Source organism: Oryx dammah, unplaced genomic scaffold (assembly GCF_014754425.2).
Source record: "Oryx dammah isolate SB20612 unplaced genomic scaffold, SCBI_Odam_1.1 HiC_scaffold_2, whole genome shotgun sequence".
Classification (NCBI taxonomy): domain Eukaryota; kingdom Metazoa; phylum Chordata; class Mammalia; order Artiodactyla; family Bovidae; genus Oryx; species Oryx dammah.
Genome location: NW_024070186.1, coordinates 159,525,438 through 159,659,018, shown reverse-complemented (window position 1 = coordinate 159,659,018; position 133,581 = coordinate 159,525,438). Strand labels below are relative to the sequence as shown.

The following is a 133,581-nucleotide window of genomic DNA, read 5'->3' as shown; positions in this document are numbered from 1 at the left end:
CAGAAGTCATTCTTGCAGCCCCTGCCTCCTGCTGCAGCCTTCGCCCCCCTCCCAAGTGAGGGTTTAAAGGGCCGGACCCCCTTTTCACCGCCTTTTTTCAATTTTCCCCTTTCGGGAGTCAGACACTAAAGAAGAGAACATTAAAAAAGAAAAAAAAGAAACCCTACATCCGTGAGGAAAATTAGAAAGTAACTGCGTGTGCCCAAGGCTCAGACAAGACCTAAGAACATATAAAGTTCACACTTAGTCAGAAACAGCCTATAACATTAAAAAAATAAAAATAATAAAGCTCCCAAACAACAACAAAAACCAAGAAACCCTGGGGAAGGGAGAGAATCTGATTTTCAGAGTTACCACATTATTAGATTTAAATGTCCGGTGTTCAACAAAAATCACAGGGCAAACAAAGAGACAGGAAACATGGCCAGTTCAAAGGAAAACCACTGACAGAAAACTGTCCCTGGAAGACTTGTGTGCGTGCATGCTAAGTCGCATCTGACTCTTTGCAACCCCGTGGGCTGTAGCCCGTGGGGCTCCTCTGTCCATGGGATTCTCCAGGCAAGAACACTGGAGTGGGTTGCCATGCCCTCCTTCAGGGGATCTTCCAGACCCAGGGATCAAACCTGTGTTTCTTTATCTCTTGTGTTGGCAGGTGGGTTTTTTACCACTAGCGTCACCTGGGAAGCCCTGAGAAAGACTCAATGGCAGAAAAATTATATACAGTTCCACTAATATGTGGTACTTAGAGTTGTCAAATTCACAGAGACAGGAAGTACAGTGGTGACTGCCAGGGGCCAAGAGTGGGCAGAGTTTCAGTTTTATAAGCTGAATGGAGTTATGGGATTGAGGGTGCTCATTTCTGCAGAGCAATATGACTGTATTTAATACCACTGACCTCTACACTTAAAAATGGTCAAGATGATACATTTTATATACGTGTATTATACCACAATAAGAAAAAAAGGTTAATTTTGGGAAAACTATATGATTCCTTTTATGTTTAGCAAATGCAAACCAATCTACTGGGATAGAAAGCAGTTGGTTGGTTGCGGGGAGGCAGAAAGGAGGAATTGAAACTGAGCAGTACACTGTGGTATCCCGCCCCCCACCCCAGATACAAAGGTCCTTCCATGCCCCCTGCCTCTTGTTTATAGAAAAGCTGAAGTCACCCAAGTTTGATCCCTGGTCAGAGAACTAGATCCCATGTACTGCAACTAGAAGACCAGGCACAGCCAAAGGAGAAAAGGAAAGCTGAAGCCTCCCGAGCCTCCCTGAGTCACAAAAGGGTAGGCTCAGGCAGTTAATGGTCCAGACAATAGAATCACAGCACCTTTCAGTGTCGGATGTACACTCCAGAGTTGTTTTACGGATACTGTAACTGCTCCCCGGGGGAAAAGGCTAACTGAATGATGGCCAGACAGCAGCCATGATATAAGCTGTGCCATCTTGAGCAGAACTGAATTTATGGTGAGCAACATTCCAAGAACTGGCCCCAAGAGAATGGGATTAACGCTATTGCTCTTAATCGTCTGTATCTTTGTGGACATCAAAATAACTGTAGCTTGCTCTGCCCACATGTGTGAGCGGGCAACTGAAATTGTCAGCAGAGATGCTCCAGACCCATGTCGACGTATTCCACTCTAAGAATAGGCACCCTATGTCAGCAGGAGAAAGTTGTAGGAGACAGAACTTTGCCCATGATGCCCTGGAAATAGAGTAAGGATATGTAAACAGCTTTTTGCAGGAAAAGAGGGTTGGTGTTTTTTTTTTTTTTTTTTTTTTTCAGGAAAGAGCTCTCTGCAGGAGGTCCCTTTTGTCTTATCACTTTAGCAAAGCCTTATTGTAACTAACCTCCGGCCCAAGCCCACTTTTCAAATCTTTTGCTCACACAATACTTTGCCTAACCTGTTTTCTTTCCTTAGATCAAAGAAAGAGAGATGAAGAAAAAGGAATTAACAGATGGCTAGATTTCTTCCTTAGCTTCCCCTTCATTAATCTCCCAAAGAAATTGTGTGAACAAGATAACATCTAAAGAAAGGTTACAAGGCTGCCTGCAAAGGGAGATGGCGATCAATGATTAGCTGAGATTACTTTCTGTTTTTCTCTTTCGAAACGTTCATGGCCAAGCAGAGCTTCAGAGAGTTCTGGGACACAAGTCTGCCTTCTCCCCAGGTTGCTAGCTTCCCAATTTTTTTTTTTTTTTTCTGGCCACATGCAGGGTTCTCAACCAGGGATCAAACTTGTGCCTCCTGCACTGGAAGCCTGGATCTTAATTACTGGGTCACCAGGGAAGTCCCTCTCTCCGCTTGTTTTCCTGTTTCATTCTATCGATATTCGTTTTATTCACCTTGTTTTTAATAACCCTTTAAAAATTGTTCACCTGCTGAGATCTATCTCTTGATTCTCTACTCTGCCTTTCCCGATTTTCTTGTTAATTAGCCTGATGTTTTTTTAGTAAGACCCAGAAGGGGGAGCTGGGACCACAAATTCATAAGGCTTCCTGAACTGTCCTTTGGTTTTGGCAGCAGTCAGGTTATCTGAGGTACTCACGCAGAAGGGCCACCCAACCACAGCACGTACTGTGACCCTGGTGAGGGGCAGCCTCAGTGGGTGACGTCCAGGTCCACTGTGGACTGGCCGCACCAGGTCTTAGTGGCGGCACAGGGGATCTTTTAGTTGGAACGTGTGGGATCTAGCTCCCCGACCAGAGCTTGAACTGGGCCCCCTGCATTGGGAATGTGGAATCTCAGCCACTAGACCACCAGGGAAGTCCCTCCAGGTCATCACAAAGTCCCTCCGGGTCATCCCAGGTGACCGGCGTTATCAGCTGCTTCATCTGGAGCGTTCCTTTTGGTGTTTCTGGGGGGAGATGGAGAGTTCTCCTTCTCAGGGAAATTAGACCCTATGGGGGCTTTTATCTAGTTCACTAGGCTGGCTGTTCCCTCGGAAATAACCTCCTGAAGGGCTGGATCCTGTAAAACCATCTGTGATGGCTTCATGTTGAGCTGTGTGTCCCCACTCAGACATGCCCTCAACACTCTGCAGATTCAGAACCAGGGAACGGCCCCTAAGCTAGTGACTCTCACCATCCCTTTCAGTAAAGGGCCTTCAAGAAGGTGAGGATAAGGATACACAAAATGAGAAGTCCCCTCCAGGCTGTCCCCTGCTCTCAGTAGCTCCTCGGATTTGCCCTTCCCCGCACCGACTCCCTTCCTGGTGACTCGAGGTCTCAGAGGTACTTAAGAGTTGTCCCAGCGTGACTCTTCCCTCCGTGGCTGGCGCTAGACTAGTGGTCAAACCTCAGATTCACCGAAATCTGCCCAGTACCAAGGTTCCAGCCAGCACTCCCTTTTACTTTCCTTCTAGCTATTACAGATAACAATAATAACTGGCAGAATATTAATAGTTTGCCTTTTTCTTATTGGTTTTCATTTCTTTCTGCCTCCCTTAAACCAACTCCCAGGGAGTTGGATCCATTCCTAAATTCTGTTGCCAGCTGTTACTTTCAGTTCTTGAGTACAGGGGGCTTCCCTGGTAGCTCAGTGGTAGAGAACCCGCCTCCCACTGCAGGAGACACGGGTTCAATCCCTGTGTCAGGAAGATCTCCTGGAGGAGGGCATGGCAACCCAGTCCAGTATCCCTGCCTGGGAAATCCCATGGACAGAGGAGCCTGGCAGGCTTCAGTCCATGGGGTTGCAAAGAATCGGACACGACTGAGCAACTAAACAACAAAAACAACAATCTGAGTACAGCACAGCTGCTTCTCCAGACTGTGGGTGACCACATGGCCACCAGGAAGCAGAATCTCTGCAACCCCGCCCCTTCATCCTTCCTCTTCCCAACCCACCTGTTTCCATGAGTTCCAGCAAAACCCACTTCACTGACAGCAACTTAATGAAAGCCTCATCTCTCCTAGCCTCATTATTAACAAGGGCTTTAGGAGCTTTGCACCAGAAACTGAGAGCAGAGACTGATAAGTAAGTTTTCTATTATTTCATACCATGTCCATCATCAGATTGGCAAAAATTATAAAGACTTGTAGTCGCTAGGTTCGGACCAGATGAAACTCACACTCTGCTTATAGGGGTATGTTTCATGGTTGCTCTGTAATGGGATCAAACCTTCCACACAAAATTTGGTTCAGGGGACTTCTGCTGGGGGTTCAGTGGCTAAGACACCATGCTCCCAATGCAGGGGGCCAGGGAACTAGATCCTACATACTGCACCTAAGTGTTCACAAGCTGCAACTGAAGATCCTGCGTGCTGCAACTAAGACCCAAATAAATAACCAAAAATACATTTAAAAATAAATGTGGTTCAGATGTGAAGATTGATGAGGCCACAGGGAGCAAGAGAACAGGATGAGATTGGTGACTCACATAGTGAGGCTTCCTGGGGTGAGCCGAGCAGGTGCTCCAGCAGGTCTGAAATGGCTTGAGAGGTCGAGGAGGGGCCTTCGCTGTGGTCAAGGGGAGAGGCTGGGCTGAGGGGCCCTCCACTCTGGCCGGAGCAATCCTGGATTAAATTTCTCTCCTCTGTATGGGAACAGGCATCATGGCCTTCTTATTAGTTTGTCCAGATGTGGGACAAGAAGGAAGAGGAAGCCTGTTTTAGGCCATCAACAAACATCAGTAATGGTGTTAGACTTTTTATTACAGAGTGTAAATTAATACCTACCCCTTCGGCCATATTTACTAAAGACGAGGTGAAGTTGCTCAGTCGTGTCCGACTCTTTGCAACCCCGTGGACTATAGCCTACCAGGCTCCTCCGTCCATGGGATTCTACAGGTAAGAATACTAGAGTGGGTTGCCATTTCCTTCTCGAGGGGATCTTCCCGACCCAGGGATCGAACCCAGGTCTCCCGCATTGGGGGCAGATGCTTTAACCTCTGAGCCAACAGGGAAGCCCAAAGGCAAAGGAGTCTAAAAAATGACCACAAATTCTACTCCCGCGGAGAGGCAGAATCTCCTCCTTTCCCCCTTGAACCTGGGCTGACTCAGTGCATTGTCTGACCAGAAGCTTGCTGTAGAAGTGACGGTTCTGGGAACTTCAGAACTTCCCTGGTGGTCCCGTGGTTAAGAATCCACCTGCCAATGTAGGAGAGCCAGGTTAGCTCCCTGGTCCCAGCAAGACTCCACGTACCGCACAGCCGCTTAGTCTGCGCCGCAGCTGCTGAGCCCGCCCTCTAGAGCTGGAGAGCCGCAACTGCCGAAGCCTGTGTCCCGGGGCCGGTGCCCGCAGGAGAAGCCCGCACTCCGTAACGAAGAGCAGCCCAGTGCAAAGCAACAGAGACTCAGCGCAGCCAAAAATAAGTGAATGAATTTAAAAAAAAAAAAAAAAGAAGAAGGCTGGCAGCTTCTTCTCTGGTTTCTTGGAACCTCATTTTGGGGAAGTCAGCTGCCTCCAGTCAAGGATAGCCTCCCTGGGAGGAAATTGAGGCGGCCACGTGCAGAGGCTGCATCCAGAAAGAAACGCTGTCTGACCCCAGCTGACCCAGCCAGCCAGCCCAGGCGCCAGATGTGGAAGCTGAGACACCATCTGACTCCAGCCCCACCACCGTCTTACCTGCAACCACATGAGACTCCAGCAGAAGCCAGCTGACCCTCCGAGCTGTGAGAGAGAAAACCAAATTGTTGTTCCAAGCCTCTAAATGGTGGGATAGTTAATACCCAGCAAGAGGTCACTAGAACACCTCCCCGCACCGATTTCAGAAGTAGATGAATGACAGCATAAAATTTCCACCCAAAAGTCCACGGAAATCTGTGTGCAACGATGAGGATCTGCGTTAAAACACTGTTTATAACTTGGAAAAAGTGCCAGGAGACTAAGTGCTCAGTGACAGGCGAGTGGAGAAATAAACTGGGCCATAAACATTGGATGAAATACCTTACAGCTGTTAAGTACAAACTAAATCTAAATACATCTTCCTGGATAAGTCTGAGAACATTCTGGAAAGCAGCTGCTCGAATTCACCCCCACAAAGTCAATGTCCCAAAAGACACATAAAAAGGCCGGGGGAGTGTTGTTGATGAAAGGAGGCTAAACAGAAATGGTCAGCTGATCACATGTGATAAAGGTACATGGCTCCGTAGCGGGATATCTCCGTCCTCAGAGAGGCAAGCCAAAGTAGCTGATGCTTAGCAAAGTGTTTGCAAGTGTGTGTCATGTAACAGCGGAGAAGGCAATGGCACCCCACTCCAGTACTCTTGCCTGGAAGATCCCATGGACAGAGGAGCCTGGTAGGCTGAAGTCCATAGGGTCGCTAAGAGTCGGACACGGCTGAGCGAGTCATGTAAGAGAGAGAAAGCCAGTGGGGCAAAATGGCCACCACTGGGAGCCAAGTGGAGGGTATTATGTCATTCCTGTAACTTGCCTTTGTGTGTACGTGTGTTAGTTGCTCAATTGTGACCCCATAGACTGCAGCCTACCAGGCTCCTCTGTCTGTGGAATTCTCTAGGCAAGAACACTGGAGTGGGTTGCCATTCCCTTCTCCTGGGGATCTTCCTGACCCAGAGTTTGAACCCCAGGTCTCCTGCATTGCAGGCAGATTCTTTACCATCTGAGCCACCCGGGGCTTTGTTGCCATATGCAGGATCTATGATCTTCTTGCAGTGTGACAACTCTTCGTTGAGATATTCAAGATGTGAATGCTTAGTTTTATCATGCGGGATCTTTAGTTACAGCATGTGGGATTTAGATCCCTGTGCATTGGGAGCTCAGAGTCTTCGCCTCTGGACCACCAGGGAAGTCCTCAACTCTATTGATTCCACCGATATGCACAACATGGGTGAATCTCAGCAGCATTATGCTGAGTCAAAACAGCCAGGCACCAAAGACTACGCATGGGACATGATTCTGATGCAGGAGATTTACAGCTGGCCTCCTGCTGGGATCTCTTGGGGCACCAGGAAGTGGGCTTCAGGCTGGCTAATTACAACTGTTAGCATTTCTTGAGAAAAGAGATAGGTGGGCTCCAGTGAAGGCATTTACGTTTAGCCTCCTGTTTGCCCTCTAAAATGGAAGTAACAACAGAAACAGGGTAAATAACCAATGTTTGTCTCTTGTACATAATAGTATTTGTCTGTTGAGATAAAAGTCATGGCAGTAGTCAAGGTGAGGGCAAAGAGGGACAGAAGCCTGTTTGAGAAAAGGAATAAGGTATCTCCGCTTGCCCCTCTTTGGGGACAAGGGAGACTACACATGTGCAGAAAAACTCCTTGTGGGTCAAAAGTTGAGGGATAACGCCAGGCCATAATGAGTCTTGCTTCTCCCAGAAGCCTTCACTTTGAGATCCATCTTGGCTGAGGGGTGTATGCACACCCAGGGGAGTGTCCCAAGGTAGGTCAGGTGTGGATAAAGGAACCAGATAATTGTCCTGAAGGAAGACAAAGACCCGGAAGAACTGTCCTATATAAACAACTCAACCACCTCTCTTCTGCGCTCCTTCTCACTAGGGGGCACGCTCACACCCTTTCTCTCTGGGTGTCCATCCCTGCCTTGCCTCTGGCTTAACTAAACAAACCGTTCCTCTATGTGCTCTCCCACTTGGCGCGTTGTGTCTCTAACAATAAACTTTGTATCTGTATTTACAGTTTCTGCCTTTGTGATAAGTGCATTTTTCAATGGCGGCAAAGATCCAGGGCTAGGACTGATGGTTCTCTCTCATCCACGCTTCTCAGTTTCAACTCCTGGGCAGGGAATTAAGATCTCCTTTCACCCCACTGCTCACTGCTGCCTTGCTCTGATCAATTTCATTCAGAGAGCATTCTGGTGTGAAATGAAATATTTCCTTCAGTACCAGTGGGCAAGAGATGTCCCAGCTATCCATGATTCAGTTCAGTTCAGTTCAGTCGCTCAGTCATGTCCGACTCTCCGAGACCCCATGAATCGCAGCACGCCAGGCCCCCCTGTCCATCACCAACTCCCAGAGTTCACTCAGACTCATGTCCATCGAGTCAGTGATGCCATCTAGCCATCTCATCCTTTGTTGTCCCCTTCTCCTCCTGCCTCCAATCCCTCCCAGCATCAGAGTCTTTTCCAATGAGTCAACTCTTCGCATGAGGTGGCCAAACTACTGGAGTTTCAGCTTCAGCATCATTCCTTCCAAAGAACACCCAGGACTGATCTCCTTTAGAATGGACTGGTTGGATCTCCTTGCAGTCCAAGGGACTCTCAAGAGTCTTCTCCAACACCACAGTTCAAAAGCATCAATTCTTCGGCGCTCAGCTTTCTTCACAGTCCAACTCTCACATCCATACATGACCACTGGAAAAACCATAGCCTTGACTAGACAGACCTTTGTTGGCAAAGTCCTCTGCTTTTCAATATGCTATCTAGGTTGGTCACAACTTTGCTTCCAAGGAGTAAGCATCTTTTTATTTCATGGCTGCAGTCACCATCTGCAGTGATTTTGGAGCCCAAAAAAATAAAGTCTGACACCGTTTCCACTGTTTCCCCATCTATTTCCCATGAAGTGATGGAACCAGATGCCATGATCTTCGTTTTCTGAATGGTGAGCTTTCAGCCAACTTTTTGACTCTCCACTTTCACTTTCATCAAGAGGCTTTTTAGTTCCTCTTCACTTTCTGCTATAAGGGTGGTGTCATCTGCATATCTGAGGTTATTGATGTTTCTCCCAGCAATCTTGATTCCAGCTTGTGCTTCTTCCAGCCCAGCATTTCTCATGATGTACTCTGCATAGAAGTTAAATAAGCAGGGTGACAGTATACAGCCTTGACGTACTCCTTTTCCTATTTGGAACCAGTCTGTTGTTCCATGTCCAGTTCTAACTGTTGTTTCCTGACCTGCATATAGGTTTCTCAAGAGGCAGGTCAGGTGGTCTGGCATTCCCATCTCTTTCAGAATTTTCCACAGTTTATTGTGATCCACACAGTCAAAGGCTTTGGCATAGTCAATAAAGCAGAAATAGATGTTTTTCTGGAACTCTCTTGCTTTTTCCATGATCCAGTGGATGTTGGCAATTTGATCTCTGGTTCCTCTGCCTTTTCTAAAACCAGCTTGAACATCTGGAAGTTAACAGTTCATGTATTGCTGAAGCCTGGCTTGGAGAATTTTGAGCATTACTTTATTGGCGTGTGAGATGAGTGCAATTGTGTGGTAGTTTGAGCATTCTTTAGCATTGCCTTTCTTTGGGATTGGAATGAAAACTGACCTTTTCCAGTCCTGCGGCCACTGCTGAGTTTTCCAAATTTGCTGGCATATTGAGTGCAGCACTTTCACAGCATCATCTTTCAGGATTTGAAATAGCTCCACTGGAATTCCATCACCTCCACTAGCTTTGTTCGTAGTGATGCTTTCTAAGGCCCACTTGACTTCACATTCCAGGATGTCTGGTTCTAGGTGAGTGATCACACCATCGTGAAGAAATGGAGTAGCCATCATGGTCAACAAGAGTCCAAAATACAGTACTTGGATGCAATCTCAGAAACAACAGAATGATCTCTGTTCGTTTCCAAGGCAAACCATTCAATATCACAATTCAATCCAAGTCTATGCCCCAACCAGTAATGCTGAAGAAGCTGAAGTTGAACGGTTCTATGAAGACCTACAAGACCTTTTAGAACTAACACCCAAAAAAGATGTCCTTTTTTATTATAAGGGACTGGAATGCAAAAGTAGGAAGTCAAGAAACACCTGGAGTAACAGGCAAATTTGGCCTTGGAATGCAGAATGAAGCAGCGCAAAGACTAATAGAGTTTTGCCAAGAAATGCACTGGTCATAGCAAACACCCTCTTCCAACAACACAAGAGAAGACTCTACACGTGGACATCACCAGATGGTCAACACCAAAATCAGATTGATTATATTCTTTGCAGCCAAAGATGGAGAAGCTCTATACAGTCAACAAAAACAAGACCGGGAGCTGACTGTGGCTCAGATCACGAACTCTTTATTGCCAAATTCAGACTTAAATTGAAGAAAATAGGGAAAACCACTAGACCATTCAGGTATGACCTAAATCAAATCCCTTATGATTATACAGTGGAAGTGAGAAATAGATTTAAGGGACTAGATCTGATAGATAGAGTGCCTGATGAACTATGGACTGAGGTTCATGACATTGTACAGGAGACAGGCATCAAGACCATCCCCATGGAAAAGATATGCAAAAAAGCAAAATGGCTGTCTGGGAGGCCTTACAAATAGCTGTGAAAAGAAGAGAAGCGAAAAGCAAAGGAGAAAAGGAAAGATATAAGCATCTGAATGCAGAGTTCCAAACAATAGCAAGAAGAGATAAGAAAGCCTTCCTCAGTGATCAATGCAAAGAAATAGAGGAAAAGAACAGAATGGGAAAGACTAGAGATCTCTTCAAGAAAATTAGAGATACCAAGGGAATATTTCATGCAAAGATGGGCTCGATAAAGGACAGAAATGGTCTGGACCTAACAGAAGCAGAAGATATTAAGAAGAGGTGGCAAGAATACACAGAAGAACTGTACAAAAAAGATCTTCAAGACCAAGATAATCACGATGGTGTGATCACTCACCTAGAGCCAGACATCCTGGAATGTGAAGTCAAGTGGGCCTTAGTCATGGTGGATTCCCACCCTCCAAATTTGAACTTCCGAGCCATGCCAAAAGGTGGCGCCACTCCCTACATGCGGAACGTAAGGATGTCACAGTCAGGATTGATTACAGCCCTCCAGTGTGCCCTAAGGGAATTCAAGAAGAGATGGATACCTCTGTAAAAATGCAGGATGCTGGTCCCAGATAGCTGAGATGCATGTGAAAGGAATGCCTTCAATAATCCCAGACACTTGGGGCTCTCCCTGTGGCTCAGACAGTAAAGAATTTGCCTGCATTGCAGGAGACTCAGGTTCAGTCCCTGGGTCAGGAAGATCCCCTGGAGAAGGGAGTGGCAACCCACTCCAGTATTCTTGCCTGGAGAATCCCATGAACGGAGGAGCCTGGCAGGACTGAGCAACTGACACGTTCACTTGCTTTCACTTGCATCTTCCCATACATAGAAGAATGCTAAATTCCTTAACGTGATCTTTGGTTTTCTTTACTTAACAATAATATTTGATGTTCAGACCACCTGCGCCCTTTGTTGCAAGCTTGTTTATAGCCTGACTCCCTCTCCCACCTCCTCAGAGCAGTCTCTCAGGGCTGCCTGAAGTGCTGTCTCCCGGGCTCGGAGTCCCTAAGGTTCCCACCAAATAAAATAACTGCCTAAGGTTGTGACTAGTTTTTCAGTTGACTCTGGAAGAGGCAAAGTCAAGCTGATCAGTGGTTGCCAGGGGATAAGCCCTGCGGAAGGAGCCTGGGGAGCTCTGAGTACTGCACCATAGAGCTGGCAGAGGTGCCAGCGACAGAGGCTCCAGGAGGCGCCAGCCCTGCCCACAGCTGACCCCCAGAACTATGAAACAATTTGTTCCTGTTGTTTGAGCCATCCAGTTTGTGGTCATTTGTTAGAGAAGCCCTAGGAAATGAACGTGTATGCGTGCTCAGCTCAGTTCAGTCGCTCAGTCGTGTCCGGCTCTTTGCGACCCCATGAACCGCAGCACGCCAGGCCTCCCTGCCCATCACCAACTCCAGGTTGTGTCCGGTTCTTTGTGACCTTGCGGTCTATGGCCCACCAGGCTCCTCTGTCCATGGAATTTCCCAGGCAAGAATACTGGAGTGGGTTACCACGCCCTCCTCCAGAGGATCTTCCCAACCCAGGCATCGAACCCAAGTCTCTTGTGTATCCTGCACTGGCAGGCAGATTTTTTACCACGGCACCACCTGGGAAGCCCATAAGAAATAAATACCCACCAATCAAAGTCTTTTTTTTTTTTTAATTGAGGGGAAAAAAAAACCTTGGAAATAACAGGCTAAATGAAAAAAGCAAGTTTCAGAACAATGTATTCAGTGTAAAACATTTTATAGGAAGGTTTGCAAAGGCCCCAAACAATACTGCTTATTGTTCATAGGCTTTGCATATGTTGCAAGCACCAGGAGGCGCCCTGGTCTGGAAGTGCACCAACCCCCAGTTGTCTTGATGGAGAGGGTGGAGCATTCTGCCGGCTTCCCCCACCCAGCAGAGTCCTTGTGAGGCCTGCAGAGGCTTCCCCAAGGAGGAAATGCCAAGATTTGGAACACTAGGCGCCCACCAGGTGGCGGGGAGGGTCGGGGAGAGTATTCAGGGCTAAGCCCAGGCTTGGAGGCTGAAGGAGGCGGGCTTGCTTGAGGGCCACCTGGAGACCAGAGGACTGGATACCTTCCCTTCTTTTATCTGAACCTGTCCCAGTATCACTAGGGCTTCCCTGGGGCCACTCTGTCCCTCTTTTCCATCTTCACCTGGAATCAGCAAGGAGCCTGGAGGCCAGATTCAAATGCCCCAAGAATGACCTTGGCTGGGAGGCAGGCAAGCTGGGATGAAGCGCTGGTCATGCAGGCACAGACAAATCACTTTGCCTCCCTGAGCTGGTAAAACTGTGAATGGTCATGACCTCACAGGGCTGCTGTGCAGATGGAATACACTGTCATATTAACACATGTGGTGAGTCACTTCTTATGGCCCTGCTGAGCAGCAGCGCAGCCTGAATGCTTGCACCTTACCTTCACCCTCATTCAGAACTCCATTAGCTGGGGACTGTGATCACCTCCATTCTACATATGGGGGACTGAGGGCAGCTGAATGACTCAGACACACACAGCTGATATGTAGCCAGTCTGGGATCTAGACTGAAGCCATGCAATGAGAGCACCTGTGAGCTACACTCCGTAATGTGTTGTTTTATTGGTTCATTTCTGGTTTACATAGGTCTACACCTCCTCCGACCTCCTGGGGTGGACTGTGAACCTCCTAAGAGTAGGGCCTTCATGACTTGTCTCCAGGTGAGCCCAGCCCCTGCCCGGTAGGACTGGGGCTCAGGGAAGGCGTGCTGAGTGTGGGTGTGGTATAGGTGGAGCCCTGGGTGATCCTGGCGTTTGGAGGGAGTTGCACAGCAGCACAGAGGCAAGGCTGGGGTGTCTCCAGCCCCCTGAAGTCCACCAGGCTGTCGCCCAGGTGCTGTGGAAGACTGTGGTGGCCAGGCGAGGCAGCCCACAGACCACTTTGCTATGGAACTGGTGGCGCCCTTGCTCTACGCTGGCAGGAAACCCTGTCCCAGCCTAGGACGCAGGAGTCCCAGACTGGAACCGGCCCTCACATCCAATTCCCCACAAGTCAGGAGTCCCAGCTCCCATTTTCCTCCTGTCTTTCTAAGACTCAGCCAGACAGGACCCCAGTCCTCCAAGGCTCAGAAACCCTGACACACCCAAAGTCAGAGGGGCAGGGGACCCAGCCAGTACTGGCTGGCAAAAGCTGACATGGACGTCTCTGCCCATCTCCACATTCAAAGATGTCATGTCAATAGCTTGAAATCAGCCTTGGGGCTTTCCCTGGTGGTGCAATAGTTGAGAATCGCACTTCTAGGATTTCCCTGGTGGCACAGTGGATAAGAATCTGCATGCCAACACAGGGGACACGGGTTCTATCCCTGGTCTGGGAAGAGTCTAACTGCCTTGGAGTAACTAAGCCTGTATGTGACAACCTTTGAGCCTGTGCGCTGCAGCCACTGAAGGCCGTGTGCCTAGAGACCGTGCTCTGCAACAAGAGAAGCCCCCGCAATGAGACGCCTGTGCACCACAGTGAGGAGCAGCCCTGCTCTTCGCAACTAGGGAAAGTCTGTGCACAACAACAAAGACCCAGTGCATCCAAAATAAATACGTTTTTAAAAGGAATCGAAAAAAAAAATAAATAAATAAAAGGAATCGTGCTTCGACTGCAAGGGGCCTGGGTTCAATCCCTGGTTAGGGAAGTAAGATCCACATGCTGCCCAGTGCTGCCAAAAAAAAAAGAAAGAAAGAAAGAAAAAAAAAGTAATCAGCCTTGGAGGGAGTATTTATAGCACAGAAATGGGCAGAATTAACAAGTCAAGGCTTTTTCTTTCCCCTGAGAGCCTGTTATTAAAGAGTTACCAACACACCACTGCTCCCAGCCCTCCATCCGTCCCCACCCACTAGGCCAGGAGCCCCTTTCATAGGGACCCAGGGAGCCTTGAAGTCTGAGGAGACTCTTGAGAAGCCACCAGGCCACGGCTGGGGCATCGCCCACAAGCCCCAGGCTGCCCTGGGCTTGACCCCGGAATTCAGCCATGGGTCCTCCCAGTCTCCTCACCCCATCCTCTGCCCCTGACTCTGCAGCCTGGGAGCTGATAGCCTCAGGTTGGGAGGAGCACAGGCTAAGGTGTGGTTATGGGCAAGTCACTTCAGCCGTCCTCACCTGCCACACAGGAATCAGCCTAAGAAGTCACACCTGTGCTGCTCACGTTCAACTCCTGTCCATGTGACCCCAAGCAAGATAGATCCTTGCTAGGCCTCAGTTTCCTCATCTGTAAAACGGGGATAATGGTAGTTCCTGCTTCATGAGGATGTCATGAAAGTAAATAAGAGCTTTCTTAGCAAGAGTGCTTAATACCCGCTAGATTTGCTGCTGTCGTTAATAATATCCTATCTCAAAAGGCAGTTGTGAGGGGAAAGGGAGCCGACGTCTATGTTCAGCGTGGGGTGTGCACACAGCAGGTGCTCAATTAATGGGCCCTGTCGTTTTCGGTGGCAGCATGATGGGTCAGCGGCTCTGACCTGGGTGGAGTTGCCTTTCTTTAGGCCCCACCTGGCCATTCCAGCCACCAGGGGGCGCCCCGTGGCCCCGCCCCTCACCTGTGCGGGCGGAGCACCCGGCACCGCCCCCGGAAGAGGGGATCCGGGGCCGCGGGGACCTCGGAGGCAGCCCGGCGCCGTCGGGTGAGAGCCGAGGGGGCGCGAGGACAGGGGCCCTTTCGAACTTCGGGTGGACCGGGCCGGGCCAAACGGGCGCGGGCCGATGGGGAGGGCAGGGGTGGCCGGTCCGGACTCTGGGGGCCGGGAAACCCGGGAGCGGGCAGGAGGGAAGGCGGGAAGGCTGTGGCTGGGCTTCCGACGCCGAGGGTTGGGGGTCGAGAGGCTGGTGGCCCCGACGCCCGGGTGGAGGTGCTAAGAGCTAGTAGCTCAGTGCGGGGAGAGGCGAAGAGGCAGGATGCCCCCGAGTCCCAGAGCGGGCTGGACCCGCAGGGGCCACGTCGGGGAGACCCCCGGTCCTTCCGGGGGCAGTTGAGTTGGGAAGACCGCGGAAGCCTGGGTCCTGCGGAGAGGGCTGGAGTCTGACACCTGCCAAGAGGAGGAAGGGAAAAGTCCGGTGTTTGTGTGTGTGCGCGCGCGCGCGCTCACAGTGGGTGAGGAAGCCCCAGGCATGCTTGTGGGGGGTAACATGGGGAAAAGGCCAGGGAAGCCCGTGGGTCCCCTCCCTCCTGAACCCCAGAATTGCGGGCCCTGGCGGCCCTGGGGGAGCGCCGCCAGGCTCCCATCCCCAGGGCCGGGCGGGAAGTAAACAGAAACCTGGAGTGGCCAGGCGGCAGTGCCCGCGCGGGCATAACCTGTTACCTCGCCCAGGGTGGCTGAGAACTGCGGCGCCTGGGCCAGCAGTCCAGAAGCGGCGGGCTGAAGGCCTGGGGAAGAGGAAGCGAGGGGCCGGTGGCTGGGGTGGGCTGTGGTCCTGGAGCACTGGGACAAGTTCCCCGGGGGCAGAAACCATCCACCAGAGGCGGGAGCCCCGGCAGCTCTCTTCCTGCTTCCCCCTGCCTCAGTTTACCCTGGGGACACTAACGGAACTGGGCGGACAAGACACAAATCATTAACCCTTCTTGGCCCGGAAGACTCAGAGGGCCAGTGGCAGGTGAAGAATTTCAAGAGAGCCTTGTCTTGGCCAGCGTGGGGGCAAACCCCTTTGGGTTGCAGAGGAGTCCTGTTGCCACTTCTCCTCACAGCCCTACCTGCCCCATAGATGCTGACGGTGCCATGAACTCCCCAGAAGGGCCCAGCTTTCCGGCCGGGCTGCTCTCCGGGGGCGCCTCCCCCAGTGGTGACGAGGGCTTCTTCCCCTTCGTGCTGGAGCGGCGGGACTCATTCCTGGGAGGGGGCCCAGGGCCTGAGGAGCCGGAGGACCTGGCCTTGCAGCTGCAGCAGAAGGAGAAAGACCTGCTGTTGGCAGCGGAGCTCGGCAAGATGCTTCTGGAACGCAATGAGGAGCTGCAGCGGCAGCTGGACACGCTGAGTGCCCAGCATGCTGAGCGTGAAGAAGTGAGCTGGCGGCAGAGGGCAGGGCTGGGGGGTGGAGGACAGGGGGAAGGGACCAGGTCGGGGGCGGAGGGACAAAAGCGGGGCAGGGAGTTGCCTCTGGAACAGCAGTCCAGGGCTAGGACCAGTCTCCCTGGCAGTGTTGCCCAATAGTTAAGAACATGGGTTCCCTGGTGGTCCAGCGGTTGAGACTCTGTTTCCAATGCAGGGATGCAGGTTCGGTCCCTGATCGGGGAACTAAAGCTCTTACAGGCTGCCCACTGCAGAAAAAAGAACATGGGCTCCGAGGGCAAGGCAGGACCTGAATTCAGATCCCTGCCAGGCTGTGTGACCTTGAGCAAGCCGCTGGCCCTTTCTGAACCTTGGGTCTGGCTCCTCACCAGTATTACACAAACCCCAGTGAGCAGATCCTAGGCACTGTCTCCCTGTCTCGCTCTGGGCTAAGCACTTTCCTCTCATGATCTTGGTCAATTCTCACTCAGCTCTGGGAGATATGCATGGTTCCCTCTGCCCATGCTGTGGTCACCCTCACCCTGGGTGTCACATCCGGTCCCCTACACACACCAAGGACACCACTGACTCCTGCATCCATGTTGTCAGCCCCACACCCTCCCCACTTGGCCACCTAATGGGCATCTCAACATAAGTGGCACTGGATTCCGTGATCCCATCACCTGCTGCCCACCCCAGCTTCCCACCGCAGGGCCCCAGCCTGAGCATCTCCACGACCTCTTTCCTCCCACACTGGCAAGTCCTGTTGATTCTTTTTTGAGACTAGACACCAAGTCTGCTCACTTCTTATCATCTCTCCAAGCTGGCCGCAGTGCCATCATCTCTGCCCTAGACACAGCAGCTGCCTCCTCACTGGTCCCCAGCTTCCACCTTGCCCCTTGAGCTCCTTCTCCACGGGGTAGCCAAAGGGATCTTCAAAAATTGCAAATCAGATCATTTCAGTCTTTGCCCAGAATCTCCCAATGGCTCCCCCTCATTTAGAATGAAACCAAAAGTTCTCACCAGGGTCTAAACGTCCTAAGCGACCCTCCCTGATCTCATCTCAGCCACATGGCCTCTCCTCTGAGGGGGCCTTTTTTCAGTTCCCTGAGCAACCCACACTTACTGCCTCAGGGTCTTTGTACCTGCTGTTCCTTGGTGTAGCCCTCTTCCTTCTTACCCTGCAGGAGTCAACTTAGATACCACTTCCTCCTGAAGGAGCCCCCACCGCACCTCACTCCTCTTCATCACTTCCCAGGGTTTCTTTAGAGCCCTCAATGTGCCCCTCTCCGAAACCGCCCGGTTCAAATGTATTCATTTGCCTCTGGACTCTAAGCTGTTTCAGGTAGTGAATTTGGTGGTCTCACTTACTGCTGATAGCCAGACCCCAAAATGGGGCAAGCTCAGGAAATACTGGATAGATGAATAGATGGATGGACGGATGGCTAGATGGGACTTGGAGGTGTTAGGGAGCTGGGCACTGGCCAGAACAATAAGGCCCCAGACTGGTGGGCTTAATCCTAGAGCTGTGTTGTCCATACCCCACCCCCATGGTATTTGGTTAAGGATTTGGCTGTCTGGGTTAGAATCCCTGCTCTAATAACTCACTGTGTGTCCTTGGGCAAGGCATTTAACCTCTCTGAGGCCCAGTTTCCTCATCTGTAAAATGAAGATGTTAAAGATTTGAAAGGCTTCCCTGGTGGCTCAGCGGTAAAGAATCCACCTGCCAATGCAGGACGTGCGGGCTTGGTGCCTGGGTCAGGAAGATCGCCTGGGGAATGAAATGGCAACCTGCTCCAGTATTCTCATGTGGGAAATTCCATGGACAGAGGAGCCTGGCCGGCTACAGTCTATGGGGCTGCAAGAGTTGCACACGAGTTGGTGACTAAACAGCAACAATAGGATTCTAATTCCCATGGAGTAAAGACAATAATATGGGTGAAGCCCTAGCAGGAGGGCTTGCTAATCATCATAGCAGCTATGGTTAGTGTCACCGTCCTGCATGGAGTCTACAGAGGGGTGAGGGGGCCGACGCTGGCCTCTGACTTGCCCGCCTCCCCAAGCTGGTCCTCTGGGTGTGCCAGGAGCGTCCCCCTGCTGGTTAGACAGGTTCTGGGGGAGGGCGGGCAGAGGCGTGGGGCCGGGGTGCGGCTGCCCAGGGTTAATTAGAGGGAGCTGGCCAGGAGGAGCTGGGGGAGAGGGGTTGAGCAGAGGCGGAATCTCCAGAGCACGCAGCTGTGTGAGGCCATGGGCCGGGGCTTCAATTCTGCCAGACTCAGGCGCCAAAAACGGTGCCTGCAACCTCGGGCCCAGAAGCCCCGGCGGCAGGCAGAGGTGAGTGGGCAGCGGGGAGCCTCGCCAGCTCAGGCCCGGCGTCAGCCCCTCCAGAAACCGCTCTACGGCTCCTCTGCCTCCTCTACTGTCCGAGGCTGCGTCTTGCCCCCCTGCCCGCTCCCCTCCTGCTCTGTCCCGTTTCTGGCTCTCAGGCCTGCCTCAGACCCCCTCGGACCCCCCAGGTCTCTGCCTGTTGCTCCGTGTCCCCTCCAGTCTCACTGTCCCGTCTCTGTCTCCGCCCCTCTGTCCCGGCCCCACAGCAGCTGCAGCAGGAGAACCATGAACTGCGCCGGGGCCTGGCAGCCCGGGGAGCCGAGTGGGAGGCCAGGGCGGTGGAGCTGGAGAGGGACGTGGAGGCCCTTAGGGCTCAGCTCGGGGAGCAGCGTTCCGAGCATCAGGACAGCGGCCGGGAGCGGGCTCGGGCCCTCAGTGAACTCGGCGAACAGAACCTCCGGCTCAGCCAGCAGCTGGCCCAGGTGGGACGACCCGACCCTGGGTCCCTCGGCAAGGAGGGGGCGGACGCCCTGTCCTGGTGGGGGTGGTTGTGCTGGCCCAGGCTGGATGGCCCTGACCCTGGGTCTCCCAGCAAGGAGGGGTGGACATCTGGGGATGGGAGTGCTGGGCCTGTTGCAGCGTGGGCCAGCTGAGGACTCTGATCTCCAACCCCATTCCCAGGCCTCGCAGACTGAGCAGGAGCTTCAGCGGGAACTGGACAGCCTTCAAGGGCAGTGCCAGGCTCAGGCCCTGGCTGGGGCAGAGCTGAGGACGCGGCTGGAGAGTCTGCAGGGGGAGGTGAGTGCCAGCTGGGGCCGGGGGTCTGTTAAGTGGGGAAGGCTGGCATGGGGGCTGTGTGGGCCCAGCTTTGCCCTTCCACTCTTGGCTCTGATGGGCTTTTCCCCAGAATCTCATGCTCCAGAGTCGCCGGCAGGACCTGGAAGCCCAGGTTCGAGGTCTGCGTGAGGAGCTGGAGAAGGGACGGGGCAGGCTGCAGGCCACCCATGAGGAGCTGCTGCTGCTGCGGCGGGAGAGGCGGGAGCACGGTCTGGAGGTGACTGGCACGGCTGGGGTGGGTGGGCGCGTCAGGCTGGGGGCCTGGATCACTGCCTCGGGGCCTCCTGGGAGAAGACCCCAGAGTTGGGTCACTGGGAGCCCTAGCAGCCAGGCCAGAAGGGCAAAGGCATTAGTGCAAGGGCAAGTGGGAGCCACAGAGAGACTGAGTCGGGCTGGTGGTTCTAGGATGCATCAGAGACCAGCAACTGGAGGCCAGGGATGGGGCCGAGGCGAGAGCTCACCATCGGAGGTGATGGGGACCTGGACCAGGTCTGGGTGTGAAAACAGAGGAAAGAAAATGGAAGGAGGCGGTATGCCTTGATGTTTGAGATCTTAGGAGTTTGCGCTTGCTTTGAGGTCAGATTACTGCGGTTCTTATCCCAGGGTCCCTCCCTACTATTGTGGGACACCAGCCTCAGTTTCCCCATCTGTGAGATGGGTGGTAATGCTGCATGGCTGCGGGAAGGGTGTGAGACGTTCATCAGATCGCCTGGCTGAGAAGAGAGGCTCAGTCAGGGCCGGGTGACAGCTTTAGTAAGAAGGTGGGCCTGCCGGGTCAGGGACGGGGCGGGGCTTTTCCAGGTGACCAGATGGGGCGGGAGTGGAGAGTGACTGGAGACTTTGAAGTCTGGGTGCTCGTCGGGGCCCTGCTCTATAGGTGAGGCAAGTGGCATCTGCCGAGGGGGACTGCCGGTCCCACGGCCGCCCCGCGCTGTGGGAGCAGGAGCCAACTTCGGCGCTGGGCGGGGCGGTCGCGCGGGGATGCCTGACTCCCGCGGCGCGCTGGCGCCCCCTGTCGGCCGGCGGCGGGGGCATCTGGCTGACGCTCACGGTTTCGCTCGGCTGCCGCAGCTGGAACGCGCGCACTCCGAGACTGAGGAGGCGCTGAGCGCGCTGCGGAGGCTGCAGCGGCGTGTCTCGGAGCTGGAGGAGGAGTCGCGCCTCCAGGAGGACGCCGACCTCTCGGGAGCCTCGCTGCAGTTAGAGCTCGCCCACAGCCTAGACAGCGACCAGGACCAAAACCAGAACATGGACAGAAGCGGAGGTGCTCTGGTGAGCTCTCGGCCCAACAGGCTCCACACTCACCATCCCGGAGGGCTGCAGACTCCGCCCCTCCTTTTTTATCCCTAGAAGGTTTGACACTGCCCTGATCGATTTATTTGGTGGACAGACCACTCCATCCCCGGAGACCCAAGAAGCGTCCAGCCAGCAGCGTTCGCCCCAAGAGGAGAGGTTGGCGCCTCCCAGGAAGGGAGCATCCCTGAGCCCAGAGGAGATATTGGGAGAAGAGGAGGAGGAAGTGGTCCGGTTACAGGTTGAGGTGAGGGAAGCATAGTATTGGATGCAAAACTCCTCTCAATGTCAGTTTCTCTTTCCCATCTACACCGCCAAGCCTTTGCCCATGAATCCCTCTCTACTTGGATACCCCTTCATCCCAACAAACTTGCCATCAAGTTTCAACAGCCAGCCTGTATGTCACCTCCTCCAGGGAGACTTCCTGAACTACACTCCCCCTTAAGTCCCATCTCCTCCATGCATCCTTCCTGCAGGCTTAGGCCATCCATCTAACCCCGACCCACCCCACCCCACTAGACACTCAGAAGATTCATCTCCAGCACAGGACCATTAGCTGTCAGGGTTGTTTGTGGAGCAGGTGGAGATGGGAGGTGGGAGGTACGGGAGGGCAGCGAACGAGTCTAGACTGCCTGGAAGAGCAAGCGCTGGGACACCCAGGGGCCTAACTGCCTCTCTGGACTTTACCCTGCCCGCAGATGGCGCTGCAGCAGGCAGAGCTACAGTCCCTGCGGGAGGAACTGCAAAGGCAGAAGGAACTGCGGGTGCAGGACCCTGAGGAGGCCTTAAGCAGCGCCCTCTCAGACCGAGACGAGGCCATGAACAAGTAAGCATCTGCAACCATTCACCACCGCCCGGGGGCCCTCTGACTTCCCTGGTTTCGTATTAGTGGTCTGACTCCCTCCTGGGTCCAGGAGCCCCCCATCACCCCTGCACGCTGAAGCCCCAGCGTCCTCGGACCTGCTCTTTGCCCCTTGCCTGCAGGGTCCTGGAACTGTCCCTGGAGCTCAGCCGCGTTTCTCTGGAGCGGGACTCCCTCTCCCGGGAGCTGCTTCGCACCATCCGCCAGAAGGTGGCGCTGACGCAAGAGCTGGAGGCCTGGCAGGTGAGGGGCGGGGCGCACGGGGCCGACGGGGAGGAGCCGGTGGGGCGGGGCCGAACGCTGACCCGCCCCCGCCGGCCCGCCCACAGGACGACATGCAGGTGGTCATCGGCCAGCAGCTGCGCTCGCAACGCCAGCAAGAGCTGAGTGCTGCCGCCTCCGCCCCGCGCCCCGCCCCAACGCGCTTCTCCCTGCGCCTGAGCCCCGGGCCCGCCGCCGGCTTCTTCAGCACCCTCTTCCGAAGGACCTGAACGCTGGGAACAGGCAGGGCTGGCTTTGCCCTCTTGGCTCACTTTTTCTTTTCTGGTCAAAGGAGTGATGGGTCCCGATTGTCTGCCAAAGGCGGCTGGTGCCCTCCCCTCCCTTGGAGGCTGGGCAAGGGCTCACTGGGAGCAGGGGCCAGCTTTGGGGGCCAGAGACCCCAGACGGGTGGCAGGGGCACGTGTGGCAGAGCTGTTTATCAAATCTATATAAATCTATCTTTTCTAGGCATTAAGCCCCCTGGCCCTCAGCTGTGCGTTGAGGGTGGGGGTGGGTATTTATGTATCAAGATCAGACAGAGTAATATATAAATCATTACACTGACTTGGCCTCCATTCTTGGGAAGAAAGCACATTAAAAAAAAAAACAAAACACTAATTTTATTTGTATAAAAAAAGAAGAAAACACTGTGAACCCCTGAGATGGAGGTGGAGACGCTGTTGGAGGTCAGAAGGACAGAGAGAAAGCTCGGTAGCCCAGATTAGTGAAGACATCCACCCTGCAGCTGTTGCCCGCTGCTGTCAGGACCTAGAAACAAGAGGGGAGTGACTGACCTGCCTCAATGCCCTGGCCTCCCAGGGTCCCCACCACCCCTGGCCGGACCCACCTTGCACTCAGGGGCTGCTGGTTGCTGGTTGAGGCTGAGGCTTAGCAGTCCCGGGGAGGAGCCAGGCACTTGGGCCTTGAGCTCCCCACTCAGCTGCCACTGGTTGACACAGCGGCCCTGTCCAGCTGATAGAATCTGTGGAAGACAGGGAGGGAGCTCAGAGTTCAGGCCTGGAGGGGGAGCGGGGCAGGGACAGCAGAAACAAGACAGAGGGCCTCACCAGGTCCTGGTAGAAGGTGACGTGCTTCTGTGGCGCCCGCATGGGGAAGACGGTGGTGGGTGTGGAGGATCGGAGGTGCCAGAGGGTAAGTGCTGGGCCTCCTCCGCAGACCTGGGCAGGAAGGTGGGGGTCTCGAGTTACCGTGAGCCATGGGCCCTCAGCCAGACAGGGCCCAAGCTGCCACCCCAGCCTGCACACTGCCCGGCTCACCATCCAGTCCGAGTCAGTTGCCAAACATCCGATCCAGCGCCCATTGTGGGGCCTCGAGCACTCCTGGGAGGGAGGAGGAGAACAGAGCAGAAGATGAAGACACCAGAGATGCCCAGGAAGGAAGAAGGGAGGACAGAACGTGGGGTGTGCCCTCACCTCGTGCTTGTAGACCTCGATTGTCTGGACCTCCTTGGCTGTGCGCAGGTCTGCGGAGGAAGAACCGCGAGAGGTATCCTCCTCACCTCAGCCTCCCTCACCACCAGCCTTCCCTCCAATGCGACATTCCTTACCCCAAAGCCGCACGGCCCCATCCTCGCCGCCCGACAGCACCTCGGGGCTCCGCTCCCGCAGTGCCAAGCAGTGGATGTAGTCCGTGTGGCCCCGGAGGGCCCACTGCAGGGAGAGGTGCAGTGTCAGGACAAGACCCAGGAGGAATGCCGTTGCCCCTGCTCCCCCGGCCCTGCTCTCTCACCATGAAGGTCCCTGTCTCAAGGTCCATCGCATGCAGCTGACAGTCTCCCCCCGCCAGGATGAGCAAATTCTCCTGCAGAGGAAGGCGGGATGGAGTCAGAAGTCAGGGCCAAGTCAGGCCACGGAGAGGGAAAGGATCAAAACCTGGGCCAAAAACAGGACAAGGAAGAGCCCCGAATTTACGAAGGGCTCGAACCTTGGGCACGAGAAGCAGAGCATTGATCTCAGGTACTTCCAGGCTGGTCCTGGGGAAAGGAAAGCAGAGTCAACTCCAGTGAGGTGGCACCTTCACCCCCAGGTGCTCTCTGCTCACAGGGCCTGGCTCACCTGTATGGGGGCTGACGACGCCACAGCTCCTTACAGCCCTTCGTGGAGAGAAACGCTTGTTGTACAATCGCTGAATCGTGTCCGACTCTGTGACCCCATGCACTGGGTGGCCTCAAAGGCTCTCTCTGTGTCTGGGTACCTCACCCTTCCCCCAGCTCCACACTCACCTTCTTAAGGATCTCCACCCAAAGCCAGGCCTTCACCTCCCCATCACCAGCACTCAGCAGATGTCGATCAGTGGAGACCATGCTGTAGACGGGCCCATCATGGGCTAAATGGAAGCACAGAACCTGAGTGACCTCGTCCTGCTCCTGTCATCCACCCTGGGGTCCCCCAAGCCAGACTCAAAGCCTGCACCCACCATGGAAGGTCACCATGGGCTTCTTACTTTCCTCTTTGGCCTCGGAGCTCAAAGCAGCAGACAAGCTGAAGGGAAAGGGGAGAGGGGCCTGAGTGTCAGAAGGGGGCATTAGCCCCCCAGAAGGCCAAGTGCCAGAGCTCATGGACAGTGGGGAGCAGGGGCAAGGGTACCTAAAGATAGCTATCTGTCCATAATTGTTGCCAGCAGCCAGGAACTTCCCACAGGGTGAGACGCTCTGGGAGAATATGGTCATGTGCAGCCGCTGCAGGGCCTGAAACACTTCCATCTGTGGAGAGAGGCTGGATGAAGGCAGGCTCGGGCATCCGGGACCTCCAATCCACACACTTCTTCCTGCTTCCCCTGCAGCAGTCGGGCCTCCCATCACCCAGTTCTCCTTTGAGACAGCCCACCAAGTGGGCCTTGCCCATATAAGTCCCAGGGGCGGCTCCAGGGAGGTGAGGAAGAGGAGAGTTGAGGCATGATGCCCAGTGGAAATCTGAGCAAAGACTCAGCCTCTCCTCCTGGTTTCCTTAACTGTCTAATGGAGCTCATGGGAGATTTTGTCATGATTGGATGAGCTACTGTACATAGCGTCGCAGTTTCTGGCTTCGCTCAGAAACGGCTTAAAGAACTCTATTAATTCAATACAGAAAAACGTGCTGACCCCTGATCCGCATCCTATGACTTTCACGTTAGGCCCCTGAGGTATTTCTGGGTTACCCTCCCTCCCCTGGGTCAGAATCCGATCCCACCAACAGTCCACGCAAAACAGTGCTCAGGGCACGACTCCCTGCCGCGCCCCTTCGGAGCCAGACGTGGACTACAAATCCCAGAAGGCACTGCGCATCGCCCCACCCTCACCTGACCCAGAGGCACCGCTTGCTGCGCCGCTCGCTCCATCTCGAGAACTAAAAGTCCCAGAGTGCTCCGCGCGCAACGCAGCCTCACGAGTCCGGAAGTGCCAGTGTGCGCCTCCCTTTCGCGGTTCCTCACCTACCCTATACCGTTGGCCGGCCCAGGGTGAAGACGGCCACCGCGTAACCCGAGGCCCAGGAGCAGAGGTGACCACAGAGAAGACACCCCAACACCAAGTGGCGCCCACCGCTACCCCGCTACGCCGGGTCCCCTCCCCCACCCCGCTGAGCAGACCCGCCTTCTAGCCGTGTGAGGTTCTTCTTCCGCGCCTGCGCGGAACCTGGCAGCGCACGCACCTAAAGCCACGCCCCACGCACTGGGTCACGCCCTCAAAGGCTCCGCCCTTGCCGCCTGGATCCCACCCCTCTGCCCTCAGGACCCCGAACCCCAATGATCCTGCAGCAACCCCTGGAGCGAGGCCCCCAGGGTCGGGCCCAGCGCGACCCGCGGGCCGCCTCGGGGGCTTCTGGAGGCCTGGACGCGAGGTGTGTGTGTGGGGCCCTGGCTGGGCCCGGCCCAGGGTCCCAGGAGCTTTGGCTGGGGCCTCGAGGAGGTCTGCAGGATGACACGCGGTGGGGCTTATCGGCAGGGCTTGGGCATAAGCTGAGACAAGGTTGGAGACCTCGGAGGCAGGCTCGTGGATGGTCTGGGAGAGAGGGTGACTTAGACGTCAGCGACAGGCATGGGCCGGGGGGCTGCTGGCTGACGCTGCAGGCTCAGGCGGGCAGATCCTGGGGATGGCGCCAAGAGGGTGGGATGCTCCTAGCTTTCTTTTTTTCCCAGCTCCCCTCTCCGAGGAGCTGTGCCCATGAGCACCAAGCGGCGCCTGGAGGAGGAGCAGTGAGTTTGGGGGCAGGGAGGGACTCCCGCCAAGTCCTCCGTCACCTCAGGTCCCCAGCAGGCTACCTCTCTGAATCCCAGCCTGCCTGCGCCCCCGTCTCTCTCCAGGGAGCCCCTGCGCAAGCAGTTCCTGTCCGAGGAGAACATGGCCACCCACTTCTCTCGACTCAGCCTGCACAATGACCACCCTTACTGCAGCCCCCCCAGGGCATTCCCCCCAGCTCTGCCCCCACTCAGGTAGGCACCATCCACAGTCCTCCGGCTGGGCCTTCCAGGGGATCATACCCAGTCCTGGGAGCCCATTTCCAGACTCTGCCTCACTGCTATTTTTAGCTTCTCGCCAACCTCTGTTGTTTCCCTACTTGGCTCCTTGGAAGGTGCCAGCAGTCCAGGAGCCCCTGGGGGCCTGGACCAGGTGGGGCGTGGCTCTGCCAGGCCAGCCTCTGCCCCTGTGCCCTGTTATTTCCTCTTCCAGAAGCCCTTGCTCTGAGCTGCTTCTCTGGCGCTACCCTGGGAATCTGATCCCTGAGGCTCTCCGGCTGCTGAGGCTGGGGGACACTCCCACCCCCCACTACCCTGCATCCCCAGCTGGGGACATGATGGAGCTCTGAGATCTGGGGAGGAGTGCCCCTGGCGCCCCCCCACTTCCTTCTTCCCCTGAACAAGGGAGAGCAGCACTCACACGAAGGGACCAGCTGCCCTGCTTTTCCTCCAGACCAGGCCTCTGGGCACCAGGACCTCCCCTCAACAGAGGACACAGAGCCCTGAGGTGGAAGGGGCAGGAACATGGGAAAGGAGGCCATCCCCTCCCCGCTGAAAACTGAATAAAGATTGCTGAGTGAATGAAAGCTTCATCTGGAACCCAGGCTCTTTGGGGAAGGGAGGGCAGGGAAGGGTGCTGGATGCCGGATTTCTCCTCAAGCACTTCCCTGGAAAACGGTCGCGGCCGGCCAGGTCCTGGCAGGCTGGGCTCAGGCATTGAGAATGGGTGAGTCAGAGCCTCGCCCCCACCCCCGCGGTGACTCACTCCTCCCCTCCAGCTCTGGGAAGTCAGGCTGGGATCATGCCATTCTCCAAACCATTTAAAGTTAAAGATTCTTTTATTAATAAATTCTCTCCCCCTCCACATTTTCTCCCCAAATAAATATCTCCCCCTGTGTTAGGGGGCCCGAGGGGGCAGTGTCTTAGGGTCAGCCCCATTAGAGGGCCAGCCCTCTAGTGTTAGGAACAGGTCCCTAACCCCCCCAGGCTGAGATCCCAAGTAGTGGAATTTCAGTACATCTGAGTGGGTGGGGCCTGGTGTTGTTTCGGTCCCTCAGGTCAGCCTGGCCCCTAGGCCATGGTGGGGGTGGGGGTGGGGACCCTTGTGCAAATGCTGCGGTTCCTTAGCGTCAGCTGTCTGGCATGAGCCAGCCAGGGTCTCCTTTTCTATTCTGGAGCCAGAGACAGGGCGGTCAGACACCTTGGAAGGCCCTTCGGAAGCTTGGGCCCAGACCTTAGAGAGGTGATTCACTGTCCCCCATCCCTCCACACCCCTGTGGTTGGAGCAGCCTGGCTCTGGCTGTGTCTGGGAGGCTGGGGCTGGCTCCAGAATGAATGAATGAATGAATGATGAGCGGGCACAACCTCCTGCTGGCAGGGGGCGTGCCCTGTCACTGGATCAGGGCCACGCCAGGACAGCTCTCCCCACCGGTCTCCTCGATGGGGGCTGCAAGATAAGAAGAGGGGTGTCAGGAGTGGGGGAGATGTTGAGGAATGATGGGGGGCCATTGGGCGGGCGAGGACACACTTACTGGTAAACTTCTCTCTCCTGCGGCACCGTCTCCAGACCAGGAAGCCAGAAAGCAGCCCCAGCACGAGGGCCAGTCCCAGGGCGCCCCCCAGGATGGGCCACAGCAACCTGAAGGGAGCTGGAGGGGCCGCAGTGCCTGGGGGCGGGACTTCAAGTCAGACCTCGCCCCTCTCAGGCCAGCCCCACCCCCTAGATCGGAACCTCCAGGCTTCCCTCCCCCAGGTCCCTACCCAGGTGAGAGCCCCCTTCCTCACTCCAGCCCCCCCCCCCCCCAGTTAACTTTCCAGATCTCAAGTCCCCTGCTGCCCCTTCCAGCCCGCAAGCCTCTCCCCTAGCCTGGGGTCCGCTGGCCCCGGCCCCGCCCCACTCACAGCCCAGGCAGAAGTCGCTGTGCGGTCTCGCCCGGCACGAGGCGCAGTCCATGCACTTGTCTAGGTCCGCGCTCCAGGAGGCGCCGCGAGAGCAGGGGGCGGGGCCTGGGGAGGGGGCCGCGGGTCAGAGACTGGGGGCGGGGCGCGGCTATTTTGGGGGCTGAGGTCAGGGTCGGCCCGGCTCGAATAACGTGAGTCACCGGCGCCCTCCGCATTCCTCACAGGTGACCGCACGGCCCGACCAGGACACGGCAGCGCGGGGGAGCGGGGGGCAGAGTGCGGGACGCTTGGCCGGGGGGTAGTCAGGTCCCCATAACCGGCCCCCCCACCCCGCTGCAGGCGGGTGACTCATTCCCGGGCACCGGGCCCGACCCCGGTCCCTCCCCCCGCATAGCTGGGCACTGAAGTCACCGGATAGAAGGGGGCACCCCACATGGTATAGGGGGCACAGACCTCCGTGCCCCTCAACAGCCCCCCACTCTTTTGTTAAGGCGGGGTGGGCAGACCCGGTATTGATCAGGTTGGGGGCGTGCCGCCTTACCAGACGAGACATCCCTCCCTCAAACTTTCTCTCTCCACTTCCTAGTCTAGACTCTCAGGACAGAAACACCCCGCCCCCCACGTCGGACAGGCGGGAAACTGAGGCCCGGACTACGGAAGAAGCTGGGAGAGGAATGGGACCTCTCCGGATCAGGGGAGGCCGTGTCTGGGGACTGTCTGACCCCGGATCCCCGTGTCCGCCTGGTCCCCCGGTTCTGCCCCGCCTCTAGGCTCCTGGTGCCGGCCTCGCGATCCCAGCCCGGGGACTCCCCCGCTCCCACGCTCTCCCGCCCTGCCGGGGACCGGCATACCTGGCACTCGCTCCCCGGCCGCGGCGCGCAGCAGCGCCAGCCCGAGCGCCAGCGCGAGCAGCCGCAGCCGCGGGCGTAGCGGGCAGGGAGCCATGGAGCTCGTCCGGCAGCCGCTGCCGTCTGCCCGCGCCGCCGGCGGACCCGGGCACACAGCGGCGGCCCCGCCCCCGCCCCCGCCTTCCGGGGCGGGCCCCTCGTCTTGGCCCGGCCCCCACGATCCGCCCCTAGACGCCCCGTCCCGCCCAGACCCGCCCGCTAAGTTCAGGCATTCGCTCAACAAACGCCTCCTCTGCGCCGGAGCGACCAGAATGCCAAAGGGAGGCAGATGTGGCCTTGCCTTCTCGGTGGCTGAAGCCCGGGAGGTGTGTGTTGGGCGAGGGAGAGGGTCTGACACGAAACAACCCATCTCAGAGATAACTGCAGCTTTCTTAAGGGCCCCGAGGGTACAATAACATAAAAATAATACTACTGTGTCGTTTCATTTCTACCTTAGGACATTTGTTGTGATTGTTGTTCAGTTGCTCAGTGGTGTCCGACTGTTTGCGACCCCGTGGACTGCAGCACGCCAGACCTCCCTGTCCTTCACTATCTCCCTGAGTTTGCTCAAACTCATGTCCATCGAGTCGGTGATGCCATCCAACCATTTCGTCCTCTGTCGTCCCCTTCTCCTCCTGCCTTCAATCTTTCCCCACATCAGGGTCTTTTCCAGTGAGTCCGCTCTTCACATCAAGGCTTCCCTGATAGCTCAGTTGGTAAAGAATCCGCCTGCAATGGAGGAGACCCCGGTTCGATTCCCGGGTTGGGAAGGTCCCCTGGAGAAGTGAAGTGATAGCTACCCACTCCAGTATTCTTGGGCTTCCATTGTGGCTCAGCTGGTAAGGAATCCGGCCGCAACGCGGGTAGGCCATGGACTGTATATCCCGTGGACTCGCAAAGAGTCGGCCGCGACTTTCACTTCACTTCACTTTACATCAGGTGGTCAAATATCGGAGCTTTAGCATCAGTCCTTCCAATGAATATTCAGAACTGATTTCTTTTAGGATTGACTGGTAAAATGCTGTCTCCTGTTTTCGGAGTGAAATGAGGCTCAGGAAGGTTAGATGAGTTCCGGAGTCCAGACCCGAGCTCTGTTCGAGCTCTGTTCGGCCCCACACCGCGCGCCTTCCCAGCGGGCAGAACTGCAGCCGGCTGCTACCAGGCGCCCGGGCCAGAGGTGTGCGAGCAGAGCCTGCAGGCTCGAGCGCCCCTTACTGACCAGGTTGGGATTCGCCGCAAGTCGGACAAGGGTCTCTGCCCCTCCCCAGGGCGGTGGTCCGGTGACGTCACTGCCTCTTTAAAGACCCTCGCCTCCGCCCCCATCTCCACACTCTGCCGGCTACTCAGAATCTTTGTGGACTCCTTCTCAGGTGAGCTTGGGCAGGTGCGCCTGTCGTGGGGGAAGGGGTAGACACCTGGGATTGCGGGGCGCGTGGTCGTGGCAGAGTTGGGTTGCGGTGCGTGGAACGAACCTGAGCTGATTTGACCGCGAGCCCCTAGGGGCGGGGGGGACGCCTGCACCCGAACCGGGGCCCTGAAGGGGTCCTTCGGCGGAAGGGTTAAGCGCCCCTCCCCCTGCCCAGGACAAAGGCACCGAAACCCGGGAGCCCATCCCCCACCTGCGCTGCTCTCTAGGGCCAGGCCCTTCTCCCCCTCACCTGTACGAGCGGACCCCGCGGCGAGCGCCGCCCTTAGGCCACTCCAGGGTGCGCGGCTTCCACGGCGGGGGGCTGAGGACACCCTCCTTCGGGCCAGACTCAGGGGAAATAGGGATCGAGAGGGGGAGGGGACGCCCTCGGATGAGCCGACGCCGTAGCGCGTGGAAAGAGAGGGGGCCGAGGGCAGGGGCGCGCTTGTAAGGAGGAGGTGCCTGGTGCCTAGGCTAGCGTGGCCCCCACCCTAACCCTGCCGGAGAGGCCTGGAGGGCTTGGGATTGGCGCAATAGGGCCCGCCCCGTCCGATCTCCCCTGAGGTCATGAGTTCTCCTGGGTTTTGGGCGGGGTGCAAAGGAATGGAGAGTCTGCCCTCTAGCCAGCCCCTGGGGCTGGTGCTGAGTTTAGGTCCCAGCCATGCGCGGGAACTTTGCAATGGAGGGGGACCCTGAACGGAACTGATCGCCCCCTAAACGACGTCCGAGACAAATCAGGATGTGAGGGGGCCAGAGTTGCCCCAGAGGAGCTGGTTCACTGGACAGACTCCAAAGGTGGCAGCTTCTTTCAGGGGAAATTGGGCCCTGAGAGGATGGCATTTGGGGTAAGAATACACAAGAAAATGTCACCAACCTTGAGAATCTGTTGTGTGGGCCCCGGGCAGGGCAGAGGGCAGGACCCCAGGAGGCAGCTGGGGACCTTGGGAAAAGAAGTACTTTGGGTGGGAAGGGCTGGTGTTATTGTTTTGTTGCGTTTCTTCCCCACCTCTCCTGCTCCATCCAGGTTTTGAATAGGTGGAGCTGGTTTGAACCAGGCAGTGGTGAGCAAGGCCAGGACTGTCTGGCCACAGTTCATCCACACTATATCTTAGATCAAACTAGCAACCACCTGTGTGGGGGCATGGATCCAAGTTGGGGTGAATTTGGACACTTACGTTGGATGCTAAGAGGAAACTTGGGTCTGTTCTTGGTGTTAAAACTAAGTTTTAAGCCTGGAACTCATGGCTAGAGCCAACCCACCACCCATTTGCCCTGTGGAAACTATCGAAAAATTGCATTCTGTTGTTTCATCCCTTTTATCCCTTTGTACCCAAAGGGCCATGGGCTAACCTTTGCATGTGTGTGTTAGTAGTTCAGTCATGTCTTTGCGACCCTGCTGACTAGCTCACCAGACTCCTCTGTCCATGGAATTCTCCAGGCAAGAATCCTGGAACGGGTTGCCCTTTCCTTCTCCAGGGGATCTTCCCAACCTAGGGATCAAACCCAGATCTCTCCTGCATTGCAGGTGGATTCTTTACTGTTTGAGCCACCGTGGAACCCCAGCATAGGTGCTTTATTTCATTTACACTCAAAACAACCAGGACTGGGTTGCTTACTTTTTCACTCTTATACGCCAGTGTCTGTCACATAACTGGTGGTTTAGTCACTAAGTTGTGTCCGACTCTTGCGACCCCATGGACTATAGCCTGCCAGGCTCCTCTGTCCATGGGATTCTCCAGGCAAGAATACTGGAGTGGGCTGCCATTTCCTAGGGAGAAAAGTTAATGCTGAAGCATTAAATGTTCATTTGCCCTTGAGAAAGTAAGGCTCGGAGCGTGCCTTGCCCATGTACAGAGTTCATACTGACTTCCAGGGTTCATACTCTTGGTGTCCTATGTGGTGGCTATGGCATGTGGCAAGGGACCTAGCGTTCTTTGGGAACGAGGGGCTGAGCCAGCTGGTCTTAACCTTACTCCACTTTTTCCCCCACTGCAGCCTCTTAGCCCCAGCCTCACCATGGCTTCCGCTGGTCTGCAAATCCTGGGGATCGTCCTGACCCTGTTTGGCTGGGTGAATGCCCTGGTGTCCTGCACCCTGCCCCTGTGGAAGGTGACCGCCTTCATCGGCAACAGCATCGTGGTGGCCCAGGTGGTGTGGGAGGGGCTGTGGATGTCCTGCGTGGTGCAGAGCACGGGCCAGATGCAGTGCAAGGTGTACGACTCGCTGCTGGCGCTGCCACAGGACCTGCAGGCCGCCCGGGCCCTCTGCGTCATCACTCTCCTCGTGGCCCTGCTTGGCCTGCTGGTCTACCTTGCCGGAGCCAAGTGTACCACCTGCGTGGAGGACAAGGACTCCAAGGCCCGCCTGGTGCTCACCTCCGGGATCATCTTTGTCATCTCGGGGGTCCTGACCCTGATCCCTGTGTGCTGGACCGCCCACACCATCATCCAGGACTTCTACAACCCTCTGGTGGTCGAGGCCCAAAAGCGGGAGCTGGGAGCGTCCCTCTACCTGGGTTGGGCAGCTTCCGGCCTTTTGTTGCTGGGTGGGGGGCTACTGTGCTGCACCTGCCCCTCTGGGGGCTCCCGGAGCTCCAGCCATTATATGGCCCGATACTCAGTCTCAGCCCCACATACCGCCTCTCGGGGTCCCTCCGAATACCCCACTAAGAATTACGTCTAATTTGGGTAGAGGAGTGGGGGCTCCTTTGACAGTGGGGTCTAACCCACTGCACTGGAGTCATGGAGATGGTGATCCATGACAGCTTTGGGGTTGTTTTGGCTTCTTATTGGGGGAGGGGGGCAGTGGTTAATCCAATTTATAACCTACCTGGGGTCTGCTACTAGTGTTCCTCACTTTGGAAGATGGAGCCAAAAAGGTGATGCTTCAGTTTCTGGATTGTTCTCCACCCTGGACAACCCTCTCTTAGAGACCAACCTGGAACTGAGGTCCCATGTGAAGGGTACCATGCTGTCCCCTGCTGGTGTGGGGGCAGGGCCTCCCTAAGACAAGACTTTCCTTGCTGGTCAAGCCTCTGGAACCCCCAGGGGCTCTCGAGCCTCATGTAGCCTCCAGAAGAGCAGGTGCTAAGTTACCAAAGACCCTCCAGTCTCCAAGTCTTCTGACCTCTGGCTCCTGCATCCTGAGTCATGTCCCCCTTGTGCTGACCCCTGACCTTCCTATTCCAGCCCTTGTGCACTTGCCATATCCTGCCCGCACTCACCAGTTTTTACTAAATAAAGCATGTTTTGTTTGATTACTTACCTTTGGTGTTGCTGGGGGAGGTTGCTGAATGCCAGACTGGCAGGAGGAGGTGGGCACGAGTGGCACACCTCCCCGTGTTGTCATTCCATTCCCTGCCCCGTGACTTGCATGGCCTGAGTGAGGTCACCGCCTGGGCATGACCTGGAGCAGGCCTTGCCTGACAAACCCATGGGAGGCCATCAGGTCATCCCAGCCCAACCACAAATACTCTGTTTATTCCGAGTTACAAATGCTCTGTTTATTCCCTACTTGAAGGTGGGGTGAGGGGGAAGGTGATGGGCAGGGTCTCTGGGCCTGGAGGAGAGCGGCTGCTCTGGATGCTGGTGGTGGCCAGGCAGAGAGGGCCAACTCCAGGCCAGAGAAGGCATGAGGAGCTACTGCTCTTTGGGTGAAGCCCAGGTTCTGGGAGCAAGGGAGGACTCAGGAAGAGGAGGACTAGCCTGAATCCAGAACAGAAGAAGAAAGAAGCAGGAGCACCGGCAGGGTTGGAAGTGGACCCTTCACAGAGGAGGGTCTAGGCTCAGTCGGGCCGGGTGCTGAGACTAGCTCTGCAGCCAGGCCTGCTCCTGCCTCTGGAAAGTGGGTTCCACCTGGCTGAGGGGTGAGAGTAGAAGGCAAGGTTGAGAGCAGGGCAGCCAGCACAAGGTCAAGGTTTCCAGCAGCAGGCTTCCTGGGACATTTGCCTCACACGTAGTCTCTCTTGTCCAGCCCAGATGCCCCCGAGCGGGAGGGGATAGAGTAGCCCAGCCTCGGTCCCCGGGGCCGCTCGATCTGAGGTGGGGGGCACGTGCAACACAGTAGCCCCCCTCCCAGCAGAAGCAGGGCAGACGCGGCCCAGCCCAGGTAGAGGGAGGCTCCCAGCTCCCGCTTGAGGGCCTCGGCCACCAGGGGGTTGTAGAAGTCCTGGATGATGGCGTGGGCCGTCCAGCACACTGGGATGAGCACCAGGATGCCCGCAAGGAGGAGGAGGACTCCCGCGGTGAGCACGATGCGGGCCTTGGCACCTTCGTCCTCCACGCAGGTGGTGCACTGGGCGCCCGTGATGGCCACCAGCACTCCGAGCAGGGCCAGCAGGAGGGCGATGACGCAGAGGGCCCGGGCGGCCTGCAGGTCCTGTGGCAGCGCCAGCAGCGAGTCGTACACTTTGCACTGCATCTGGCCCGTGCTCTGCACCACGCAGGACATCCACAGCCCCTCCCACACCACCTGGGCCACCACGATGCTGTTGCCGATGAAGGCGGTCACCTTCCACAGGGGCAGGGTGCAGGACACCAGGGTCCCCAGCCAGCCCAGCACAGCCAGGGTCATACCCAGGAGTTCAAGGCCAGTGGAAGCCATCCGTCCCCTCCCTCAGTCAGGTCTTCCCCTCTCTAAGCGGCCCCGTTGATCGGGGGAGGGGGTCCGATGCTCCACGCGGGGGGGGGCGGGGGGGGGGGGGGGGGGGGGGGGTCTCTGTGCCCAGCAAGGGCGCGTCACTGTCCTCTGACCCAGACAGCTCTCACCGCATCCGAGAGCCTCTTGCGGGCGCCTCCTTGCTCTGTGCCCTTCACAGATGTGTCTCTGAACCCCCAGCAACAAATCCACCCCACAGTTTCGCTCAGCTGAGTGGCTGCCGTTCCCAGGCAGGTCCCGTCGCCCCTCAGGTGCCCTGCAGCCGGTCCCACCGCCGCCGTCTGACCAGCTTGCACAGACCCTCTCGACCCACCTGCCGGCAGAGGAGAGCCAAGCCGAGCCTCGTCCCTTGCCGGGGGTTGGCACAGGTTCTGGGGCTGAGCAGCTCGCCTGGCGGTGCCACCTGGGGACTCCTGGCTGCAGGCAGGGGGTTTTAAGGCCGAGGCCGGGGAGGAGCCGGAGTGATGGGAGAAGGCGGGGCTGGGGGTGGAGGGGCTCAGAGTCGCGGGGGGATTGGTGACCAGAAACGAACCGGGGAGGAAAGAACATCCACGCCTGTGGGGATGCAGGGACAAAGGAATGAGGAGGAGATGGGACTGGCCCTGGCTCAGGCTGAAAGTGGGAGGACCCCTTGGGCAGCATGCTGAGCCTCCTGAAACCCGCCGCCCCCCCCCCCCCCCCCCCGCTGTCTTTGCTCTCCCCCTCCCCATTTTGTTTCTGTTTCATGATGCAGACGCACCAGCTTCCCCAGTATCGCACCCCCTTCTCTCCCCAGCCCACCCACCCAGCACTCTCTGGAATCTGATCCATCTCCCAGTCTCAGCCTAGTGGCTCTGGCGGCTCCCGAGGGAGGGGCCCGGCCCGCATTGTTCCCCTGGTGACAGGTGCCTGGCGCCCAGCTCAGGTGGCATCGCCCAGGCAACGGCCTAGAAAACCACCCCTCCCACCTTGACTTCAGCTCAGGTGTGCCTTCCCCACCCCTGGTGCTGCCACTGGCGGCTGAGCTGAGCGGCTGAGGGTGTCGGGGGGCCGGGGGATAAAGAGCCTCTTGTGAAAGTGGGGGAAGGGGGAGAGTAGCAGGGGGTGAGCCCTGGTGGGGGGACAGCCCAGCGCCTGGCTCTGTTCGGGGAGACCCCACAGGGGAGGGCGAGGGGGGTGAGACCCAGGTGACTTGAGAGTCCCTGAGCCCTGCCTCACAGAACTCAGGACGCATACCCCTTCCTGAAGACCCCGTCAGAGCCCAGGACTCCCCTTGTGGGAACAGCTCAGCCTGGGGGTCACGCAGACCACGGCTCAAGTCCTTCCCGCTCCCCCTCCAACCCACTCACCTCCCCAGCCAGGAGCAACTTCATAGAAGGTCAAGCCTCCTTGGGTCAAAGACCCCTTTGAGAAACCTCACAGGACCCGCAAACAGCAGCCCCTCATTTTGGGGGGAGGCATGAGCTCCTTCAAGCCCCTCCTTGGGTGCTAAGCACTGAGCTTCATTGTTTGAAAAGGGAGTTGGGGGCTGATGAAAATTCCTATCTCCAGGGTGATGGGGAGGACTCCCGGGGGGAGAGCCTCTCCCCTCTCCCTACTTCCCCCCAGGAAGCTGGAGCTCATCTGGCTTGTGGGGGCAGGGATGGGAGGGCACCCCCCGCCCATGCACACCTAGTCGAGGCTCTGCTCAGCAACCTGGGGGTGGGGTTGTCCCCTGGTCCTCCCCGTTGTCCTCCTCATCCTCCTCATTCCCCCGGTGGGGCTGCATTTATAAAGAATTCTAACTTCTAGTGGTTGGAATGCTCTGGGAATGGCTTTTAGCATTTTTTGGAAAAGAAGTTTATATCTTGATCAGATCTGCAAAGGGATGGGTGCCCCCAGAAAAGAAGGAGACCCCCCGCCCCCTTAAATGAAGAGACTGAGTGAGTGAAAGTCACTCAGTCCTGTTCAACTCTTTGAGGCCCTGTGGACTATACAGTCCATGGAATTCTCCAGGCCAGAATACTGGAGTGGGTAGCCGTTCCCTTCTCCAGGGGATCTTCCCAACCCAGGCCTCCCGCATTGCAGGCGGAGAGACTGAGGCCAGTGCCGATCAGAGGGTCTGACAGGTGGACTCCAGTGGCCGGGGAGCCTCCCCAGAGAAGGGCAGAGACCCTGCCCAGAGAGGGGCAGAGTGTCGGCCAGCCTGGTGGTCCTGGCCTGAGAACGGGGAGGAGGGTGCTGATGCAAAGGCTGGGAAATGACCAGAGCTCCCTGCTGGCTAGGATGAGCAGGGGGAAGCTAGGGTGGGTTGTCCAGCTTGTCCAGGCCCCTGAGGACTCACATTTCATGGGGGAAGGGGGGATGTGGAGAAAGAAGAAGGGCAAATAGAGGCAAGCCTTCAGTGGGCTCCCTCCAGGGCTGCCAGGAATCCAGTCACACAGGTTTGGGTAGGTGTCAGGCGGCAGCCAGCCCTGTTCTCAGGAGGGCCCACCGACCCCGCATACAAAAGGCCTCCCATCCTGGACAAGCCCCAGCCCGGGGCCTTTTCTCTCTCCAGGCCTGGAGACAGTCTGCCTCTGGCCCAGAGTATAAGGCCACCAGCTCATCTTGATTTGCCTGGTAATCACTAGTTTGAGCAGAGTCCTGCGTCAGGGTCGGGGGGACCGGGGACAGTGGGTCAAGCTGCAGTCAGGCCTGGCTTTACTGTGTTAGTCGCTCAGTCGTGTCCTACTCTGTGTGACCCCGTGGACTGTAGCCCTCCAGGCTCCTCTGTCCATGGGATTCTCCAGGCAAGAATACTGGAGTGGGTTGCCATTTCGTCCTCCAGGGGATCATCCCCACCCAGGGATCGAACCTGGGTCTCCTGCATTGCAGGCAGATTCTTTTCTGTCTAAGTCACCGGGGATAAAGCACCAAGGAGGCCTTGCTTTCAAGGCCCACCAAGTCCACTGGCGGCTCTACCCTGCCCGCCTGCCCGCCCCACCTAAGCGACAGGGCCTAGTGGTGGCACTGCACACACCAGGTAAGCTTGTGCCCAGAGATGGCACTAAGCTGCCCCTAGGTTTCCTAGATCCCATCATCTACCCTCTACACTGCCCCTCGCACAGGCTCTTGGGAGGTGGGCGCTCAGGAGCAAAAGATGCCCCTTCTCACTTTTGCCCCCAGAGACCAATCCCAGCCACACCTGCCACACATCTCTGCTCCTCTCCCTCCTGATAAGGCACCTACTCCCACAGCTCAGAGAGGGAGTCAACATGGGCACATTCGTCAGAGAACAAGGAGAGGCCCAGGGTCCCAGGGTGGGGGGGTGGGGGGAGGACAGAGCCCTAGGGCACCAGGGCTGGAATGTGCCACCCACCCTCAGCCCTCAGCCCTCCTTAGGCTGCAGCTAGGAGGCGCTGGGCCCTCTTTAGGGTTTTCTGGTCAGCCTTGATTCAGTAGGATCTGGGAACTGAAGGGTTAAAGTTGGGGTCTACGGAGGGGCAGGGACTCGGCTTGGAAGGCCATTGTTGGGGAGAGACCAGCACCCCTACTGTGAAGTTACCATCTCAATGACAATTTACCAAGTCCCCAGGAATCGCCACCTCCTGGGAGAGAGGTGGGAGGGGAACCTTCCCTGCTGTACAGGGGGTGGGGGGCAGGGAGGTGGGGGGAGAAAACCGAGGAGTGAAAGAACCAAATCGAACCTTTGTTCTCTCTGGGAGGGCGGAGGGGCTGGAGGCTCAGGTGGGCCCAAGAGACCGGGGCTCAGATGGAGGCGAGGGGGGAGGGGTCAGCGCCAACCCTATAGTCCATCTCGATCCCTTTACGGGGGAACAGGACAAAAGAGGGGGAACTGACTAGAGCTGCTCACCAGGGGTCAGGAGGTGGCTATGGAGGCTGCACAACAACCCCAAAGGCTGCGTCACCCATTTCTTGAGGCCCCCGATATACAGGCAGAAAGCCCCCGGCTGCTGAACCAAAAGGAGCAGAGGAAATTGATATCCCAGTAATAATTCTCCTGAGCTCACACCCCCATTTTATAGGCAGGGAAGGAAGCTCAGAGAGTGAAGGAACTTGGCCAAGAGAACACGTGGGAAAGAGGACAAGCCTGGTGAGACCCCAGACTGACTTCAAAGCCACCGGCTCCATGCCCAGCATCACTGAACTTCCCAATGGTGAGCTGGGCCTCCTGGTGCGCCTTTCCCCGAGGGCAGTGCCATCTGTCCACAGCCGGGCCAAGCCTCCCTAAACCCCTCCCCCTGCATCTGACTATGTGGGAAAGCCACCCTCCACCGGGGTTCACTTTCACCGTGTCCACGTTCCTACAGTGGGGCTTCCCAGGTGGCGCCAGTGGTAAAGAACTGCCTGACAATTCAGGAGACATAAAACACTCAGGTTCCGTCTCTGGGCTGGGAATATCCCCTGGAGGAAGAAATGATAACCCACTCCAGTATTCTTGCCTGAAGAATCTCATGGAGAGAGGAGCCTGGCGGGGCCCAGTTCACGGGGTTGCAAAGAGGTGGACACGACTGAGTGACTTAATACGCGAGCATGTGTCCCTGTTGCAGAAGAGGCTGTGTTGGCTTGCCACTCACAGATCAGTGGACTCTGGGTTAGACCTGGTATCAACCCTACCCAGGTCTCGCTGAGCAAATTCACAACTGCCTAATCTCGGTGTCACCTGGCTATAAACCAGAGGGAGAAGCCTGCCCTGCCGAACTGTAGGGCCACTGGCCCAGCCCCCATGTGCCCTGCATATCTTAGAATTTATTGGAGGTATTGACTGTGTGTGTGTGTGTATGTGTGAGCATAATGATAGTTTCACTTGTAAACCTGTGCTGACTCCATTGACTGGGTAACAATTAACTTTATTATCAGTCATACTTGTCAGCTTTCCACCAGCAGCAGTTATCCATCTGAAGCTCTGAGAATGTTGTCTTCTTTAGGAGCCCACGTTGTCTCGTCCTTGTTTGCTGTCTGAGTCTTGGCTCAGAGGGCAGGAGGGCCATAGGACACAAAGAGGGTAGAGGAAGCAGTGAGCTGGCAGCCACGGGGACTGGGCCACCATTCAGCTCAGGGGAAAGTCAGTCTATTTTTCTTGTTCATCACTGAGGCTTCCCTTGTGGCTCAGCTGGTAAAGAATCTGCCTGCAATGCGGGAGACCTGGGTTGGGAAGATTCCATGGAGAAGGGAAAGGCTACCCACTCCAGTATTCTGGCCTGGAGAATTCCCTTGCAAAGAGTTCACAAATTCGATTCACAAAGAGTCGGACACAATGAGCGACTTTCACTCACTGAGAGCTTTATCAAGACACTAGGTCCTTTGGGTCCTGCTCAGGGACTCCAAGGGCACCCAAGGCTCAGGTTTAGCAAAGGACAGAGCCTAAAACATGGTTTAGGGAAACCATGGCAGGTGGGTCAGCCCCACAGCGGGAGGACGCTGCCTGTACAGATGAGGGTGGCCTCCAATCCCTGGGAGAGATTGAGGGCAGGAGGAGAAGGGGACGACAGAGGATGAGATGGCTGGATGGCATCACCAACTCAATGGACATGAGTTTGAGCAAAGTCCGGGAGATGATGAAGGACACGGAAGCCCAGCATGCTGCAATCCCCAGGGTCCCAAAGAGTCAGACATGACTTAACTGAACAACAACCCAAGCTCAGGAATGTCTCAAGGTCCTTAATTACTTAATCCTTAAACATTCTGGACTTAGGGTGGGCCCTGTATTCAGTGGCAAGTGTCATAAGAGAAAAAAGATGGGGGGAGATATGAGATACAGATACAAGGGAGAAGGTCACGTGACGATGGAGCCAGAGATTGGAGCGATAGAGTCACAAACCAAGGAACACCTGCAACTGCCAGAAGCGGCAAGGAAGAACCCTATCCTAGACCCTTGGGAGGAAGTGTGGCCTGGGGACATCCTGATTTTGGACTTCTGGCTTCCAGAACCAGGAGAGAATAAACTTCTATTTCAAGTCACCCAGTTTGTGGCGGTTTGCTACAGCAGTCTCGGGAAACTCATCCACTTCCTTTCTTGCTCCTGGGTCCCAGGCTCTCAGAGGTCCCCTGAGGTCAAGTTGGCTTTCTGATACCACTCCTGATCTGCTGTAGAAGAGCCCGAGATAGGGCGTCTGCCTGGTTACCTGAGCCCAAGCCACCTGAGTAACAAAGGGAACTTTATTCTGTGCTGTACACGCTGGGGAGAAGGGGGGCGGAAGCGGGTGGTAAGGATGGGGAGAGGACAGGGGCTTCCTCTCATGACTCACCCTGGGAGCTTTCCTATCCTGTTGGTGTGACTTCACAGCCCTTGCATGTGACACTCCTGTTTCAAGGCCCAGTATCGATTGTCCATCAGCACCACTGGTTTCCTGGTGCTCCCAGGCCCAAGGGACCCTAGGATCTATTTCAGCTGAAAGTTTGACTTCTTAAGACTTGGAAGGCATGTCTGAGTTTCCAAGAAGCCTTACAAACTTGAGCAGAGGACTTTAGTGATAGTATTCAAACCTTTTATTATATAAGAGAAAATGAGACATTTTGCATACACTAGTAAAAGTATTTCAAGTTCTTTGTTTTCATTTTCTCTAGCTGTGTGCTGTGGGCTCCTCAGCCCCACCTGCCCAGATCACCAGCCAGTTTATCAGTACAGGGAATTAGTTCCATTCTCAAATGACCAGGCCAGAGGCTTCTTGTAAGGCAGTAGGAAAAAATGGAAGAAATGGCTCCAATCTTCAAACGAGTTTCTTTTCAGGCCTGATCTTTCCTTCTCCAACCTAAGCTGCTCCGGACACGCCCTCCCTGCTCCCTAGGCCGTGCTCCGACCCACGCCTTCTGAACCTGCCCTAGGGGAAGGCGGCGAGGGGCACAGTCCCTGGGTCCAGGCAGGCTGCCTACTCACCCGGCCGCACTCCCTCCTGGGCGGGGAGGTCCGGGTCTTCAGCAGGGAGGCGACAGGAAGAAGTAGGGCGGCGGGGGCGGCGGCGGCAGCGGCGGGGGGAAGGCGGGCAGTGGCCAGGTGTCTCGAGGCACGGGGGGCGCCAGCAGGTTGAAGGGCGAGGGCCGTGCAGGCAGCGGAGGCAGCGGCTGCGGGGGCGGCTCGGCGATGAGGGGCGGGCGGCCGCGCGCGCCCACAGGACCGGGAGTGGCGGCGGCCGCGGCCTCTGGCAGCGGCGGCAGTGGCAGGTGCGCGGGCGGGGGCGCGGGCGCGGGGAGCCGCGGCAGGTCCTGCAGGGCGAGCGCGGCGGCGGGTGGCACGGGCACGCAGGCCTCAGGCGGCAGCTCCGGCAGCGCCACGTGGGCGCCTGGGCCCCAGGGAGCCGGCGGCGCGGGCCGCAGCGGGAGCGCAGGCAGCGGCGGCAGCTCGGCCAGGGCGAGCGCCGAGGGCGGCGGCGGCGGCGCGGGGCTCAAACCCGGCGGGAGTCCCGGCAACGGCGGGTGCGGCAGGGATGGCGCGGGCGGCGGAGTCAGGGACAGCGACACGCGGGACCGGCCCAGCCGCGAGTGGACGCGGGCGCGGGCCAGCCGCGGATGCGAGCGGGAGCGGGGAAGCGGGGCAGCCAGCTTGGCCACAGCCGCCGCTCCAGGGCCCCTCGCGCGCAGCTCGCGGAGGCCTTGTCACTCCAGCAAGTGGCCACGCGTCTCTCTGAGGGAGGCCCAGCCAATCGGAGTCGTGCGCTGCCGCACTCCAGCCAATCAAAGGCCAGTGCGCCGGCGACCTACACATTTCTCCCGCCGGCAGTCAGGAGCTATCACTGATAGCCAATCAGAGACAGTAGCGCTCTCTGTCAAGTCCTTCTTCCCGCCCCTCCCTCAGCCCCAGCCAATCACAGTGCTCCGAGGTGCCACAGGCTCCCTCCCCACTATCCCTGAGAACAGACACTGCGCGTTCAGTGAGCGCCCCCAACTGGCCTGAGCGTCCACTTAGCCTCTGCAGCTCCGCTTCGACGCCCCCACCCCGCTCTCCTCCTTAAGAGATGCTCTTTGTGGGTCAAGATCCATGCAAATTTCCATCCAGTGATCTGTGCTTGTACAGGTGTGTGCTAGTCACTCAGTCGTGTCCTACTCTTTGCCACCCCATGGATTCTGCAGGCAAGAATACTGGAGTGAGTTCTCATTTTCTTCTCCAGGGGATCTTCCCGACCCAGCGGTCTAACCAGGGCCTGCTACATTGCAGCAGATTCTTTACCGTTTGAGCCACCAGGGAAGCCCATGCTGCTGCTGCTGCTGCTAAGTCGCTTCAGTCGTGTCCGACTCTGTGCGACCCCATAGATGGCAGCCCACCAGGCTCCCCCGTCCCTGGGATTCTCCAGGCAAGAATACTGGAGTGGGTTGCCATTTCTTTCTCCAATTCATGAAAGTGAAAAGTGAATGTGAAGTCGCTCAGTCATGTCCGACTCTGTCAACTTGCTTCTTGTCTGTAGAAAGCTGGGAATCTAAAAAACTGTCCCTTTCAGTTCAAGTTTGTAGAATTTGCTGACTTCTCAGCATAACTAATGGAGGCCAGAAGACAATGGACACATTCTGTGTCCGACTCTGTGCGACCCCACGGACTGGAGCCTACCAGGCTTCTCCGTCCATGGGATTTTCCAGGCAAGAGTACTGGAGTGGGGTGCCATTGCCTTCTCCGAGGGAAGCCCATAGAAATGATGAAAAGATACCAACTCAGTAGCAAAGCTTGACATGTAGCATTTGTGGTAACATTAAGAATGGTTATAAAAGACAAATGGGTGACAAAAGCAAAAAAGGAAAAATGGTCAATCTGTTTAAAGTCGGAATATGAAGTTCAAGAGGCAGCCAGGAACCAGGCTGGTGCTGGTGCTCAGTGTCTGACTCCTTGAAATCCACAGGACTGTAGCCCACCAGGCTCCTCTGTCCACGGAATTTTCCAGGCAAGAATACTGGAATGGGCTGCTATTTCCATCTCCAGGTGATCTTCCCAATCGAGGGATCAAACCCACATCTCTTGTAACTCCTGCCTGGCAGGCCGATTCTTGACCACTGCACCACCTGGGAAGCCCGAAGTCAGAATATATAAATATTTATTAAAACAATATTAGGGGGAAAAAAAACCCACAACAATCTTAGGGTCTTCCCTGGTGGTCCAGTGGTTATTTGCCTGTCGATGGAGAGGACTCTAGTTCGCTCCCTCAGGACACAACTCCTGAAGCCCACATCCTAGAGCCAGCGCTCCACAGTGAGAGAAGCCACCTCAACGAGAAACCGCACACCACAGCCAGAGAGTAGCTCCTGCTTGCCGCAAGTAGAGAAAGCCCATTTGCAACAAAGATGACCCAGCACAGCCAAAAATAAACAAATAAAACAACAATAAATTATTAGAACATTTCTAGGTTGATTAGAAAGGATAGCACCCACCGCCCTCTCTGAGACAGTGCTTAGTGGCCCCTCTACCCAGATGTTGTGCTTAATCCTGTTCTCTAGTAGAGATGATGTGGTTTGTTCCACATCTCAGGGCGGAGAAACACAAGATGATTTGTTTTTCCCTAATTTTAATTTATTTTTTATACCAGTTCAGACCGTTGCTTGATATAAGGTGACCCCAAAGTGACTTTTTAAAAATACTTTTATTTATTTTTTGTTTCACTGGGTCTTTGTTGCTGTATGCAGTCTTTCTCTAATTGCACTAGAGTTGGGCTATTCTTCCTTGCGGTGCACAGGTTTCGAGCAGGCTTCAGTAGTCGTGGCGCGTGGGCTTTGTTGCTCTATGGTACGTAGAATATTCCTTGGCCAGGGATTGGACCCGTATTCCCTGCACTGGTGGTGGATTCTTATCCACTATACTACTAGGAAAGTCCACAAGATGATATTTTAAGAATCAATGTGTGCTTAGTTGCTCAGTCACATTCAATTCTTGCAACCCCATAGACTGTAGCCTGCCAGGCTCCTCTGTCCATGGGATTCTCCAGGCAAAAATACTGGAGTGGGTTGCCATTTCCTCCTCCAGGGGCTCTTCTTGACCCAGGGATCGAACCCAGGTCTCCTGCATAGCAGTCAGACTCTTTACCAACTGAGCTTCTTTGAGGGGAAGCCCTAAGAATCAATACTTTTATGAAAAAGCAAAAGCCTATGATGATTCTCAAATAGAATAAATTAAATGAGGTAGGCTAAGAGATATCAGGCTGGAATTCCAGTAATGTTTACACAACCTCCTCAAGGCTGTGCACACTGCAGTCAGGTTTTGGTCTAGATCTGTTATCTTAAATCACACCATAGAAAAACAATCTGAGTTCCTCCCTGGGTGGCAAATCCCATCAACTCTATTCAGCTCAAATTCTTCAGTTAAGGTAAAACTTCACCAGATTGCAAGAGGTGTAGACTGGGGGAGGCATAGCTCAGAACAGAGACTCAAGGACACTGGTTCTGGGACCACCCAAGCCCCAGGTCAAAGTTCAGAAGAGCAGATCAATCCTCAATTGTGCAACCTCCATTCTGGACCCAGCCTAGGAGAATAAGTTTGCTTCCACATTTCTGGGTGATTACATTTATAATCAGGGGATGAGAAAAGGAAGCATTCAAGTAGCACTGATTATTGATACTGGATTAGTAACTAGCTTCTTAAAATGTTTGAAAGTGTTCAGTAATCTGAGATATTAAACATCTGACTGATTTCCAAGAACCCCTTAAGTGCTTAGGAAGAAAGCTGCTGGTTGGATTTGTACACACACACCCCAACCCTGTTAAGAGATCAAGTAGATTATGTGCAGAATTATTTGAAGTGTCTAAGGGAACTGAGTATCAGGCTTGTAAAGCATGCTAAATATTTAGGGAGAAGCTGATCTGACAAATTTATAATCTGAGTAAGTGAAAGTGAGTTTTACATCCAAATTATAAAATGAATCAATACAATGATATCTGGAAGCAAGTATAAAGGCTTAAGGAAAATTAAATTTTTAGTGGATCATTTTAGTAAGTTAATTAACAATTAAAACACAAGTAATGTACTGGAGTGGGTTGCCATTTCCTTCTCCAGGGGATCTTCCTGACCTAGGGATCGAACCTGGGTCTCCTGCATTGTAGCCAGATGCTTAACCATCCGAGCCACCAGGGAAGACCTAATGTATAATGGGGGCTTCCCATGTGGCCCAGGGGGTAAAGAATCCACCTGCAATGCAGGAGATGCAGGTTTGATCCCTGGGTTGGGAAGATCCCCTGGAGGAGGGCATGAAAACCCATTCCAGTATTCTTGCCTGGAGAATCCCATGGACAGAGGAACCTGGCCGGCTGCAGTTCATAGGGTTGCAAAGAGTCAGACACGACTGACTCTACTGAGCATGAACACAGTGTGTAATGCACAAGTCCCCTAACCTGGACATGGCTCCATCTCTACATTGTGACCACATGTTGTCCCTGAGAGCAGGCCTGAGTTTGTTCTGTGCTCATGTGGCTCCTATCTGGAGCACAGCCCCTGGCACACAGCTGTGTTGATGTTTGTTGAAGGAATGAATAAGGTGCTGGGTGGAGGCTGCAGGCCCAGGTGGTTCCCCAGCCCAGCTGGTGATCCCCCCACACAGCACACAGAGGCAAACAAGGAAGCACACTGCCTTTATTGAGACTTCCAGCCTGCAGGAGACCCCAGGCCAGAGGCCAAGCCGAAAGGTCTGGCTGGCCTTGCCTGAAGACCAGGCTTGCAGGCAGAGGCGCTCAGGACAGGCAGTGGGTGTGCTCGGGTGCTCAGCATTTCCCAAGAAGTCAGCGGCCTGGGCAGAGACAGAGCAGGGCCCAGCTGAGCTCTGGCCCCTGCTCACCTCCTGGTGGACATGGGCCCTCTATCTGATCTCTGGGGACAGCCACCCACCAGGCACCAACAGGTGGCCTGAGAGCCACTGTCTGTTCCTCCCACAGGTCGGGGTTGCCTCCAGTGCAGCCCGGAGGGGTGATGATGGTGGCATGGAGTGGCTGGGGGCCGCGGGGCACTGAGTTCCCTCTCACCTCCAAAGCCATTTCCCAGGGGGCCATTGCTGCCTCTTTTCACCTCAGGGCCTCCTAAGGCACAGAGACAAGCCAGGGCACCCAGGTCAGCAGAGGACTTCGGAGTCCTTCTGCCCACCCCCAGCTTTACCCAAGGCCCTGGAAGACCCCTACTCACCCAAAGGCCCAGGGCCCAGCTCTGGCCTCAGCTGCCCATAGGGCCCTGGGGAGAGATGGAGGTGAGGATACTGAGTCCCTCATGCCCACCTCTATGCCCTCTGCCAGGAGTGCCCCTTTCCCTCTCTGCAGGGCAGTCAGGTGGGCCCAGAGCCCAGTCCCCTGCAGCCACCCCGCAACAGCACTCTTCCACACACCCCTTTACCTGGTTGGCTCCCGACTTCTGGGTATGTGCCTCCAACCCAGTATCTAGGTTTCAAGGCAGCCCCCCAGGCCCGGAGGAAGGGCCAGGGAAAGTCCCTCGGGCCCGCAGCCTGACCTGAAGGAGGAGAGCTGCTTGGGACCCCTGCCCACTGGAGCTGGGTGTCCAGGATGCGCCAGTCCTTCCCAGTTCTCAAAGCCCCCTGCCCGCCTGGCCTGGCCCCCACCGCCCTTGCTAGGGCCCCCTCTGCCCTCTCAGTGTGTCTTACCATTTCCTCCAGGGCCTGGAGTGGCCACTTTGGGGGGCACGAGGGCGGCTTCCCCACCCCCTTGCACTCGGTCGCCTAGGTCCAACTCACCGTTCAGAAAGCCATCAGCCCCTGGGAACCCTGGAGGACGAAAGACAAGGTCAGAAACACCACGAGCACCCCTGAGCCCAAAGCCCCCACCCCACCCCCAGCCCCCCCAGGCACCAGGCTGTGGGCGGGCCTCAGGGAAGAACCCGGCTCCCAGACCACCATTGCTGTAGGCCAAACCTGCAGGAAAGCGGTGGGAGGGGGTCTGGTTGGGGAGGGGCGGGGGCCGCAGTGGGTGGGGGCAGGGTGACCTGGAGAGTCAGGGAGGGGCAGACAGGCTGACTCAGAGGCAATCTAGAGAGGGCCTCCCACAATCCTGCCCCTGCAGGCAGCTAAGGGGGACAGCCCAGCTTCAGGAAGCCATGCCTCCCCCCACGCCGGGCACCTCCCTCCCCACCTGCTCAGTCAGTCACTCTACTCTGACCTGAGACAGGACCCACTGTACAGGCTCTGGCCATCCGTGTGGCCCAGCGCTTAGTACGCAAGAGCCCGGCGAGTACAGACAGAGACAGACACACAGACAAGCCATGCTCGCCGTGAGGCGGTGTGACTCATGCCCAACATGGGGGCCTAGGGGGCTCACCGACTTTCTGGGGCCTGAGGCCACCACCAAAGCCTGGGGGAGAGGAGGCTGGGTCAGAGATAACCTCGGCTTCCTGGGCTGGTGCAGGCAGGGGAGGGGAAAGGGAGGGAGGGAAGGGGAAGCTCAGAAAGGCCTCCTCACCCAGTCCTGCTCCTGGTCCGTAGCCATTCGGGGGCTGGTACCCTGTGAGGGGAATGGAGGTGAGTGGGGAGGACCCCAGCTTGCCCTCACTCCTTGGGGCCCGTGTGTGGACCTTGGAGACTCTGAGTCAGAAGGGACTCTCCTCATCCCCAGGGAATGGAAATCAGAAGACATGAAGTAAGAAAGCAGCGCGAGGGACCAAGGGTAGACTCAGAGAGGGACTTCCCAGCCTGAAGATGCCTGAACACCTGAGGTGGCCAGGGAACAAGGGAGATGGAATGGCATAATCTGGCACAGAGAGGGAGCAGAGAGACACACACCTGCTTCCTGAGGTTTCGGTCCCCACTGGAGGGCTGGAGTAGGCACTAGAAGGAAGGCCAGGGGACAGGAGTGAGCCCATGGCGAGGCGGGTGGGGAATGCCCCAGGAAGCCACAGGGGAAGGGCTGGGGCCTGGGGGTGCTGTCATACTGGCAGTCACATGGGGTCTCAAGGCCAGGGTTCAGGCTTTTCTTCCCTGACTTGCTGGAGATCGGGCCTGGGGGCTTCTGAGCGGCCCAGCCAACCCCAGCTCCTCCTGGGACTAATTACCCACCACAGCCCCTCAGGCCCCCCAGTCAGCACTGACCTGGGAACTTGCCATCCTGCCCTGGGAGAGGTGGCTGGGATTTCAGGCCCCAGCCACCCCCTTTATCAGAAGGGATCCCTGGAGTGGGAGGCTTGGCAAGAACCCCACCACTGCAGGGACCTTGATGGGGAAGAAAGAAGAGGGCAGTGACCCCAGGCTGGCGCCAGCCCCAGGCTTGCCCTCCTGGCCTCCACTTGGTCAAGCCATGGCCTGCGGTGGCTTTTAGGGCAGAAAAGGTGCTTCCAGGGGGACAGTAGCCATGTCAGAAAAAGCCCAGCTCCCACGGGTCACAGTCTGCTCTGGGGACAAGAGGACCCAGCCGCCTGCTGCGGTTCCTGCTGTTGCCCACCCCACCTCAGCATCCAGCACCATCCCCTCACTTCCCTCTGTTCCATCCCTGCCTCACCTGGCTGGGCCCCCAGCCCATTGCCGTTGCCATATCCTGGAAAGGAGAAAGGGATGTGAAGGGCCCTGGGCGGGTGGTGGTGGTGGTGGGGGGCTCTGAAAGGAGAGGCAGGAGGAGGTGCAGGACAGGGAGGGGAGGCTCACCTGGCTTCTCAGGTTTCAGACCTGCTCCAAGGCCTGCAAGGGAGACAGAGGGCACCTCAGGCCCAACCAGCCCTCCCATCAGAAGGAGCACTCTCCCTTCATGCCAGGCTCCCAGCAGACTCACCTGGGAGGAGCTGCGGCCCGTTCCCCAGTGGCGGCATGTATCCTGGGAGGAAGCATGGGCATGAGGGCAGGGGCCCGGGAGACTTCAGAGGAGGCAGAGGAGAGATGGATGGACTTACCTGGCTTCAGAGGGCTCGCGCTCCCTCCCAGGTCTGGGGGGAGACCAGCAGAGGCTGACTGACCGTGGACCCCACCCCGCCCCACCTCTTCCCCAGGACCCAGCTCTTCACCCGGTGGGGCCCCCTCCCCACCCCCCAGAACTCCAGGCCTGCCCCTGCCCCACACCTGGCTGGGCCCCTTGGCCTGGGAAGGCTCCAGCTCCCAGTCCATTTCTGTAAACTGGAGAGACAGAGGCAGGGGTTACGAGGAAGAGCAAGGGTGGCAGGAGATGGTTTCTGGGGGTAGAGAGAAGGCGGGGGTCCAATCCTGACAGCAAGTCCAGGCTGCGCCACGGGACCCTGCAGTGTGATTCGAGTCTGCTGGGGTCGACCTGGAGACGACAGCGTCACGGGCTCAGTCCCACAAGACGGCTCCCCCAACCCCGCCCCACATTTCTGCCACCAGTTTCCTGTCCAAGTTGTCACCTGTGCTTCTGACCAGCCGGCTGTAGATCAGAGATTCCCACGACCCCCTCCTTGCAGAGGGGTTTGATTAATTTGTTAGAGCAGCTCACAGAACTCAGGGAAACATTTTATTTACCAGATAATCGATTTACTAGAAAAGCAGGGACTAGACATGTAGGCAGGCACTTAACTGCTGCCATCCCCTCTGAGCACGCCACTCCCAGCGCCTCCGTGGGGTCATCTGCCCAGTGTTATTTGCTCAGTCATAGCCAACTCTTTGCGACCCATGGACTGTAGCCGCCAGGCTCCTCTGTCCAAGGGATTTCCCAGGCAAGAATACTGGAGTGGGTTGCCATTTCCTTCTCTAGGGGGTCTTCTCCACCCCAGGGCTCAAACCCATGTCACCTGTGTCTCCAGCATTGGCAGGTGGGTTCTTTACCACTGCACCACCTGGGAAGCCCTATTTCCTCTTACAAATCACAGTATCACAGGGCAGGTAGAGAGAAAAGGAGGGTTTACCTGGCTTCTGAGGCTTCATGGCCTCAGCAACTCCTGGAGAAGAAGGAGGTGGGAGCAGGTAAGGGACCATGACCTGCTCTGAGCCTCTCCCCTGCCATCTGCCCCCAGCACCCACTCTTGTACCTGGGCCATAGCCGACGGGAGCTGCAGGCCCTGTGGGGACCAGGGGGAGAGGCTGAGGTGCACAGGAGGCTGGAAACTGGGCCCCCCTTCTTCCCAGTGTAGGGATCAGAGAACTTGGAGCCTCCTCTGCTACATGGCCACCCTCTCCAAGGAGCCCAGGAGAGGTGTCTTAGAGCAGGGTCTAGGCCCTTGCCCCCTCCTCTCTCCTTCTCGCCCAGCCTCCAGCTTCTCCCAGCCCCTCAGTTCTGAGCTGGGGGGCTGGTGGGGACCCCATCACCTGTCCTGACCCTCAGAGGCCTGAGGGAGGCAGGAGAGGATGCCCAGGCACGACCTCCACCCCAGAGCCCCCGAGTCTCACCCGGCTGGACGCCCAATCCGTTGCCGTTCCCAAATCCTGGGGGGAGGGGGAAGATGGAGGTGGGCACGTGCAAGGAGGCAGGGAAGCTCAGGGTTTTGGGTAGACAGGGAGAGGCGGCTAAGGCAGGCTCACCTGGCTTTTGGGGCTTCGTGCCGGCCAGCAGGCCTGGTGAGGAACACACAGTGAATGCGGGCCCCCATGCCCCCACTGCCTCCCTGGGCAGGGCCCCCCTACCTGCTTCATAGCCGTTTTCAGCTGGAGGGCCTGTGCAGAGCAGAGGGCAGTGATAAGACTAGTCATGAGGCTGAGGCCAGCACAGGGGCCCCTCGGTATTGCTCCCTCCTCTCCCCAGGGTCCTTGGAGCCCCTGGACACCCTCCACTTGTGAACAGGGGGAGAAGGCTGGAGGGACCCAGGGGGGCCAGGACAACCTGCTCTCCTCTGACACCGGGGGTTTCCCACGCCCTTTAGGCCTGGGGAGGCAGGAGGGCTGACATGGACTCCTCTAGGCCTCCCTGGACCCCCAGGCCCCAACATTCAGTTTCCCGTGGCCCCCACCTCTCATGTCCCTCCTCACCCCCACCCCCTGAGGCCCCGGGCCTAGTTGCCCTCACCTGGCCTGGCTCCCAGTCCGTTTCCATTACCATATCCTGGGGAGGAAAGTGAAAGCGGGGGGGCAGTGTTTAAAGGTGAACCCCTTCAAAGCAGGAGAGAGACGAGGCAGGGGGCGCCAGGGGGCCTCCCCCTCACCCAGCTTCCCTCTACTCAGAGCCCGCCCTCCGAGTCCCCTGCCCCGGGGAGGCCCACACCCAGCCCATGCCCAGATCTTAGAGCGAGGAGGCAGGGGGTGGAGGGGCTCTGATTCCGGGGGTCCATGGAGAGAGATGAGGCCAGGATAGGACTCCCCTGGCTTCTGGGGTTTCATGCTTCCCACGAAGCCTGAAGAAGACCCGGGAGTGGGTAAAGGGCCCAGAGCCCCCATCCTGGGCACCCGAGGACCCCTCTGCTCCTACCTGCTCCGTATCCCTGCGGTGTTGCTGGGCCTGTGGGGAGAGGAAGGGTGAGCTGGGCAGATTTGGGGTCCTGCTGAGGCAGAAGTCAAGCCAGAAGGCTGGAATCCTGGGGGTTTCCTCCCAGCACCCCTCAATCATTCCCTAGCCCTCATGAGGCCTGGAAAGGAGGCGGGAAAGGACATGGGCATGTGGAAGTCTCCAGACCCCGCCACTCTCACCTGGCTGAGCTCCCAGTTCATTCCCGTTCCCAAAGCCTGGGGGGACAGATAGAGGTGGAGGTGAGGGGGGAAGGGGCCGCAAACTCTGGTGGGGGACAGAGACACAGATGGGGCTGAGGCTCACCTGGCTTCTGAGTTTGCACACTCCCTCCAAAGCCTGGAGGAAAATGGGGAGCAGGTGACGGACCACCCCAGAGCTCCAGCACCCCGACAGTGGCTTCTCCCAACCCTCCAGTACCTGCTCTGTAGCCATTCTGAGCCAGGGGGCCTGTGGAGGAGGGAGGGGTGAGAAAGGAGTTTGGGGCCCTGGCTAAGATGGGGTGAAAGTATCAGTCGCTCAGTCGTGTTGGACTCTTTAGACCCCGTGGACTGTAGTCCACCAGGCTCCTCTGTCCATGGGGTTCTCCAGGCGAGAGTCCTGGAGTGGGTTGCCGTTTCCTTCTCCAGGGGATCTTCCCAACCCAGGGACTGAACAAGGTTTCATGCATTGCAGGCGGATTCTTTATCCTCTGAAGCACCAGGCAAGCCCCAGTGGCCCCCTCCAGAGCCCAGGCAAAACCAGGGTCCCAGAGGCTCTCCCCCAGCCCCTCATTCCCTCATCAATCCTGCCCCTCAAAGGCCTTGGGGGGTGTGGGAGAGGAGGCCCAGATGTGGACCCCCCCATCCCACCCCAGCTGGGCGGGTCCTAGTACTGGAGTCCAGCCTCCTGTGGAGCCTGAAGGCCATCCTGCCTGCCTGGGGTCCCCCCTGGTGTCACCCCCACCCACCAGGCAGGAAGGGGGCCCTGACACCCCCTCATCAACCACACACTCTGCTCTCAGCACGGGCTTTTGCCGCCATGGCCCGCGGCCACTTCCAGAGCCTGTTCCCTCTCTCGTCCTCTCTCTGGGATGCCCCAGCTCCAGACTTCTCAGTGGGGCACGGTCTGCCTCTGGCCCCTCCTCCCAAGAATGTGCCCCCCCATCACCCAGCTGCCGAATGAGTATTTGCTGTGGGACCCCAGACCGGACGGCGGGTCTCACCTGGCTTCTGATGTTTCAGCCCTCCAAGGCCTGGGGACAAGGAGACTGTCCAGTGAGTCCACCTGGACCCTGTCTTCCCTCAGAGCCGGGGAAGCCCCCTCCCCTTCATCTGCCACCCCCTGGGTGAGCCCTGCAGCCCTAGAGCTCCGGGCCTCACCTGGCTGGGCTCCATTCCCGGTCCTGAATCCTGGGGAGACAGTGAGAGGCCCCGAGACTGAAGTGGGGCTTAAAAGGAGCACAGATACAGAGAGGACGGACAGACAGTCCGACCGAGAGCCCGACAGGGCAGAGCGGGACTCACCTGGCTTTTGGGGTTTCCCGATCCCTCCAAAGCCTGAGGAGAGACCGGCGGGTGAGGGACCCTGGAGTGCCCCCTCCGGGCCACCCCCCTCAACTTCCCCTGGTCCCCTCTCTACCTGGTCCAAAGCCATTTGGAGTTGCGAGACCTGGGTGGGGAGGGGACATAGGAAATCCAGACAATGCTGACATGGGGGTGAGCCCCAGCCTCCCGCTGCGGCCTCCTCTGGACCCCTGCCCTCTCCCCAATTCTTCTATCCAGCCTGGGTAGGTTCACAAAAGGGTTGGGGAGGTCACCTTGGGGACCTGTGCCAGGAAAAGGGCTGGGGAGACAGCGGCAGCTGAGACAGGAACCCCAGATCCAGCCTTCCTCCTCCTTCTGGTCCTGAAGACTCCTGGGGTCTTATCCACACTGATCCCACTCTGATTGCTGCGCCACCCCCACCCCTACCCCCCTGCAATGCCAGCAGCCTCCTCCCTAAGTTCTCCTACTCCAGGTAGACCAGCTCTTTCACTCCCGCTTAAAACCACAAAGGTGAGTCTCCCAGCTAGGTTCAGGTCCCCCCTGGCCTCCAGCCCTCTGGCTTTCCACCCATGGTGGGTCCTCCCCAAAGTCCTGACCTCAGTCCACACGGGCACCCAGGGGTCCCGGCTTGGGCACTCGGCCCAGCGGGCCTGCAGCCCCAAGGCTGACCGGCACGGGGTCTGCAGTGCGCAGTCAAGGCCAGGCTCAGACGGGCACTCGGGAAAGGTGGTAGAAGGAGTGCACCCCTAAGGGGCCCCTGTTAGGAGTCCAGAGTGGGGCACGGCGGTGACCCCCGCCTCCTCCAGCAGCCTCCCTCCCTGGGTGGGCCCCCAGGCCTTGCCAATACCCTCTGTGAGCCGTGGATGGGGCACCGGGGAGGACTTGGGGTGGGGACAAGGGCAGGGAGGGGCAGGGGCGAGTCTCTGTCTCACCTGGTTTCTGAGGTGTCACGCCCCCTCCCAAGCCTCTTGCCTGCAGACTCCTCCCAGCCCCTACTCCCCCATAAACCAGTTTTCTGCCTCCTCAGCCCCTCCCCTCCCTCCTCCCCAGCACCCCAGTTTGGCCCGGAGCCCTCACCTGGCTGGGCTCCAGCTCCGGGGAAGGCCCCAGCTCCCAGCCCATTCCCAGCGCTGAGTCCTGGGGAGACAGAGCAGGAGGGAGTAAGGCGGGAGGGTCAACGTGGGGAGCGGGCAGGGAGCTAGGGACAGGGTGGGGCTCACCTGGCTTCTGAGGTTTCACGGCCCCTCCAATTCCTGAGAAAGAGACCGAGATGCTGTGGAGCTCCAGGGAACCCTGAGCCCAAGCCCGCTCTCTAGCTCCCCGCCCCTCATCATCCCCAACCCTGTCCCTGATGACTCTGAGCCATGGGGCCTGTGGGGAGAGGGAGGTGGGGTCTGGGCTGCCGGGGGTGGGCCCACACCTCCGGGGGTGTCCTCACCCCATGAGCGGGGCACCCCCACCACAGTTCTCAGAGAGTTATGCCCAGAGAGGGGCTGGGGAGCCTGGACCCTCCCCAGGACCCCAGCCCCAGCCAGAGGAGTGGCAGCAGCGGCTGGATGAAGGGAGTGCAGGCCTCTCCCAGACCTCACTCCAGCCCCTGGGAGAGACAGAGGCCGACGTTGACCCAGCCAGCCCCTCCCCTAAGAGCGGGGCGAGTCCCTGAGCACCCCCTTGCCTGCCCCTCCCTGCAGCCCTGCCCCTCTACGCTCACCTGCTCCCGGAAAAGCCCCAGCGCCGATACCATTTCGAGCCCCGAATCCTGCGGACAGGAGATGAGGCCGTTAGTCACAGCTGGGCAGGTCGGGGCGCACAGACGGGGCAGGGATGGGTGGCGGTAGCGCCGAGATGGGTGCGGGGCTCACTGCGCTGCGGAGGCTCCACGCCCCGCCCCTCCAGGCTGCATGTTCGTCCCCCTGCACGACACCACTCTCTCCCCGAGGGGTTCCTCGATTCCAGCTCCGCGCACTCCCTCCCCCATCCCTGGACCCCAAGGTGGTGCCCCAGGCGCCCTTACCTGGCTGGGTTCCCAGCCCCGGGAAAGCACCAGCTCCCAGCGCGTTTCCGTACCCTGGAGACAGAGAGGAAGGGTGGAGGGGGCAGGGGCCGGGGCCGGGGCCGGGGCGGGAAGACGGAGAGGCGATCTGAGGGCCATCACACGGTCAGGGAGCTGGCCTCACCTGGCTGCTGGAGTTTCGCACCCCCTCCAAAGCCTGGGGAGCAAGGCAGTGGTTGAGGGGACCCAGGGACCCAGCCTCTTCCTGGGACTCCATGAAGGAGAGGTAAGGGAGGGCATTTGGGGTCCCAGCTGAAGGAGGGGGCGATTCCGTGTTCTCTGTTCCCCAAACTAGACCACAGGATCCTTTATGGACCAGCTCTGCCCTGAGGGAGCCGGGGAGAAGCCCCTCCCGGGGGTGACCCGCTGTACCCTCCACACCCCTCTCTGCTACCCACATCTGTCCTTCCCCCACCTCACCTGGCTGGGCAGCAGCACCTGGGAGGGTCCCGACTCCCAGCCCGTTCCCGTTCCTAAACCCTGGAGAGACACCTGGGGAGACAGGGCAGGCAGGGTCAGGGAGAGTGAGGGAAAGGGGCACAGAGCCGGAGGGACAGGTAGGGTGAGGCTCACCTGGCTTCTGTGGCTTCACGCCCCCTCCAATGCCTGAGAAGGAGACGGGGGTCAAGGGAGGGTCTTGGGACACCCCGTGTCCAGGCTGCCCCAAGACTCCTGGCCCCACCTCTACCTGCTCCGTAGCCGTTTTGAGCTGGAGGGCCTGTCGGGAGAGTAAACCATGAATTGGGTAAGTTCAGGGAGAGGAAGCCACGAATTGGGTACGTTTAGGGTGGGGGGGGGGGCGCAGCGCCTTGGGCCCCACCAGAAACAGCAGACCTGACAGACAGCTCCCTATCTGGCCCCCACCCCCAGAATCATCCATCCTGCCCTCCCTTCTGAGGCCTGGGAGCCCAGTCCCCCTCCCCGCCCTCCACTCACCTGGCTGGGCTCCCAGCCCACGCCCATTCCCGAACCCTGGGGGAAGAGAGAGAGGTGAGGGGTGTGAGAGAAAGATGGGGAGGCAGAGAGAGCTGGGGCCGGGCCGGGCCCACTTGGCTTCTGCAGTGTAACACCCATTCGGAAGCCAGGGGGAGACCCGGTGAGAGACCCCAGACGCCCACCCCTCAGCCATTCCGAGCCTGATGACTCAGCTCCAGTCATCCCTTCCAAGGAAAGGGGAAGGCGTGAGGGTGTGGGTTGGGGGACTCCCGGGAGCCCAGGCCCCTTCCTCCCTTCCTCTGCTCAGAGCTACCTCGCTCTGAGCCCGGGGTGCGCCCCTGGAGCTGGCTTCTGCGGCAACCAGGAAACAAGCAGGGAGAGGAAAGAGTTGTACCCCCAGGCGGGTACTGGGTGATGTGACACCAGAATGGCCTTGGTGGACTCCTGATGGACTCCTGGGGGGCGCGGGGCAGGAAGTGGTGAGAAGGAGGAAAGAACCAGGAAGACACTGCAGGAAGGGTGGCAGGTGGGTTTCTGGGGGGAGCAGCAGCACGGGGGTCCCCGAGTGTTTCTGAGATGGCTGCCTCCCCCGGACCCAAATCCCGTTTCCCATGCCTCACCTACTCCTAGACCACTGGGGGGACCGTAGCCTAAGGGGGAAATGGGAAGGTGAGCTGGGGTGGGGCAGGAGGGGCCAGGAGCTAGGGTGCCCACTGGGAGGACAGAGGGACCCCCCTGCCCACCCCTCCACCAGCTGTACCTGATCGATAGCCATTGGAGCCTCCTAAGCCTGTGGGATCGGGAAGAGGGGGGACTTAGGGGGCAACAAGGAGCTGAGTCTGCATGCTCCCTGCAAAGTGAGAGGGCGCGCTCTCCCCACCCCCCTGGGCCTCAGGCTCCCCAGGGGTCACCGCAGGGTGAGCAGACTGGCAGCAGGGGTAGCGGAAGGGTCCCTGGTGAGGAGGAAGGGGTCTGGGCCAGACCCCTGGGGGTGGATCCACCCCTCGCCTCTGTCCTTACTTGAGCATCCCCCTGGAATCCCATCCTCCTTGTCCACCCAGTCCCACAGTCTGGCTCTCCTGCAGTTCAGCTGTGTCAGCTCTCAGGAGGGAGCCCTCTCCCATCTGTAGGAGCCCCCAGGTCCCCACCTAGCTCACCCGTTTCCTCCCTCCTCTTCCCACCTCCAGGCCTTTGCCTCACCTCACTGCTGGTGGCAGGCAAGGTCCTTTCCCTTTCCTGTTGCAACCTGCCCCTCCCCAGGCCCTTCCTCCTCTGGCTTCTTTTCCTCACGCTGAGTTGAGGTTCTGTCCCCTCTTAAAACCCTCCAAGGGTGCGGGGTGTCTGTGTTCCTCACACTTGAGCTGACATGAACAAGGCCACATGCCTCGTGTTCTCCGGGGCCCCCAGATCTGGATCCCAGAGAGCCCCCAGACCCCTGAGAGAGAAAGACCAGACCCTCTTCCTTGAGCCCAGAGCCTGGAGGGTCCACTTACCTTTTCCCAGGCCCAGAGATGATGGAGGGAGCCCTAGGGGAGCAAGCCGGGTGCCAACTCAGGGCAGGGACCCCAGGGACAGAGAAGGGGCAGGTCCCAGGCATCTGTCCCCCAGCCTCCCCAAACCCTGCCCTGTCCCAGACTTCACAGGCCCTCACCTCCCTCTCTGGGGCCCAGTGCTCCCCCGACACCCCCAGACTGGCCGGCAGCCCCACCGCTGGTGCTCACCGCCTTGCAGGCTTTCAGAGGTCAGGCCGAGCAGGAGAAGGGCTGTGGGGAAGGCCCAAGCACTCATGATGCCGGCAGAGTGGGAGGGCACCACCCTGTGGGCCTTTAAACACCCCTGCTGGGTGGGGGCCAGGGTCTCCACTGGGCTGGCAGACCCCAGGGGGCCAGCCCCTACCTCCCACTGCTGCAGGAGATCAGCCCTGGCCTCCTCCCTGCCCCACTCCTCATCCATCACGGCTGCTGACAGACGGGACAGGCCCCCCCCAGCCCCTCCAAGGCTCCTCCACCCCTGTCAGGGGCTGGGGCCCTGGCGTCAGGCCTGCAGGCTCAGCTGCTCCCCCGCCAGTTGGCGAGGGGCAGGTGAGCACCCCAGACCCAGCCCAAACACAGCTGGGGCTGAGAGGGGAGCCAAGCCCAGAAACATGGGTGTGGCTGGCAGGGGATCCTCTGAATGAGTTAGTGTGTTACAGGAAGGAGGCAGTGTTACAGGGGCAAGTGGCCCAGGAACAGGGTAGCACGTCAGGACCTCATCACTATCACACAAGCGGACGTGTGCGTGACAAGTCCACGAGATGCCGGCCCTCTGCCCCTAGCTGAGCCTGGGTCGGCACGCATGGGCCTGAGCCTCCCTTCCACGAGGGATGGTGACACACAGGGATGGCTGACACGCTCTCAGCCCAGTTTACGCTGTCTCTCGAAGGCTCACCGGGGGCCCATCCGCTGCACGAGGCACCCCCCGCCCCGGCTTCACCTCCCTCTCCTGCTCTGCTCCATCAGCACTGACTCTAACTTTAGGGACAGAATGGGAGGAGGGGAGCTGCTTAAGCTGCAGTGAGGGGCAGAGGCACAAGCAGGTTGTCCCCTCGTGGATGAGCCTGGAGCTGGGGCCCGGGGAGGGGGCTTGTGGAGAGCTGAGTCCTGGAGGCCAGGATTGGCAGGCCTGAGACATGCCAGGCATGGGGGGTCTAGACCCCAGCTCCCCCTCCTCCTGTGGACCCCCACTGGGCTGGAGGGGGACAGCGGTGACTCAGGGTCCCTGGGCCTTAGTCCTGAAGCCTCCACTCTCTGTCTGCTGGCCTGCCCCCTGCCCAGCCAGCCACCCCTGGCATCTCAAGCTGAGGAGTCCAGAGTCCAGCCGGCTACACTAGGCAGCCTGGCAGGGTGGGGCGTGGAGCAGGGCTACAGTGAGGAGTGGGCCACGGTGCGGAGGGCTTCTCCCAGGTCCTCCTCACACAACCTGCCTCCGACTCCCCCACACAACCTGCACCCTTCCTGCTCACTCTGCCCACACACGAGGGCCGGCACCCCTGGGGCACGCGCACATGAGTGTGCACCTGATGTGACCAGGCAGGTGACACCCACCTCCCCCCCACAGACCCCCCTGTGAACACGATTCCCTCAGCCAGGCTCCCCGGCCCAGCACCCCACAGGCCCACTCCAGCCCCGCCGGGGGGCAGATGTCCGTGACCTGGAGTCCTGGAGGCTGGGAGGGCTCAGGGTTGGCCCCTGGCCCCAACCACTCCCGAGAGCCCAGGGCAGCTATGGCAGTCTACTCTCCTGCCAGGCCACCTGCTCGGCCCATGGCAGCAGGCACCAGCTCCCTGGCCCGCTCATGGAGGGCAGCTAAGTGAGCTGTGATCAGCAGCCTGGGTGCTGGGTTCAGATTCAGACCAGGTTCACATACCAGCTCCTTCTGGCTGGGGAGCTTGAGCAGAAATCCCACTTCCCTGTGTCTGTTCACTCTCCTCTAAAACAAGGGAGCTACTTCTTACCGCATTTTACAGATGGGGAAACAGAGGCAGAGAGGTGAAGGGACTGGGCCCAGATCATACAGCCAAGCTTGGGGGCTGGGGTTTGAAGGCAGGCAGCCCACAGGCCTCCACTCTCTGCTCACCCACACACGCCTGGGCGGGCAGCAGACCCTCTTACCCCAGTCATCACATTGCTGTCAGCCCACCTCGTGCCAGTTTGGGCCCAAGGCCTCTGCTGGCCCGGGAGAGCTGAGGGCCCCCTGCACAGATCCAGACACAAGGCCCACCCTGCTGGGCGCCAGGGAAGCTTGGCCCAGGAGGAGGCGGGCAGGGAGACCAGGAGAGGCCCTGTGGGAGGTATGGGCTAGGTGCCCGCTTGGCCACTGCCAGAGGGAAAGCCAGGGCCCGCCACCACTGCCAGGCTGCCTGGGTGCTGGCGTGTGCCTGCAGAAAACGCCAAACAGTCTGGGGCCTGGGGCCAACCAACTGCGCTCGGGACCAGGGCCTGGCCCAGCTGGGAACCCTGGCCCCGGCAATACCACTACCACCCCTGCCCCCAGCACAGCTCAGCCAGGCCCCAGAGCTCAGCCCCACCCTGGGAAGGGCAGCCTGAGAGCACGTGGACCACTCAGGAGTCATGAGAGCCCCTGGCAGAGCCAGGGTCTGGGTTCCCCTTTGCTCCCAGAAGTGGGGGACACACACGGCCCAGCCTCTGAATAGAGGAGGAGCAGCTTTGAGGGGCCAGAGCTGGGAGCCCAGGGCAGGGTGACAGCTGGGGTGTAGGAAGTGTGTCGCCTAAAATGGCATGGCCTGGGTCAAGAGGTTCCCACCAGCTGCTCGAAGCAGCACAGCCTGCCTGGTGGGAACCTGGGGGAGGCCAGTTAAAGGAGAGGCCAGGAGCCTGCGGGTCAGACATCTGAACACAGCTGTGCTAAAAGCCCCTCAGGTCACCCGGTGGGAGCTCTTTAGCCCAGATCCCTGCCTCTGCCGCCTCTGGGACTTCTCTGTCAGCCCCAGACGCTCGCACTATGCAAAGCTGACTTCTATTAACTCCTCCTCACACCTGTCGGATTATTAAAAAAAAAAAAAATCTTATGCCAGGGATAAGATTCTTATTCCCTGGTGATCCAGTGGTTAAGTTCTTTCACTGCTTTGGGACTGGTTTCAATACCTGGTCAGGAAACCAAGATCCCATAAGCCAGGCAGCACAGCTGTCCAAAAGACAAACAAGTAAACAAAGCCATAGGCCAGGGTGAAGTATAGTGTATATACAGAAGCGTGCACAAGACAGAAATGAGCAATATGACACGAACCTGCAAAGCACCTACGCGGCTGGCACAGAGGTCAAGCTGAGGTCAAGAAATAGAACACAGCAGACTCCCCAGGAGTGCTCATCACAGTCTCCTCTTGCTGTTAGGGTAGCCATGTTTGCACCTGTGGTCGTCTTTTCCTTGCCTTTCTAAAGCCACGTTAATCCAATTTTGTGGCCCCTTCCTGGGTGAGTGGTGAATGCGGCTTCTGGGATCTCAGCGGGTCAGAGGTGCTGTTTCCGAGACAGGTCACAAGGGGGCGCGCGGTTCAAGCCGGCTCTTGCCTGGACTTGCCAGGAGCCACGCCTGGGCGGGGCTTGGGGGGCTTCCTCCTAGACAGAGCCCCGGCTAAGGGCTTTGGTCTCAAACCTTGAGACCCCCAGGTGGGAGCAGAGGTCCTGGGTCCAGCTCTCCTCCTGGGTCCTCCTTCTGAGCCAGGCAGCTGCTTTGAAAACTACAAAATACCGTGGTGGCACTAGTGGTAAAGAGCCCCCTGCCAACCCAGGAGACGTGGGTCAGGGAAGATCCCCTGGAGGAGGGCATGTCAACCCATTCTAGTATTCTTGCCTGGAGAATCCCATGGACAGAGGAGCCTGGTGGGTTTCGGTCCATGGGATCGCAGAGTTGGACACAACTAAAGTGACTTAGCACGCAGACACATGAGGGAGTGTTAACTGTTATCATTAAAGAGTGAGTTAAGTTCCTATTGTGTGCTTGACTGTCCATTTCTCACACGCATTTTCTCTTTTAGTGCTCATACACCCCACGGAAGTAGGAACTATGATTTTTTTCCCCTAAAATGGGGAAAATACGGAAATATGGAAACAGGCCCAGAGACATGAAGCAACTTACCCACAATTGCACAGCTTCTGTGGGGGGCAGAGCCCTAAATTCCCTGACTCCATGGCCTGTGCTATTGTACTTAACCTTATATTCTAGCCCTTCCACACTTCCACGGAAAGCACGTTTTGAACTTAAAAAAAGTATGTTTAAGTCATTGTGAACTAGACTTTTCAGAATGAGGAAAAGGAACCGAGTCCAGGACTCCCAGAGGTGGGGCTGGCAGAAGGGATGGCAGCTGGAGAGGGAGGGGCCTGCCAGCTCCCTAGGTCTCCTGGGGACACGCCTGGGCTCTTGAGCAGGGACTCAGCCTGAGGGACAGGGGCTGTGACTGCCAGATATGCTAATGCAAAGGAAGGGCACAGGGAGGGGAGCTGCAGCTGGCTGAGGCTCTGGGTCTTGGGCCCAACCCAGGATGCCAGGCCTCCAGTCCCAGTCTATGGCTTGGAGAGTGTTCCCTGAATGTGGACACACCACAGCAATCAGGCAGCCCTGCAGTCAATGACCTTTCAGAGACGTGGGGACTTGATCCACAAATGAACTAAATAAGGTGGGAAATGATATCTGACTGAAGAAGGAAACAGAACAGGCTCTATCTTGAAAGCAAGACTCCATATTGGGCCGGACTGTGGACTTTGAGCTATATGCCCAATATCTATGAAAATGACATACCAACTGGAAAACCAGGCCCCCGGAAGGAAGAGACACAGGGCTCTCCATCGCTTAAAAGAATACCCTAATTATCTGTGTAACTGAATAGAATCATACATTTTATTATGCTTACTGGAGTATGACCACAGGCCTACTGATAATTGTCCGCTGTTAACTATGTAGGCTTAAGGCATATGATCACGGGTTAACTTTGATTATATCTTTCTTTTTCCTTTGTTCAGACTAGTTTCAGGGAACCTTATACACTTAGGGTATATAAGGTTTTCACAAAACTGATCGGGGTCCTTGGCTAAGAGGAGACTCTGCCTTGGGCCCGCTGGTGTAATAAACTGCACTCCACTATCTGCATTGTCCTTCTGAATGAGTTTGTTCCCCAGAATGTGTGGCTACAACATTTGGTGCATTGGCCAGGAGTTTGTTCCCCAGAATGTGTGGCTACAACATTTGGTGCATTGGCCAGGAAACTCCTCACTTTGAGGAGACAAGTCCCATCTGGGACTACTCTGAGGCCTTACAGCTTGAATCTTCTAGGGGGGGAAGGTGCCTTGTCCTTCAGGAAGGATTCTGCTTCTCAACACCCAGACCTTTCATGTTAGCAAGTAGTGGATGGCAGCAGGGGAACTGAGCGCTCAGGTGAGGAGGAACCTACCCAGCAGGGTAGAAGAGGGGGCCTGATCACCCCCCTGGGAGGGACTGGAAGGGGCACAGACCACAGGAGCCTGGAATAGGCAGGTGGCAGCGATTGCTTGGTACACAGGTCAACAAGCGTGTTAGGGCTTAGGAAGGAAATTTGTGAAGGTCATTCGGAGGTGTGTCCACACCATCTTGGGGAAAATTATTACCAAGCAATCACCAGGGGATTTTTAGGAGAAGAAACTTGATCCTTGTGTGCTTGTATTCTACCCTCCCCTAGGAGGTATCCCGTCTGCTGTGAAATTCTTGACCCCCTCAAAATTGTCAGGCTAGAGGGAGGGGGATACATAAGTGAGTATGAATTCACTTTTCCAGAGTGGGATATTGAACTCATCTGTGTTTTCATCCACACCTGATTAAGCCCACCAAGGCAGAACAGACATTAAGGGAGAAACAGTCTTGGACCACGTGGTGTTCTGGTTCGGCCGTGCTGGCTGGCAGGTGAAGACACGCCGATCCCCCTTCTCGCTCTGGGCTCTGGCAGGATTTGGACAAGGATGACCTGCCCTTCCCCCATACTGGATGATGATGTGCCCACCGCCCAGTGCTCCACCAGGACCCGAGGCCACCTTAATGCCCGATCCAGGGCCAGGTGAAGTTCCTGCAGCAGCCACTGCTCCTCCGCCAGCTCTCCTGGAGGTCATAGAGCCACCACCTCAGCAGGCTCCGATCCCGATAGCAGAAGCCTCTGGCCAGCACTTCCAGGATCCGGCTCCAGCTGAACCGCCCAAACTATACCCGCCTCTCCCGGTGAGTACTGACAGGAAGGCAAAAGGAGACACCAGAATCAAACAGAGGCTGTGCTCCACTAAGGAGCCAGAGGAAAGGGCCCCACTACAAACGCCCCTCAGAGAGTTACAGCAGCCTCCGGTTCAGGGGATAGACGGCCACTACCATCAGCCCCCCGTGGCCTATTATTACCAGTTTAGGCTAATGGAGACTATTTTTCGAACCGACTGCCCTACATGGGATGACATAATCCAACTTCTAGTTTCTCTCTTCATCACTGAGGACAGACACAGGATCGTAACTGAGGCCAGAAAATGGTTAACAGAAATGGCACCTGAGGGTACTGCAAACCCGCAGCGGTGGGCAGAACTAGCCACCCCGATGAGAGGCCCAGTTGAGACTGTAACACAGAGGAAGGGAGGGGCCACCTGGAGAGATATCGGGCGGCTATTTTACAAGGCCTTAAGGCAGGGCCCCAAAACCTATGAGTATAGCAAAACCCTCTGAAGTGATTCAAAGAGGGAAAGAATCACCCTCAGAGTTCTACGAAAGACTGTGTGAGGCCTGTATACCTTATATGCCAATAGATCCAGAGGCTACTGGGTCTCAGATGGTGATAAATGTAGCCTTTGTGTCTCAAGCCTACCCCAAAAATGTCAGATGGGGGGACACCAAGTGACTCATGAATTTTTATATGTCCCTGAATGCCCAGTACCTTTGTTGGGAAGAGACTTGCTGTTTAAATTGAGGGCACAAGTGACTTTCCCCCCACAAAAGATCCACTCTTCGAGTGGGCTCAACCACCTATTTACTCTTCCTCTCGGTAACCCCTCAAGATGAATGGAGGTTGCATGATCTCCTGGAAGGGAAACCGGATGGGCTAAACAGTGGAGAGAGAGAACTCAACATATTCCCTGAGGTCTGGGCAAAAGACAACTACCCCCCACCCCCACCCCCCTGCCAGGCTTGCAAAACAAGTCCTGGTGGTAACAGAACTCAAATCCAGTACAATTACGTCAGCACCTGCCTTGGGCCTGCCAGACTTTGCTAAGCTGTTTACTCTTTACATGACTGAAAAGGACAAGGTGGCTATGGGAGTGTTGTCCTAGACTGTGGGGACATGGGACAGACCTGTGGCTTATCTCCTGTTGCCACTGGGTGGCTGGGATGCTTACAGGCAGTTGCTGTGGTTGCCTTACTGGTCCGGGAGGCAACCAAGCTTACTTTGAGCCAAAATTTGATCATAAAAGTCCCGCATGAGGTCAACACTCTCCTTTGAGAGGACCCCCATAAATGGCTGTCGACACCCTGGATTACTCAATACCACGGACTGTTATGTGAGGACCCCCATGTTACTATTGAGCCTTGTCAGGCCCTGAATCTGGCCACTCTCCTTCCTCTGGGAGAAGGTGGGCCCTCACATGATTGCAAAGAAATCCTAGAAGAAGTTTATGCCAGCAGACCTGACTTGAGAGAGCAGCCAATCCTGGACCCAGATTGGGGCCTGTACACCAATGGCACCAGCCTGGTGAAACAAGGACAACGACTGTCGGGATATGCAGTAGACATGGAAGAAACCATTGTTGAGGCTAGCTCTCTGCCATCACACTGGTCTGCTCAACGGGTCAAACTGTATGCTCTAATCCGGGCCTTCCAGCTGTCAAAAGGTAAGAAGACAAACATTTACACAGGCTCCAGGTATGCTTTTGCTACTTTACATGTACGTGGGGCTTTATATAGAGAGAAAGGGGTCTTTTGACAGCCAACAGGAAGGACATTAAACAATAAAGAAGAAATTCTGACCGTATTGGATGCTGTCTGGGAACCAGAAAGCATTGCAGTCATACACTGCCAAAGACATCAGTCAGAGGATACCCCTCAGGCTCAGGGAAACAGACTGGCAGATAAGACTGCTAAACAAGCAGCCGAGGGCTTGGGGGTGACAAATGAAGCCCCTATTAAAGCTCTCATATTGGCAGAGCTGCCTGAGCTAATGCTGGAGTACACTGAAGCCTAAAACCAACTAGCCAAAGCGGAAGGGGGCCATCAAGACTGAAAAAGAGATTGTGGGAATTGCCAAGTGGCAAATTATTGGTACCAGAGGAGCTGGCACCCACTCTGGTAAGGCAAACACACCAAGCATCCCATCTAGGCCATGATAAACTGGAAGAGCTAATTCAAAAATATTTCTTGGTTCCCTGCCTCTATTCCCTATGCAGGACAGAATCTCAGAACTGCACTGCTTGCTCATAGGTTAATGCTGCCTCTCAGCACAGACAAAAACCTCCAGGGATTCAGCTGAAAGGCACGCTGCCCTTGAACACCCTGCAAGTGGACTTCACTGAAATGAAACCTCACCGATACTACTGTGTTACCTGCTGGTATGTACCTGCTGGTACGTTCTCTGAATGGGTAGAAGCTTTTCCTACCCAGACTGAAAGAGCGTCAGAAGTAGCCTGGTGCCTACTTAGGAAAATAGTTCCCAGGTTTGGATTTCCTACCAGCATTGGACCAGACAATGGCCCGGCTTTTGTAGCTGATTTAGTACAACAAGAAAACAAAACTTTAAACATCAAATGGAAACTGCACACTGCATATAGGCCCCAGAGTTCTGGGATGGTGGAACGAACCAACCGGACACTTAAAGAGACACTCTCCAAGTGGATCAGAGAGACTGACTGCTCCTGGGTAGACTTGCTCCCGACGGCTCTGCTCAAACTCAGGATGACCCCACGGTCCCAAGGCTATTCTCCATATGATGTGTATGGGAGGCCCCTCCCATAATAAAACAGGTGTCAACAAATTTGCCTCAGGTAAGGCGGGGGATAGGATTTCCCAGCAGATGGAACTGGATAAGGTAATAAATCAGGTAACTAAGTTTGTACAAGAAAGGATGCTGTTCCCCTTTGGGGAACAGATTCATGAGTTTACGCTTGGTGACCAAGTATGGGTCAAAGATTGGAAACATGATTTACTAGCTCCTCAGTGGAAGGGCCCTTATACTGTTATTCTAACTACCCCTACTGCAGTTACAGTTATAGGTATTGCCCCTTGGATCCATCATATGAGGGTGAAAAGAGCATATCACGCAGACCCAGAAAACGCTGAGTGGAGTGTGCAGAGGGACTCCACTGACCCTTGAGAGATCATCCTTAAGAAAAAAAAGGAGATCCCAGATGAGCCGCTTCAGGATGAAGCCGCATAATCAACTCCTGCTGCTTGGTCTCATCAACATATACATTCCTACGTGGACTTCCACAATACCTCCAACTGTTCGATATGTGGGGCTATGCCTCTGTCTGTGATGGATGGACTTCCCTGGTGGATGTCACTGCTCCACCAAGGAGATTTTAAACCATTCTGCTCTTTTCTGGGACAACAAAAAGAGACTTACCTTTCTCTTGTCAATCATAATCTCTCCCTGCTCTCTAGGTGTAAGCCAGACCTACAGTCAATAGACTCGGGTCATGGGCTTACATATTATGTAAACACCAGTTTCATAAAAGTAACAGAAGTGGTAATTCAAATTAGAATGGCTTTGGACATGCTCACAGCTGCTCAAGGAGGGACCTGTGCTATAATTAAGGTTGTGTATATAATCCTGATTTATCTGGCAATGTATCAGCTGCTTTAGATGAAAAAACAAAAAAAGAAACCCAGGTAAAAGCAATGTCAAATGAAAACATTCCTTTCTGGAGTTCAGTACTATCTTGGGTGAAGGGTGATTGGTGGAAAACTATATTTACTATTGTTATAGTTGCCTTGATAGTTCTACTTTGTGGACCCTGCATTTTACAATGTATTATGAACTTTGTAACCCAAAGGTTGGTGTTGTTCTCCCAGCTTGGCAGTCAGAGAGCCAGGGTGCAATATACCCTTATGAATGATGCTCATACTAAGAGTTGAGAGCATCAAGGGGGGGAATGAAGGAGGAAACAGAACAGGCTCTATCTTGAAAGCAGGACTATCTTGGGCCAGACTGTGGACTTTGAGCTATATGCCCAACATCTATGGAACTGACATACCAACTGGAAAACCAGGCCCCCGGAAGGAAGAGACACAGGGCTCTCCATCGCTTAAAAGAATACCCTAATTATCTGTGTAACCGAATAGAATCATACATTCTATTATGCTTATTGGGGTATGACCACAGGCCTATTGATAATTGTCCAGTATTAACTACATAGGCTTAAGACATGATCAAGGGTTAACTTTGATTGTATTTCTTTTTCCTTTGTTCAGACTAGTTTCAGGGAACCTTATTTACTTAGGGTACATAGTGAAAGTGAAGTTACTCAGTCTTGTCCGACTCTTCATGATCCCATGGACTGTAGCCCACCAGACAGATTGGGATTTTCCAGGCAGGAGTACTGGAGTGGGTTGCCACTTCCTTCTCCAGGGGATCTTCCCAACCCAGAGATTGAACCCAGGTCTGCCGCATAGCAGGCAGATGCTTTACCCTCTGAGCCATCAGGGAAGAAGGTTTTCACAAAAACTGGTTGGGGTCCTTGGCTAAAAGGAGACTCTGCCTTGGGCCTGCCGGTGTAATAAACTGCACTGCCCTATCTGCATTGTCCTTCTGAATGAGTTTCTTTCCCGGAATGCGTGGCTACCACATGACCAGATGGGGAGCCTTGTGGCCTGGAAGCCTGACTCCCCTGATCCTGTTAAAGGATGAAAAGGTCCCGTCCGGTGAAAGAAGCAACTCCCAGTCACTAGTTAGGAATCAGCGTCTGCTCTGGCAGTCCTGCTGCTAAGGACTTTAAGGGGATCATCGTATTTGACCCCCAGTTCCCTGAAGAAAGCGTCATCAGCTCCATTTTTACAGGAGAAGGGACTTAAGTCCCAAGCTCGGAAAGACCCAGTGCTTTCCCAAGGTCAGGCTGAGGGAGGTTTAAGCTGCGCCTAAGTCTCAAATCCAAAGACTCGGAAGGGCTGCCTCCGAAATAGCTGAGACCTGGAGGAAGAGAGGCTTCTTGGAAGAGGCAGAATTTTCTGGTTCATTCTTGTTCAGCGGGTAGAGGGTGTGTGTGTGGTGGGGGGAAGAATGGGGGGATGGCAGCCCTATCGCCCCATTGCAGCGCACGGCAGGTATGAGGAGGGTACAGTAAGCCCCAAGGCACTCGACAGCGACAGAACCCTGGAGGCCGCAGAGACTTCCTGTCCAGCCCCCAAGAGACCGCCTCTTGGGGCTACACCTCAGGGGCAAAAAACACAGTGACCGTTCCCTTTATAGATGCAAAAACTAAGCCAGCCCAGCGAAGGCCGTGGGTGTCGGCACGGAGGTCTGGAGGTCGGCTGGCGACCCGGGAACCAGGCAGGAGGGACCCAACAGCTGCCTCAGACCCCGCGCAGCGCCTCAAGCCTCCAAGCCGCACCACGTAGCCACCCTCCTCCGACCCAGGTCGGAGCTGAGGAGACTTCGCGCCTGCGCAATGAGAGCGCTGGTCCGGCGACGCGGCGTCGACGACGCCCACGCAGGGACGTTGGGGCGGAGCCCCAGCCTGCTGGGCGCCTCTGATAGGCCACATCGGGGGTAAGAGGCGTTCCTGGGCGGGGCCTCGAGGCCGGTTTGGAATTTTTGGCGCGAGCTGGGTCCGCGCGCGTTCACGGGCCGTTCCCCCTCGAGAGTTCCCCCGCCCGGGTGTGGGGAGCGGTGGGCCGAAGACCCCAGCCCGCCTGACCGCCCCGAGGGCTCCCGCGCCTTCCGCTGACCCGGAATCTGGGACTTTGCTGAGCTGCGCCCCGCCCACCCGCCTCAGGTGAGCCCACACCTGGCCCTGAGGGTTCCCAGAAGGGACCGCCCTCTCCTCCCTTCTGCCGCCTGCCGAACAACTCTTAGCCCCCCTGACTGGCCTTCCTTGGATCTGCCTCACAGCCAACCCCCTCCAGCCTCCTTCCTTACCCCTCCGACAGCCCCAACCTCCCTGGGCCAGCCCAACCCCACTGCTCAGCCCTCCCTGGGCCCCCTCCGCCGCGGGCGGCTCCGCCCACTTCCCCTTCGCCGGGCCTCCCTATCCCCTTGCTGGGAGCCCCTTACCCCTGCGACTACTCCTCCTTTACTTGTCCTCCCCAAGAAAAGCTCCTCCCCGGTGACAACTGGTCTGCTCCACTCTGTTCGCCAGGGTTTCCCCACGCCCACGGAGGTGAATCAGCTTCGGCCCTGCCCCGGAGAACTCACAGTCTAGTGCGGTAGACGGTGGTCAGCAGATGGCATCCTACCCACTGAGAGGGTGAGGCCCTTGAAAGGTCATCCCGGCCAGGCCTGTTGTTGGGGGACGCCCTGGATTCACTGGGAGCCCCAACTTCTCCTACCTCCCACCCCCACCCCCAAAGCTGTTTGGCCAGGCTAGAACGTTTAAGTACTCTGGGATGGTGTGAGAATTGGTTAAGGGCCTGGAGGCTGTACTTTCAACGAGCACCCTACGGGGTCCTGACACCCTAGTCCCTCACTTTGAGAAACTCTGGGATTCCTGAGATGGATAGAGGCAGAGGGAGCGTCCCCACAGGCTGCAGGGTGAGTTCTTCATGCTGGCCCTCGTGGGGCCCCTCCCCTCACTCTCAGATTACCGCTCCTTCCAGTTTCAGTTACTGACTCACCCCGCTGTGCGGGTATGGACTCCTTTTGCTACACTGGCTCCTCTCAAGATTAGACTCTTCTTTTTTTTTCCCCCCTTTTTTCTTTCAATTATAACATTATAGCCACACAATAGCCCTCTCTGCTCCAACAGAAAAGTCATTTATACCCATGGGACCACTGTCTTTTGTGTATTCTTTTAATTACTACTCAGAGCATTATATAACGGATACTGAGGAATCTGCATGCCAGATGCTAGACTAAGCTTTCCATGAAGCCAGCATTACAGGTCCACAAGCCCCTGAGTCCAGGTGTGTTTCCTGGACTAAATGTCTAAATTCTATAATGTCTCCAATTTTAGAAAGCTAATAGGGTGCATGTAAGACATAGCTCAGTTGATAAAAAAATCTACCTGCAATGCAGGAGACCCAGGTTCGATCCCTGGGTTGGGAAGGTTCCCTGAAGAAGGAAATAGCAACCCACTCCAGTATTCTTGCCTGGAGAATCCCATGGACAGAGGAGCCTGGCGGGCTACAGTCCATGGGGTCTCAAGAGTCTGACACAACTTAGCAAATAAACCAATCAACCAACCAACATATGTAACACCACCCATTCATGCATCTGGGACATCATCTCATAATCAAATGCATTAGTATTTCTATATGAATATTTATACTTAGAAGGAAGAATAGGCTGGGTTGGATTTTTCTTCTAAATGCTTATTGCATGTAGACACCCAATTGTCCCAGCACCATTTATTGAAAAAACTATTTCTTTCCTACTGAATTCTTCTGGCACTTTTGTGAAAATCAGTCGACTCCTTAAGTGTGAGGGTTTTATTTCTGAACTCTCAGTTCTGTTCCACTGATCTTCGTGTCCATCCTTATGTCAAGGGGGGAGTGGGTGTTTTCAGTAATGAGTCATTTTCCTCTTGCTACTCCTAAGATTTTCCCCTCATATTTGGTTTTCAGCACTTTCGATTCGGGGTGTGTGTATCTGCATTTATCCTGCTTGAAGTTCATTGAGCTTCTTGGTTATTTTTACAGTCACATTTGGGAAGTTGTAATCCATATTTTTCTAGCTCCTTTTCTTCTCTGGTGTACCCATCATGCATATGTTGGTTCACTTTGTTGTTCAGTCACCAAGTTGTGTCTGACTCTTTGAGACCCCATGAACTGCAGCACGTCAGGCTTCCATGTTCTTCACTATCTCCTGGAGTTTGCTCAAACTGATGTCCATTGAGTTGGTGATGCCATCCAACCATCTCATCTTCTGCCGCCCCCTTCTCCTCCTGCCCTCAATCTTTACCAGCATCAGGGTATTTTCCAGTAAGTAGGTTCTTCGCATCAGGTGGCCAAAGTATTGGAGCTTCAGCTTCAGCACTAGTCCTTCCAGTGAATATTCAGTGTTGATTTCCTTTAGGATTAACTGGTTTGATCTCCTTGTAGTCCAAGGGACTCTCAAGAGTCTTCTCCAGTACCACAGTTTGAAAGCATCAGCTCTTCAGCACTTAGCCTTCTTTATGGTCCAACTCTCACATCCGTACATGACTACTGGAAAAACTATAGCTTTGAATATAAGATATCTCTGCTTTTTAATATGCTGTCTAGGTTTGTCATAGCTTTTCTTCACTTAATGCTATCCTATATTTTTTTGCAGCTTGTTTCCCTTTTCTTCATCTGGTCTTTAGATTGCATAATTTCTTTCAATCTATCTTCAAATTCACTAATTATTTCTTCTGCCAGTTCAAATCTACTTTCAAACCCCTTAGGTGATTTTTTTTTTCATTTCAGTTACATTGTACTTTTCCAACTCTGCATTTGCTTCTTTTATAATTTCTATCTCATTACTGATATCCTCTACTTAATTGAGATGTTGTCATTGTGTTTACTTCAAGTGTGGCTTCCTTTAGTTCTCTGCACATTATTTATAGTGGCTTGCTTCATTGCTTATTCTAAAGCATGGATAACAACAAACTGGAAAATTCTTAAAGAGATGGGAATACCAGACCACCTCACCTGACTTCTGAGGAACCTGTATGGAGGTCAAGAAGCAACAGTTAGAATCCAGCATGGAACAATGGACTGGTTCACAATTGGAAAGGAATACCTCAAGGCTATATATTGTCACCCTGCTTATTTAACTTATATGCAGGGTAGATCATGTGAAATGCTGGGCTGGATGAAGCACAAACTGGAATCAAGATTGCTGGGAGAAATATCAATAACCTCAGATATGCAGATGACACTACCCTTATGGCAGAAAGTGAAGAGGAACTAAAGAGCATCTTGATGAGAAAGAGGAGAGTGAAAAAGCTGGCTTAAAACTCAGCATTCAAAAAACTAAGATCATGGCACGCAGTTGCATCACTTCATGGCAAATAGATGGGGAAACAATGGAAACAGTGACAGACTTTGTTTTCTTGGGCTCCAAAATCACTGCAGGTGGTGACTGCAGCCATGAAATTAAAAGATGTTCCTTGGAAGAAAAGCTATCACCAACCTAGACAGCATATTAAAAAGCAGAGACATTACTTTGCCAACAAACGTTCATATAGTCAAAGTTACGCTTTTTACAGTAGTCATGTATGGATGTGAGAGTTGGACCATAAAGCTGAGTGCCAAAGAATTGATGCTTATGAACTGTGGTGTTGGAGAAGACTCTTGAAAGTCCCTTGGACTGCAAGGAGATCAAACTAGTCAATCCTAAAGGAAATCAACACTGAATATTCATTGGAAGGACTGGTGCTAAAGGTGAAATTCCAATGCTTTGGCCACCTGATGCGAAGAGGTAACTCATTAGAGAAGACCCTGATGCTGGAGAAGATTGAGGGCAGGAGGAGAAGGGGATGACAGAGGATGAGATGGTTGGATGGCATCACCGACTCAATGGACATCAGTTTGAGCAGGCTCCGGGGATGGTGAAGGACAGGGAGGCCTGGTGTGCTGCAGTCCAGGGAGGTGCAAAGAGTCGGACACAACTGAACAACTATGAGGTCTGTCTGTTAAAGACATCTGGTCTTTCTCACAGGCAGATTCTGCTGTGTTTTTTTCCTGTGTATGGGTCACACTCTCCTATGTCTTTATATACTTTGTAATTTGTTCTTGAAAACTGGACATTTTAGATTGGTTCCTCACTCTGCATCTGGGGCTTGGGATTATTTGCTTGTTCGTTTAGTGACCAGCCAGACCACAACAGTGATGCCTCTTACCTCTGCAATGTGAAGCCTTTGACTTTGCTCCTCAGAGGCCCTGGCCCTGGGCCTGTGCACAGTCACCCTGGGACACTAGTGGTTTTAGGGGTGCTCTGTTTGTCTTTTCCCTGATCATACCCAGCTGTCAGGCCCCACCAGTTGCTGGCTGATTGCTCTACTGTTTTTGACAACGCCCTGGAGCATCAGTTGCTCCACGGACTGATCAAATCAAATTTGGACTTTACAGGGGTATCTTTGGAGTTCCAGACTTAAGGTTTGTTCTGACCCCAGGAAGCCTCATCTTAGCTGTGTTTCCCTAGTTCTGTCCGGTACACTAGCTGGCCTGTGGTTCAGCCAGTAGCACTAATGGAAGTACCAGCCTCCTGCTAATTGCTTATTAGCAAAGCCTCCATTGATTTTGAGAGTACCTTTAGGCTTGAACTTCTCATACTCTGTTACTAGTCAGGTCAGTTTTTTGCAGAGAGAGCTTTGGAGCTCTCTGTTTCCTGACCTGCCTCTCCTCTGGGCAGAATCTCTGAGCTAGGGGCACGGACAGTGGAGCCTGTCTCTGAATATCACTGCTACCTGAGAGTGAGGCAGTAGCCCCCAGCCTTCTTGGCTGGCCTTTGCTAGTGTGGGATCTTCTCCTGAGGAATGAGCTGGGACTTGAACTGCTGGGCTCCTGTATCACAGCTTCCTGCAGCTCAATTAGAGCTTCTGCCCCATGAGTGGCTGGTGAAAGAAGGGAGCCCTAGTTTCTCTGCTACACTCAGTGGAAGCTTAGCCTCTGCCACATGGAGCTGGAAAGAAACCCCACTAACTGAGTTTTAGCAGCTCAACTACGAAAAAGGAAGCAAGAAAGACATTTGGAATTCAGACTTTCTTTTTGCCTTTGGAATTGGAGATAAGGGGTAGTGGGCCTGTGTTAATATTTTTACCTTACAGTCTCGGAAGAGGTTGGACCTTCTTTTTGTAAGTTTTAATTTTTTTTTTTTTTTTTTTTAATGTTTTTGGCCAGGCCCCAGGAGCCTGGCGGGCTACAGTCCATGTGATCGCAAGGGGTCGGACACAGCTGAGCAACTAAGCACAGCACGGCACATGTGGTGTGGGAGATGTTAGTTCCCTGACCAGGGAATGGACCCTGGGCCAGGGCAGTGAAAGTGTCAAGTCCCAACCACAGGACTGCCAGGGAATTCCCAAAGGTTGGATATTTTAAGGCTAAACCAGGCAGGGCTGTGCACACAGGTGGTCTGGCTTCAGAACCTGCCTTGGTTAACCTCTGTCGGACTGTAGGAGCCTCCAGGACAGGACGCTGTGGTTTTCAGTTTTGTTTTTCTACCCTCATTTGTATACCTTTTCCTGCAGGTGTTCGAGGTGCCGCGGCCTCCATGCTTAAAGCGGAGCGTGTGTGTGGTGTCTATGTGGCTGTCTTCTGCAACCTCTTTGGGGCCACAGGACCAAGCACCATTTGAGTGACACACCATACTCTGCCTCCCAGGGCACCTGTGCTGGACATGCTCATGCCCGCCGAGGGCACCCCGCCACCCCTGGGTGGCACCCCTGTCCCAGTCCCAGCCTACTTCCGCCATGCAGAACCTGGCTTCTCCCTCAAGAGGCCCAAGGGGCTCAGCCGGAGCCTCCCACCCCGGCCCCCTGCCAAGGGCAGCATCCCTGTCAGCCGCCTCTTCCCTCCTCGGACCCCAGGCTGGCATCAGCCCCACGCCCGGCGGGTGTCGTTCCGGGACCAGGCCTCTGAGCCTCTGCAGAGCCCTGGATATGACCCAAGCCAACCGGAGTCCTTCTTCCAGCAGAGTTTCTACAGGCTTGGCCGCCTGGGCCACGGCTCTTATGGGGAGGTCTTCAAGGTGAGTTGGTGACAGCTCTGTGGGTCTGTCTGGGGTCCCTCCCCCAGCCAGGGTGGGAGGGTATCCAGGGAGCCTGCTCCCCCCCCTCCCCGGATGGCCCCCCTCACAGGCTGGCAGGCTCCCCTCAGTGCTGGACTTGGCTGCTTTCTCATACCCCCCTACACAGGCCCCTCTGAGGCCCCTTAGTACACACTCTCCCCTTGTCCAGAGCCTGGCACACCTTGCGGTGGCTCCCGCCTGCCATCTCCTGCCCGGAGCCAGCCGTCTGGGGGTCTTGGCAGCTCTACCTGGCCCCTGAGCCAGAACCACTCCCCTCCATCTCCCTCCAGCCGCAAGCATTCAGGCAACTCCTCCATGCCACCTTTTGTTCCTTAAAATATATTTTCCAATCATGTATATTTACTTTAAAATGTAGTTTTCCTTACACAAGTACTACACGAAGACAATTTTGTTAAAAAGTACAAACGGGAGCCCCTAGGTCAGCTGTCCTTTCTGGAGGAAACTAAGATGATTGTCAGGTGGGGGTCTTGCTTCTAGACTTTTCTGTGGAGTTGACCACATAGAGACGAAGCCATTTCATATGCTGGATGCAGACCACACCGCCTTGCTATTCTCTAGGCAGCTTCTTCATCTAACATATCCTCCCGGGCCAGTACTTAGAGGTCTGCCCCGTCTCTTCCATTGCTGGGTCTCCAGTAAACTGGCACGTGGCGTGGAGGTTTGTCTAGCTTTGCTCTTGCACGCACAGGGGGTCCTCTAAAGTGACTGCCATGCGACACCTCCTGCACAATGAGATCTTAACCGAACCTCAGGGTGGTCCCGAGTGGCTGTGCCCCCTCCCTTCCAGGTGCGCTCCAAGGAAGACGGCCGGCTCTATGCAGTGAAGCGCTCCATGTCGCCTTTCCGGGGCCCCAAGGACCGGACCCGCAAGCTGGCCGAGGTGGGCGGCCACGAGAAGGTGGGGCAGCACCCGCGCTGCGTGCGGCTGGAGCAAGCCTGGGAGGAGGGCGGCATCCTGTACCTACAGACAGAGCTGTGTGGGCCCAGCCTGCAGCAGCACTGCGAGGCCTGGGGCGCCAGCCTGCCCGAAACCCAGGTCTGGGGCTATCTGCGGGATACCCTGCTGGCCCTGGCCCACCTGCACGGCCAGGGCCTGGTACACCTGGACGTCAAGCCCGCCAACATTTTCCTGGGGCCCCGGGGCCGCTGCAAGCTGGGCGACTTCGGGCTGCTGGTCGAGCTGGGTGCGTCGGGAGCTAGCGAGGCCCAGGAGGGAGACCCCCGCTACATGGCCCCCGAGCTGCTCCAGGGCTCTTACGGGACTGCAGCAGACATATTCAGGTGAGGGCTGGGGGGCTTCCTGGTGGGTGGGGCATGGTCAGCAGAGGGACACCAGCCCAGCCCAGAGTCAGGAAGACTTGGTCTCAGGCCAGGAGACCCTGTCTCGGGGATGGAGGTCCCGCCTTCCAGTCGAGAGGGCCTGGAGAGCTAGGCTCTCTAAGCAGAGAAGCCTCAAGAGCCACCTTATGTGATTCACTGGCCTCATCACACCTCCCTGGGAGGGACCGTATTACTCCATTTACAGGGGAACAGACAGCAGGTGGAGAGACTTTCCCTAAGTCCACAGTTAGCAGGCTGTAAAGCTGGGCCTGGACCAGGTGCTGAGTTCCAAGGTCCACGCCAGTCACCCCTGCCCTGCCTCTGACAGTAGCACCTGGTCACCTCGACAGGACGAGGAGAGCCTCAGTGTTAAGTCACTGTTAGCCACCAGAGTGCCAATCCTATGGGGGCGGGGGCTGCGGTGGTGTGTGAGCCGTGCTGGCCCGGGGGTCCATGCTCCATGAAGTGGTCATCAGCCCCTCCTCCCCCAGGGCCCTGGCTCACAGTGGAGGCCAGCAGCCCTCTCCGTGGGGTCAGCCCGAGTTGGTGGGTTCTGCGTCTCATGGCCCTCCCGCCCTGCTTCTGTCCCTGTCCCCCAGCCTGGGCCTCACCATCCTGGAGGTGGCATGCAACATGGAGCTGCCCCGCGGTGGGGAGGGCTGGCAGCGGCTGCGTCAGGGCTATTTGCCCCCTGAGTTCACGGCTGGTGAGTCGGGGGGCGAGGGCTGGGGGGCTGTCTGCCGCAAGGAGGACAGGCTCTGGGGGTCTGGGTGGCTGGTGGCAAGGGGCTGGGAGGTGCAAGGCCCCACCCCTGACGTGGCCCTGCCCGGGGACAGGGCTGTCCTCTGAGCTGCGTTCCGTCCTCGTCACGATGCTGGAGCCTGACCCCAAGCTGCGGGCCACCGCCGAGGCCCTGCTGGCCTTGCCCGTGCTCAGGCAGCCACGGCCCTGGAGCGTCCTGTGGTTTATGGCTGCCGAGGCCCTCAGTCGAGGTTGGGCCCTGTGGCAGGTAAGCGGGGAGGGTGACGGGCCGCCTGGCTCCGCTCCCTGCCCAGGGCCTGCCCGGCCTCCCCTGAGCCCCTATCCCTGCAGGCTCTGCTCTCCCTGCTCTGCTGGCTCTGGCACGGGCTGGCGCACCCCGCCAGCTGGCTGCAGCCCCCGGGTCCACCAGCCACCCCACCCGGGTCGCCGCCCTGTAGCCTCCTCCTGGACCACAGCCTCTCCAACACCTGGGACGACGACAGCATAGGGTGGGTGAGGACTTGGGAAGGGCGGCTGAGGGCAGGGCAGGGGGGACAGCCGTCAGCATGGTGAACTGGGAATGCACCCACAAACCTGGCCCCCTTCAAGCCCCGGGAAGGAAACCAAGGCTGGTGGGGGTGTGGCCTGGCGTAGTTTGAATGCAGTTCTTTCTAAGCTTGGTGCATAGAGCAGGGTCTGTACCGAGCAGAGAACTGGCAGCCTCCCACTGAGGGTGCTGCCACATTGGGGGGCTGCGCGGGGCCCATCGCACTGCCGAGAGGTGGGCGGTGCAGCCCCCACCCCTGCAGACACCCCTGCCACCCGAAGACAAGGCATCATCTTTCCTCTGGGGGACAAAACCCCCAGAGCCTGGCGAGCCCCTTCCCTGGGAGGAGGAATTCCTTAGTCCCAGGTGCCTGGTGGCCAAGTGACAGGCCATAATTAAGAAACTACTGCAAAGGAAAGCACATGCTCGGGGCAGGCAGCTCTCAGGAGGGTTCACGCCATTCACCCACGGGAGCATGTTACAGCAGACAGCCTGCCAGATGAGCTTCATTTACCACAAGGTCATTTCAGAGTCAGCTTAGTCAGAGCCTCCGTGCTCTAAGGGACAGAGGTGGCCTTTGTGTGCGGTCAGGTGGACTTTGGAAGCTGTCACAGCCCTTCTTTCATCTCCACCGCACGCCCATTGTCCAGCACCAGCCCCCGCCTGCTTCAGGCAGATCCGCCCAGGGACAGGTGGGCACTGCTGCTCCAGTGCCCTCCCCTCCACAGCCTGCTGGTCTTGGCCCCACCCCCCCACCCCATCCAGGCCCTCGCTGTCTCCAGAGGCTGTCCTGGCCAGGGCTGCCGGCAGCACCTCCACCCCCTGCAGTGGCTCCCCTGCCCCCCGGAGCAGGCACACGCCGAGGTGAGCTGGCCCAGGGACCTGGGGTGGGAGGGGGCAGCTCTTGGCCCTGAGTCATTTCTCTGTTCTTCCTTCCCCCAGGGATGCTCTGGACCTGAGTGACATTGACTCAGAGCCCACTCGGGGCACATTCCCCGCCTTTGAACCTCGGAACCTCCTCAGCCTGTTTGAGGACTCCCTGGGCCCGAGCTAAGCCCACTGGCCCAGGCTCAGCGCTTTTAACCTCTTAGCCCCTCCCTTCCATCCTCCTGGAGGCTGGGGTCCCTGTGTGGACTCCAGTGGTCCCTTATGCCTGGCTGTGTCTAATAAAAGGTATTTGAATCTTGGGGCGCACCCAAGCTTGCTTGTGTGGCAACACAGTGCTTCCTGCCCCCTTTTATTGATGTCACCTAGGGCCTGAGGCCCCCTGGGACAGGCTGAGGTCTGCTGCAAGTCCCCAAGTCCCGGGCCAGCAAATGAACTGGGAGCCACCGCCTGTGTGGGGCAGAGTTCCTGAGCAGGTGTGTTGCTGGTGGGCAGGTCAGTTGTCAGAGCACTCACTCAAGGTGGAGGGTGGGCCCTCAGCCCAGCAGGGCCTAAATGCCGTCCAGCATTTTAGGTCTCTGTGCCAGGTGCCCGGAAAAAGCAGCAGCTGCCCTCCTGCTCTTAGGTCTGGGGGTGAGTCTAGTCTTGATGCCCAGACCCCTCAATCCACAGTCTCCGGACAGAAGGGAAAACCAGTGGGCGAACCTCAGAGGGCTGGCACACAGGACGGATGGACAGGCCATGACTCAAGGGCAGGAGGCTGGGCAGCCGTGAGGAGCCTTATGTGAGGTTCCGAGGAGGCCCAGGGTGGGCGATATATCTGGGCTGGCAGGATCACAACTATCCCTTTGGCCCAACTCTCAGAAGTCACACAGAGGGTAATTGGAGGCCCAGAGAAAGGAAGGTTGCCTTTCAACCTACGCAGCAGGACTAAGTTCCTGGGAAGAAGGCAGGCAGGGCCACTGGAGCTCCAAGGTGTGAGCAGAAGCAGCCAGTCCACAGGGAAGAGTGGATGGACAGACGGAGGCCCCCGCTGGGAAGTCCCGTTTGCAAAGCGTCCAGGGAGCCATCCGCTTGCAGGCCAGCGGAAAGACAGAAGCATGGTGCCGTTGGCCCTAGAAGCCTGAGGGCATGGCAGGCGGGAGGTGGCTCAGTCCGGGAGGCAGGTGTGCCGGGCGGCCCAGAGCAGGTCGGGCACGACGCCAGCATGCAGCTGGAGGATGGAGCCCACGCTGAGCAGGTGCATGATCTGGTGTGAGTTACCCCAGTAGTCGAAGCGGCCGGGTCCCCAGCGCTCCGGCAGGCGGGCCACGTTCACCAGCCCCCCAAGCAGTGCCAGCGCGTCCATGCGCAAGTAGCAGCGCAGGGAGCCTGGAGCCCCGGAGCCCAGCCCCGCTCCCCGGGCCCCAAACACCAGGAGGCGAGCGCCGGCCTGCCAGCCAAAGGCGCGGAGCCGGGCACTGGTGGAGGGGGCGGTGAGGGCCCGCCAGCCAGCCACACCCGACAGCAGGGTGTAGCCCAGCAGGGCAGCGGGGCGCAGCCAGGGCCGGCAGGCCAGGGTGCAGTGGATGATGGGCAGGGCCCCTGTGCAGAGGAGAGAGGCGGGAGAGGGCACGTCAGTCTGCGGGTCCACCTGCCCTCTTGCTTCCAGTTTTCCTGACTCCTGCCCTTTCTACCCAGGGCTCACGTGAGTGGACCCAACCCTCAGCTCCCGTCCTTCAAGCCCCCCGCCCTCCACCCCACGCCCTGCTCACCGAGAGTGTTGATGAGGCAGACCCCACACATATCCAGCGCAAGGAGCCGGGTGTACACAGGGCTGCCCCCTCTGTGGCACATGAAGAGGTGATAGAGCACAGAGCCTGCAGGGGGGGCCAGGCAGGCCACACAGTGTGTGCCCCACAGCCAGCCATCCTCGCCCAGCTGACCCCAGGGCATGGTCATGGGCAGCAGCACCAGGAAGCCCAGCAGGGCCAGTCCTGGGGGAGGGAGACAGTTTTCCATCAGACACCTTCACACTGAGGACAAGGCATGTCCCCAAGGAGGCCCCAGTCCAGAGACAGCACGGTGGGGTGAGCACAACACAGGTCCTGTGTGCCAGCTGCTGGCTGGCCCTGGGCAGGGGCAGGCCCTGGGCTTCTGGTCACTTGATTTAGCAGAGCTCACAGTAATTCTTGGAAGGACAGACCTTTATCCCCACTGACCGGTGAGGAAACTCACTGCCCCAGGACCCCAGCAAGGAAGCAAGGGAAGCAGCCCAGAGGCCAGACAGTCTTGACTCCAAAGCTGCTCTCACCCTTGTGGCGGATTCCCAGGAAAGCAGGGGCTCCAACCCCCAAAGCTGACTTTAGCAGAAGTCAGAAGGAGGCGTGACCCCAAGCTGAGCTCTGAACAGGACATGGGGGTGATGCTAACATGCCAGGGCCACTCTGCCTGCTCTTCCCAACCCCTGTGCCCTCTCTCCAGAAGCGACCAGACAAATTGCAGGGGGGCCTTTCTGTCGTCTTGAGGCGAGGCAAGGGAGGGGGCTGAAAGAACCTACTCCGTCTCCTTCCCCAGCAACTTTTTGGGGAGCTCCATGCCTCCCAGCCCAGGCCTCCAAGGCCATTCCTACCACTTCCTGAAGGGGCTTTGGAATTGCCTTCACAGGAGTCAGAGTTCAGCGCCTGCGTGCTGGGGCTGCTGACTGACCACTCTTGGCGGGGCCTGGCCAGGCCACAGTTCCCCCAGGGAGCAGGTACGAAGGCCAGGCCCAGCGCACTCAGCGCCCCTCTCTCAGCCGCCGGTCTGCCGGGGCAGGCCAAGGACGGGCAGGCCTGTGTCAGCACGGTTCGGCAGGGCAGCGGAGGAGGGGCCGGGCGCCTGCGGGGGGAGGAAGGAGCAGCCACCAGGCGGAGCCCCGCGGCTGAGCGGCTCGGGCAGGGGCCGCAGGGCCGCCCGGCCTGACTTCCTCTCTTGGGCCCCTCCTCGACACCCATCTCCGGGATGAGTGCTGGCGGAAGACGGTGACAGGGCGCAGGGATTACGAAGTGGCCGGACACCAAGCTCCCTCTTCCCAGGGCTCAGAAGGATTAAGCGGACTGGGTCCCCCACTCTGCTTCCCTTTCCTGCCCCCAGGGCCGCAGAAGCGGGTAGCGACGTCCGGGACAATGGCAGCTTTGTCACTGCGGCTCCTGGCCGTGCCAGGGCAGGGACAGCCCAGGATCTGGGCGCTGGGGCTCTCATTGGCCTTCGGGCCGCGGCCCTGGCGCGGACAGGGCTGCTGTGGATGCGGGGTGCGGGGTGCGGCTCACCGTGCGTGTAGATGTTGCCCAGCTCATTGTGCATGTAGAAGAGGCTACGAAGGCAGCCCGAGCCGCTGCTGGCCGGCCGGTAGCCAGTAAGAACGAACTTGTTAAACTGCAGGTGAGGCGGCGAGCTGGCCCAGTCAAGCAGGCGCGGCCCGGCCAGGAAGGCCATGGCCCGGTCCAGCGAGGTCGGTCCGCGTTCCTCTGGCCCCCCGGGTCTCCTCAGTGGGCCCACCTCACCCGGAGCCTAGTCCAGGCGCGCGCCCACCTCTCAGGGCTCTGTCCGCGCACGCGCTGGCCCGGGGGTCCCGGCCGGCGCCCCTCCCGCGCTGCGCACGCGCGGGCCTAGCGCCCCCACGCTGGGGCGGAGGCCGGGGACGCGCCGGGCGCTGGAGCGCAGCTCGGCCCGCTCCGCTGGGGCAGGCTCTCTGCAGGGACAGCTCGTGGCGGCGGCGGCGGCCAGTTTTCTTTTGGCCGCCCGGAGGACGGGCGCGGCCGGACACGGGAGGGGACGCCAGGCTCCGCCCCAGCTGCTCGCCCCCGTCATCCCGCCCAGGGTTTCGCGCTCCGGGCTCCTGACGTTACAGCTGCGAGGGCCAATAGGCTCGGCTGGCGGGGAGGTTCCTCCAGCGGCAGCTCAGGCCTTCACCCTCTTAGCATAATTTTTTTTGATCCCAGTCTCACTTGCATGGGGTGCCTGTTGGATTGGGACGCAACGTTCTGAGTCCCGGTGGCTCTGTCAGAGTGACCCGGGAGCCTCGCGTTCCCTTGCAGTGCGCGCCCGGGCTCTCCGCGCGAGCCCCAGGGTCGACCCACCCTTGGGCATTCACCCTCTAGGATACAGCCCGGCCACCCTGCCCAGTCCCCACAGCCCGGGCTCTGTCCAAGGTGCTGCCGGCCCGGGACTTTCGGACGGGTCAGGTCTAGAGCCTGAGCGCCACCTCTCCGCGGGTGATCGCTCCACTCGCACGACTTCCCCCGAGCGCAGCAAGGCGCGCCAAGGTGGCTGGGCCTCTAAGGGTGTGCCTGACTTGCCCGGTGCCCTCCATTGAGGACCTGCCTTTGGGCCAGGATTCTCTGAGCGTGTGTGTGTGTGTGTGTGTGTCTGTGTCTGTGTCTGCATGCGCGCCCGCGCGCGCTCAGTCGTGTTTGACTGGTTTGGACTGTAACCTGCCAGGCTTCTCTGTCCATGGAATTTTTCAGGCAAGAATACTGGAGTGCGTGGCCACTTCCTCCTCTAGGGGCTCTTCCCCACCCAGGGATCAAACCCGCATGGACGGCTCCTGCATTGCAGGCGGGTTCTTTCCTCGCTGAACCATGAGGGGTGGGCGATACTCGCTCACTGTTGAAGTATATTGCGCCCCGCCTAGGACCGGCAGGAAACAGTGAAGGAGAGAAAGTGGGGAATAAGGGAAGAAAGTCCAGCATTTCCCCCCACACCCCCGCCCCGCAGGGTTCATTCTAAATCAAATCCACGAAGGTATCCCTTCTTCCGCCTCCACCTCCTCCCTCAAGATCCCGCCCATTCATCCTTCCGCCTCCTCGGTTTCTCTATCCTCTGCGTTCCAGGCGGTTACACGAAACTCTTTCCGTGGAACGCCCTTAATTTGCCCACAACCAGTCTAGGCACAGTACCTCTTTAACATAGCTCCTCCCGCACAGAAGAATTTCCGGCGCCCTGTACCAAAACAGGTCCTTTATTCAAAGTCTATGGTTGGACTTTTGACCACTTTTGTTGACCTCTTACATTTCACTTTGGGCAGTAGTCCAGAACTACCCCCAAGCAGGGCTCAAAGACCCACGAACCGAAGTCTAAGAGAAAGGGAAGCAGGATTCCTCTTGTCCTTTGGCCTTGACCATCCAGACCCCAAGGGTCAGGTCAAGTTCTCAATAGTACCAGATGCTTCCTGTCCAACGTCTGGCCTCCTCGAGATGATTAGAGCTGCCCCTTTGAGGGGTGGCTCAGGGTCTGCGGAGTCCATCCAGCCGCAGGAAGATCCAGTGGACCCTGGGGGTCCCCGAGTCAGAGAGCAGAGATGAGTGAACGCAGAGAACTCTGGCTGGAGGCGCTCAAGGGCCGGTAACTCGCGGTTAAACCCTCAACCTGGGGGTCCCCGGGAGGACAGGGCAGGGCCACCCCTCGAGGCCGGCGGTACCAAACGGCCCAGCTTCTTGTGGGGTCCTGGGAAGGCCCCAACGTTGGGGACCCTTTACCCGGAGCCAGGAGGCAGCCCCTAGAGAGGGAGCAGACGTCAGCCGAACCCTCCAATCAACCTCACATTCAGCACCTCGCTTCGCCTGTGATCCCACGCGCGACTCCCTCTGTGGACCCAAGGCCTCGTCCCTCAAGAACCCAGGAGTTCCGTCCAGCCCCTTTCCCATCGTGTACCCTAGCGTCCCAGAGGGCCCTCCACGCCCCGCGGGCACAGGGGCGGGGCGACAGGCTCCCCGCCGGCTCCGCCCTCAGGCCCCGCCCCAGAGCGCGCACCGTCCGCGCAGCAGGCGCAGCAGCGACAGCACCAGCAGTAGCAGCACCGAGACGGCCGTCACCGTCGAGAAGACCTGGGCTGCGGGCACACGAGGGCGGTGAGCACGGGGCTTGGAAGGGCCTGACGCCCCCCAACTCGCTCCCGCCTCCCACGCCCGTCTCACCCCCCATCGAGGCCTCTGGAGCGCCAGGCCCGGGGCTGCAGCTCACGTTGGCCCCGTCGAGGGGCGCAGCTGGGGTCTGAGTCGAGCCTTCGAGGGGCGCCGGGTCGGCGTCGGCGTCCTGCAGCCCTGCGGAGAGGGGTGTGAGACCAGCCGGCGGAGCGGAAGGCCCGAGGCGGGGTGGGGTGGGGCCTCACCCTGGAAGGTGATTGCGAAGCCCTGCGCGTGGCCGCGCGCGTCGCTGCGGAAAGTGAGCCGCAGCGCGGCGGCGCGCAGGCGCAGCGGGCCCGGCGGCGGCGGCCGAGCGCCGTCGAAGGCGCGGAGCAGGCTGCCCGAGGTGGCGTCGCGCAGCTCCAGCCGGTCACGCGGGTCGGCCAGCTCGAAGAGGCGGAAGGCGAGCTCCAGCGCGGCGCCCGGAGGGGCCAGGACCCAGCTACAGTTACGATCCGGCCCGTACTCGTCTGGGAAGTCCGGGGAGTAGATGACACCCTGAGGTGCGGTCCAGTTCCCCTGGCAAGAGCCCACGGACACTGTGGGCGGGGCCGGCGGTCAGAACCGAAGGCCCGCGGGCTCCTCCTTAACGGGGGCGGGGCTCTATGTAGAAGCCCCGCCCCCTCGCCCGCTCAGCCCAGACCGCAGGACCCTCTTCCATCCCAAGTTCAGCCAAGTTCCCTCCTCCTGCCCCGTCCAACACGTTCTAATGGTGGCCCAGATGGTAAAGAATCTGCCTGCAATGCAGGAGACCAGGGTTCGATCCCTAGTTCGGGAAGGTCTTCTGAAGAAGGAAATGGCAACCCACTCCACTATTCTTACCTGGAGAATCCCATGGACAGAGGAACCTGGCAGGCCACAGTCCATGGGATCACAAAGAATCGGACACGACTGAGTCTTGACCTCAAACAATTCCTTCCTCTAGTCCAGCCCCTTCTAATCAAGCCATTAGTCCCCTCCTCTAGTCTTGACCTCAAACAATTCCTTCCTCTAGAGCCCCAGAGCCCTGACCCCCAGATTCAGCCCAGTCCCTTCTTTGGTCCAGTCCTCAACCTAATCTCTTAATCAGGCCCTGCCCTCAACCCATGCCTTCCCTTCCCAGATAACTCCCCCTGTCACTCTTCCCCTCCCCCAGGCCCCTCATCCCTGCCCACTCCTCACCTTCATAAATACCCAGGCGCCCATCGCCACCACACAGCTGGCCTGGGTGGCCGAAGCAGATCTGGTCACAGTCAGTGGCCGGAGCCGGGCGTCCTCGGGCCAGGTCGCTTTCAGAGCCACAGAAACAGGCGTAGCCGGCCTCCACACCTGCCAACTGGGAGCACAGACTGGGTTACTCCCCCAGACAGGGGCTGGGGGAGGGAGTGGGGTGGTGGGAGCCAGGGGTAGGGGTTGGAAGTGGGAATCAGGGCTGGAGGTTCGGAAATCAGCGAGCGTCAAGGTTTGGCCTCAGAGTCCGATGTTGATTTGGGTGCTAAGGTCAAGGTCAGGGGTCACTGGTCTGGGCAAGTGGGCAGTACCTGGTAGCCCTTCATGCGGCAGAAGCGAAGGCACACCTGGACGGTGAGTTTTGTCGAGGTGCCACTGGGGCCGCTGAGGGCCGGAGGTGCCCCAGAGTCCACAAAGCAGCCCAGGTACCCAGGCACTGAGGGGGTAGCAGGGTCAGGCTCAGTGTGGGGCCTGCAAAAGCGAACTCCATCCCGGCCGCCCCCGTTATCAAGCCCAGCTAGCTCACTGTGACACGTGGGGATATCGCAGTAGCGCCAGTAAATGCCCTCCTCCGTCTCGGCCACATAGCACCATGGTTGCACATCACCGTCTGGGTTACTGCAGGCCCGGGAGAAATCGTTGGGATACTGTTGTCCCAAGAACCATGAATTCCAGGCCCTGACCCACAGCTTATTCGCAGAATGGCCACTGTGTGTGTTAGAGCAAATCCTGGTTTGCCCACCAGAATGGATGTCGACTTCCCAGTGCATGGTGGGAAGTTGTTAAAGGGGCCCTGGGGGGCTGATTTTAGGTCTTCAGCTGTTGCTCAGACATGACTTCATGTATGAGGACTTCCAGGCCATTTGTGTTCACCCCCCACTCAGCCCACTGTCCCTTGTCTTGGAACCCTGCTTTAAAGCAGACGTGATGAGCCCTAAGCTTTGCGGTTCAGCAGGGAAGTGCCCTCCCACTTAACTCGGTCCCTGCCTCTTCAGACCACAGCTATGGCTCTGAACCCCTAATCCCTCAGTCACTCAAAGGAGCTGAACGCTAAGAGCCTGGCCCTCACTCTAGAGCTTGCCTTATGACTAGGCCCCATCCTCATGGGCACCTTGGTGCCCAGGTCTGACCCGAGGCTCTGCAAAAAGTTGGACTCCTAAGGCCTGACCCAGGTCAGAGAAGGTTTCCACTCATCGCTTAGGCCCCGCCCTTAGGTCCTTAAGCCGATTCATTGGGAAAGATCCTGATGCTGGGAAAGATTGAGAGCAGGAGAGGGGTGAGACAGATGACATGGTTGGATGGCATCATCGACTCAGCAGACGTGAGTTTGAGGAAATTCCGGGGGACAGTGAAGGACAGGGGAACTTGGTGTGCTGCAGCCCACAGGGTCTCAAAGAGTCGGACATGACAACGAATGAACATGCGGGTCCTCCGGGGGGCTTCTGGGCCCGCCCAGCGGAGACCTCCGCTCCGCCCACGCCGCAGCCCGGCCCCAGGACGACACCCCCAACCCTGCACCAGCCCCGCCCCGCGCAGGCCCCGCCCCTCACCGGCAGAAGTTGTGCGCGCCCAGCCCCCAGCGGCCCTGGGGGTCGCTGGCGCTGCTGTAACTGTGCTGTTGCGTCTGGTCCCAGTAGAGGCACGGGCGGCCGGCCCCGCGGGGGCCTGTGCGGTTCTGGTGGCCGCGGTAGTCGGCGCCGTTCACCTGGAAGCACTCGGACAGGCCTGCACGCGGACGGGGGGCCTGAAGCTGACCCTCGCCCGGACCTCCCCACCCTCCGAGGGCTGTTCGACTGCCGCCTCCACCTGCTCTGGCCCCTCGCGAGCTGGGCAGTAGGGTTCTAGGCGCGCAGGCCGAGTTGGGAGTACGGCCCTCGGTCCACTCTCCGCGCCGGGACTCACCTGGGCTCTGCAGGCTCCCCGCCGAGGCTCCGCGTGGCGGCAGCAGCCGGAGCAAGAGGAGGAGGAGCAGGGCCTTGGGGGCCCGTGTCCCCATCGCCCCCAACCGAGGAGAAGTCGCCCTGGCCCGCGCAAGGCCCTCGGCGCCCCCAGGGTCTCCCAGGCGTCTGGGGAGAGGGGCGTTGTCCTCTGACAGTCCGTCCTCGTCCCTCTCTGGGGCCCGCTCTGGGTCTGGGGCGAGAGGATGGAGGGGCGGGGGCGTATCGCCCAGGGGTATCTGCCTCCTGAGGTTTCTGGCCTTGAAGGCGTCTCTCTGCCTCGACCCAACTGGGAATTTACCCCGGGGGTGGGGGGGCGATCTCAGGTCAGGGACGTTTCCTGTCTCTGCCTCTCGGGGTTCGGGGTCCTGCCTCGGCTTCCACACCCGCCCCCTCCCGCTACGCCTCGCTCTCAGTCTCCCTCGCCCAGGTCTCTAACGCGCCGGCTCCTGCCCCCCTCGCGTCCCTCCGCGCGTTCCTCCCCCCTGGGTCCCTCCCTCCGCACCCTACCCCCTGAAGCCGGGAAGCCCCGCCCGAGACTGGAGCCGAGGCAGCAGGTCCAGACGCCTCCCACGCTCGCCCCCCATCTCCGGGACCCTCCGTGGCCCGCCGCGCCCACACTCTTCCCCCTCCCCGGATCGGTGAAGGTTCGGGTGGGAGCGTGTGCAGGAGGACCGGCCGGGCTGGTGGACAGAAGGACCCTAAGGGGGCAGATACAGGACCGTCTCCCGGGGCCACGTGTCCCGGGACTCGCCAGCGTCCCCCGCTCACAGCCAGCCTTGAATGAAGTGCGCGCGTTCTCCTACTCAGTCACCATTCATGGTGAGACGCTCACACGCACACCGTCTTTGGATCTTCACGCCTCTCTCTCCCTTCCCGGGTCCCGACGGGCCTGGGGAAGCGTCACTCCCGGCCCCCTCACCCGCCCGATAAGCTGGAAGGGTGGACGCTCAGCCCGGGACAGGCAGGGGCAGCTGGTGTCTGGGGAGGAAGGCAGCTGCGCCCCTGGTCCCAGCCTCTCGCCTCCTCCTCCTCCTCTCCCCAGGACCCCCGGCCCGGGCTCGCAGCGCGATGGAATTCCCCCAGCGGTGCCCCCCCCACAACCTGGCGGGGGAGGGGGAGGGGAGCAGGCCCAGGCAGGCGTGGGGGGAAATTCCCCGCCCCCTCCCCCTGGGCCCAACTCCTCCGAGTCCTCTGATCTCCCAGCAGCGCCCGCCGGCTGCCCCCAGGGCTTGGGGGGAGGCCAGCGCAGGTGCGTGGGAGAGCGCGGCGGGGGGGGGGGGTGGGGGGGAGGGGAGAGGGAGGGGAAGGAGATGGGGGGGCCCAGAGCCCCAGTCGCCCAGATGTCTTGCCCCTCAGTGCAGCCTCCCCACCCCTCACCAGACCCCCACCTCAATGCCCAGCTTGGAAGGATATCTCCACCCTGTCAGTATCCACACTCCCCCTGTCTCTCCTGGAAGATTGGGGGCAGCAGAGAAGATTCTAGGAAACCTAGATTACTGCCGGTGGTGGTGGGACCCCTGAAGACCTCTGATTGGAGGTCAGTGCCTCAGGCTAGGGGGCTTCCCAAGTGGTGATAGTGGTAAAGAACCCGCCTGCCAAGGGGGACAGAAGAGAGGCGGGTCTGATCGCTGGGTCTGATCCCTGTGTCGGGAAGATCCCCTGGAGGAGGGCAGGGCAACCCACTCCAGTATTCTTGCGTGGAGAATCCCATGGACAGAGGAGCCTGGCGGGCTACAGCTCATGGGGTCGGAGTCACGACTGAAGCGACTTAGTAGGCACTTCGCACACATGCTGGTGGGGGAGTGCAGGTGTCTCGCTGGGGCGGTGAGCATTCTCAGAAGCTGGCTGGCTGAGATGAGGCCAGCGCCCTGGTTGCCTCCTGGAGGAGCCCTCTCGCCTCCCAGTTTCCTGGCCCTGCTGAGCACTAGACGGGGGTCTCACTGCACAGATGAACCCAGCTAAGGGAGCGGTAAGACCCATCGACCAGGGCCCCCTTCCCTCTTTCGCTTGTGAGCTTGGGGGCCGCCGTGGCTCCGTGGTGTCGTCCTAGGCTCTGGCCTGGGCCATGGCCGGGGCTACAGGGTTGCAGGGAGAGCCTCACTCTCAGGGGTCACAGGAGAGAAGGGCGAGGTGGAGGACAAAGACCACCGGGACTCTGCATGCAGAAAGAGGGTCAGGGGGGACCTGGAGAAAGAACTGAGCCCTTCCCTGACAGGAGCAGGGACCAGGCCAGGCTGATCTCCTGCAAAAGGGGTGTGGGATGAGAGGAAGGGGGTGCTGAGTTCCAGAATTCAGGCACCAAGACAAGGGGCAGAACCCCCGCTGCCAGCTCCAGCCCCAGTTGGCTCACAGAACCTTGAACTTGGAAGGCCTGGGCCCTCGCCCCCCACCCCCTTCTGGGGAGTTCAGAAAGGCTGCTGGCCAAGGGTCCCTGGTTCCAGTCAGTACTTCTCCCTGGTCTTGCTGCAGCAATGCTGTCCCAGGAGAGCTGGGTCCCTGCTGCCTGGCCCCTGCTGTCAACCGACCCTGCCTCCTCCAGCTCCTGCACTGAGAGCTGAACTTCACTTCTGTGCTTCCCTTGCATTTGGTCTGGCCGCAGGGATGAGTTCTGGCCATGATGCATGGGGGTGGGGGTGGGGGGGCTGATGCCTCTTACTCTCAATACTCAAAGTAATAGCCAGGATCAATAGCATTGTCTGCCCTGGGGAGAAATGTAGAATTCAGAAATGCAGATTCTCAGGCTCCACCCCTAACCTCCTTCATCAGAATCTGCATTAACAAGCTCCCCGGATCTTAAAGTTTGGGCTGCACGGATGTAGACAGGGCCCAGGGCAGGGGGGTTGGAGCTGGATTCCCGAGTGACCTGATACAAGGAGTCTGCCAACCAGAAGTATCAGCATGGGGCTCTGCATGAGTAGAGACATAATCATCTATGTATTCAGCCGCTGAGATCCAGGCCTTGCTTGCTATAGCAGCTGGCGCAACTTAACTAATACATCCTCTCACCCTCATCCAGTTCTTGTCTCCAGGGCTGCTTCCTACTGAGAGCTGGGGGGCGGGGGAGAATATTCTGTGCTTCTCGTTGAGCTTCTGGTGCCTTGTTGGCTGTCTTGGCATTCCTTGGCTTGTAGAAGCCACCCATCACCCCGATCTCTGCCTTCATCTTCACATGCGTCTCTCTGTGTGAGCACCTGTGTCCAAATTTCCCCTTTTAATAAGGACTGCAGCCATACTGGACTAGGGGCCACCCTAATTTGACCCTGTCTAGACTAATCACATCTGGAGTGATCTGTTTCAAATAAAGTCACATTCTATGGTTCCAGGGGTTCCCTAGTGGCTCAGATGGTAAAGAATCTACATGCAATGCAGGAAACCCAGGTTTGATCCCTGGGTTGGGAAGATCCCCTGGAGAAGAGAATGGCTACCCACTCCAGCATTCTTGCCTGGAGAGTTCCATGGACAGAGGGGCCTGGCGGGCTACAGTCCATGGGGTCGCAAAGAGTTGGACATGACTGTGTGACTAACACTTTCACTTGTGGAGGTTCTAGGGCTTAGGGTTTCTACATGTGAATTTTGGGGGACACACTTCAACTCCTAACTTCTCATCTACCTCCTGTCCCTTTGCATCCTTGCTGCCACCGCCCTCATCTGGGCCCCCACCATCTCCTACTTGGACTAATCACTCTCTCAATTGAGGCCCAGTGTCCCACAGTTTCCAGGAGCAGCCTCTCCAGCAGCCAGAGTCTTTTTTTGATGGAAGTGGCTGAGGAGCCATTCTAGGGCCTCCAGAGCCCTGAGGTGGCAGGGCAGTCATGAGAGACTGCGCTCTGCAGAGCCGTGGTGCAGCTGAGGCCTGAGGCTGGCAGCTGTCCTGGTCTTCAGAGACTTCCTTGGGTACCTCTCGCTTCTGGTCCTTGAACCAGGTAGTCATACCTGATATGGGCACCCAGGAGAGAACACCTGGGACAGATGTTGTGTGACAGGATTGCAAATCAACCCTGCATGTTCCCTGGAAGGACTGATGCTGAATCCAATACTTTGGCCACCTGATGCGAAGAGCCGACTTGTTAGAAAAGACCCTGATGCTGGGAAAGATTGAGGGCAAGAGAAGAAGGGGGCGGCAGAGGATGGGATGGTTGGATGGCATCGCTGACTCAATGGACATGAGTTTGAGTCCACTTGTCCACTCCCTGATCTCATACTTTCAGCCTCCAGCACTGTGAGAAATAAATGTCTGGTGTTTAAGATCCTCCCCTCCCAGTCCAGTCTATGGCATAATCACGGCAGCTTGAGCAGACTAAGACACTTGGATTCCCCAAATTCTCCCAGCACCAGAGGAAGGAACCCCATCAACCTGAAGACACAGGGAAACTGGCAGAGACAGTGTTGACTGATAGATCTGGAGTTTCTTTTCAGGATGATGAAATGTTCTGGAGTTAGAGGGGATGGAGACCCTACTCTGTGAATATACTAACAGCCATTGGACCACACACTTGGGTGAGTGAGCTGGATGCTACGTGGATTCTATCTCAATAAGGCTGTTACTGAAAAGAGCCTGACCACTGACGGAACATGGGGACAAGAGGGATGGTGTCAAGGATGGCCCTGGGTTTCTACTGTGGTGGAGCCATCGGAGGAGCGGAGGACAGTCCCCTTTGCTCTCTGCTCGGCTGGTGGCCATGGGAGACCCGGGGCCAAGGTCCTGGAGGCAGCAGGACACACAGGCTTGGTTGCAGAAGCGGGGGGGGGGGGGTTGGAGCTGCACGCTGACAAACCGCAAACCCTGAAAGTGGCTGGGCAGAGAGGGCTGAGGTCCAGTCCCCAGAGCCAACCACCTTGCGGACGGGTTGGACCAGGGCTGAGGGGCCCCTGAAGGAGGTTGGGGGTGGGTGCGGAGAACCCGGGGGTCGCTTTTAGGTCTGCCAGGATCAAGGAGGGGCAGTCAGTGCAGGAGAGCCAGCTCTGAGATGCACCCGCTGAATTTAGTGACTCATGGTGCCGGAGCCATCTCGATGGAGGACATGGGAGCAGGAGGCTGGGCTGGGCTGGTGGGGGTGCTGGGCTGGGAGAAGCATTTCAGCAGTGCTCGCCTCATACCCCTGGGGGCAGGACTCGGGGCGGGAGCCCCTAGAGCCCGCCCTTGCCTCATCTTTAAAATTTGGGTTCCGTGTCGGTAGTTTCCCTTCTCCTTATGAACTTTTACTTAAAATTTCATAATTGAGAGGCTGTTGTGCTGTCGCCCAAAGGAACACAGTAATACTCTACCAGCTCCACGTGGTGAAGACATACCGAAGCGAGGTTTATTGCAGGAAGGGGCAGCCAGGCGGAGACAGGGCAGGAGGAGGGCAGGGCTGCGTCCCGCAGGTGCTGCCTGCCAGGGGCCAGCTTCCTGCGCGCTTTCCTCTGAGACGGCACTGGGCCGGGGGCGTCTCTCTGGCTCTAGAACCGGGGCGGAAGTGGCCACTTGACGGGGGCTCGGGCGTGGGTGGCTATGGGGCCACCCCAGGCGGCTGCGGCGTCGATTCACGTCCACTGGGGAGTCCTTGGTCTGAGCAACACGGACCAGCCACCTGCCCTCTGAGGTCAGAGCAGGTGCAGTGAGGGGGCCTCATGGATGGGCCCCTTCAGAGGGCGGGGCAGACACGCTGCAGAGGAGGGGGGACCGGTGACCCTGTGGGGTCGGGGGTGATGCTGGCTGCTAGGACTCAGTGCTTCTGGCCTGGCACCCCGGGGCTCTGTGAGGCTCCCCTTCGTGAGAGACTGAGCAGAGAGCCAGCTGGTGGTGGCACAGACGTGCCTGTCCACTGAAGTTCAGGTGCGGCTGCCTGCCATGGGCGTGCTAGTCTATGGGTCTGTATTGGGGTGTATCTACTCCCTCCAGGGCTGTCTTCGGCCTTAGCCTTGGCCGAGAGCAGTTCGCTGTCTTGGGGCAAGAACACTGCCCGAAACGTAGCCCCACGTGGGGCCAGCAGCACGACGGGCCTCCTACCTGGGAGGTCGGGTGGGCGTCCAGTCATGTTGCTGGGCCATCTCCATGACCACTGGCCAGGCTGGTGGGTGAGGGTCTGGAATTGGCAGTCCAGTCAAGGAATGAGTCAGTTACCTGCCTGGGAAGGTAGCCATGGTCTGGCGGGGGGGTCCAGATGGCCCTAGTTTGGGGGGCCACTTCCACTTCCAGTTTGGCCCGGCTTGTGGAAACAAGTCAGGGAGGACGCGGGATGAGTCAGCAGAGGTCCAAGGCTTTTCTTTCAGCTCCACGAGGGCTGGGGGAACAGCCAGCAGGAGACCCCATCCGTGAACTTTCTGAGGAGTCCCACCCGCGCCTGGTCCAGCTGACACTTGGGCCAGGTGAGCAGACTATGCCCCAGGGGTGGGAGCCTCCCTCTGCCCAACCAAGCTCCGTCACTTCCAATCACGTGGCACAGGGACGCGTGGAGTGTGTGGCCTCCTGGTGGCCATCTGTTGCTGCAGCGGGCATGTGGACACACACAGCAGCTTTACACGGCGAGGTATAAAATCGGGTTTATTGCGGGAAGTGTGGAGGCAGAGGGAGAGCAGGGAGCGTCCGAGCTGTCACTGCCCTGTAGCTGGACAGCAGGCTGCATGGCCAGCTAGGCGGGAGAGAGGGAGCCCCTGGCCATCACAGGATGGGGGCAAGGAGCCACTGGCAGGGGCGCGGCTCCCTTAGCAAGCTGCAGCCTTGGGTTGGTGGGGGACATCGGCCTGTTGCTCCCGGCTGTGCCAGAAGACAGGAGAAGGGGATGGCCCCGCCCCCATCATCTGGGTCTGCCTCTCCAGCATCAAGCAAACCTAGGCGACCCGGGACAGTCTGCCCAGTGTGGGCTCCCACAGCCCCACATCACCTGCCCTGGGCATCATCGACACCATGCCTGATTTAAGTTGGAGAAGAGCAAAGGAAACTCCAACAGATGGTGTAAGAGTCCCCTGGTTTCTGCCTGCTCTGCTATGGGATGGCCACACCCTGGCAGTAGGTGCCCAAGGAGTGCAGAGGAAATACCACGTGGGGCAACTCAGCCCAAAGAGGCAGGAACTTTCCCAAACTCGCCTGCCTTCATCTTGACGTGGCTGCCACGACGACTTTCCACTTTATGGGGCCCAAGTGGGACCACACCTGACAGGAAAGTCCTTGGCAAAGCAGTGGGCTCTCAGGATGGCTGGGTGTTTGCGGCTCGGCAGGCTGGGGCGGGGGGAGGTGTCTTTGTGAATGATGCTTCCCTTCTCTGAGCTTTTCGAGGCCTCCGCAGGGGTCCCCCTGCCCGCCACATCACCCCACATCACGCACTGCTGCAGGCCATCAGCTCCCAGGGCTCTTCTCTGCCAGCAGGGAAACACCATCAAGCATTTTTCCTGGGAGGCCTCTGGAGGAAATGTGAAGCCCATGGATGCTTTGGAGAATGAAAGAGAGGCTTTGTTGAGCAAAATCTAACTGGGTGGGAAGTGCCAGGGTCCTGCGAGGACCTGGAGCATCCTTGACACTGGTGACACGTTAGGTTGGGTTGGTTCCTCTGCTGTCAGGCTGGAGGCTGGCCTCATGGGACTCACTGTCAAGCTGTGTACTTTCCACCTTCCTGATGACACAGAAACACACATGTGTCATGCAAATCCAAACATAGCGGAAGGAGATAATGAAGAAAGTTAAGGATAATAAAATAAAAAATGACCTAGCATAAATAAAATGCAAAAAAAAAAAAGGACAGTTAAGGATTCCTATATTCCCTTCCCCCTAGAGATCACCATCAACTAGGGCATTTTTATACACATACATCACATTGGTGCCTTGAAAACATGAGATTGGGAACTCCTTGGCAGTCCAGTGGGTAAGACTTGGTGCTTCCCCTGCCATGGCCTGGGGTTCAATCCCTGGTTGGGGAAACTAAGATATCAATTGCCAAGAGGCATGGCCAAGAAAACAACAAAAGAGAAACCCCATGTCCTTTAACTGCACCCCCAACATTCCTCACCCTAGGCAAACTTTAATCTACTTTCTATCTCCATAGATTTGCCCATTCTGGACATTTCATAGAAATAGAATCACACAAGTTGTGGTCTTTTGTGTGTCTGGCCTCTTTCACTTCTCATGATGTTTCTGAAATTCATCCGTGTGGTAGTGTGTGTCAGCAATTCATTCCTTTTTATGGCCAAATAACATTTCATTGTTGGAGAAGGCAATGGCACCCCACTCCAGTACTCTTGCCTGGAAAATCCCATGGATGGAGGAGCCTGGTAGGCTGCAGTCCATGGGGTCACTAAGAGTCAGACACGACTGAGCGACTCCACTTTCACTTTTCACTTTCATGCATTGGAGAAGGAAATGGCACCCCACTCCAGTGTTCTTGCCTGGAGAATCCCAGGGACGGGGAGCCTGGTGGGCTGCTGTCTATGGGGTCGCACAGAGTCAGACACAATTGAAGTGACTTAGCAGCAGCAGCAGCAACAGCAACATTTCATTGTATGAATAAACTATATCTTGTTTTAAGCAGAGGGTACCTACAGTCACTAATATTCCAGAATCTCAGAAAAAAAGCAGTGCTTAGTCATTCAGTCGTGCCCAATTCTTTGCAACCCCATGGACAGAGGAGCCTGGCAGGCTACAACTATAGCCCGCCCAGGCTCCTCTGTCCATGGGATTCTCCAGGCAAGAATACTGGAGGGTTGCCATGCCTTCTTTCAGGGGATCTTCCCAACCCAGGGATTGAACCCAGGTCTCCCGCATCATAGGCGGATTCTTTATTGTCTGAGCCACCAGGGAAGCACATGAAGAAAAGCAAGTGTTCAGCAAAAATCACATTCTTTGTACAAACAGGTAAGAGTGAGCAACTGTCATCATTTAGGGACAGTATCAGTCAAGCCCTGGAAGCATCCTGATCTGGACCCTGGAAGCTCAGGGTCAGCCTTACAAACATGATGTTCTAAGAACAGGAGTTGCCGCCCTCCTGTGTTAAGTCTTTTCTGTATACAAGCTTGTATGATATTGACTTACAGACGGGGAAGCAATTTCAGATTCCTGGCATAATTCCCATTTGGTCATGGTATAGGATCCTTTTCACATTGCTGGATTCAGTTTGTGGTATTTTGCTGAGAATTTTTGTATCTGTATTCCTAAGAGATATTGTTCTCTAGTCTTCTTTTCTTGTGTGTCTTTGCTTGGTTTTGGTGCCAGGCTGCCGCCAGCCTTACAGGATGAATTGGGATCTAGTTCCCTGACCAGGGATCAAACAAGGTCCCCTGCATTGGAACATCAAGTCTTAACCACTAAGACCACCAGGGAAGTCTCTCAAAGTATTTTCTAATTTCCCTTGTAATTTTCTTTGAGTCACTGAGTATGTATACAAATATGTTGTTTAACTTTCATGTATTTATGAGTTTCCCAAACTTTTGTTATTGACTTCTAATGTCACTCCACTGTGGTCATACAACGTACTCTATGATTTCAGTCCTTTTACATTTGCAGGGTCTTGTCCGATGGCCTACATATGGTCCGTCCTGGGGAATGTCCCACGTGTGCTTGAGAAGAATGTGAATTCTGCTGTAGGTGGTGGCCTCCTTATTGCTCTGCTCCCTCACTTGTTGTTCAGTTGCTCAGTCGTGTCCGACTCTTTTCAACCTCATGGACTGCAGCATGCCAGGCCTCCCTGTCCAACACCAACTCCTGGAGCTTGCTCAAACTCAAGTCCATTGAGTCAATTATGTCAACCAACCATCTCATCCTCTGTCGCCCCCTTCTCCTCCTGCCTTCAATCTTTCTCAGCATCAGGATCTCTTCCAATAAGTCAGCTCTTTGCATTGGCGGCCAGAGTGCTGGAGTTTCAGCTTCAGCATCAGTCCTTCCAAAGAGTATTCAGGGTTGATTTCCTTTAGGATTGACTGGTTTGATCTTCCTGCAGTCCAAGGGATTCTCAAGAGTCTTCTCCAGCACCATAGTTCGATAGCATCAGTTCTCTGGCACTCAGCCTTCTTTATGGTCCAACTCTTATATCCGTACATGAAAACTAGAAAAACTATAGCTCTGACTACATGGACCTTTGTCAGCAAAGTGATATCTCTGCTTTTTAATATACTCCCTCCCTCGGATCACTTACTTTGGGGGAAAATAGCTGTCCTGTTTGAGGATACTAGAGCAGCCCTAAGGAAAGGTCTACATGGTGTGGGCCTCCAGCCCACAGCCCTGTGAGCGAACAGATCATTTGGAAACACCTACTCCAGCCCCCCTCCTCAAGCTTTCAGATGGCTGAAAGCTTGACCCGCATGGACACCTTCCCTTCAATCTCACGAGAGACCTGTAGCCAGAACTATCCCAACTGGCCACTCGTGAAATCTCAACCCATGGACGCTGTGAAAGGCAGTAAGTATTTGCTGTTCTTAGTCTTGAGTCTTTGGGGTAATTTGTGATGCAGCATTAGATAACCAACATAGTTACCCATAACTCTGCTGGCATTCAGGAGCACACGTCTCGAAGCACAGTTGAACTTCAGGCAGAAGTTTTACCTTTTCTGAAGGAAAAACATTGAAAACATGGGTTAACACTTCTTCTCTTGTTGAAGTTGCCAGAGGCAAAGGCACACCCCTTGGAACAATGACCTCAAGGCCTTAAGGGTGAAGAAAACCAGGCGGAATGACTGACTGGGGAAGTCATTGGGAATTCTGGTTTTCTGATGCCCCAAACTAACTGAGTACATGTGTGCTAAGTTGCTTCAGTCGTGTCCAACTCTTTGCGACCCGACCCCATGGACTATAGCCCACCAGGCTCCTCTGTCTATGGAATTCTCCAGGCAAGAAAACTGGAATGGGTTGCCATTTTCCTCTCCAGGGCATTTTCCTGACTCAGGGATTGAACTCTTGCGTCTCCAGCATTGGCAGGCAAGTTCTTTACCAGGTGAGCCACCAAAGCAGCCCCAAACTACCTATGCCAGGTAAAATAAGCTATTGGAGATTGTGAGCCAGGCTTCACCTTGTCACCAAAAAGATGGGAAGGCAACTAGATCTCGGAGAGGCCACACCCTTCATCCTGCCAAAGGAGAGTCACAGTGCCTCCTTGGTTAAGTCAAACTGGCTTTCTCATGGAAAAGAAAAATTTTAAAGCAGAAATCAAGTTTCCTTTGGTTGTTTTATACAACTTGGATTCATTCCTGTCTAAGATGTGGCCATGAATTAATATGAGACACTTTCTAAAGACTGGTTTTACATTCTGTTTATTTGAAGAGAAACCAAGTTCAGTTCAACATGGTTAATTATTTGCAAAACTGTGTGTGCATACTCGTTAGTACATTCTTCTAGAGCAGTCTATATTTTTTAAACAGATTTTCAAAAGATACTACCATCTGTAAAAAATGAAGACCTCTTAGTGTAAAAGAGAGGAAAGAAAATGGCAGTTAGAATGGGAGTGTTTGCCTGTTTGTTTGGCTGCACCGTGTAACTTGAGGGATCTTAGCTTCCCAACCAGGGATTGAACCCAGGCAGTGAGAGCCTGGAGTCCTAATGACTGGATTGCCCGGGAATTCCCAGGGAAGTTGTTTTTAATAATGGGACAGTTTTAGGGACTTCCCTGGTGGTCCAACCCTGAATATTCATTGGAAGGACTGATGCTGAACCTGAAGCTCCAATACTTTGGCCACCTGAGGCAAAGACCTGACTCACTGGAAAAGAGCCTGATGCTGGGAAAGATTGAAGGCAGGAGGAGAAGGGGATGACAGAGGATGAGATGGTTGGATGGCATCACTGACTCAATGGACGTGAGTTTGAGTAAGCTCCAGGAGTTGGTGATGGACAGGGAGGCCTGGTGTGCTGCAGTCCCTGGGGTCGCAAAGAGTCAGACACAACTAAGCAACTGAACAATTGGTGGTCCAGAGGTTAAGACTGTGCTTCCAGTGCAGGGGGCGTGGGTTCAGTTCCCTGATGGGGGAATGAAGATCCCACAGGCCTCACAGCCCCACCCCGCCAAAAAAAGGGATGGGACAGACTTAGGTGTGTTTCTCGATCCAGGAGAAGGAGCCAGTGGGAGGTAGGGTAGGAGACTCTAAAAAGGCAGGAAGCCCAGGGAACAAAGCTCTCCAGACGGTGTCGGCCCCCTGGGGTGTCTGAACCTCAGCCTGGCAGAGCGTCTTGTCCCCGGCCCTGTCTGTACCTGGGTCCTCCTGCTGGGCCGGGCTGGGGAGCTGCTCCCGCTGCCGCAGCGCCTCCAGGCCCGCCAGGTCGGGCGGGTGGCAGTGCCCTCGCATCACTGTCACCCGCGGGCCCTGGGTGATGGCGCGGCTGCGGCAGCCCTTACGGGCCTGATCCCGGCACATCCAGTACACTTTCTCCCCGGCCGCCTTCTCCTTCCTGTAGAGGAAGGACTCGTACACCAGGAACCGGCCTCCGAGGGAAGTCCTCAGGAACTCCAGGGGCTGGGGGGCTTCTGGAAGGAACGTGCCGTATGAGTGGGGCACCTGGGCAGGGCCCCGGAAGCAGGGCGCAGAGCTCCAGCCAGAAAAGTGGGGACCCCTGCCCCCACCCCAGCCTGCGCCACAGGGCCCTAGGGACTGAAGCTCAGGCCGCCTCAGCCCTGTCAGCTTGGGGTGCGGGCTGTCTGTCTATCTGAGGCCCTTGGGGCTACCGGGGAGGCTGGGCCCGCGGCCGCCCAAACCCTGAGTTTTCCCGCAGGCCCCTGCTGACCCAGCTCGACCTCCACACCGGCTGGCAGGCACCCCAGGGCAGGGGCTGGACTGGAACACTCTGGCAGGCCCAAGGTTGGTCTGGACAGTGCACCAGGGGCCTCCCTGCTCTGGGGCCACCCGCCCCTCGGCCAGCTGATGACTAGTCAAATTCTCCCTCAGGAGACATTTTAAGACTCTGAACGGAAAGCTCATGACATGTTGGGGTTGGGGTGGTTGGAAGGGAGGGTGGGGAGAAGGCAGACAGAGGGTCCCCCAGGTCTGGGAGCACTTCCCGCAGCTCCTGGTATCACTCCTGCCCTTCTCCAGCCGCCGGAGGGGGTCTTCCCCTGAGACCCCAGCCCCACCAGGACCAGCGCGGGAGTGTGGGGCCTCTCCCCCCAGGAGCTCACCGCCCAGGGGGACAGACCCACCCCACCTGGGCCACAGGAGGACTGTCCCACCAGGCTCCCTCCAGTCTGCACCCTGGGCTGTCCCCAGGGAGACCAGGCCCAGCCCCCACCCGCCTCCCTCGCCCGCACCTGAGCCTTCCCTCTGGGCCGGGGTGGGGAGCTGGTCCCGCTGCCGCAGCGCCTCCAGGCCCCCCAGGTCGGGCGGGTGGCAGTGTCTGCGCATCACCATGACCCGCAGGCCCTGGGTGATGGCACGGCTGCGGCAGCCCATGCGGGCCTGGTCCCGGCACGTCCAGTACACTTTCTCCCCGGCCGCCTTCTCCCGCCGGTAAAGGAAGGACTCGTACACCAGGAAGCTGCCCCCCAGAGGGGTCCTCAGGAACTCAGGGCCTCCTGGGGAGAGATGGGATGGCTTCAGGGGAGGGAGGCAGGGAGGGTGGGCTGCTGTTCCGAGGTGTTGAGAGGGGGACCCAGGAGGTTCTGATTTGAGAACTCCCTTCCCGCCGTCCAGACATGGGAACCATGCAGGGGAGGGGGGTGGGGGGGGGGGTCAGGAGCCGGGGGGGGGGGGGGGGGGGGCGGCCGCCGTCAGCGGGGGTGGTGCATGGCTGGAGGGGAGGTACGGGATGGGGGGCATGCTTCTGCTCTCTCTGCACTCAATGAAAACGAAAAAGGCACAGGGCACAAACTGGAGATGCAAGGAAGGGAGGGGAGGAGAGGGCAGAGATGCTGACGCAGGTTAGAGGCTGGGCAGAGGGGGCACCTGGTCAGAGCTAGCAAAGCAAGGGCTCGCCCAGCCTGCGGGGGCTACTGTCAGAACAGGCAGAGTCCAGCGGCTGAGCCCAGGGCAGGCTTCGTGCCTGAAGGGCAATGAGACAGGTGCCCGTCTTGGGGAGCAAGAGTGTGGGGCGTGGGGAGAGGAGGAGGAAGTCTGCAGCCCACCCTGTTTCCCTGCCCGAGTCCCTGGAGCCGGCAGCCAGGCTGGGCGCTTAGGTCTGGGGTCTCTCCCATCACCAGGTGGGTCTCACCTTCAACCTGGCAGACAGCCAAGAACCACTGGACACATGATCAAAGATTCTCACGTCTTCCACAATCAAAAAGTCAAGATTCTTACACCAAGTATCTCATATGAGACCAGGTAAAACAATTTAAAGTGTATACAACAATCATTACCAGGAATTCCCTGGAGGTCCAGTGCTTAGGACTCCTCACTTTCACTGCTGGGGACAGGGGTTCAATTCCTGGTCGGGGAAAGATCCTGCAAGCTGTGTAGCATGCCCCGCCCCCCCGCAAAAATAAATCATTCTCCTTCAATTTGTGCTGCTTTATACAACTGTGTGATTGACAGAAAATGGAAGTAAATGGCATATACCTGCTTGGAAAATTTCACCTGTTGACAAAAAAAAAAAAAGGGGGGAAAGAGAGGCAAGCTTTACCCTAAAAGGCAGGGACCAAAGAAACCCACAGAGAAAAGGCACTCAGAGACAACAAGGCCACTGCCAGGGCCTGGGTGGTGGGGTGGGCTTTGTGCTCTGGGACGATGGGTCAAAAAGGAGCTCAAATACAAGAGTGAAAGTTAGAAAGTAAATTGAAGGACTGGAAAGCAAAATCAAAGAAGTATGTGAAAAATGGGGAGTTGAACGTCATGGAACATGAGGAAATTTCTATGAGTGAAGGACACGAGTTTCTGGCCTGAAATGGCCCCGAGTGCCCCCAGCATAGCAACGTACCCCAGGGGCAGAGACACGACCTTACACCTTCAAGCAAAGACCCCTCCACATGCGTAGGATCAGTCCCGAGCACAGAGACCAGACGGCCACCGAGAGGGAGCCACAAACAGCCTGGTCCCACTCGGCCGGGACGGTTTATGGAACAAAAGTACAGCAGCTGCATTGAGAGGAGGGGGCAGCGCGGGGGGAACTGCTGGGTTGCCCCCATCTCTGGTCGGAGGTCAGCAGGCAACGAGGGGATAAAAGACCAGCTGAAACGGTAGATGGAGGCAGGCTTCAGAGAAGAGGGAAAGAACAAAGGGGCTGAGCGGTTACTCAGGATGGGAGTTGAGGGTGAGGATGGCAAGGGGTGAGACCATCCCCAGGTACACAGAAATTACAAGGAAATGGGACAAAAGGAGTCGGGAAGAAAAAAGAAGGAATGAGAGGTCTCGAGTTTGAGAGAATTTTAGGGCCAGCCAGGCTCTAAAGGCGACTCAGAAAAGTCTGGGATTGGGAAGCCCAGAGGAGGCAGGTGGAGTCATGGATGGACCTGAGCAGAGAGCCCCAGCGAGCAGAGGGCCAGGCCAGGGCTGCTCTTGGCAAGACGTTAATATGTGAGTTACTGCAGCCTCACAAGGGTCAGACACGGGCCCTGTAGGGCCGTCGAAGGTGGGAGGAGGGCCCAGGACCCTCATTGAGCAGCCCTGAGGGACAATGGCAGGTGCTGGAGGAGACCAAAGCAATCACAGGACCGTGTCACCTTCAGCCCTCAATGCTTGCTACTTTTCACAGTGTCAGCCACCTCCCCTGGAAAAATGACAAACCGCCCTGTGTAATCAGCTTCCTCTATAAATCCTATTGTAGTCTTCCCTTGTAGCTCAGCTGGTAAAGAATCTGCCTACAATGCAGAAGACCCAGGTTTGATTCCCAGATTGGAAAGATCCCCTGGAGAAGGAAATGGCAATCCACTCCGGTATCCTTGCCTGGAGAATCCCATGGACAGAGGAGGCTGGCGGGCTACAGTCCATGGGGTTGCAAGAGTCAGACACGACTTGGCGACTAAACCACCACCACCGCCATAAATCCTATACGTGCGAAGCAAGAAAGGAAAAGACGAGAAGGAGCAAAGAGAGCCCGGGTTGATCCGGTGTGCAGAGGTTCCGGGCTGGTCTGGGCAGGAGGGAGCAGGGGATGAGGTGAGGTGGGGGCGGCCGTGAGGAGGATAGGGAGGGGAGGAGCCAGGAGGGAGCTGCAACCTTCCAGAAGTTTCCAGTAAGGACAGGAGGATGCTTGCTGGAGCTCAAGAGGGCACAGTGGGCAGTCTGGGTTTCCTGCCTGTCCACTGAGGATGCCCCCACCCCCCACCCCATCTGTCTAACCAACCTGGGCTTCCTCGCTGGGCTGTGCTGGGGCGTTTCTCCCGCTGCCGCAGCGCCTCCAGGCCCCCCAGGTCGGGCGGGTGGCAGTGCCCTCGCATCACTGTCACCCGCCGGCCCTGGGTGATGGCACGGCTGCGGCAGCCCATGCGGGCCTGGTCCCGGCATGTCCAGTACACCTTCTCCCCGGCCGCCTTCTCCCGCCGGTAGAGGAAGGACTCATACACCAGGAAGCTGCCCCCCAGAGGGGTCCTCAGGAACTCGGGGCCTCCTGGGGAGAGATGGGAGCATGGGTGGGTAGGGGGAACCTGGGACAGGAGCTGGGGGCGCTGGGGGCCAGGTCAGGCCTGGTGTTGCCCTGCCCCACGCCTCCTGGGACCCTGGGGAGCAAGACTGGAGGGAGGTCCGGTCCAGCAGGTGTGGACTCACCCGGGTCCTCATCCTTGTCCTCCTCGCCCTGGGGCTCGGCCGGGAGGTCCTCGTCGTTGGCCATCGGGCGCTTCCTGGGCCGGGGCCTGGTGAGAGTCAGGGGCCCAGGCCCTCTGCGGTAGAGCAGGCTATCCACGCCTTGGAGCGGCTTGTCCTCTGGGCCCCCGGGGCCGCCCGGCTGGGCCCGCAGCGCCGCCATGGCCCGCTCCTGCTGCCGCCGGGCCTTTAGGCCTTCCAGGTCGGGTGCGTGGCAGTGGCCCCGCATCACTGTCACCCGCCGGCCCTGGGTGATGGCGCGGCTGCGGCAGCCGTGCTGCGTGTGGTCGCGGCACGTCCAGTACACCTTGTCCCCCACGGCCTTCTCCCGCTTGTACAGGAAGGACTGGTGCACCAGGAAGCTGCCCCCATAGCAGGTCCGCAGGAACTCCAGGGGCGGGGGCCCTCCTGGGGGAGGAAGCGGGGTGGGGGGCTGGGTGGGCACCGGCCGCGGGATCTCCAGGTGTGCCCCCTGCAGACCGCCTGCCCAGCGAGCCAGAGGCCACGCCCCTCTCCTGGTGGCCAGTGGGGGTGGTCTCAGGGCGGGGCTGGTGGGGAGGGCCGAGCCAGCTCTGACGTGTCACTCCTGGCCATACTTCTGCTTAGGGTTTGTTTGAAAATTGGATCTAGTTTTTGAGCAACACAGGCACACTCCATAAAATAAAATGGGACCAGAAGACACACCTGAGAGACACACACCCTGCGCCCAGCCCCTTAAATCCCTGAACTCTTCAATCCTTTGCAGGTTAGGAAGCCCACGGCCTCAGGGACCAAGCCCACCTCCCAGTGACTGCTAATAAAACCTCTGCAAAAACAAAACGAAAGCCAACAAACAGATGAAGAATAAAAACCTCTGCAAAGACTCCATCTAGCAGTGACTCAGCGACAGCACACGCTGAACTAGGGCTGGCATTTCCCACCCATCAGTGCCCAGGCCCCTCACAGAGAGGCCATCGCCTATCTTGTGAACCTGCAGAACTGCACTAAGGCTGCCCAGGCGCGTGAGGTGGGGCCAGACCTTGAACCCGGGCCACGAAGCTCACGTCTCCCACTAGGCCCACCTCCCCAAACTTCAAAGGTTGCCAGCACTCCGTGGGGCCCACAAACCTCCGGTTTGTGCCTCAGGAAGCTCCGGGAGGACTTGGGCCGCCCGGTCCAGGAGCACTGCTTCTACCCCCACGGGCTTAATGATTATTGGGACGCCTTTATATTTTTAAAATCGTTTTTTGACTTTGAGTGTGTTAAGAAGCCACAAAGGACCCGGGTGTGTCTTTGGGCGTGGTTCCCGCCTGCTCAAGGGTAAGGCCAGGGTGGGGGGTACTTACTGCTCCCCAGCGTCGAGCGTTTCTTCGGGGGCAATCTCAGCAGCGCCAGGGCTCGGAGCCCCTCGTCCTCCTCAGGGGCCGGGTAGCTCAGCACCGGGCCTGGGGTCGGCTCTGGCTCCACAGGGCACAGCCACGGGCCCGCCCCCTCCAGGGGCTCCTCCACCTGGCTGCCGGGGCCCTGGGAACCCGCCAAGCCCTCGGGCAGGGCTGGGCCGGGCCGCTTCTGTCTCTGGCGCCGGGCCTCCAGGCCCTCCTCGTCGGGCGGGTGGCAGTGGCCCCGCATGATCGTGGCCCGCGGGCCGCGGGTGATGGCCCGGCCCCGACAGCCCAGCTCAGTGTGCTCGCGGCACTTCCAGTACACCTTGTCCCCCACGGCCTTCTCCTGCTTGTACAGGAAGGACTCCAGCACCAGCAGGCGGCCCCCAAACGGGGTCCTCAGGAACTCCAGGGGCTGGGTGACTGCAGAAGACAAGGCGGGGGGCAGGTCAGCTGACCTGGAGCAAGGCTTGTGGCCAGGGGCGTGGACGGGAACACAGGGGCTGGTGCGCCCAGGGACACTTTCCTGCCCTCGCCGCACCAGCCTGGGACAAGGTCAGAGAGGCCCTGCTCAGAGCAGGGAAGGGATGGCCAAGGTCACCCTGCCGGAAAAGCCCAAGTCTGAGCACACAGGGCCACAAAGGCTGGTTGGGGGCAGCTGGCTTGGAACTCACCAATGTTTGGCTTGCTAGGTTTCAGTGCCTGGGTCTGGGGCCTTGGCTGGACCACCGCACACTGTTCCTCTGCTGGCAGGATCTGGGGAGTGCCGGCCAGGGTGTCAGGGTCAGCCATCTCCAGGGTGAGGACGCAGTGCACTTCTTCGGGCTGGGTGTCCACTCCATCGCCGCTCTCAGTGGAGGCCGCCAGGAGGACCAGTTCAGAGAACTCCATGGGCTTCGCGGGGGCTTCGAGGACGACATCTGTGCCCGGCTCAGGGGGCTCAGGGGAGGGCTCCTGGCCGGCCTTCACACTCTCGCCCTCCTGCTCACTGGGCTCGGGCAGGGGCATTCTGGGATGGGCGGCCGGGCCCCCAGGTCACGCTCAGGTCTCAGTAGGATTTGTCCTCCACCTCCCTGCAAGGAACCTGGCAGTCCAGGGGCTCTGTCCTAAGGGAGGAGACAAAATCCCATCAGCAGGGACATCCCTGGCATTCCAGTGGATAAGACTCTGGGCTTTTAATGCAGGAGACATAGGTTCAGTCCCTGGTTGGGGAACTAAGATCTCACATGGGAAAAAAAAATCCCATCAGTGGAGGGGCCCTTGGGCCAAGGTTCAGGAGGAATCTGGGCTGGAGGCCAGGGCAGGTGGGGCTGCCCTGTGCCCCCCACGCCCGCTCCCACCTTGGGGAAGGACCTGAATGGAGCTGGAGAACCTGGGCCAGCATGTCTGCTGTCTTGGCAGCCTTGGGACCATCACCTCCCCCAGCCAAACCTCACTCCCCAACTGTAAAAGCAGGGCTCTCCAGGGGCTGCTGGGGTGACCAAGGTACTGACAGCTGTGAGTTACTAGGAATCCAGGCCCACAGGTGCTGAGCTCGGGGTGGAGTGCTTCCATGGGTTTGTCCCATTTAACCTTCACTCCATGTTATGGAAGTTGTTCTCATCGACCCAGGTTACAGATGAGAACACGGAGGCACACGGCCACGGAGCATAGCTGCGGGTCCCGTTGAGCTGGCCCAGGGCCCGCCCTGCACTGCACCTGGGCTACCTGGTCCAGGATAACGGGAGCCGGTCTCCCTGAGCAACGGGCATCGGGGAAAAGCACTTGAGGGATGTGAGCTCAGGTCACTGACCCTCCCAGAAGGCCTGCTGCCCTTCACCCCGACACTCTGTCTGTGTCACCAGGAGAGGGGGCTGGGCCCCCAGGGCACTCTGCAGGCCCGAGGGGAGCCTGGCCCTGGGAGGCCGGCCTCTGGATTCACAAATAGATCCAGTCCCCATCCCAGGCCAGAGGCCCGGGCCGCCCAGGGCTAGGGGATGCCAGGGCCCCACGAGGGCAGTGACTTCTGTCTGAGCTGGTGATGGCGCTGCCCCAGCTGAGTGGGGACAGGGCTCTGGAGGTGTCCAGAGGAGCCGTGGTCACTGAGGGCTCCCTGGCTGCTGGTCAGAAGCAGAAAGGATGGCTGGCAGGGCTGGCCTGGAGACGCAGTCCCTGGGGCATCGGTGTGGGGGCGTCAGTGACTGCTTTGTCTTCTTGGAGGACTGGGTGGGATGCATGTCCGGGCCTTTCCCACCTCTCAGTAACAGCCCAGAATCGGACCTCAACCTTTCGGCTTCCCCGTCTGTGAGCTGTCACCCCGGGTCCCCCATTCCTGCCGCGTGGCGTTTCCTGGTCTGGGGCCCACGTGCAGCTCCCCAAGGTCTATCAGACCACGCGCGGCGCTCCTGAGTCTCCGAGGAGGCGGCGCCAAGGCCATCGAGGGCAGGAGCAAAGCCCTGTCCTGACGGGCGGGGACTCAAGGAAACCTAGGAAACAGGTAAGGGGACGCCTGACGGATTCCCCGGCCAGATCCTTCCTCTAGCATCATCCTCCAACCCCTGCTGCCCCTGTGCGGCCCACCCCACCCCTCAGGCGGGCGCGGCGGCCCTGGGGACCCGGGGGCATGTGTGATGGCCGAGGCGGGGCAGCGGCGGCGCCTCCGCGCGCGCGAGGCCGCTCTGGAGGGAAAGGCTTCCGAGAGCAGCCCCGCCCCCTTTACCACCCCGCCCCCGCGCGCTGATTGGCCCCGGCGCACGTCCGTCCGCCGGGAGCTCGTCTCCGCGGCTTGAACGCTGGGGGTTGAGGGGGTCAGGAACGCGGTGTCGACCCCGCGTCCTTCCCACGACACGGCGAAAGGCCGCAGGGAGCCAGCCCTCCCTTCCACAGGCCGTTCAGACAGCTCAGGCCGCCAAAATGTTGCGGTCATTGCCCACCCAGCACGCACATTCCTATGCGACCCTGCGCTCGGTCCTCAGTGGAGGCAGCAAGGACCCTGACCTCAGTCTCATGCGATCAGAGGCCAAAGCCTTCCGACACAGAACTCCCACATTCCGGTGGAACTTCACCCAGAGTCATGGGCACCCCGAGACAGTGTAATTCTCTCAACTGAAGCTTCTGTTTACAAAGCTTAAAATATACCCACTCCAGTATTGCCTGGAGAATCCCCATGGACAAAAGGAGCCTGGCAGGTTGCAGGCCTTGGGGTCGCAAAGTGTGGGACATGACTGAGTGACTAAGCCATGTGCATGTACCTCAAAGGATACGGAACAAATTCCAGTGCAACAAAAGAGGTAACACCAACTGTGGCTGACCACAGGCTGTGGAAAGGCTTGGGTCCTTGCAACGGGCGGCAATTTAGATTTGATTGAGGGTTCCCATTCTCAGCCACTAAAGGGCCTTAAAGTGTAGACTGTTTAATGACCGCAAATCTTCCCATAAAGTATGCAGGCCCCTCTGCAATATGGTTTTGAACCTGAACTGGTCTCTGTCCTGGACTGGTCACTTGCTTTAGCCAACAGAGCATGGCAGAAGCTTGCTGTGGGGGGTCACCCTCTGAGACTGGGGCCCTGAGACTGCCAGGGAAGGAAGCTATATGAGGGGTCACACAGAGGGGATGGAGGCACTGCCAGGCCTGGAGGGAGACCATTTCCACTGTCAAGTTCAGTGACCCTCCAGTTGGGTGTAACCACAAGAAAGAGCCAGGGAAAAGTGGCCCAGGGAACCCATGGAACCCTGATCAATAATAGACTACGGTTAGTTTAAGCCAATAAGATCAGGGCTCATTTGTTATGCAGCAGTAACTGATATTCTTGGCAAGCAACTGAACATAGTCAGTTTTGACTTTTTGATAGATGGAATAATACTAATGGATGTGGAATATCCAATATCAAAGTGCTTTTGAACTCTTGAACTCTAAGGGTCATCCAACACAAATTTTAAATCCCTCAGATGCTCACATTTGAAAGACTGGAAACTCAGTGAGAGGAACAAAATATTAAGTATAAAGGATATCAAATGAGAATTGTGCATTTTAAGAATCTGTAATATGAAATAAGCCAAACACAAAAGGACAAATGCTCTGTGATTCCACTTAGATGATGTAGCTAGTCAAATTCATAGAGACAGAAAGTCCAACAGCAGTTGACAGGGGTTGGTGGGGAGGAGGACTGGGGACTTAGTGTTTAACGGGGACCATTTTGGGCATCCCTGGTAAAGAGCCCGCCTGCAGTGCAGGAGACACGGGAGAGGAGATATGGGTTCAACAACCCACTCCAGCATCCTTGCCCAGAGAATCCCATGGACAGAGGGGCCTGGTGGGCTATGTCACAGTCAGACACGACTGCGCATGTACTCATGGGGACTATTTCAGTTTGGGAAGATGAAAAACTTCTGGAGATGGGTGGCGGTGATGATTGAACAACTATGTGATTGAACAACTAAGTGACACTGAACTGTCACTTAAAAGTGGTTAAAGTAGTAAATTTTTATGTTTATTTTACCACACATGCAAATAGAATTATTTTTAAAACCCCACAACTATAGCAAACTATACATAGTAATGCTCCATCTATCATCCTGATGAATGAGGTTCTCCACACAACGCACATTTCTGATGAAAGTTATTCCTCCATGATTCTGAATTTTACAATTTCTCTTTCACAGTTCATCCATTGAGGATGAATGCTTCTTAAGCTCTAATGACTCATCACTGTCTGGATAAAGAGAGCATACAAATTTTATCCTGATTGGGAGAACGAAGTGTCCAATCCAGTTCCCTTGGTACCCCCACACCAGGGCCCTTTCTCCATCTGAACGATCTGCTTTCCCTGGTCCCCAAGCCTCTCTGCCTCCTCTGGGTCTCTGCATTTAGAGTTCTCAGGCCTAAGCTTCTCGTTGTTGTTGTTCAGTTGTGTCCGACTCTTTGCGACCCCGTGGACTGCAGCACGCCAGGCTTCTCTATCCTTCATCATCTCCCAGATTTTGCTCAAACTCATGTCCTTTGAGTCAAAGATGCCTAAGCTTCTCATGTCTCCTAAATCCTAAAACAAAAGCTCACAAAACCCCTCCTTCCCTCAACAGTTAGACTTTTTTGGAACAGTCCACACCCCTTCTCTGCCAGGCCATCTAGCACCTGCCCCCTGACTCTTTAGACCACCATCTTCCTCTTTGGCCTGAGTGCAGGATCGGCACCTGCTGGGTTAATCCAAAATCCATGCTTCTCTCCCAAACACCTGGTCTGGCCTGTATGTGGTCTGTCCATGCAATGGAATTTATTCAGCCTTAAAAATGAATGAGGGCTTCCCTGTGGCTGAGTGGTAAAAAAAAAAAAAAAAAGGAAATCCACCTGCCAAGCAGAAGACACAGGTTCAATCCCTGGGTTGGGAAGATCCCCTGGAGAAGGATATGGCAACCCACTTTGCCTGGAAAACCCCATGGACAGAGAAGCCTCATGGGCTAGAGTCCATGGGGTCGCAGAAGAGTCAGACACGACTGAGCAACTAGACAACAAAACAAAAGGAATGAAGTTCTGATACATGTTACCATGTGTATGAACCTTGAAGACAGTACGCTCAGCGAAAGATCCCAGACACTAAAGTTAGCATGTGGTATGAACCCATTTACGTGAGATGTCTACTAGGGACGGAAATTAGATTTGTGGTTGACGGGGGTTGGACAGCAAGGAGGGGGAGATTCAGGAGTGATGCTAAGGGTTTCTTCTTGGGGGAATGAATATGTTATAAAGTTGACTGTGAACACACTAAAAACACTGAATTCTACACTTTAGATGGGGGAATTGTATGCTATGCGAACCATATCTCAATAAAGTTGTTTAAAAAAAAATCCTTATAGAGAATTCCCTGGACCAGGACTCAGTGCTTTCACGGTCATGGATTCAGGTTCAGTCCCTGGTCTTGGAACTAAGAGCCTGAAAGCCAAGCAGTGCGGCCAAAAAACAAATCATTATAGGTATGACTCGAGTCCCCAGGGTCACTTGGATAAAAAACAGTCTTCACCATAAACAGGCTTCTCACTCTTGGGCTTGATTTCTTCCCAAAGTGGGCATGGACTATATATTAAGATATTTGGTAAGTTGTTAATATCATATTGTAAAAACTTTATTGAAAACACTTTTAAATGTTGAGAATGTAACACTGATAAATTATCCTCAATTCTGCCACTCAAATGCACTTGTTTCTATTCTTGTATTAGTGTCTTTAATATACGTTTAACTTTCTGTTGGACATACATGTGTTCAACATGTTTGTTGTTTTATTCCTCTTTATAGAGTGGGAGGCCCCCACCTGCAGATCACATGGATCTCTCCTAAAGGACCCAAGTATTATGTTGTATAACCAGGCCCCGAACATGAACACAAATCCAAGTCCTCAGCGCAATACCAAAATAGAGCCACAAGAGGGTGATGTTGCTCCTTGAGTACAGCATCCTTGGTAGAATTAGATGTACCACAGGGGGCGCCAGTGATAAAGAACCCACCTGCCAATATGCAGGAGACAGACATTAAGAGACATTAAGAGATACCGGTTAAACTCCTGGGTGGGGAAGACCCCCTGGAGAAGGGCATGGCAACCCACTCCAGTATTCTCGCCTAGAGAATCCCAAGGACAGGCTACGGTCCATGGCGTCGAAAAGGGTCAGACGCAACTGAAGGGACTTAGCACGCACACAGTGTTTATAGAACTAGAATTTGGGAGTTTTTCCACGTTGGACAAATAATTCAGGAAGACTTCCAAAAAAAAGTTTGTATTTACAAAATATGTTAGGTAGAAAGCGAAATCCAGTGAACAAATTCAGCAAAGATTACAATTTCTAAGCTGTTGCTGTTGTTTTAAAAAAAGACCAAAATACTCCTTGGATGGTGACACTGCCTCTAGACCTCAATACACTTCATTTCTTCTGGCTCATCTCAAGTCTGGTCACATTTGTTATTTATTGACTAATTTATGTATCTGTGACTTAAAAAAAAAAAAAAACTATCACTGGGAGGAAATACCTCACAATGTTAAAACTAGTAAGAAAAGCGATTAATTTTTTTTCATTAAATTTCTTCTGTTTTCTCAACTTTGTTTACAATGTTCGTGAGCTCTTTACAGTGGGGAAATATCACACACTTTAAAGATAAGCTGCACCTCCTTGCTTGGTAATTGTTTTCTTTAACTCCATATCTCTCAGGAAAAGCAGAGATTCCATTCCTCTGCAAGATGTGTCATAAAAGAAGATAAAGAGGAATAGAAATCATGGGGCAGAGAAACAAGTGAAAATCAAGAATCCTGTGGGCTCTGCTGTGGGCTTTGCAGAGCCTCAAAGACTTCCAAGACATGTATTAAGCACAAAGGGAGAGATAATGACTCAACAGTGGAGAAATCGCACAGACACAACCTTTAAGAGCTCAAGGCCAGCTTCATCGGTAATAAGACACACCAGCACCATGACCTCCTTGACGAGTCACACCGAGGAGGACACAGCGTCATCTTTGGCGATGTTCCTGCCCCGAATGAGCACCCCCAGACAAGTCACCTGGAGGGACATTCTAAACGACTGACCAAGACATGTCACAGTGTCAAGGTCATCACAGAGAAAGACAGACTGAGGACCTGTCACTGGAGGAGACACAAGGACAAGATGCAAAACAGGATTTGAGAACAAAGGATGTTAGGGGCCAAGCTGGTGAAATGAGCATAAGGTCAAGAGTTCAGGTTAATGGTACGGGACCAGTGTGGATTTCCCGGACTCGATCACCACATGTTTGGTAAGATATTGATATTCAGGGAGACTGGGTGATGAGCACAGGAGAATTCTTTATTTTTATTTTTTTTGCATTTTTTTAAAAGAGTCTAATATTAACTCAAAATAAAAGGATTTTGAAGACCTAAGTTTCAAACCTATAGACACAGCGGAAGTTGACAGAGAAAATAAGTGAGCCATAGGCCTTCTGGGTGGAAGCAGGAAGAGAGAAGGGAGTAGGGTGGAGGAGAGGAGGGGATACCAAGGGGACACTCCAATCCAGAGCCACAAGGCTGGTCCTCGAGCTGGGACCTGAGCCAAGAACAAACATCCTATGACATCACAGGTACCTCAAGTGCAGGGACCCATTGATCTCTCTGCACCATTGCCCCCTCTGCTTCTGGGGAAACTGAGGCTCGGGCCTGAAGCGAGTGCCCCAGGACCACATGGGTAGTGACAGCCAGGTCTTCAGAGCTGTACTGATTGGCCCTACATACCATCTATTTTATGGTTTAGTACTGTGGCTTGGAGAAGGGAATGGCAACCCACTCCAATATTTCTGCCTGGCTACAGTCCATGGGGTCACAGAGAGTCAGACACGACTGAGCATCTAACACACTGTGGCTTCCAGCTGATCTGGCCACCAGGAGCCACCGTCGGGGTCTGGAAGGTGGTGCAGGGAGCAAGGAGCTTCAGGGAGAAGCGACCTGCCTGGCATGGCTGCCCCAGCGCTGTCTGCTCAGTGCCCCCACCCCCAGCTGCTGCACTGCTGCTAAGCCATTTCCGGTTTAGCTTCTCAGCTTTCACCAGCAGGGAGAGCGATGCAACTCCCAGTGAAACCTTACAGTACTTTCTGTTTTCCCAGGTGGGTTCCGACCATATGTGCTTCAGGAATCCGACGGACTGTGGTTACATGCCTCATAGTCGCCAAACGCCATTGAGGTGCCTGGGGCTAGGCAAGGGCTCTGCATAGGTTATTTCATTTTATCTCCCAAATACCTGCCTCCATTAGGCCTGCTGTTCTTTCATTCACTGGTGGCTCAGGCAGGAAAGAATCTGCCTGCAATGTGGTAGACCTGGGTTGGGAGTGATCCCCTGGAGAAGGGAACGGCTACCCACTCCAGGATTCTCACCTGGAGAATCCCATGGACAGAGGAGCCTGGTGGGCTACAGTCCATGGGGGTCACAGAGTCAGACATGACTGAGCGACTTTCACTTTCACTTTCTTTCACTCACAGAGGAGGAAACTGAGGCTCACTTTTAGGTTTCTGTGACCAGGGGGACTGAGCTGCTAAAGCACAGCCAGCGTGTGAACCTCCTGTGTCTGTTTTCTGGGCTTATACTCCTAAAATGAGTTAAAAACGGTTCTTTTTAAGTTGAGGATTCTGACCCATAGGTATTGACAGGTATCAATGACGGAGTAGGGTTAAGGCCAGTGGTTCTCAGTCAGGGTGCTCTGCCCCCCAGGTAACACGTGGCAAGGTCAGGAGACATTTCTAGCTGTCACAAGTAGGGTGCAGGACAGGCTCCTGGCCTCCGTGGGTGGGGGCTGAGGATGCAACTCAGATCTCGGGGAGCCCCCACCACCCGCAGGAGGAAGGATCTGGTCTAAAACAGCAGCAAGGTTGAGGCTGAGAAACCCTGCTGAAGAGCGGTGTTTAAAAAAACAGCACAGAAAGGGTGCACCCATATAGTGAGGTTAAGTTCAGTTTTCACGAAGCTTGTATTTCAATTATTTGTGTATGTAATAGTTGGGGTGTTTGATACTTTTATTTTTAAATTTACTTTTTATCGGAACACTTGATAAAAATGCAGATGCTTGGGGGTGGAGATTCCTGGAACTCTGCCTGGTTACCTCCCCACCAGCCAATTAGAAGAAAGTCACGCACCCTGCAGCCTCCACCCCAAATTTTGCCTATAGAAACTTTCCCCTGAAAGTTGTCAAGAGGTTGGGGGTGGTTTCTGACCATGAGCCATCCATCTTCCTTGCTTATGTAATGTTAGTCGCTAAGTCATGTCTGACTCTTTGTGACCCCATGGACTGTAGCCCACCAGGCTCCTCTGTCCATGGAATTCTCCAGGCAAGAATACTGGAGTGGGTGGCCATTTCCTTCTCCTTGCTTGGCCCTGCAATAAACCTTTCACTGCTTAAAAAAAAAAAAAAATTCAGATGCCTAGATTTCCTATCCAAAATTGTGAGGGTGAGTCTAAAATCAAATTCAAGAATCTGGAGTTTTAACAAGTACCCCTTGAGGCTCTGGTCCTGGTGGATCACGGACTCGGCTTTGTGAAACACTGGACTAGATGCTCAAAATTTTACATACTCAAAATTCTCCAAGCCAGGCTTCAGCAATACGTGACCCATGAACTTCCTCATGTTCAAGCTGGTTTTAGAAAAGGCAGAGGAACCAGAGATCAAATTGCCAACATCCGCTGGATCATGGAAAAAGCAAGAGAGTTCCAGAAAAACATCTATTTCTGCTTTATTGACTATGCCAAAGCCTTTGACTGTGTGGATCACAATAAACTGTGGAAAATTCTGAGAGAGATGGGAATACCTGACCACCTGACCTGCCTCTTGAGAAATCTGTATGCAGGTCAGGAAGCAACAGTTAGAACTGGACATGGAACAACAGACTGGTTCCAAATAGGAAAAGGAGTACATCAAGGCTGTATATTGTCACCCTGCTTATTTAACTTATATGCAGAGTACATCATGAGAAATGCTGGACTGGAAGAAACACAATCTGGAATCAAGATTGCCAGGAGAAATATCAATAACCTCAGATATGCAGATGACACCACCCTTATGGCAGAAAGTGAAGAGGAACTCAAAAGCCTCTTGATGAAAGTGAAAGAGGAGAGTGAAAAAGTTGGCTTAACGCTCAACATTCAGAAAACGAAGATCATGGCATCTGGTCCCATCACTTCATGGGAAATAGATGAGGAAACAGTGGAAACAGTGTCAGACTTTATTTTGGGGGGCTCCAAAATCACTGCAGATGGTGATTGCAGCCATGAAATTAAAAGACGCTTACTCCTTGGAAGAAACGTTATGACCAACCTAGATAGCATATTCAAAAGCAGAGACATTACTTTGCCGACTAAGGTCCGTCTAGTCAAGGCTATGGTTTTTCCTGTGGTCATGTATGGATGTGAGAGTTGGACTGTGAAGAAGGCTGAGCGCCAAAGAATTGATGCTTTTGAACTGTGGTGTTGGAGAAGACTCTTGAGAGTCCCTTGGACTGTAAGGAGATCCAGCCAGTCTATTTTGAAGGAGATCAGCCCTGGGATTTCTTTGGAAGGAATGATGCTAAAGCTGAAACTCCAGTAGTTTGGCCACCTCATGCGAAGAGTTGACTCATTGGAAAAGACTCTGATGCTGGGAGGGATTGGGGGCAGGAGGAGAAGGGGATGACAGAGGATGAGATGGCTGGATGGCATCACTGACTCGATGGACATGAGTCTGAGTGAACTCCGGGAGCTGGTGATGGACGGGGGGACTGGTGTGCTGCGATTCATGGGGTCGCAAAGAGTTGGACACGACTGAGCGACTGAACTGAACTGAACTGGACTAGATGCCCTTGAGGTTCGGTGGCCGGAAGATCCGTGGCCACCCTGAGAAGGATCTGACGTTTCCCTTGTGCAGGACATCACGTGAAGTGTTTCTCACACGTTATTTCATCTGTCACAATGTACAGGTTCCTTCATTAGTGTGTTAAACAGAATCGTTAATGTTTGTTTATTTTTACATCGACGGGAGATTCATGATTGCATCTTGTTAAAATGATCCTTTAATAACAATCTAACAGGTCCCAGACACCTTAAGGTATTTTGGGGACCTCGAGTGGAATCTGCCCAAATTTTTAAGTAGTACAGATGAAATCTGGGGGAGAAAGCTTGTTGGGCATGGCTTCAGTACCTTGGGATAACATATACCAGACTTTTAAAAGTCCAAACTGAGGTTCCTTACAGAGACTTCCAGCAAAGCAAACTCAAGAAGGCCTACAAGGTGAATTAGCAAGCGTGCCACACCTGTGTAAATGATCAGCTCTCCCACCCCATCTGACAGGACCACCCTCATTTCATGCAAAAACGATCTTTCGTTGAAATTATGAGGCTGTAACGGAAATTTGTGCATCAGTGGAAAATTGGGCTTTGTCTGGAGCACAGCCTTTCAGGTTATACCATTCTAGCCTCTTGTTGCCTTTGAGCTGCTTTTATAACTCTGCACAGCTAACAGAACAAGGCAAAATAGTTCTAGCCTGTAGACCCATTCTTGCTTTCTCACCATGTAAATTACAGATTAAGTAAGCAATTTCTCCAGGTTTGCCTCCATGTATGCATTCATGTCAATACTCCTGACCTACAGTCTTCTAGAATCTTTGGATTCCCTTGCAAACTGGTTATAAGATCTTACTGGTTCCTGGATTACTGGGTTAAGCAGAAGCTTGAATAAGCATTCATTTTATATCTGCATGAAAGAGTTTTATTTCCTCTGTTTTGGTCTTAAGCCTCTGCTTTTCAAATCTCCCTGGTCTTTGGTATTATAATCTGTGGGCTCCAGTCTGCAATTTTATTTACTTGTTTTTTTTTTAATTTATGTTACTATTTTGTTTGGCTGTGCCAGGTTTTAGTTGTGGCACTCAGGATCTTCAGTCTTCATTGCGGCATGCGAGATCCCTAGCTGCAGCCCATGGGGTCTAGTTCCCTGACCAGAGATCAAACCTGGGCCCCCTGCACAGGAAGTGCAGATCTTAGCCACTGGACCACCAGAGAAGTCCCCAGTCAGCACTTTAAAAAATCACATAGGAAATAACTAACCTGCATTGCATGTAATAAAAGTAAGCATTATTTTATGAAACTTCTATTTGCATTACATTTGTATATTTGTTCTAGGTGGATTTAAATTGTTTTCTTTTCTTGGATGATCACTGTTTGGAGGTAAATACTTGGGCCCTAATGTGTTTGTTTTATAATATTTTCTTTTCACTCAGTAAAGAATGACTGGAGTATTTTTAAGTCAGGCAGATGTGAATGGAAAGTGCAAGAACCTCACAGTTTACGGTTAATCGCTCTCTGATGCTTTTTTCCTCCCCTCCCACATCGAGTACAGAGCAAATTTGAGTGCAATACTCAGCTTGCCTGCTCTGGTAAATCCAGCAACCAAGAGACACATAATATTACATGCAAACTGTTTTCAAACACCAGTGGGTCCAAGCCCTAAGATCCCCGCTCAGCTGCTGATGGAGGAGCAAGAGAATTACCTTCATAGACAAGTAAGAACCACCTTCATGGTCCGCCAACACCCATCGTCAGCGCTGGCTTGCTGGGTGGGAGACCAGGGGCAAATCCCATCACTTCTCTGGACTAATTTCACCTGGAAACAGGAAAAGTGGTGACTGAGATACTGTACATGAAATTCTTCCATAAACTCTGAGTCATCACATAAAAGAAGGGGGTGACAGAGGATGAGACAGTTGGATGGCACCACTGACTCAATGGACATGAGTCTGAGCAAACTCAAGGAGATGGTGAAGGACAGGAAGCCTGGCATGCTGCACTCTTCGGGGGTCACAAAGAGTTGGACATGACTGAATGACCGAACAACAAATATCACATAAGAACAGGGAGAACACTGTCCAGGCTCAGGAGGGGATCCGAATGATAGAAAGGGGAGGTGCAAAGGTCCTGACATTTGAAAAATGTCCTGGATGATTCTAAAAGCTGCCTGCGCCCCACTACGACATGCACACTGATTGGCTCACGGGCCCTCCCGTGATCTGATCTGTATCACACGATCTGTATGTGGTCTCAAAGTGTGCACACGGGCATTAATGCTGGGAGAGGGGAAGGTAGCAGTGATCCCCCCAAAGATTAAGGATTCTGTTCCAAAGCAGGGCTTCTCAACCTCAGCACGGCTGGCCTTTGGCACCAGATAATTCGTTGTCATGGGCGCTATCCTGTGGAATGAAGGATGTTCAGCAGCATCCCCGGCCTCTGCCTGCGAGATGCCACCATGTGCTCAGTCATGCCCAACTCTTTGCGACCCCATGGACTGTAGCCCACCAGGCTCCTCTGTCCATGGAATTTGCAAGCGAGAATACTGGAGTGGTTTGCCATTTCCTCCTCCAGGGGATCTTCCCAACCCAGGGATGGAATCTGAATCTCTTGAGTCTCCTGCATTGGCAGGCAGGTTCTTTACCACCACCACCACCTGGGAGATGCCAGTTGCATCCCTCAAATCCTGACAACCCAGGTTTGCTGAATGTCCCCGGAGGACCACTGCTCCAAAGCAGTTTAGAGGCAGAGGGCACAGAAAGGGAGATTTCAGCCAATCGGACTCCTGGCCCCAAATCTCCTAACCCCTGTAGATCACAACCGTGGCGGTTTGCACGCTTCCTGTATCAGGCCTGACTCGTCCTCACGTCCCAGGACACTGGGTCATACCATCTTCCACGCCCTTCTACCCACATCACCTTGGGGCTTCCTCTCCCACCACCTCCCTTTTTAAAGCAATATTTCTGCATGCGTCTGGAGGGGCCAGGTCTTGGTTGCAGTACGTGGGCTCTCTGGTCCTCATCCCAGCACTGGTGATCTTCTCCTTGCGGTGTGTGGACTCTCAGTTGAGGGCGGGGGGTCTAGTTCCCTGGGGTGCGTGCTCAGTCGTGCCCAACTCTTTCGTGACCCCACGGACTGTAGCCCGCCATGCTCCTCTGTCCATGGGATTTCCCAGGCAAGAATACTGCCATTTCCTTCTGCAGGGGATCATCCTGACCCAGGGATGGAACCTGAGACTCCTGCATCAGCAGGCAGATTCTTTCACCACCTAGTTCCCTGACCAGGGATCAAACCTTGGCCTCCTGCATTGGAAGCACAGTCTTAGCCTCTGGATTACCGGGGAAATTCTGCCTTTTGTTTGTTTGTTTGTTCAATTTGGCTGCAGGGACCTGAGGTTCTGGGTCTGCAAACTCAGTTGTGGCATGCAGGATCTAGTTCCCTAATGAGAGATGGAACCCAGGCCCCCTGCACTGGGAGCAGAGTCTTAGCCATTCAGCCACCAGGGGAGTCCCCCCACCATCTCAACTGCCTTTCTGCCCAGCATCCAGATTCTCCCTATGAAGTACTGACTTCCTAAAGCTCAGTTCGAATCATTTCCTTCTCCAGCGACAGTGGTGTCCATCTCCATTATAAACCGTCCACAATCTAGCCTCCAGCTTCCCCAAGTCCATCTAGGAGCTTTTGGGAGAGGAATAAAGTAAAATTGCCTGAACTGAACTAAGTCCTAGAAATGATTTTGGCCTGGAAAAGCATTAAAGTCAGAATGATAAAAAATACACCCTTTCTTTGGAACTGAAGTTTACATGTGATTGATTATCTGTTACTGAAGTTCAGCATCCTCCAAACGAAAGGGGTAATGGAAGCGAAAGTGTGTGTGTGTGTGTGTGTGTGTGTGTGCGCGCGCGCGCGTGTGTGTGTGCTCAGTCCTGTCAGGCTCTTTTGGACCCCTGTGGTGGTTAAAGCAAGGGCTTCAAACTGGTCAGACTCATTAGGTCCTGAAATCAGTTTAATGGGTTAGCAATAGTCTTTTTTAAAAAAATGGAAAGAAGAGAATAGACTAGAACAAGATAGGATAGAATTAGAACGCACGTAGAGTAGATCTGGCTGCGTCATGTGAGGTTGGGGTAAGAATCTCCCTTTAAACTTCTCTCTCAGTAATAGGCATCTACAGGCATGTCAGATATATTTCTCACTATAGGTTGAGTCTAAAAAGTTTGAAAGCACCAACAGGCAATCTATATATTCAGCAGTGGAAGCAGGTGTAACAACAGCAAAAAGTGCAAGGTCACTGGACCTCCGGAGCTGCAAAGTCAGGATGGGGCTCGGGTGGATGCCAGGGCGGGGGCAGTACTGGGTGGGGCGGACACAATCAAGGAAAGGCAAGCCCATGTGGGGCTCCCTGACTTGGGGTGTCGGGGCTCAGTCCCGGGGGTCGGGTGGGTTGCGGGGGTGGAGGAGAAAGGAGGCTGCGAATCGCAGGTGAAGAACAAGGAGGCGGCCTGATGGAGGGACGTAGAGTCCGAGGATACCCCACTCCCCAGCATCAGCAGCCCTGGGGACCCCCGGGAGAGCCCGGCTGGGGGCGCAACCACGCCGAGGGACCCGAGACCCTCCCCGATCCGCTGGGGCCCGTCCTCACCGGGCACCGGCCGGGCGGCGACAACAGCGGGGCCCTCCCTCTCCGGAGACCGAGCCGCGCGGCGGGTCCTCTGGCCTCGGGCCGTTGCAGCCACAGACGTCGACCTTGCGGCCCAGGCCCCTCCGGCCACCGCAACCCGGGTGTCCACCCCCCGCCCCCACCTGCCCTCTCGGGAACGAGCCCCGTGTCGCGCGCCCCGCCCCGCTGGCCGTAGGGAGCGCGCGCCGCCCCGCCGAGAGCCAGCCTCTAGGAGCGCACTCGCGGGTTCCTCGCGAGCATGCGCAGCAGGGCAGCGGGGCTCCATTCTTCGGAAAAACTCCGCTTCTCCGGGTCTTCAGTGCGCGGCGGCTGGCGGCCTGGCCAATCGACGCGGGGAGGCGGAGCCAGGGTTCGCGAATGAGGCGGGGCAAGCCCAGGATTGGGCAGCGGTGTCCGCGGACCGAGAGTCGCTCAGACCTGAGACTTGGACTGGAGGTCTGTGCGGTGACGCTCAGAGAGAGCTGGGGGGCGTTGAGACTCAAGGAGTTGATTCTGCGCTAGTTGAGCGGAAGCGATCATTGAAGTCCATCCTTAGGCCCGTCACTTTCCTTAGGCTGCGGAAGGAGATTTCTTCTGCACTTCACTGACAGGTTAAAATGACTAACCTCAAAGTTGGGCCAATTTGATTCAAGCTAAATAATGATAATAACAGATTATAACTGAGTAAAACAAGAATCCATGATCGATAGTGATGTAAATAATTAAATGGAGAGATGAGAAATCTCTTACAGTAGGATGCCGACTAATAAATGAAGAAGGAATGAAACAGAAAATCACCATTTTGCGACCATCATTAAGTAATAGGATGGACTTCCCTGATGGCTCAGACGATAAAGCGTCTGCCTACAATACGGGAGACCCGGGTTCAATCCCTGGGCCGGGAAGATCTGGATAAGGAAATGGCAACCCACTCCAGTATTCTGGCCTGGAGTATCCCATGGACGGAGAAGCCTGGTAGACTACAGTCCATGGGGTCGCAAAGAGTCGGACACGACTGAGAAACTTCACGACGACGGCATTAAGTAATAACTGATTTGGACAAAAATAAATGGCCTCTAAGACTGGAGGGTGAAAGTTTAACAAGGAACTAGTATTTACGTATTCCCAAATTACATATTTCTCCACAAGATACTAATTAATTGCAAGAGGGGAAATATGAATTTTACAGTAGAGAAACCGTCCTCAAAGTCTCTGGGGTTTCTGGAAGTCCTCATGGGATATTCCAAAGGTTACATGACGTGTAATAGGTTGAATGCTGAAGCACATATGAGATCGTGTAGTGCTCCATTTACCTACATTAAAGAGATTTATGCCCCCCGAAAAAAAGTAAAACACCATTCTTATAAAATTTGTTTTGGAAAATACAATGATTTTCATTAAAATGTTATGCTAACACATAAAAGTTTTATTGTATCTTTTTTGGTAACAGATTTATTGGATATAATTCACATACCATTCAATTCACCCAATTAAAATGTACAATTGAATGGGTTTTAGTATATTCACAGAGATGCAGATGTCACCACAATCAGTTTTAGAACAATTTCTTCACTCCAAAAGAAACACACTTCAGTCCTCCACCCTCCCACCCTAAGCAACTCTTAATCTAATTTCTGTCTCTATAGATAAGCATATTCTGGACATTTCACTTAAATGGAATCATACAACCTTTGGTCTTTAGTGTCTAGCTTCTTTCACTTAGCATAGTGCTTTCAAAGTCCATCCATGTTGTAGCATGCCAGCAATACTTCATTCTTTTTATCATCAAATAATATTGCACTGTATAGATATACCCCAATTTGTTTACCTATTCATCTGTTGAATAAAGTTGGGTTGTTTCCACTTTGGGGCTAGTATGAATAGTGCTGCTATGAACATACATGTGCAAATTTGTGTGGACAGATGTTTTCAATTATTTTCCCAGTAGACTTGCTGTGTCAATGTTTAACCATTTGAGGAATTGCTAAATTGTTTTCCACAGGGTCTGCTCCATTTTACATTCCTACCAGCAATGTATGAGGATTCCAATTTCTGCACATCCTGGTCAACACTTGTTATTATCTGTCTTTCTGATTAGCATGGCATTTCATTGTGAAGTGAAGTGGCACTTCATTGTGGTTTTGGTTTGCATTTCCCTGATGGCTGATGATGTTGATCTCTTTCTCAGGTACTTATTTGCGATTTGCATATTTTCTTTGGAGAAATGTCTATTTAGAGCCTTTACCCATTTCAAAGTTGAGTTGTCATTTTATTATTAAGCCTAAAAATTCTTTATATATCCTAGATATACGTCGATTGTCAAATATATGATTTGCAAAAAGTTTCCCCCATTCTGTGGATTGTTTTTTCATTTTATTGCCCCCAGTTAAGACAGGGTCCTCTGTAGCACAGAAGTTCTTAATTTTGATGATGTCCAGTTTATCTTTTTTTTTTTTGCTTGTGCTTTTGATGTCACATCTAAGAAATCATTGCCTAGTCCAAGTTCACAAAGATTTACCCCCACATATTCTAAAAAGTTTGGTAGTTTACTTCTTACATTTGAGACTTAAACCCAATTTGAGTTATCTTTTGTGTATGGGCAAAGTACGGGGCTTCCCAGGTGGCTCAGTGGTGAAGAATCTGGCTGCCAGTGCAGAAGACTCAGGTTCAATCCTGGGGTCAGGAAGATTCCCTGGGGAAGGAAATGGCAACCCACTCCAGTATTCTTGCCTGGAAAATCCCATGGACAGAGGAGTCTGGCAGACTGCAGTCAATGGGACTGCAAAGAGTTGCACATGACTTAATGACTAAGTATGCAAAGGCAAAGTAGGGCTGTGATTTCTTTTTTCTTTTTTTTTGCATATGAACATCCTAGTTGTACCATTTGTTGAAAAGACTGTTCTTTTCTCCCTGTAATTCTTTTGGCTCTGCTTTTGAAAAACAATTAACTGTAAATATGAGGATTTATTTCTGGACTCTCAATTCTATTCATGATCTGTGTCTATCTTGTGCCAGCACCACCCTGACACAATTACTGTTGCTTTGTGGTAAGTTTTGAAATCAGAGAGTGAATTCTCCAACTTCATTCTTTCCCAGGATGGCTTTAGACCCCTTATGTTTACAGTTGTCATCTTTCTTGTCAGTCTTTTTGAAAACAGATCTTTATTTTAAACTTTACATCATTGCAAACACACTCCATGGCAATTATTTTCAAGTATTCTTGCTTTTTCCACCTACCTGTATATTATAACGCTCCCCAATATTATAAGCCTATTTACATATGATTGGCTACCTAATTTAGTTATTTTCCTATTGGACACTCATTTCTAAATTTTACTATTGCTGCTGTGACTGCTTCATTCCTAAGTTTCAGGGTACCTGGGTGAAAGTATATGGGAACGCTTTGTACACTTCTTGCAATTGTTCTGCATGAAATTATGTCCAAATAAAACGTCAGAAAAAAACTATCCCTTTGGCATTTAGTGAGGGGAAAGCATCTTTTTCTGAACTGCTCCAGCCCCTGCCCAGCTATCCGATGCTCGTCCATGAGTCCGGCCATCGTCCATCGGTCCAGCCCCCATTCACAGCGCACAGTCAGTGCCCACTTATTCTCTGACCATTCTGTGCGGTGGGGACCGGGGTTGCTCCGGTGCGGGGAGCTGCGGAGCCTGGGAGTGCTCTCCTGGACACTTGGCGGTGGCGATCCGAGCGGTCCAGCACCCACCAAGCTGAAGCCGGCCCTACCTCTCACCCGCCCCAGGTGCAACGACGGCCCCGCTGACCCCGCCCCCGCTCCGCACCGCGCCTGCGCCCTCCGCTCGCCGCGACACTTCCCAGCCCTCCGCCCGCCCCACCCGGCTCCGCCTTCGTCCGGCCGGGGCCCCCAGACTTCTGGCCGCGCGTCCTTACGTGGACAGAAAGAAGGCACTGCTCCTCTAGAAAATGCCGGTCGCCTGACACCCCTCCCTCCGCCTCTCTCCCCCGCGCCTCGCCGAGTCTCTGCGCTCCGGGCAGGTGCGGGCCCAGGTCGCGCGGGGCCAGCCTGCCCACATTCTCCGCACCCTCGGTCTAATCTCCTCCTTCCTGCTTTCTCTTGCCCCCTTTCCTATCCGTGTTCTCTGCCCTGCGCCTCCTTCTAGCGCCTAAGCTCCGCCGGACCTCCGGCTCGGCGCTCGGGGTCCCCTCATCTCCGCCCCTTGCCGGGGCTTCGCGTCCCGCACCCCTTGCTGTCCGTCCGCAGCGCCTCCCGTGCGGAAATCGACAAAAAACCGCCGCCCCCGCGTACTCGAGCCTAAGTTACGGAGCAGGAGGGTAGGGGGGGAAGCCATAGATCTTAATAAACAGTGGGTCACGTGGTGTCTTGGAAGCGATACCTGCTGGGGGAAATCAGACACCGAGGAGGAAGGTCTGCGACTTGGGTCGGAAGGTCTGTCGGAGGACTGGGAGCACGGATCTCGGATAGCCAGCGATCTGCCGGATCGCCACTGAGGAATCCTCCCTGCCCCCAGCAGAAGTCACTTTGGAGCCGGTGCCCCGGCTGCAAAGGGCCTGGGTGGACGTCCCCCGGGTCCGCTGGGCCGGACAGCTTCCGGGCGCGCCGCCACCAGGCCGCCCGGAGCATCAGCCACGCCGGGAGGGGGAGGGGGCATCTCTGGACCGGTCCTCCAGGCTAGCGGTGGCAGCCCCCAGGAGAAAACACGCGGAGGGTGTGCCGGCGGATGAAGCGTGGTGGTGGTGGGGCGTTATCAATATTTTCTTTTCAATCGTGTTGCCGGGTGTCGGCGAGGATGCCTGAGGGCCGGGTGGAAATGAGAGCGGTGTCCTCCCCCGGAGCCGCTATCTCACCCAAGACTTTTGAGAGGATCGTTACTGACCTGGACACGACCGGGATACGTCCAGCGGGACTGGCTGGATGAATGATCACCACCCCTGTGGCAGGACGTTGTGGTACGCTGTAAAATGGATGCTGGAAAGACCTTTGTAATATATTAAGAAAAAGTAGGGAATTCCCTGGCTGTCCAGTTGTTAGGACTCGGTGTGTCACTGCCGCTGCCCAGGTTTGACTCTTCGGAGGGAATTAAGATCCCGGAAGTCAGAGGGAACGTCCAAGAAAAAAAAGAACTGAATGACCCCAATTTTCTGAATATAAAAATATTTATTACAAACCTATCTCTAGGTGATGGAATTATTGGAGATATTTGTAATATTTTTTCTTAATCAATATTTTCTTATTTATTTCATGGCCATGAATGACATTATTTTTAGCTTGAACGAAAGACCAATACAAGTTATTTTTAAAAAGAAAGTGTACCGTCATCCTATGTATTTTTAAAAATTTTATTGTTTATTTATTTATTTATTTATGGCTGTGCTGGGTCTTTGTGACTGCGAGCGTTTTTCTCTAGTTGCAGGGGGCGGGGGCTCCTTTTCATTGCTTTGCTGGGGCTTCTCCTTTTGGTGGCCTCTCTTGCTCCAGACAGGACTTCGCTGGTGGCTCAGACGGTAAAGCGTCTGCCTACAATGCAGGAGACCTGGGTTCAATCCCTGGGTCGGGAAGATCTTCTGGAGAGGGAAATGGCAATCCACTCCAGTATTCTTGCCTGGAAAATCCCATGGATGGAGGAACCTGGTAGGCTACTACAGTCCATGGAATCGCAAAGAGTTGGACACGACTGAGCGAATTCACTTCACTCACTTGCCCCGGAGCACCGACTCTAGGGCCCTCCACCTTCAGTAATAGCAGATCATGGGCGCAACAGTTGTGGCTCCCGAGCTCTAGAGCACAGGCTCAGTAGTTGTGGCCAACGGGCTTAGTTGCTCTGAGGCATGTGGGATCTTCCTGGATCAGGGCTCAAACCCGTGTCTCCTGCATTAGCAGGGAGATTCTTTGCCACTGAGCTACCGGCTGGGCAGGCCAGTCCTCTCTCCCTCAAACCCAGTTCCCTGAAAGAGACCGCCATCGCTGAGCCCTTTTCAGCCCCCTTCCAGCATCTCCCCTCTCCCTCCCTTTCCTCTACCCTGGGGTAGGGGGTAGGGAGTTGTCTGTGGGGTGGCTTCCTAACTGTTCTCTCAGCTCCCACTTTGGATGCCCCCACCACACCTCGCATCTGTTCTCCTGGGTGTTCAGTGAGTTTTGTAAAACCACGCTGACTAGGTTCCCCCTCTGGGAGAATCCTTCCCCACCTCCCTCTACCTTCCATGAACCTGAACTTACCTGTGGCCTCTAGGCCCCTGGGCTCTGGGCCACTAGCCTCTGTCCATCCTGCTTGCCCCATGGCCTTCCTGTCCTCCTCTCTCTGGCCCCAAGTCTTGCCTCTCCCAAGCGTGCCGTCCTTACCCTTCAGCTGCCTTCACGGGGCTTCCCCAGGGCCCTGTCATACGCTAAGGAGCTCTTGGCCTTTTCTCCAGCAGCCCTTAGCCCCAGTTTTTATGGACTCGTCGCAGGAAGTTCCGTGCTTCCTGTCTAGCTCTGGGAGCCTGGGCTGTGATCTGTTGACCACTGGGTCCTGTGTATCCTGCTCTGGGAAGACATTAAGGTTCTCCAAAGGTGGGACTTCCTGGTGGTCCAGCAGTTAAGACTCTGCACATCCAATGCAGCCAGCCTGGGTTCAATCCTTGGTCAGGGAACTAGATCCCACGTGCCACAGCTAATGACCCTCATGGGGCACAGAAGATCCCATGTGCCCCAACAAAGACCTGCTGCAGCCAAATAAATATGAATTAAAATGAATGTAAGACAATAAAATATACAATGTTGGTCTGGGTGTGTTAAAGAAAGAAGTCAAGGGGGGAAGAAAGCAGCAGGAGGGACAGGGCAGGTGAATCTAGGTGGTGCTCCCTGCATGCTTGTACAACTTCTATGGGAGTTTGCAATGTTTCAAAATTTAAAAAATAAGAAAACCTCCACATCCAGCGTGTGGGCTCCCATCCTGGCTTGGCAATGGCTTCCTGCCCTGCAGCCCTGACCACCTTCCAGGCAGGGCGACTTGGGCCCCGGAGGGAGGTACCCCCTTGCTGCTCCCCCATGCAGCCTCCAGGGACCAGTGAGTCAACCAGGCCCCCTCACTGGGACCCCGAGTGCCACTCCCAGCCTTGCCTGGCAGTTGCAGAAGGGGTCAATTGTGCCACAGCACAGTTCAAGGGAGTGGATGCCCGCTGGGACCCTGTCCAGGCCAGGACTGCCTGGAGACCAGGCTGAGGGACAGGGGTCGGCTCCTCTCCCCACCACCTCTTCTCCAGGCCCGCTCCACCATCGAACGGTCCCCCCCAGCCCCCCAGCACCGTCAGAACCAGCCCACCACAGGGATGACTCAGACCTCAGGAAAGGAGAACCAGGGTGGGGGATGGGAATCTATTTAAATATAGAATCCAGACAAAAGAACTTTCCAAGTTATGGGTACAGAATGTAAATGTTACAGACAACCTCGCTGTAAAAATAACAGCAGAATGGAGAGTTGGGCAAGGAAGATGCCACGTAACTCACTTTTCCCAAGAGGGAGTCAACAGATAACAGATTAAATTTGGAAAATGTTGCTTGAAAACAGAAGTCCTCTAAACTCTGCATTAAAAAAAAAATAATCCATTTCGCTCTGCTCAAAGGCAGTTTCCAAATGATGAGGAGCACGTGGGCTGAAGCGTCTTGAAGGTGTCAGTCGCTCAGTCGTGACTCTTTGTGACCCCATGGACTGTCGCCCGCCAGGCTCCTCTGTCCATGGAATTCTCCAGGCAAGAACACTGGAGTGGGTTGCCATTTCTTTCTCCAGGCTGACACCTTTTCTCAGGGAACCCCGACTTCTGGTTGAAGGAGGGCAACAGCAGGCCAGCACCACAGAGACCTGGAGGCGGGGTGCTCAGGCTCCCAAGAATCTACCTCGGCCGCCACACCACCCAGAGGGAACACAACGGGGCACCGTGCAGGGGAACACAACGGGAACCAGTTGGGGTGCCTCCTCAGACTGCAGGCCCACCTCCTCCTCAGCAGAGCCTGGGGCTGCTGTGAACGTTAAGGCCCCTGTGCAGGGGGGCTGTCAGTCCTGTGCAGCTCCCTGGAGGAGGCAGCCTTTCTGAGGGTCCAGGAGGAAGGAGCCGGCTGAGGCCTCCTGCAGACTGGCTCTGGAGGGAGAGCCAGGGACAGGCAGGATCCACTTCCCAGGGGTTCTGGGCTGGAGACCGAAGGCGGCAGAAAGAGGAGGCCTCCGAGTCTCCACCTCATCTCTGGATCAGAGGCTGGATGTCCATGCTGAAGAGGCCCAGGGGTGTGAGGCCCTGGGGGATGGAGGCCCTCGCAGAGCCCTCCGGGGTCTGAGATGGTCCAGGCCAGGAAGGGCGAGGTAAGTGCTAGAAGGGAGGCCCCGGGGTTGGGGGGAGGGAGGCGGTGGCGGTTGGAGCTGGGGTCTCAAAGGATCCAGAATCATGGAATTTTAAAAGCCTATCTATGATGGGACCTAGTGTACAGCATCTTTTATTCTCTTAAAAAAATTTTTTTTTGCTACAAAAGTAAATTATGCTTGATCAGGGGGGAAAAATTACAGTGCTGAAAGTGAAAACCAGTCAGGGGCTGGGCCCCAGGAGAAGCCCAGTGGAACGTGTAGAAGGCGCAGCCAAGATCACTGACCCGGGCAGGACGCACCCTCGGTTGTCAGGGCTACGGGGCCACCCTGGGCTCGACGGGGGCCGAGGTGGACTCCTCCCCGTCCACCGAGGGGCTGGAGGCAGAAGGCCCTGCTAAGCTTCCGTCTTCTTTTCCATCTGGAAGAGAAGGGGATGGGTCAGGCTGTTGTCAAAGGAACAGGGGGTGGAGGAGTGGGGGTGCAAACCCAGGGGTCCCGGCTGCCAGGGGAGGGGTGCAGAGCTGTTGGCTGACTTAGAGAAGTAACTGCTGACTCCAGACATGCTCGCAAAGGCCACTGGCCAGGGGACACAGAGGTTGTTTCCAGAAAACTTCAGGCCAATTCTGGGCTGAGCACCAGGAAGCCGCTGCTACCCCTGCTGCCTGGTCAGGGGCAGGAAGCGCTGTGGACAGGTGTGGAGGTAAAGGCGGAGGGGCAGGCCGAGGGTGCCCATGAGCGCCTGCCCAGGGGCACCTGGGGGCCTGCGTGTAGCCCCTGTTCCACGCCCCATCTCTGCGTCCAAGGAAGGTGGATTTGTCCTAACTCTCACAAAGGCGCCCTATGGGTTGAGGCCTACGTGGCTCCAGAGCCCACGTGGCTCCAGGCTGATCTGAGAAATGAGCAGAGGTCTCAGCTGGCATGGAGGGAGCCCCGGGGATGGCCTATCCCACCCAGCCCAGCTGGAGAAACGGGCTGTGAGCCAGATGCCCACCCCCCCCATCCTTTGCAGCGACTGACTGATTACCTCAGGGCGGTGACTTTGCTCCTCTGAGCCCTGCCTCCCCACAGGTCACCAGGAAGGACCCTCTCCCCCCACAGAGGCAGGCGGACACGAGGAGGCACTTGGAATGGAACAGGCCATCGGAAGGGCTTAAGGTGAGCTGGGCCCCCTGCAGAGGGGCCTCCGGGCTCCGGGTTCCCTGACTCCCTGAGGATGGCTCCGTCTAGCAGGCGATGGAGCCTGAGGGGTCCCTTAGGTTCCCTGAGAACTCTAGGCTGGTGGCTGGGGATGCCCCCATCTCATGAAAAAGACACATGAATATGTAAATGCAGAAATAGGCCCAGGAACACAGACACACAAAGACCCACACAAAGTTACCCTTCTAGGCAAATACACATGTAAACAGACAGACCCTTAGACTCACACACACACATACATGCATGTGTGCATGGAGGCCTACAGACACACAGAGATTCACACCAAGATGTGTTTAGACAGATACACAATGTCCACGGCACATGCACCCTCTCCAGGCCAGCCAAGCCTGGCGGTCCCCCTGACTTCGGCCCTCAGAAGGCCCTGCTCCTGTCCTGTGTGCTGGGCCCAGGCCTCACCTGTGTCCAGCTTGCTGCGTTTCTGTTCAGGCTCCTGGGGGGGGGCCTCGATGGCCCGCTGAGCCTCAGGATGGATCTTCAGGAGGGCTTTGGCGAGGGTGGCAGGGCCAGGCACCCCCAGGGACATGATGCAGTGCACGCCTTTGCGCTTGGCCCCTTCCACTTTGGCACTGTCCTTGGAGGCCGTCAGCAGGACCAGTTTGGAGAACTTCCTGGGTTTCTTGGGGGCTGCGGGGACAACATCTGTGCCCGGCTCAGGAGGTTCAGAGGAGGGCTCCTGGCCGGCCTTCACACTCTCGCCCTCCTGCTCGCTGGGCTCGGGCAGGGGCATTCTGGGATGGGCGGCCGGGCCCCCAGGTCACGCTCAGGTCTCAGTAGGATTTGTCCTCCACCTCCCTGCAAGGAACCTGGCAGTCCAGGGGCTCTGTCCTAAGGGAGGAGACAAAATCCCATCAGCAGGGACATCCCTGGCATTCCAGTGGATAAGACTCTGGGCTTCTAATGCAGGAGACATACGTTCGATCCCTGGTTGGGGAACTAAGATCTCACATGGGAAAAAAAAATCCCATCAGTGGAGGGGCCCTTGGGCCAAGGTTCAGGAGGAATCTGGGCTGGAGGCCAGGGCAGGTGGGGCTGCCCTGTGCCCCCCACGCCCGCTCCCACCTTGGGGAAGGACCTGAATGGAGCTGGAGAACCTGGGCCAGCATGTCTGCTGTCTTGGCAGCCTTGGGACCATCACCTCCCCCAGCCAAACCTCACTCCCCAACTGTAAAAGCAGGGCTCTCCAGGGGCTGCTGGGGTGACCAAGGTACTGACAGCTGTGAGTTACTAGGAATCCAGGCTCACAGGTGCTGAGCTCGGGGTGGAGTGCTTCCATGGGTTTGTCCCATTTAACCTTCACTCCATGTTATGGAAGTTGTTCTCATCGACCCAGGTTACAGATGAGAACACGTAGG

At 56.1% G+C, this 133,581-nt stretch overlaps 12 protein-coding genes across 30 annotated transcripts in view; 4 read left to right on the top strand and 8 right to left on the bottom strand.

The window, feature by feature from the left end:
• The first annotated feature begins 14,723 nt into the window (after positions 1-14,723).
• On the top strand, positions 14,724-22,299 carry BICDL2 (BICD family like cargo adaptor 2). Of its 3 annotated transcripts, none has more exons than XM_040255089.1 (10): positions 14,724-14,795; positions 15,871-16,166; positions 18,752-18,964; positions 19,164-19,280; positions 19,390-19,536; positions 20,391-20,591; positions 20,710-20,859; positions 21,311-21,438; positions 21,597-21,717; positions 21,804-22,299. In XM_040255089.1, the coding sequence occupies exons 2-10, from the start codon at positions 15,885-15,887 to the stop codon at positions 21,963-21,965; spliced, it is 1,521 nt and encodes a 506-aa protein (XP_040111023.1). In that variant the 5' UTR covers positions 14,724-14,795; positions 15,871-15,884; the 3' UTR covers positions 21,966-22,299. The 3 variants fall into 3 exon arrangements, with proteins under 3 accessions (XP_040111023.1, XP_040111014.1, XP_040111032.1); XM_040255080.1 differs by having other exon boundaries at positions 18,749-18,964; XM_040255098.1 differs by lacking the exons at positions 14,724-14,795; positions 15,871-16,166 and adding an exon at positions 18,075-18,488 and having other exon boundaries at positions 18,749-18,964.
• A 34-nt stretch (positions 22,300-22,333) lies between these two features.
• On the bottom strand, positions 22,334-25,907 carry THOC6 (THO complex 6). 2 transcript variants are annotated; one of them, XM_040255112.1, is made up of 13 exons: positions 25,033-25,907; positions 24,342-24,457; positions 24,172-24,236; positions 23,978-24,081; positions 23,811-23,848; positions 23,680-23,728; positions 23,485-23,556; positions 23,303-23,405; positions 23,169-23,218; positions 23,013-23,075; positions 22,803-22,913; positions 22,583-22,717; positions 22,334-22,503 (listed from the first exon to the last, which is right to left on the bottom strand). In XM_040255112.1, the coding sequence occupies exons 1-13, from the start codon at positions 25,069-25,071 to the stop codon at positions 22,423-22,425; spliced, it is 1,026 nt and encodes a 341-aa protein (XP_040111046.1). In that variant the 5' UTR covers positions 25,072-25,907; the 3' UTR covers positions 22,334-22,422. The 2 variants fall into 2 exon arrangements, with proteins under 2 accessions (XP_040111046.1, XP_040111055.1); XM_040255121.1 differs by having other exon boundaries at positions 25,169-25,351.
• HCFC1R1 (host cell factor C1 regulator 1) lies at positions 25,081-26,780 on the top strand. Of its 6 annotated transcripts, none has more exons than XM_040255144.1 (4): positions 25,081-25,571; positions 25,870-25,926; positions 26,035-26,163; positions 26,402-26,780. In XM_040255144.1, the coding sequence occupies exons 1-4, from the start codon at positions 25,477-25,479 to the stop codon at positions 26,535-26,537; spliced, it is 417 nt and encodes a 138-aa protein (XP_040111078.1). In that variant the 5' UTR covers positions 25,081-25,476; the 3' UTR covers positions 26,538-26,780. The 6 variants fall into 6 exon arrangements, with proteins under 6 accessions (XP_040111078.1, XP_040111086.1, XP_040111069.1 ...); XM_040255135.1 differs by having other exon boundaries at positions 25,120-25,571; positions 26,008-26,163; XM_040255168.1 differs by having other exon boundaries at positions 25,567-25,639; positions 26,008-26,163.
• A 227-nt stretch (positions 26,781-27,007) lies between these two features.
• TNFRSF12A (TNF receptor superfamily member 12A) lies at positions 27,008-29,101 on the bottom strand. Its single transcript, XM_040255175.1, has 4 exons — positions 28,941-29,101; positions 28,090-28,194; positions 27,720-27,854; positions 27,008-27,634 (listed from the first exon to the last, which is right to left on the bottom strand). The coding sequence occupies exons 1-4, from the start codon at positions 29,032-29,034 to the stop codon at positions 27,579-27,581; spliced, it is 390 nt and encodes a 129-aa protein (XP_040111109.1). The 5' UTR covers positions 29,035-29,101; the 3' UTR covers positions 27,008-27,578.
• A 3,205-nt stretch (positions 29,102-32,306) lies between these two features.
• On the top strand, positions 32,307-33,643 carry CLDN6 (claudin 6). Its single transcript, XM_040255052.1, has one exon. The coding sequence runs from the start codon at positions 32,401-32,403 to the stop codon at positions 33,064-33,066; it is 666 nt and encodes a 221-aa protein (XP_040110986.1). The 5' UTR covers positions 32,307-32,400; the 3' UTR covers positions 33,067-33,643.
• Positions 33,644-33,866: 223 nt separating this feature from the next.
• Positions 33,867-35,439, bottom strand: CLDN9 (claudin 9). Its single transcript, XM_040255068.1, has one exon. It carries the CDS (start codon positions 34,984-34,986, stop codon positions 34,333-34,335), a length of 654 nt encoding a protein of 217 aa, XP_040111002.1. The 5' UTR covers positions 34,987-35,439; the 3' UTR covers positions 33,867-34,332.
• A 6,477-nt stretch (positions 35,440-41,916) lies between these two features.
• Positions 41,917-58,575, bottom strand: LOC120882368 (collagen alpha-2(IV) chain-like). The gene is made up of 37 exons (XM_040266357.1): positions 58,509-58,575; positions 58,281-58,313; positions 58,144-58,196; positions 57,668-57,740; positions 57,548-57,577; positions 57,412-57,437; positions 56,788-56,823; positions 56,425-56,569; positions 56,272-56,343; positions 55,976-56,008; positions 55,813-55,866; positions 55,510-55,557; positions 55,019-55,051; positions 54,876-54,935; positions 53,778-53,810; positions 53,634-53,663; positions 52,693-52,722; positions 52,579-52,611; positions 52,455-52,490; positions 52,237-52,266; positions 51,838-51,873; positions 51,459-51,488; positions 51,357-51,389; positions 51,225-51,260; positions 50,867-50,896; positions 50,744-50,776; positions 49,781-49,813; positions 49,663-49,704; positions 49,539-49,571; positions 49,396-49,431; positions 48,364-48,405; positions 48,223-48,255; positions 47,757-47,819; positions 47,553-47,672; positions 47,084-47,128; positions 46,927-46,980; positions 41,917-42,590 (listed from the first exon to the last, which is right to left on the bottom strand). The coding sequence occupies exons 1-37, from the start codon at positions 58,573-58,575 to the stop codon at positions 41,917-41,919; spliced, it is 2,328 nt and encodes a 775-aa protein (XP_040122291.1).
• Positions 58,576-70,045: 11,470 nt separating this feature from the next.
• On the top strand, positions 70,046-80,022 carry PKMYT1 (protein kinase, membrane associated tyrosine/threonine 1). 3 transcript variants are annotated; one of them, XM_040254995.1, is made up of 8 exons: positions 70,046-70,265; positions 75,639-76,138; positions 76,986-77,479; positions 78,118-78,224; positions 78,355-78,527; positions 78,611-78,768; positions 79,572-79,670; positions 79,749-80,022. In XM_040254995.1, exons 2-8 carry the CDS (start codon positions 75,788-75,790, stop codon positions 79,858-79,860), a joined length of 1,494 nt encoding a protein of 497 aa, XP_040110929.1. In that variant the 5' UTR covers positions 70,046-70,265; positions 75,639-75,787; the 3' UTR covers positions 79,861-80,022. The 3 variants fall into 3 exon arrangements, with proteins under 3 accessions (XP_040110929.1, XP_040110940.1, XP_040110951.1); XM_040255006.1 differs by lacking the exon at positions 70,046-70,265 and adding an exon at positions 70,629-70,736; XM_040255017.1 differs by lacking the exon at positions 70,046-70,265 and having other exon boundaries at positions 74,279-76,138.
• On the bottom strand, positions 80,012-83,455 carry PAQR4 (progestin and adipoQ receptor family member 4). Of its 2 annotated transcripts, XM_040255031.1 has the most exons (3): positions 82,982-83,455; positions 81,446-81,667; positions 80,012-81,275 (listed from the first exon to the last, which is right to left on the bottom strand). In XM_040255031.1, exons 1-3 carry the CDS (start codon positions 83,145-83,147, stop codon positions 80,842-80,844), a joined length of 822 nt encoding a protein of 273 aa, XP_040110965.1. In that variant the 5' UTR covers positions 83,148-83,455; the 3' UTR covers positions 80,012-80,841. The 2 variants fall into 2 exon arrangements, with proteins under 2 accessions (XP_040110965.1, XP_040110972.1); XM_040255038.1 differs by lacking the exon at positions 81,446-81,667 and having other exon boundaries at positions 82,982-83,436.
• Positions 83,456-84,936: 1,481 nt separating this feature from the next.
• On the bottom strand, positions 84,937-88,820 carry KREMEN2 (kringle containing transmembrane protein 2). Of its 4 annotated transcripts, none has more exons than XM_040254953.1 (9): positions 88,727-88,820; positions 88,375-88,549; positions 87,351-87,442; positions 87,136-87,260; positions 86,777-86,930; positions 85,822-86,154; positions 85,628-85,753; positions 85,464-85,542; positions 84,937-85,209 (listed from the first exon to the last, which is right to left on the bottom strand). In XM_040254953.1, the coding sequence occupies exons 1-9, from the start codon at positions 88,818-88,820 to the stop codon at positions 84,999-85,001; spliced, it is 1,389 nt and encodes a 462-aa protein (XP_040110887.1). In that variant the 3' UTR covers positions 84,937-84,998. The 4 variants fall into 4 exon arrangements, with proteins under 4 accessions (XP_040110887.1, XP_040110894.1, XP_040110902.1 ...); XM_040254960.1 differs by having other exon boundaries at positions 86,777-86,813; XM_040254968.1 differs by lacking the exon at positions 85,464-85,542 and having other exon boundaries at positions 84,971-85,209.
• Positions 88,821-95,260: 6,440 nt separating this feature from the next.
• On the bottom strand, positions 95,261-122,882 carry FLYWCH1 (FLYWCH-type zinc finger 1). 5 transcript variants are annotated; one of them, XM_040254921.1, is made up of 10 exons: positions 122,664-122,882; positions 119,731-119,843; positions 107,416-107,847; positions 106,706-107,164; positions 105,345-105,788; positions 104,923-105,186; positions 101,957-102,220; positions 100,907-101,179; positions 99,203-99,275; positions 95,261-96,353 (listed from the first exon to the last, which is right to left on the bottom strand). In XM_040254921.1, exons 3-10 carry the CDS (start codon positions 107,747-107,749, stop codon positions 96,272-96,274), a joined length of 2,193 nt encoding a protein of 730 aa, XP_040110855.1. In that variant the 5' UTR covers positions 107,750-107,847; positions 119,731-119,843; positions 122,664-122,882; the 3' UTR covers positions 95,261-96,271. The 5 variants fall into 5 exon arrangements, 3 of the variants coding, with proteins under 3 accessions (XP_040110855.1, XP_040110866.1, XP_040110876.1); XM_040254932.1 differs by having other exon boundaries at positions 99,271-99,275; XR_005723552.1 differs by having other exon boundaries at positions 100,907-102,220.
• A 7,136-nt stretch (positions 122,883-130,018) lies between these two features.
• The window catches only part of FLYWCH2 (FLYWCH family member 2), a 7,497-nt gene continuing 3,934 nt past the window's right edge, over positions 130,019-133,581 (bottom strand). Inside the window, exons 2-3 of the mRNA XM_040254897.1 lie at positions 132,626-133,054; positions 130,019-131,429 (exon numbers count right to left, since the gene is read on the bottom strand). Of these exons, the coding sequence (XP_040110831.1) occupies positions 131,326-131,429; positions 132,626-132,956 (435 nt within the window). The 5' untranslated portion in view covers positions 132,957-133,054 and the 3' untranslated portion in view covers positions 130,019-131,325. The remainder of the gene's footprint in view (positions 131,430-132,625; positions 133,055-133,581) is intronic.

Bases quoted from the DNA above. Each gene is read 5' to 3' on its own strand.
- CLDN6 (XM_040255052.1), top strand. From the start codon at position 32,401: ATGGCTTCCGCTGGTCTGCAAATCCTGGGGATCGTCCTGACCCTGTTT.
- FLYWCH1 (XM_040254921.1), bottom strand. From the start codon at position 107,749: ATGCCCCTGCCCGAGCCCAGTGAGCAGGAGGGCGAGAGTGTGAAGGCC. The intron at 105,187-105,344 runs GTGAGTCCACAC...ATCTCTCCCCAG, and splicing joins GGACAAGGATGAGGACCCGG to GAGGCCCCGAGTTCCTGAGG. The intron at 102,221-104,922 runs GTTGGTTAGACA...ATCTCTCCCCAG, and splicing joins AGCCCAGCGAGGAAGCCCAG to GAGGCCCTGAGTTCCTGAGG.
- BICDL2 (XM_040255080.1), top strand. From the start codon at position 15,885: ATGAACTCCCCAGAAGGGCCCAGCTTTCCGGCCGGGCTGCTCTCCGGG. The intron at 18,965-19,163 runs GTGGGACGACCC...CCCCATTCCCAG, and splicing joins TCAGCCAGCAGCTGGCCCAG to GCCTCGCAGACTGAGCAGGA. The intron at 21,718-21,803 runs GTGAGGGGCGGG...GCCCGCCCACAG, and splicing joins AAGAGCTGGAGGCCTGGCAG to GACGACATGCAGGTGGTCAT.
- HCFC1R1 (XM_040255135.1), top strand. From the start codon at position 25,477: ATGATCCTGCAGCAACCCCTGGAGCGAGGCCCCCAGGGTCGGGCCCAG. The intron at 25,572-25,869 runs GTGTGTGTGTGG...TTTTTTTCCCAG, and splicing joins TCTGGAGGCCTGGACGCGAG to CTCCCCTCTCCGAGGAGCTG. The intron at 25,927-26,007 runs GTGAGTTTGGGG...TCTGAATCCCAG, and splicing joins CGGCGCCTGGAGGAGGAGCA to CCTGCCTGCGCCCCCGTCTC.
- LOC120882368 (XM_040266357.1), bottom strand. From the start codon at position 58,575: ATGAGTGCTTGGGCCTTCCCCACAGCCCTTCTCCTGCTCGGCCTGACC. The intron at 52,612-52,692 runs GTACTGGAGGGT...ATTTTCCTCCAG, and splicing joins TCAGAATGGCTACAGAGCAG to GCTTTGGAGGGAGTGTGCAA. The intron at 50,897-51,224 runs GTGAGACTCGGG...TGGTCCCCACAG, and splicing joins CGGATTGGGCGTCCAGCCGG to GGCCTGCAGCTCCCGTCGGC.
- TNFRSF12A (XM_040255175.1), bottom strand. From the start codon at position 29,034: ATGGCTCCCTGCCCGCTACGCCCGCGGCTGCGGCTGCTCGCGCTGGCG. The intron at 28,195-28,940 runs GTATGCCGGTCC...CCCCCTCCCCAG, and splicing joins GGCCGGGGAGCGAGTGCCAG to GCCCCGCCCCCTGCTCTCGC. The intron at 27,635-27,719 runs GTAAGTGTGTCC...CTTATCTTGCAG, and splicing joins CAGGAGAGAGAAGTTTACCA to CCCCCATCGAGGAGACCGGT.
- THOC6 (XM_040255112.1), bottom strand. From the start codon at position 25,071: ATGGAGCGAGCGGCGCAGCAAGCGGTGCCTCTGGGTCAG. The intron at 23,729-23,810 runs GTGAGCCAGGCC...TCCTTTCCCCAG, and splicing joins CGTCGTCAGCCCCCATACAG to GACCAGCCTGGAAGTACCTG. The intron at 22,718-22,802 runs GTGAGGCCCTCT...TGTCTTCCACAG, and splicing joins TCACCTTCTACCAGGACCTG to ATTCTATCAGCTGGACAGGG.
- CLDN9 (XM_040255068.1), bottom strand. From the start codon at position 34,986: ATGGCTTCCACTGGCCTTGAACTCCTGGGTATGACCCTGGCTGTGCTG.
- PAQR4 (XM_040255031.1), bottom strand. From the start codon at position 83,147: ATGGCCTTCCTGGCCGGGCCGCGCCTGCTTGACTGGGCCAGCTCGCCG. The intron at 81,668-82,981 runs GTGAGCCGCACC...TCCCTCCCCCAG, and splicing joins GGGCAACATCTACACGCACG to GACTGGCCCTGCTGGGCTTC. The intron at 81,276-81,445 runs GTGAGCAGGGCG...TCCTCTGCACAG, and splicing joins CTGCCTCATCAACACTCTCG to GGGCCCTGCCCATCATCCAC.
- KREMEN2 (XM_040254953.1), bottom strand. From the start codon at position 88,820: ATGGGGACACGGGCCCCCAAGGCCCTGCTCCTCCTCCTCTTGCTCCGG. The intron at 87,261-87,350 runs GTGAGCTAGCTG...CTACCCCCTCAG, and splicing joins CGATATCCCCACGTGTCACA to TGCCTGGGTACCTGGGCTGC. The intron at 85,754-85,821 runs GTGAGGCCCCAC...CCCTCTCCGCAG, and splicing joins CTTCGCAATCACCTTCCAGG to GGCTGCAGGACGCCGACGCC.
- PKMYT1 (XM_040254995.1), top strand. From the start codon at position 75,788: ATGCTCATGCCCGCCGAGGGCACCCCGCCACCCCTGGGTGGCACCCCT. The intron at 76,139-76,985 runs GTGAGTTGGTGA...CCTCCCTTCCAG, and splicing joins CTTATGGGGAGGTCTTCAAG to GTGCGCTCCAAGGAAGACGG. The intron at 77,480-78,117 runs GTGAGGGCTGGG...CCTGTCCCCCAG, and splicing joins ACTGCAGCAGACATATTCAG to CCTGGGCCTCACCATCCTGG.